Below are 144,179 nucleotides of genomic sequence, written 5' to 3' on the forward strand. Positions count from 1 at the left end.
GCATCAAGCGGTCAGATATTTTCTAATATTCACTGTTGTCCATGGCAACGCTGTGCATTAAACCACTTATTCTATAATTTAAATTAGCATTGTATCATGTCTCTCATATCACACCGCATACTGCCTGTGTCTTATATATATTATCGTAGTTGCTTTGTTGCCAGTCTGACTGTTTTAGAAAACACTGTAAACGGAAAAAATCTATTTCACATAGCCATACATGGGATAATGTACTGCACAGACAGTTTGTCATTATCACAAAAGTGTATTGCAATGGGGTATTGAGGACTTTTGAAATGTAAACTAAAACTAAATATGGAGCAGAGTACATTAAACCTGGCTCAATATATTACTTTAGGTCACCATCTCTAAAATGTGCACATTGTTGCATTTAGCCTATTAGTGGCAGTCGCACAGAACTTTTAAACTGAATGTGAACCAGCTGTTACCATTCACTTCTTTACCATATTGAAATAATCAATAATGAATGTGTACTTATATCCAGACAAAATAAATGCCTGCCAATATCTGTTCATGAACAACAAGATTTGTCATCCCTGCACTACTCTATTCATAAACACCCAATTTAAAGAAAATAATTAAAATGTTAACACTTAACTGCTAAAATATTGGTTATTCTCTCTTAATGCAAATAGATCTAATTAGGATAATTTGCATCCATTCAGGTGGTTGCATACATATATGTAGCTCAAATTGCATACAAACACAAAAGTTCAGATATTTGAAAACTTTCATAGCTCAAATTACTTCCCAAATGAAAGATTCAAATATTTCAACACATCAAAAGCTCAAATCAATCAAGAAATTCCACATATCCATATGGCCAGGACTCCATGCAGCTCCAGTACTTTCAGAGTACTCAAGGCTTTATGTGTTGTGTTGTATCCATTTCCATAACAGTTAAATGTTAATATAAAGCACTCATTTGACATATTTTTGTACTCTTTCTGTGTTTATAAAGTGTATTCTGTGAACGATTCTGAGGTAACTTTAGCCATGCCATTTAGATTAAGGAGATGCATTAAAGAGAGTCATTTGATTTGCCATGCACTAATTTATGTACAACACAACTAGCAACTAATTAGTCCTTTGTGGTAAAAACAGTTATTTGACCTCAACCCTAATTAGCAGTGTTGCAAAGCATGTGATCAATTATATAGTCAATCCTAGATTTGGTAACCTTAGGTTATAACACAACACATGAACTGTACATGAGTCAACCTGTTATTTCTATAGTTATTATTCACTTATTTTCAGGCACATTCCTTGGCAACTTATCCATTGTGATCGAAGAGAATAGCAAATATCACAATCAAAGCCGTTTTGTTATCTTTGCATTGGCTAGTCTAATTGTCAGTGTATTGAACTTGGGAACCAAATAAGTCCGACTTGAATGACTCAATGAGACTGCTTTTGTGAACTAAATATTTGAAAAGGTGTATCTAAAAAGAATGAACATTGGACGTTTCTACTTCTTTCTTGAACTTGGAGCGCAATAGTGAGTTTTGGTCTGTTTTTCACTCAAATTTACCTTATGACTTAAAGCTATGGCCATTTTTACAATACATTTGTTTTTGAACTGCATGGAAAAGCGAGACTGGCAAAGTCTTTAGAATTTCTTCTTTTGTGTTCCAAGAGTCACATACTGTAAGTCACATGGGTTTAGAACGACATAAGGGTGAGTAAATAATGACAGAATTTTTATTTTGGGTGAACTATTCCTGTAATGGTAAGAATGTAATTGCTTGCTGGTAGTGCAGTGCAATTGAGAATAGATAGCTGCGGACAGCTTGTCTTCCTACTGTGATTGACATTTCCATTATAGTTAATTAGAGCTCTGCTGCTCAGACAGGTCTGGACAGATAGCATTACCTTCCTAATGATGAGACACTAAAACCACACCCAACCCACCAATCTTGAACAGATAAACAAAAGCACAAAATAAAAAAAGAGAGAGAAAGGGATGAGCAGGGTGAAAACCAACCAATTTACAGCAATTTTTGAGTTGTCACTTGTGTGCCAGAATTGTTCTTCAGCAGCTCATACTCTTAGCAAGATCCTGTGCAGATAAGCAAATATTTACTGCACAATTTCTTGCAAACGTGCTAAACACTGACTTGATATTAAACCCTGAAATTAATCCAAAATGGTTACTTAGAAGCAGAAATATAATTGGGTCCTGACAAATACTAATTAACACTAATCTGCACAAATCCACAAGATATTTACCAGTATAAAGAGAAATTCAGAAAAATTCTAATAGCATAAATGTTTGAACCATTAAGGCATTTCCATATCCTCTACTGGACAGTCAGTGATGTTATTTGTCATATTTGTGCTCTGTTCTTTCTAGTTTGCTGCCTTGCTGTCTATATAGGCACCATCCTGATTAAGATTAAACCTTTTACGTGACTTGAATTAGTTTTGCATGTTACTATGCTAATGAGACAATATAAAAATATGTTCCTGTGGCTTAATAGTACATTGTGTTAGCAGCGCAAAAGGTTGTGGGTTCAATTTCCAAAGAACACACATACTGATTAAAAAAATTATAATAATTTATAGCCTGAATGCACTGTAAGTCGCTTTGGATAAAAGTGTCTGCTAAATGTATAAATGTAATATTAAAGATACTTGTACTGAATAATACATATATTATTAGTTGATATTACTGTAATTTAATCCACTATTTTGGAAATGTATTTGCAATGTATTCAGAGAAAGATAATCGGTTTATCTTGGAGAAACCAGAATCGGTTGCATTCTAAATGAGGTGAAATACAATATACTATGCCATATCTTCTTGTTAAACTACAGTTCTGTCATGACAACTCTCAGAGAGTTTAGCATGGTAATGTACATGATGATATTAATTTGTTTGGTCTTGTCATAATAGATCTGCAATGCTGCTGCTGTGGCAGAGCAAGAACCGAGGCTTGCTACTGCATATATATCCACAGACATTCTGCTGTGAGCATGTAGGAAATACTGTTGCTGCACACGTAATGCATACAATATGAAATAACCCCTGTGTATAATATACATGAAGCCACACTGTAAGCAGATCAATAAAGGTGGAGCTGGGGAAGGTGGAGGGTACCTGTAGAATGCTGCAACTGTTAAAGCAAGCACTAGCTGAGTATTTAAATGTTGAGCAGCAAGCTCATTGGCTGCTAATGCAAAAAGAAACCAATCAGCTGCATCATGTGAATGATGATGTAATTACTTCAGATTGAGTTAGAACATATCGGCCTGCACCATGACAAATCTTTGTATTTAAGCTAAATTTTTTAAAAAGTAGTTAGCTACACTACTAACTGCTCACAAAAAAAAGATAACCAAATTGCACGATACATAAGTGAGCAATATATTGTGAATATATTAATATTATGTGCTTAAATCATTGACTGAGTGTTTGCTACAGCTACATTTCAGCATTTAAAATGTTAGACATATATTTCATGCACAGCACTGTGTGTGCATACAGATTAGCAATGAACCAGCAAACATGTGCCACCAAAAAAGTTCAAGAATATGTTACTGAAATGCCAGTCATACCATTAAAATCAGTGACAAAGTCTGAAATTCACACTGAAGCAGAGGGGGAATAGCCAGCATAACCTTGATTGACAAAACACCTTTCCGGAGTTCAATTTCAGCAGAAAAGTTTCAGTCGCAGAACCTTCAGCACCACACTTTGTCAGACTAAATCCCATCTGAGCTGTAGGGACAGATTTAATAAGGCAGGGATCAGAGACACGGACTGACCGCCGCACGTGCCGCACGCGCCACAAGAGAGCTGAAACATGAGCGCTGTGAAAGTGGGATTATATTGGCCTGATGTTAAATAATGCATGTCATTATCTGACTACAGGGAGTGATTAAGAGCCGGTGTCTTGCCAAAACAGGACGTCCCTCTCCCTGCCGTCACCTCTGCCCCCTCGTCATCATAAATCACTTCCCAAATCTGATCATCCCTATGCAACCTTCATTATTTAAAAATGTTTATCATCGGGCACAGAGGGTGAAATGAGGTGAGTGCAGCGATCTGCACAGAAGGGCTCGAGCCCCCTTTCCCCTTTCAGTCCACAAACTCAAAGTGACCTTCTGGATAGCAAAAAAGATATACAATATATAAAACATAAATAATATAATACTAATATTTAGATTTATGTATAAATTATATATTATTATGTAATTGAATATGTAATAACAAACCCATAATATGCCATAAATGCATAGTAGTAGTAATAATAATAATGATAACGAGATTCCTCGTTTGTACACATAAATTTGTTCCAGCCCTCACTGCATTATCCGGATGAATCCGGATTATTTTGAATGGGGGCGCATGAGCAGCTGGTAATTAGCATAATACATGCCCAAATCATCTCCATATAAGTGATTTCTGCATAACCTGCCGTGTACAGCCATTTGCCACTCTCCTTATGATCAACAAAGCTGTATACTGCAAAGTGCAACATATAGACAGCTTTATCGATTATGATGGGGCCATTTTTGCACCATTACTCTCTTCCAGTGTCCAAGTCCAAATTCTGTGAAAAGATGAAATTTGTTTCCTACAGAGATTGTCACTTCAGATAAAAAGGTCGATGAGGTCAGAATGGAAGCAGCAGAGAAGAGAGAGGGTAAAGATGAACCTGTGAGTGAGGAAGAAGATGTGAGAGAAAGTACAAGAAGACAGATGAGACAGGGGAAAAAATAAAAGATAACTGAGAAACGGGAAAAGGAAATGAAGAGAATGTGAATACTGAAGAAGGTTCTGAGCACCAGGTCCCATGCCATCATTAAGATTTTCAAAAATAAATAGAGTACTGACTGAAAGAAATTGAGGAGGTGTAATAAAGGTGTAATAAATCACCAAAACCCCGCTTTACAGCTGATTCTTAAGATTTGATTGGTCATCTCAATCACAGGCACGATTGTCTACATAGCTCTGAAACAAATATTTACCCATATCCCTAACATTAACCTCAGCATATCCTGGCAGCATCCATGATTTATGACAGCGTGATTGAGTTGAAATCACAAATTAAATCAGCTGATTCACAAAACAATAAGAGTGGGAGACTCACCACACTATTGACTTAAGGTTAAGGTTAGCATGTTGCTAAATGAATGACTATGCTCTAAAAATATACAACACACACAAATAGTGATTACATTTTTTTCAAACACACACAGACACACACAATCAGTGAAATGTTCAATAGAAATGACTACTTTCATTCAGCAAGGATGTGTTAAAACGATTAAAGCAAAGATTTTATATTGATTCAAAACATCTCTATTTCAAATAAATGCTGTTCTTTTGAACTTTCTATTAATCGAATCTTTAAAAAAAATATCATAGTATCATGATTTTCTTAAAAATACTAAGCAACAATGTTATTGTTATTCAACATTGCTTATAAAAAGAAATATAAGGCACCAAATCAGCATATTAGAATGATTAATGAAGGACCATGTGATACTGAAGACTGCTTTGCCATCACAGAAACAAATTGCATATTAAAATAGAAAACAATTATTTTAAATTGTAATAATGTTTCATATTATTAAAATTTTTGCTGTACTTTTGAGTTCAAATAAATGCAGATTTGGCGAGCATAAGAGACGTCTTTCAAAATTATTAAGCAAATCTTACAGATTGCAAACTTTTGAATGATTAGTAGTAGATCAAATGAGAGAAATATCAGTATTTATCACAACTACTTGTTCAGTTCTGTGAGACTTTTCAAAAAATGGATACAAATGTTTTATATTTGATATAAGATAAATGATTAAATACTGCAAAAGCAGAGTTTGCTATGTATGAGTATTAATTTACATTTTTTAATCACCCTTTTCTCTATTTCCACCCCATAAGTCTGTGCACACCACTGAACAAGCGTACTGAAAAATGCAGAAATGAATGTTAGCGAAGGAAACAAGCACCTGAGTTCATCTGCACAAGATCTCCTGTAACTGTACACTACAGGAGACAGAGAGGCACACAAATACACAAGCTGCAACAGGCTGCCTGAGGCTTTTCATGTTTGAAGTTGTTGGAAATTGACAGGACTACTAATCAGAAGTGTGGTCAAGCTGTAGGAACAGCAGTCCGGCTGACAGCTCACAGAACTGTACGTGATGCTGTAGCTGGAGAGGAAAGGCAGAAAGCGGGTTTCCTGAGTGCATTCGACAATCTTTCGGCAGTGCCTGCGCCTCTCCAGCAGTGATCCGCCCCTACTGACTCAATAATGGAGATTTAGCATCTGACCTCAGGTTAGTCAATGCCTCAGGAGAAAAAATAATGGCTGCATCACCATAGCTGTCTTAGCATTGCCTCCAGTGACAAAGTTTTCTTTCTAATTGGTACAAGGTGGGAGGAAGATTTGCAAGTTAACAAAACATCTGCTTGAAAACAACACGGTCAATATTATTTGAGCAGAAAACAAAACAACAATCAGTTAATAGTTGTTACAAATAACTGTAAAAATGTTTCACAAGGTCGATGCTTATGGATTATAAATGCACACATCGCAGGGATCTTCTGGAATAGTGACTAGTGTGCAATCAGCAGAATATAATCAGTCCAGTAGACAATAACATTCCATTACCCTCTGGAATGGTCTGCTTCATATAAGCAAATAATCAGCTGTATCAGACCATGCACTCACCTTATTCAGTAGCATTGCATGACCATGCTTTCTGATTTGAAAGGGCACACAATAAAAACCACTAAGTATGATAATTTGAAGTCTAAGCGCCATTTCAGACCAATTTGACACAGAATTAATATCTATTGTCCTGCACTGCAAATCAAGCATCTCAGCAGTGGTTACACCTGATGTGAATCTACCATCCAACAGAGTTTAGTTGCAGCCTTGTTCAGGTGATGGTAATTTTAAGGTGTACTGGAGACTGATTAGCTTAGTTTTGACAGGGGGTCAGGCTTTGGCTGGTTAATCATTTCAGCTTGTGCCCGATGCTAACTGAATATTTCTTGATTGATGGACATTCAAAAATAGCTGCGTATTCTATTTATATTGTATAACATTATATTATTCTAGATGTATTACTAGCATTTTTTTCGGTTAGCATTAACTGGAGTTGTTCTTTCTGTCTGCCTTTTTAAATCCTCCTGGTATGTTCAGTTTCAAAAAATAATTACAACATTAAATTTGTGATGAAGCAGAAGTAGCATTAGATCTTTTCTGTATATTGTGACATACATCTGAAACAGTGTAGGGCTGGCCTTGTTTCAGTTCATAGGTTGTTAATTGGATTTTGAGATGTGAGCATTGCATGTAAAAGTAGAGACGGATGAACGTGAGCTTGCAAGGGTGAGGTTAAAGATGACTACATGATGAGGCATATGTTACTAGAAAGAAGTCTGACATTTTCAACTGAAAACTGACAGCAAATTATGTGGATATGTATATGTCACGTACGTTGATACAAGGAGGAGAGATCCAATTGCAGGTATGGTGTTTATTGAAGGGCAAATCCAAAGGGGTAAACAGTCCAGACAGGGTCAAAACCAGAATATCCAAAACAACAAGAAAGCAGAACAGAACAGAACACACGGCTAAGGCAAGACTACGGATTGTATCAAACATTAGACATACAACAAGGACTCCGTGACAAGGACTCAGACAGACCAGGTATAAATACACAAAAGGATAATGGGGAAACAGGAGACAGTTGGGGAACAATCAATTAACTAAACAAGGAGGAAGGTGACCAAATAAGGAGACAGGAAGTGATAATATGATAAACACCGTGGGAACTGAGGACACCTAGTGGAAACCCAGGGAACACAACCCAGACACTGTGACAGTATATGGATGAATTATTCATAATGAGATCAATAACATGCATTTAGAAAATACACAAGGTGAATTTCACGCCTACTTTAAGTGATTTTGGTTTGGCTTAAATAAACTTAAATGGCAATTTCATATTTATCTCTCAGTCAAGATTTTAGCACTTAATGCAAAGCAAGTGCAATAGTTGTGTAATTGAGTTTACATATTTTGTCTTTCTCATGCTCCAACAGAATTATGGGAAATTTAGTGTGGTGTGATTGCACGTCTGTCTCCTCATAAGATGTTATTTACACATTTCTCTTGTTTTGTATATTTCATCCTTCAGTCTATAGAGAATACATTTCAATAGAAATTGTATTTTCTGTGAATTGTTGCAAGTGATATTTAACATACACAATGTTTTGTAATCTTTTGGTGTAATGAATTACAATTTCGAAAACACCCAAAGCATGTTTCACACTGAAATAACAACCTTGAGAATGCCACCAGAAGGTTCTTCTTTCTTCTGTCTTTTTCAGACTTTGGCTCGTGTTCCTCAACACTTACAGAGCACCAGCAGAGAAAAGATTACGTCGTTCTTAGAGTTTCATTACAATGCAAGATTGGTTTAGCACTCGGGAGGATTACTGTGGCCCAAGCCAAATGTGGCAACCAGATAACATTTTAATACATTGTACTTTTTGTTTGCTTTCTCTTTTGCACTCTGCCCAATCCACTGGAACTGAAAACATCTAAATCCAAGGCAGGAGGTACATATGAAAAAGATGATGGGGGGTTGAAAGTTATTTATTTTATTTATTTTCTCAAGGATGGCACAGTGTTAATTCCGATAAAACATTTATTCATTTCTGGAGGCTGATGGGGAATTCCCAGCCAATCCAGACTCTCATTCTACACAAAGCTCCACTCTTCCAGCTTACTCACCTCAGTCAGGAATAGACCATCCATGTCAACATGGATCCAGGAAGGAATATTACTACATAATGTAAAATTACTTGAGTAAAATTAATTAATTCTTCTAAATATACAATGACACATTTTCATATAAAATGTCCTTTTCATTTTAAACATATTCTCATTTCATTACAGCTTATACAAGTTATATGGCAGAATAATATCAGAGCAATTATGTAAGAGGTAACCATTATAAACACAGAAGGTCATTGTATACATGGCACTCTGAAAATCCTTATTCTGATTTGATGGTTGCAGCATTCATCAGTCAAATATATTATTTTCTCATTTATTATTATTATTAATAGTAGAAGTAGTAGTAGTAATATACAAAAAGTCATATTCATTTTATTTTTCAAAGCAGCTATTCATGTATATGTGTGAGACTTTCGATTATTTAGCCACTATGCAATGAAAAAAAAAATCACTCAGAAATTGCTAGTAAATTTCACAAACAATTACTAAAAAAGGGCAAGTAACAACTTGAATGAAACAATTTAAGTAGACAAACTGAAAAACTATTTACTTTTAAAACACTCCAATAATCTTTGTTTTAATTGCATCTTAGAATCTGCTGTTAATGGTAAAACTATCTGGTTTCATGGTTACACTGATAAATAATATGATAACAAATACCAGTTTGCAACTTCAAGCAGTCTAACAGTTTTTGTACAGCTGACACTGGAAGAAAGGCATTCAAGTTAATGGTTACCATTAAGAATAAAGTGTAAAAGGAGTGCAGTAAAAGGTCAAATTTGCTTCACAATTAAAGGTGCCATAAAATGCAAAAATCATTTTTATAAGGTGTTTGAACACAGTTGTGTGGCTGCAGTGTGTGAAAACAACCAGCCTATAATGGTAAAAATCCACTCACTCATTGTTTTATAATTCCAAAAAAATCATAAACTGTCTCTCCACATGAGCAGTTCCAGACTATGACGACATAGTGGGTGAAAGTCTCACCCATTTTTGACACTCTCTGCCCTATTAGCATATATACACAGCCGTGGGTGAGAAGCTGCGGTCCGCCATTACTGTTCTCAGCACTAAAGAGTAGGGCTGTAGTACTCTGGTCTTGGACTCGAGTCCGGACTCCAGACATTTTTCTATTGTCTCGGACTTGTCTCGGACTCGTTGCGATTGCACTTAGACTTGTCTCGGACTTGGCCATTGGACTCACCAAATGTTCTCGTTGATCTCGACCGAGTCCAGCAAAAAAAATACAATAAAAAATTTCTCCTTCAAAACAAAACCAGATTTGCATGGCTTAAAATGTGTGGAAAACGCTAGGCGCGCCGCTCTCCTTTTTTCCAAAGCACTCTTTAGCCTGCGCTCCAGTGGCGTCTGCTGTTGCTAGGCAACCATGACCCGCTCTCCATGAAGACGTAGAAGTTTCAGCAAAAAATAAATGGATTTCCAGCACTAAAAATCCCTTGCAGTAGCTCTGCTAATAGATTCATTTAAAAAATGGCTATCCTTGTACAGCTATGATCATCTGTTTCTCCATCTTGGCATAGCTTTCAATTTTGTTCCGGGAAAGGATGTGCATGAGCACTTGCTGCGTTCTGAAAAGTTTAGATGTGTCTAATTTAATTTCCAACCTGTTAGATTGTGTTTTATTTACGTCTACACCTAAATAGCCTTAAACTTACCATATACAATAATGAAATACTAATTAATGTTGTACAGTGCTTGAGTTACTCGACTACTCATGGTTCATGCTACTGTAAATGAAAACACAATAGTTTTTTTAATCAAAAACGTTTATTAATGTATGGCCTTAATAAATGTTAAAAACTTTATAACATTACATATTTAAATTTTCATGTAACAGCCAGTATTTGTAACTGTAACAACATTTTTCGTATCTGCATTCCGATACAACGTCGTACAGTTACTTGATAAGACCGTTGTGACTTTTTATCTTTTTTTTTCGTAGTTATCTCTGAACAAGTATGTCATGTTAAACTAAAATAATTATTAATTTCTAAAATAATATTTATCATGCAAGCAGAGAGATGTCATGACAAACGTTTAGTGATCATTTGAACACGACTGAATCAATTCAATGCGATCATTTTCATTACGCAGAACTCTTTAAGCGAGTCTTAATTTTTAGTGAACTTATAAACAAATGTGTGTGTGCCGCGCAAACCAGCAAAAGGTAAAAATGCAAACATGTAGGCCAAGTAGACAATCTATCCATACCTAAGCTGATTATTAGCCTACTCTTGAGAGAGAACTGATTTGGTTTTTGAGAGACTGAGACGCGCAACGCGGCTGTTTGATTGGTGAGCGTGCTGTGCTTATTCATTCGTTTCATATCGTAGCCTAAGCTCTAAATCATTGCCTTTTAAATATATACAAATAATATAACATGTATGATGTATTATTATAGGTAAAATTACTCTTGCAATGCTCTGATTCCCGAGTGATGTACGAGTAGGCGACAACAATGCAATGTTTGATTTGCGCTCTTTTCATTCATAAAGTTTACATTAATTCACTTCACACTCATGACTTTAGAGGTCTGTGTATAATATTACGCTGATCCCCTGACTCAACTGTTATCTAGCAAAGACCAGACTGTGTCAGCTTCAGCCGAGTATTCAGGCAGAATTATTCGTTATTTGTTTTTTAAGCCATTATCATGCGACATAGATAAGGTCATAGAAAGTAACAGCTCCACGCAATATTGTAATCCTAAAATTCACGTCGTACTTGCAAACACTTTGTATGCATTATGGTTAATGCATGCTGGAGTAGTCGATTGTTTCCGTCAGCACTCGACTAGTCTATGCAAGCCCTAGCACAGTATGACAAAGATTTTGCTGTATTTATGTGCGCATGCCCAGTAGAGCCAAACGTATCCCTTCTAGCCTTGCCGCGTGCATTTGTCATATCCCGAGCTTTGCATGTGTGTTCGCACTGTACCAAGGCATCAGTCATTTACATTTTTGACCACAGACATAATGTCAGCAAAAGCAGCATAAAGTAAATAAAATGAAAATAAAGGGGGCAGTCTATAAAATAAATCTAGAGGGCCAGTGTTCTTTATAGTTTAGCTCCCAGGGTCAGACTGGGGGTATATCCAGTACCAATTAACAGGGCCCCAAAGTAAGAAAGGCCCCTTGAAATGTATGAATCTGAAATATATTTTATTTTACCTGGATATTTTCATGGGTGGGGGGCATGGGGGCCCATCAGGACTGCCTATGCATAGGGCCTGGGATCTTGTGTAACACCCCTGTTAGCTTCAACCCTAATTATACACACTTGAACCAGCTAATCAAGCTCTTATAGACACACTTCCAGATAGGTGTGTTAAGGCCAGTTGGCGCTAAACTTTTCAGGACATTGGCCCTCCAGGATCTAGTTTGGAGACCCCTGTTCTACAGAGCACATGCTTTTTGGTCATTACAAATTATAATGTAAAATTATTTTCTTAGAATAGGAGATATGCTGTCTCACACATCACATAAACTATCAGTATTTAAGTATGTGGTCTTGAAGAGGACCCTTTTTTCTCTCATTTGGACTCGGTCTTGACTTGGACTCAAATCTTTTGGACTCGGTCTTGACTCTGTCTCGACTAGTCCTGGACTTGGACTCGACAAAGCTGGACTTGACTACAGCTCTACCAAAGAGCCATTAAAAGTGTTGTGTGTTGGGATACACCAATGAACATAGGAGTCTCCATAGACTGCTGAGGACACTGTGGTTAACTTTCATTTTCGAAGAAAATGTCCCGGGAAAAACCCCCCCAAAAAATTCCTATACGTTTGTGCTAACATTTTACAACGGACTTGACTGCCTCACAAACGAGGGTCACTAGAAGGGAGGCGGGAGCACCAGCTCAAATTCATTTAAAAGGGACATACATATAAACAGAGCGTTTTGGCTCATACCCTAAAAGTGCCAATTTCAACAACCTATAAAAAATTATCTGTGGGGTATTTTGAGATCAAACTTCACATACACACTCTGGAGACAGAGAACAATTTAAAATTTTGCATCAATGTATTCTATGGCACTGTTAAGATAATACATAAAAATTATGCTTAATATAAAAACTGAGTGCCACAAATAGATTTTCCAAAAGGACTGCACAGGAGTTTTTATATGAATGTATCTGTAAAAAAAATAAAAAAAAAAAAAAATAAATAAAAGGCCGTCTTCAGAAAAGCTTCAATGTCATTTTCTTTCCTGTAATGCCCCATAGGAAAAATTTAATGCTCAGTGGTTGCTTTTCCTAAGCTCATGAGGCTTAGATGAGATATATCTCTCATATTTATATAAACAGCATTTCAGATGTTTCTCTTAAAATTCCTTAAGATAGACACAAATGAGTCAAGAGTCAAAACAGAGAATGTGGTGGAAGAAAAATAGAATATATCTTTATTGTCTTTCTGCAATCTCTATCAAGTCTCCATCATATTAATATTTTATTGCTGAGAGTTTGCTCTTTCTAAACTCAGGAGTTGTGATTCTCATGTATTTTTCATTTTAGTCTCAACAGTGTCTCGGATGTTTCTCCTAAAAATCCATAGGAGAAATAAAAGTAGACACAAATGAGACATGAGAAAGTTCAGCGGTGATTCTCTTAAATGTCTCATTGTGATATCAGCTTTGTCTTAAGATGTTGTAATTTTATTTTAGGAGAAACATTAAACTTTTACTAATATTGTAAATACATAACTATCATTTAAATAGCATTTAACATTTCAGAATATCAAGGGTTACTAGTTTAAATGTTTACATTTTCAATGTCCAGCATTGTATACACTACATTTTCCAAACACAGTAGAAAGGATTTACAAGTGCAAGATATTTAGTAGGAGAGCAATATCTTTTTTAACAAATCTAACACTAGTGTCACAGGGTTTTTTTTTTATAGTATAATAATTTATTTCTTGTACAGCCCATTTTTGCATGCATGTAAACATAGGTTACGGCTTCCTCTGCTAAATCACTGTGCAATTAAACACTGTCTACATAAAACATCTCCAAATATGACAATGCATGCACTGTCTTTGATTGAAATGATGTAGAAAAATAACACTGAAGCTAAACAGAGGGAAGAAAAAAAGAGGTCTCTTTACCATTTCAAATATTTCTCTTAGACAGAAATAAAGTTACCTTAAGATTAAATGGAAACTTTTGCTTGAGTCTCCTGCTTCTCAAACACTCTCACAATTTCTTCTTTAAAGCTTTAGAAAAGATCTCAACAACTTTACACATGTTGCTCATATTTTTCTCCTGCACAAAGACTCGAGAGCTCTCACATTTGTCTACTATAAATAATAAATATATAATAAATAAATTAAAATTTCTAAAAAAAAAATCTCTAGAAGTGCACAGTCAAATTCCTCAATATGAGCTCAAACATTTATTTCATATGTATTAATAATCAAATTAGTCAATTAGTCATCAAGACTGATTCATAGGCCATTTATGTGCCTTTCAACAACGAAAGCTCCAGGTTTACATTTTCTGTAGATCAGTTTTGATTCAGGCATTCAGTACATTACTATGCCCATCAACAAATTATGTACCCAAGTACATAAACATTGTCCTATAAAAAGTAACATTATCCTAATTCCTGCATAATTTCTCTCTCAGTGTAGCCTTTAACTCTGAATTGAATTTTTTCAAATACTTGACTTGATGCACACTTTGTAAAGTTCTTGAGATCCCTTCTAAAGCATTACAGGAGAGAAAAATGAGAACTCCAAATTATTTCACTTTAAAGAGAGAAATCTAAGCACAGTGTGTGATGTTCTTGAGATCTCTAATCTAAACTTTGGAGGAGACATATGTGAGAGATCCAGAGTTGCTAGCTAAGGAGAAAAATCTGAGCTCAGTGTGCGATGCTGTTGAGATCTTGTTTGAAACTTTGGAGGAGACAAATGTAACACACTGGTGTCTGTTAACAAACTTAAACAAAAAGCATGCTTCAGAACTGTTTAGAGAAGGTACTTAAGTCAAAAATAGTTCTGTGGTTGTTGTACAAAAATATTTGACCTTGTTGAAATGCCTCAACTGACCAATCAAAATCAAGTACTCCATAGAGCATATATGTTCTCTTTTACAAAAAGAAAGAAAAGACAAAAGCAACAATACATTAAACGAATCGGGATTTTGGATTTCCTTGACAAACTTAGAATTTGGCAAGAATTCATACGACTCTATTGGCATTTCCCTCTGTGTGAACAAAAAAAGGACAAGTGGGCAAATTCGTAGCCCTCGTCAATCCAAAAAACCTCAGAGAGGACTCTCGTCAGCCTTTCAAAGGCCTTTCATCCAGTGCTGTTATTCAAGGACCATTGTTATTGTCCTCCACTGCATTTCATGAAACACTTCCTGCTTACTAAATGGCATTCTCGCTCTAAGACAAAGCTGAATAAAGCGCTGATGTTCAGAAAAATGGGCCACGCTAGAGCATGGTGCGGTATGTAGAGTGGCGTTTAGCTTTAGAAATATTGCTAGAGAGCAACAAAAGATTCTAATTTCCCCGTGGCGTCGCAGAGAGTTTTCCTTTGTTTATGATGGATTGGCATCTCAGAGTGGCAGGACAGCGTTTGAATTATTAATAGTGGAAAACACATCAAATAATTGCTGTAATGTGTCATATTAAGCTCTGAGTGTTCCCAAAAACAAGTTTGCCCTTCTTATTTCAATGAGACTATCTGGGCATTCAGAGCCTCAGAACTCTCCGCTGAGCAACTAACACGATACATTTTGAAATTTCAATTTGTATGCGGTGACATTGTCATGCAGAGAATGCAGATGCATCTAAGGGAATCGTGGATACCCAGGAGTTTTTACTGGGTACATGCTTGAGTGTTCGGACTGTCAGGACCTATTTGAATCATGCTTCATTGTTAAAATTTAAACAGTGCCAGAATTTCATTAGAATTTGAATTGTCCTGGAATAACTGTGAAATGAGGTGCTGAGAAGATGGCTGCCACCCGATGTTCAAGGCATTTTTTTTTGCATATGTAAAGCTCAATTAATTACAAGAAAATTACCAAGTTTGCCTTTGAAAAATAAAACCATGATTACAAAATAAAACTATGATTACAAACTTCCCTGTGCAATCGGTTCATTAACCTCTTAATAAGACGCTGATATATTTAAATGAGAAAGTTAGACTGTGAAATACCAAAAAGGATCTAATGGGAGGGAAAAAATGACAGCTAAACCCTCTTGACCTTTCACTCAGCCCATTAAAACGGACTGCCAGCACCTGCCCGGTAATTAATGTGCAAATGTGACTGTGTCCGTCGCCTGAACCCCTCCCCCCTCGACTCATTCTCTGACTGCACCAGCCCTCTATTTTCCTCCCTCACTTTCTCTCAATTAGGCTGGAGCTTCTAATGGAGATTCTCATTACTGAAAGCAAATTGGTTTTAAATTCCAAGTCCATCAAAGACTAAGTTATCTCAAGTCTATACAGGAATACAAACTTGCCACAGTGTCATCCTGAAACTTTTTGGTCATTGTTGTTTATTCGTTTGCTTACTATATAAAGTACTTATATCCGCTTTGTTCCTTATGACTTAAACAAGTTTTTCCATGAGCTATAAAAAACACAAAAGTAGAGCATTAGAATAATGCTATAATTGTTAACTAATTAACATAAAATGTCAAATTAAACACTGCAATGTACATAACTTTAATGCACGTAAATGCTAATCATAATAACACAATACTGTTTAGATAAAAATGAGCAGAGCTGGGTAAACAAAAAAATAAATACATTTTCAGTTAATGAATGAAAAATTGTAGCAACCTCCCATCCAATAAATTGCAATAAGCTTTTTCCTCAGATTTCAAATTCCGACTATTTTATTACAGTGTTCCAACAATAGATACCGTTTAAGTGCTGTTTAATGTGGAGTGACAGATCACTAAATCACCTCGATTCAAGAGAAGCGGCAGCACTAATGAACTGATCATCACTTTAACCAGTTATAGCACAAAATAAACATGCACAAACATCAGAAAGCATGTTAAAAGAAATAGTATAACTTAAAGAAATCACATCATATAATGTCACATTTACCTCATAAAAACATATTTAGTAAACTTTTATTCATAAACTTAGTCAGCTAGAAATATCAACACCAATATGCACCATATAACATATTCGTTATATATTTACTGTTCTTCAATGTTAATTTAAGTTTGAATAAATATATCACATTTTTATGACAGCACTATTTAAATGTCTCTATAAAACAAAAAAAAACAAAAAAAAAAAAACAATTGGAGTAGAAATTAAATTATGTAATTGTGACTTTATAATTATAAAAAAGTAATTTAAGTGTTTGTATAAAAATAATTATATTTTTATACCTTCAATATTACAGTAATGTAGTACAAACTGACTTTCATGTATATTTTACAGCAGAAAATTTGCCATGTACTGTGCCTGATAAATATCCCAAATAATAAATATCGAATCGTATCGAAAACTTGTGAATTAGTGTCAAAACCCAGCCTTATAAAAATGTGTAAAAATATAACTTTGAATAATACGTAATTTAAACCTTTACTTTCATAAAATTCAATTTTACAATATTTTACAGTAAAAATACATGCAGTGTTCTGTTTAATCTAACATAACATTACCTACAGTATGTAAAGTATAGGTCAATAAGGTGACTTTGTTTTGTCCAGGTGTTTTAAAAATTTAGTCATTCGAGAGAAAAAAAAGGTTAAAAGGTTTAATTAAAAAATGACATTTTAATTTAAAAGGTAATTTTACCATTTTGTGGGGCTTAAAGGGCTTAGTTCATCAAAAAATCATAATTATGTTATTAATAACTCACCCTCATGTCGTTCCAAACCCGTGAGACGTCCGTTTATCTTCGGAACACTGTTTAAGATATTTTAGATTTAGTCCGAGAGCTCTCAGTCCCTCCATTGAAAAACATCTTCAAAGTAAGTCCATGTGACATCAGAGGGTCAGTTAGAATTTTTTGAATCATCGAAAATACATTTTGGTCCAAAAATAGCAAAAACTACGACTTTATTAATCATTGTCTTCTATTCCGTGTCTGTTGTGAGAGAGTTTAAAACACTGCAGTTTAGTGATATCCGGTTAGCGAACGAATCATTCGATGTAACCGGATCTTTTTGAACCTGTTCACCAAATCGAACTGAATCGTTTTAAACGGTTCGCGTTTCCAATACGCATTAATCCACAAATGACTTAAGCTGTTAACTTTTTTAATGTGGCTGACACTCCCTCTGAGTTAAAACAAACCAATATCCCGGAGTAATAATTTACTCAAACAGTAAACTGACTGAACTGCTGTGAAGAGAGAACTGAAGATGAACACCGAGCCGGGCCAGATAACGAACAAAAGATTGACTCTTCTCGAGTCAAGATCCGTTTCTGTCAGACGCGTCCGATTCGAGAACCGAGGAGCTGATGATACTTAGGGCTGGGTATCGATTTCGATTCACAAGCTCTCAAATCGATTCGATTTCGATTTCGATTCTCGATTCTCGATTCGATTTCCGATTTTCGATTTCCGATTTTCGATTCTCGATTCGATTTTCGATTTCGATTCGATTTTCTATTAGAGCTGCAATCGGGCCTTAAAAGTTCAGCCCGACAGGACCCGAGCCCTACAAGTACATTTTGATTGACAGCTTTTTAAAAGCCCGAACCCATTTACAAGCCGACATTATTCAAATGTATGCACGCACAGCTCTTTTGACTTTTGTCAGGAATGGGTCATTTAAACATGTTTTAACATAATTTATAAATGACTAACGTAATAGGCCACTTGGAAGTTTGAACAAAAAAATAAAATAAGTCCTCTGTAACATCGTAATATCTCAGCACTCTATAAATAGCATAGGCTAATTTAGCATATAAATAGGCCAACTAACAAGTCTTAAAAAATTTAAATAAGATAAAATCTAAATTAAGATGGGTATTTGGCAATAACGAAATTAATTAAGATAAAGGCTCTGCCGGATTTGCTTCGCCATAGCAGCTAACATAATAAAATAATAATGCAAACATTAGCTTATATAGCCTACTCTGTCTACATTATGCATTAAAGACTCAATTAATATTTAGTTATTATTTGAAAAACATTTTCTCACCAAGATTAGGTAAGGCCTACGTGTTTTTGTGGAGGAAAATGATTGAATCCACTGTAGATGTCTTCAGCGCGTTCCTGCGCTCACTGATGGTGCGTCCAGCCATCTTTCTGGCGCTAATCGAAACACATTACATGACCGCTCATTTACCGCACAAGCCCGAGCCCGTGTAAAATTATATAAATGAAGCCCGAATCGAAATGAAGTCCGATCGGGTCCCGTCGGGTTCGGGCAAAGATCTTAAGATCTATTTTCTATACTCGATTCTCGATTCAAGTCAATGAATATAGATTTAATACAAATACTATATGTATAAAAAAGAACAGTGAACAGTCCACAACACTATCGTCGTCGTCTTGCTTACGAAATCTAAAATGCTTCCATTCCTCTGACTTTTTATCTGAAGGTGGCATCAACGTCGACAAAGCACCTGAAACCCTTTAAGCCAGTGGTTCTCAACCTTTTTTTCCAGCGGGCCGCATTATGGTCCAAGTACAAGTCTCCCGGGCCGCACGCACATTACGTCATCAATACAAACCAACCTAATTTATAATATTATAGCCTAAATATTATCATATCTAATCGATTAGATTCATTGAAATAAATAATTCTACTACACCTGACTCTGTCGGGAGCTGAACAATTTTGTGAAATTCGGCTCGATGTAGTAACAGCACAATGAAGTTGCGATTGTAAAGCCTGTGTTATACTTTCCGCATGAGCAAACCGGACGCAGACACGGTCAGCGCAGACGCAGACTTCTTGCATTTATACTTCCAAAAGTGCACGCTGATGGTCCGCTCTCCAACAAACATGTGAACAAATAATTGCCCAGAATCATTGCACATCACTGTCTTTATATTCTTTATTGACAGATTGCACAGGTTCGATTGGCAATGAGCTTCTTCACACTGCCTGAACATGTGCAATTGTGCTTTTGAAGACTACTAACCACGCGCATCTGTCCGTGCGGTCGTCTGCTCAGAGCCTCGGTACACATTCTCCGATGGCGTAAGATGCGCACGGGAGCATGACTTGACGCATGACATTGCAGAAAATGTGCGTTCACAAATGTAGCCTGTTGATCGAAATATGGAAAGCACTTTCGAATTTAATAATATGAAGTTCTCTCCAGAGATGTTTTGCCACATTTCTTCAATTAAGGATGATTGCTGCGTAGTATATGGTATTTCTATTTGCTTTAACTTCAAGTGAATTGCAAAAGTTTTGTGAGCTCTCGGACTAAATCTAAAATATCTTAAACAGTGTTCCAAAGATAAACGGAGGTCTTAAGGGGTTGGAACGACATGAGGGTGAGTTATTAATAACATAATTATGATTTTTCGATGAACTAACCCTTTAAATTAAACTGTCTTATCTATATCTACACATAATATATTAAAAAACCTTTTAGACTCATATGTATTCAAGATGCAAGGGAAATATTATAGTCCCTTGTTGCAGTTGCTGGTAAAATCACATTTTAAAAAGACTGGAATCATTTAATCAAATACGAATTGAAAATCTATACAATAACAACATATCTACGTTATCTCCTCATATTTGTCATTTTCATCATCTCATAGATCCTTATATGTCACTTATACATATGGTAATATTTTTAGTGTACAATATTTTCATTGATTGTCTGTGAAAAATTCATGCGTTGTATATATGATGAAACCGTTTGTTTTAAGACGCTCTCTCAGGAAGCAGTCACAAAAAGCACAAACACAAGAGGGAAAATGGATCACTGTGTCCTCACTAAACCTAACCCTCTGTCTACTTCAGTATTGTCTCATAAGAGCAAAATATAAAGAAACAGTGCATTTTACCCCATCTGTTTCTGACAGCTCATATGTTTGGGCGGATGTGTGAAGAAGGGGCATAGCTAGAGGAAGAGGTTGATTGAGAGGGATTTAGCTCTGCTGATGTTCCATCACTTGCCCACAAACTTCCTGAACCAAACACCCTCCTCAAAAGACACTAAGTTAATCCACTCTAAACAAGGATGAGTGTTCTTGCCAGTAAACTAAGAGAGTGCTCTGAGGATATTTCATGTCTTGCTCCATCCAGCCTTTCTTTTGGCACAGGAGGATAAGCAGAAAAGGCTTTTGAAGAAAAGGATGCCTGCTATGGCTCTGCATCAAAGATGAAACAAAGCGGCCGAGAACTTTTGTTGCTAAGTGTCTCAGTGATTTCTGCAGCATAGTTGATATCATGTGAGACTTTTTAACGAAAACCAGCTTGGCACTGGTTTAACCCCGTTCCGCATGAAAAGAATTCTCCTCATATTCTTTTGAAATCACAGGTCACCCCATGCATGCACTTTCTTTTAACCCTTTCAGTAGTGAGTTTAATATATTCTTGCGGTCCCCCCAGAGTGGCTTTTTTTAAGACGACTGTTATTTTAGAAGGTTTCCTCTTACTGTTTCCATGGCGACGCATCATGCTTGACACGTGACACACTGCAGCCACAATAACACAGTATGACAGATGGATCGCTATTATTTGCTTTTTTATTTTTTATTTAAAATATTCACAAACTTGCATACCATGTCATTAACAATCTGATATTCTGATTCACAAATATGTGTAAATGAGTGTGTTTTGTCGTTTAAAAACCTTTCTAAATGATCTAGTGTTCCTGTAGCTCAATTGGTAGAGCATTGCGCTATCAAGCGCAAGGTTGGGCGTTTGATTCACCGGGAACACATGATAGGTAAAAATTGAGTAGCCTGAATGCACTGTAAGTTGCTTTGGATAAAAGCGTCTGCTAAATGCATAAATTTAAATCTTGATCGTGATCTGGGTGCCGCCATGTTTGTTTGCGCTGTTATGTGGTTAAAAACACTGCATAGTTGTGGTAATCAGCGCCAGCTAGAAAAAGAAAAAAAAAAACACTGTGAAAGCATTTGAATGTGACATTTACGTTTCTAAATCCCATATGTGGGACAGTACTCTCAGAGGCACGGAAATAAAAATCCCATATGTTGGACCATAGCACTCAAAGGGTTCCTGCACATTCTTTTTTTGAATGATTCATCATGCATGTTATTCCAGAGGAAAAAAATATTTAACCAAAAATGAAACAAGTCACTCTTCCTCCAAAACAACTTTCCTTTTCCACTGATGTAATTTAGGTTCCGTTAGGATACAAACATAATCTATTTCAAAGGAATGATGTTCTTTGAAGTTTCTATGCATCAAAGAAGTATCAAATTTTCCACTAAAATGTTGAGCAGCACAACTCTTTTTGTTATTGACAAAATATATATATATATATATATATTTATTGAGCACCAAATCAGCATATTAGAATGACTTCTGAAGGATGAAGTGACCTGTGTAAACTGTAAAAAATAAAAATTAAAAAATTAAAAATAAAACATTTTGCAGCATTGTCGAGCATGACAAAATAATTCCATAACCATAAAATAAAAATAAAAAATCAACCCCAAACCTCTGTACAGTAGAGTAACTTTCACTATTCACCATGAATTTTACCATCCTTTTCAAGTGAATTAAATACCTGTTTCAAAGAAACGTCACATTACGAAAGTAAAATGGGGTGGCCAGAAATGATTCACATTGACATATATCTCAAACATATCTGCTCAAGAATCTGTCAGATATGTTGTAGGCATTCTGTCAGTCCATTAGTTTTGAACCCCATCAGACTTACCCTGGAATCCATACATCTAAAATCCATTTAATGAAATATTCCCTCTTTTCTAACATGGCCTTTTCAGTCAATGCAGCTACGCAGAAGAAAAATGATTCAAGTAACATATAGCCCTTACAGTAGCACAGTAATATACAGCAGTCCAGCAAGTGCACGCATGGACTCTTATCTGATCTAACTACATAAATGCTCATGCTTAACTATATTGTTCTCATGTAAACCCCAGCCAACTATGGCTAGATCATAATTTATAGGAAAACAATGGACTGAAGCCACGCACTAAATAGAAAGATGGGATGACGTTTTCACACAAAGCTGCTGGCGTGATCTGATGTGGAGCTCAGATTATAGCGAATATTTGTTGCAGAGCTTCAATCTCTGTTTACGTTGCGAGTCAAACTGTCACAAGCCACCAAGCATTTAGAGTCGCATGATTTGCAAAACAATAGAATTTATTTGCTCACAAAGGCGTCGAAAAGACTGAATGCCATCACATCTTTTACTTCAAAGGCTGAAAGTTAACGGTTGAAAATTTCAAGTGTAATGTACAGCGGCAAACTAATTTCAGCAATACACAGTCTTTTGAATAAGATTGCAGGAGAGAAAGGCATAATAGAGCCCATTCAACCTCTCAACTTTCTTTTTCAAAAGCACCAAAAGGATAATTCTAATTAATTAAATCATTTACATATCAAAACATTCATTTCTCCATGATAATGGAGGAAAACTTGAGTCGTCTGAAGGGGGAGGGGTACCTGGCTGCGCATAAACTCTGGACTGATGACACTTTTTGTGAGGATGAGGAAATAGTAGAAAGATCAGAATAACCTTTCTCTTTATCTGATGAAACGGGTCTTAAGGATATCTTTATAATGAGCATCATTACTAGGGCATAATGCTAGAGTCTATAGGGATCTGGCATGTCAAAGACAGGTGAAAGAAAGCAATGAGGTAAAAACACACTATTTGGATACATTTGGCCTCTCTGCTACAAATGCTGCATTTAAATATGCAACAAAGAAGATGAAGTGTGACCTGTGCACATGATAAAGGACCGTATGGCACTTTTCACTAATTTGGTTATTTTGCTGATAACCTTGGTAGCGGTTAATGTCTGTTTAGTTTCTGTATAAAACAGATGTTCAATCATTTACCTTGCCCCTTCTCGGTCACTAAGCAGAATCATGTAATGCTTGCGAGCACCTGAATAACTGAAGTTTGTTAGTTAATCTAGAAATCAATGCTACACTTGATGCAAAAAATTTAAAGTCTAAATTTGAGATTTATTTATTTGAATCGCATGAATTGCACAGTTACATCCATTCTTGCATTTATGTGATGCATATTTCTCAAACATAAATGAAACAGATAAGATTTCTGTAACAGTAATAATTAACTGAATGTGTTTATATATTTATCATCAGTACATCGAATTCATTTCAATACCATACATTTTAAATAATTAAATATTGCCGCTAGCCATATTTTAATACTTTTTAAATGTAACTGAATAAGTTGAATAAATTTCACAAAAAAGAAATATATATATAAAACGTTTACACGATTGCTATTGCATTCCCTCGATTTACTATTTCTTTCACTCGATTTACAAATTGTGCACACGATTTACCAAATCGAGGGAACACAATAGTAAATCCAGGGAACACAATAGGAATCGTGTGCACGTTTTAGTACAGTGAGGGAACAAATTAGTAAATTGTGCACACAATTTATTTATTTATTTCTTGCATGTCATGTGCGGGGCTCAGTAATATACGGACTCTCTTAACAATTTGAATAAATGCATTTTTAAAATATGATTATTTAAATAAAAACTAATTGATGCAAATAGTTAATAAACTATGTCATGCTTGTATAGGCATATGTGCATATTTTAAGTAGGTTATGTTTATATTTATATTATATGATAGTAATTTTAATGGCTGGACATTTTATATGCAATTCAAATACAGAAATCTTACATCTAGTTCTATGTTCTATGTTCATATATTTGTATGTTTTGCATCTGTCTCTATCACATTCAATAATAATCACTATCCTCAAATACTCTTTGAAAAGTTTGACATTACCCGATTCACCTCAGTTGTGTTCTTTCTAGAAATCCGTTGTTCTGCACAGTCAATAACAAAGCATGTTTTGGAGCATCCTCATTATTCATATGATGAAATGGTGCGATATAAAAGTGTGCGTACTGTATCTGAATGTGTCAAAAGACTCACACTTGCACTGTGCTATAGGTGTGGAATCTACAGTACTCTCTGTTGTGCAAATCAAAGCGATGGCTGATGGTGAAAGATGGAAAGGCCTCTGATGCAAAAACCAAGCCTGCTGATATCAAAGTGTGGAGATAACTCTGATTCGTGCCCCTGTCGAACACTCCTTTTTGGGTATTTTCCTGAAGCCCAGCTTGCACGTCGTAAGACAGAGCTGAACGTCCACATTTGCTTTAATCTAAAACAGTTCAAGAAAAATGTCATTATCAGCCCTTAGGTGCTGTTTCATCACCAAAAACAAGGACAAGGCAAATCGTATGTGTGGATTTGAAGCGTGAGGGCAGGTTCGCACTGTCAGACCTGTCTTTTCTTTTTAAATCAACATGTTAAGGAGTTTATCAAGAGACTACAGTAAATTAAGTGTCAAGTGATACCTGCAATGCTCAAATTAAACTTACAGTTGTCCATTTTAATCGATGTTCAGGGTTTCAAGAGCACTGATACACAATCTAACAAAACACTGGGATTTTTCACAGTTTGAATCACTCAGCATATCTGTGTTCGCACCCTTGAGACAAATGTGTTGGTCTGTGTACGTACTAGTGGTAGAGATTTTCATTCAGTGATTCTTTCTACTGCTTATGCAAACTTCTAAGTGTTTAGCAGTCCAAATACCCACATTTGTGTTCTTTGAACTCGACTACTTATACTGTATGATGTATTTCCTGTGTTTGAAAAGTATGAAAAGCATCGTCAAAATAGTCCATCTGCCATGAGTGGTTCAACTGTATGTATGTTATGAAGTGACGAGAATACTTTTTGTACGAGAAGAAGATAAAAATAACAACTTTATTAAACAATTTGTCTTCTCTGTCTATCCCCACAGCGGAGAATATGAGCTGGACACAGGCTGCTTACCCTCTTTATGTAAATAAAACCAGAAATAACATTTAAAAAAAACACAAGGCCAAACAAAAGTATCCCTATAGTTCAGCCATCTCCTTTGCAGAAAGAGTGACAAGAATGCTCTGTTTTCTTTCCACTCACATGTATGCATTTAGCAGACACTTTTATCCAAAGCAGCTTACAGTGCATTCAGGACATACATTTTTGTATATTTTTTAACCAGTATGTGTGTTCTGGGAATCAAACCCACAAATGCTCTACCACTGTGCAACAGGAACACATAAAAAAGTGCGTAAATACACGTAGAAAATGTATCCTTCTGGTGTGGCTAACACAAAAGAGCTTAAGTGCTATTGTGCTATTTGGATTTTGACACAAGTTCACAAAAGATGTTTTTAGATTAAATATAACACCGATAACATTAAATAAATATTTTTCATCAGGTTATATATTTATCACTATTAACTCAAACCACTTTAAGGGCATCTCCACTTATCACAAACATACGTATGCTGTGTTCTTTTATTTGTGTTTGTAGTACGGAAGAAGGCTCTGAAGCACAATGGATTGTGGGCAATTTAAGCCGTTTAAGTGTGCATGGATCCACAATTCAGAAATCTATAGAAATCCGAAACTTTTGGCATAGTCTTTTCAGAAAACTATGTTTTGGGACACTTATTCTAACTTCACATACTATTTAGCATAGACAGTATGCACATTGGGGGAACTTTAAGTGTGATTTTATTCAAAACACAGATTCTTTCGGGAAGGAAACAGAAGACTCAATGATTTTAGAACTGCACACTTCTCTTACTAATTTGACCATATTTCTTTAACAGAAATAGTATTAGCTGTATGTTAGTATGTGGTTTCTGAATTCATCAACTGTTTTTATGAGTGAGTCAATGAATCATTCACTCAACTGTTTTGTTCATGGTGACTCATCACTAGTGAACCTATACATGAACTGACATTTTGTTTAAATTGTAAATTACTCAAAACTGGTAAATAATAATACAACCTGAATTCCGGAAAAGTTGGGACGTTTTTTACATTTTAATAAAATGAAAACTATAGGAATTTCAAATCACATGAGCCAATATTTTATTGACAATAGAACATTGATAACGTAGCAAATGTTTAAACTGAGAAATTTTACACTTTTATCCACTTTATTAGCTCATTTAAAATTTAATGCCTGCTACAGGTCTCAAAAAAGTTGGCACGGGGGCAACAAATGGCTAAAAAAGCAAGCAGTTTTGAAAAGATTCAGCTGGGAGAACATCTAGTGATTAATTATGTTAATTGATATCAGGTCTGTAACATGATTAGCTATAAAAGCTTTGTCTTAGAGAAGCAGAGTCTCTCAGAAGTAAAGATGGGCAGAGGCTCTCCAGTCTGTGAAAGACTGCGTAAAAAAATTGTGGAAAACTTTAAAAACAATGTTCCTCAACGTCAAATTGCAAAGGCTTTGCAAATCTCATCATCAACAGTGCATAACATCATCAAAAGATTCGGAGAAACTGGAGAAATCTCTGTGCGTAAGGGACAAGGCCGGAGACCTTTATTGGATGCCCGTGGTCTTCAGGCTCTCAGACGACACTGCATCACTCATCGGCATGATTGTGTCAATGACATTACTAAATGGGCCCAGCAATACTTTCAGAAACCACTGTCGGTAAACACAATCCGCCGTGCCATCAGCAGATGCCAACTAAAGCTCTATCATGCAAAAAGGAAGCCATATGTGAACATGGTCCAGAAGCGCCGTCGTGTCCTGTGGGCCAAGGCTCATTTAAAATGGACTATTTCAAAGTGGAATAGTGTTTTATGGTCAGACAAGTCCAAATTTGACATTCTTGTTGGAAATCACGGACGCCGTGTCCTCCGGGCTAAAGAGGAGGGAGACCTTCCAGCATGTTATCAGCGTTCAGTTCAAAAGCCAGCATCTCTGATGGTATGGGGGTGCATAAGTGCATAGGGTATGGGCAGCTTGCATGTTTTGGAAGGCTCTGTGAATGCTGAAAGGTATATAAAGGTTTTAGAGCAACATATGCTTCCCTCCAAACAACGTCTATTTCAGGGAAGGCCTTGTTTATTTCAGCAGGACAATGCAAAACCACACACTGCAGCTATAACAACAGCATGGCTTCGTCGTAGAAGAGTCCGGGTGCTAACCTGGCCTGCCTGCAGTCCAGATCTTTCACCTATAGAGAAAATTTGGCGCATCATTAAACGAAAAATACGTCAAAGACGACCACGAACTCTTCAGCAGCTGGAAATCTATATAAGGCAAGAATGGGACCAAATTCCAACAGCAAAACTCCAGCAACTCATAGCCTCAATGCCCAGACGTCTTCAAACTGTTTTGAAAAGAAAAGGAGATGCTACACCATGGTAAACATGCCCCGTCCCAACTATTTTGAGACCTGTAGCAGAAATCAAAATTGAAATGAGCTCATTTTGTGCATAAAATTGTAAACTTTCTCAGTTTAAACATTTGCTATGTTATCTATGTTCTATTGTGAATAAAATATTGGCTCATGTGATTTGAAAGTCTTTTAGTTTTCATTTTATTAAAATTTAAAAAACGTCCCAACTTTTCCGGAATTCGGGTTGTATGAATTAAAACAGTATGCCTATCACACGTACAGTAGTGCTGTTGGAACATCAAATTGGCCTGTGTGATGTTAATGGTACTAATCTTAATTTAATGAGGAAAATGCTTCTCCAACTACAAAGTGATTAAAATAAAATTATTTTGATAAAAGAGACAGAATTAAATGTTAGATAAGACATCTTTTTTTTTTTTTTTTACAAAATAATGTGATGCTCAAAACACTGCTGCAGGACTTCAAACCACAGGGCAAAATGTATAATTGGTGTATTTTCCCCATCAGATTTCTTCTTTATTGCTCTGTGAGTATTTCAATCTCTTGTCCTTGAACAAGTAACTAATCTGTGAATTCTTTCTTCATACTAGCTGTTTAAGGCCACGCATCTTCACTGTTGTGCAGCATGTTTCGCTTCTGTTTTCTCTTCTAACCTTGAAGGTCCTTTCTTTAGGATCAAGCTCCAGCATCAACATGTCACTCATCTTTTAGCAACCATAGCGCTTAAGGGGAACATGTGAATATCTACTCTGATTTTTTCCATAGATGCAAAGAGAAGTCAGCCTTTGAAGTGATAGCAAATATTTGGATTTTAAAGACGTTAAGATGATGCCAGCACTTGGTTTTTAATTTAAGATGAATACTGCTACCCAAATGAGCTATTTATTTTCAGAGTTCTTGTAAAGTTAATTAATTTTGAAACAATAACATTTGTCATTGAAATATTTCTTGTTTTAATTAATCAACCCACAAAATGAAACACTTCAAATGTGTGTTTCTTTATTCAAGTATTTGTCAGCTTTTGCTTTAACCCAGCAATCTCTTCAAAATTGTGCCGAATCTCCAGGACAGTATTCCAAAAATATCAAAGTTAGGATGGCAATATGTGACAGATACAACTCAGCTAATGCAAACACTGCTCTATATCAGTCAGAATAAGCATATGCTGATGGTATACAGTCAGTGGTGCCTGTCAATCATTTCCTATTCACAGAGCTCAAAAATCCTTCAGATGTCGCAGGCTGAGACTTCAGCACAGAACCATGCAAATACAATATTTATAATTTAATGGCAGTGACTTAAATCAGTATTAACAGGCCTCTTGATGTTTGGACCGGGTCAAAGAATCTTCCTGCTCTCAGTCAACCAGTGATGATGTTCAAGAGAGACACCAAAGGCATTCGATTTTTTTGTAGAGATTTGTGTGTGTGTTCGTGTGTGTGTGTAAACAACACTACAGACTTTGATTTCACCTCAAAGCTGCTGTAAATACACACTCCTTTTACCCGCACAAACAGATGAAGACCATAACATTTCTCCTCTTCAGCTCCCATGATAATTTCAGGGTGGCATATTGACAGTTCATTTTGACGCTTCTCTGCTATAGTTAGTGCTGACACTTCCCACACCCCTCGCTGTCCTAAAACTGATGACAGACCACCTTTGCAAGCTGTTTTCCTTTAATAAATGTCCTTAAATAGAAACACTACAACAATGGTGTATTACATGATTAACTTAAACTTAATCAACTGCATTTGAGTTCCTTCTTGTTTTCCAATAGCTGTGACCGATGATGGTGACAGGCAGGGGCGGACTGGCCATCGTGAGCACCGGGACATTTCCCGGTGGCCTGAAGGTCATTCTGGCCTGCCGGCTGCCGCTGTGTAGTCGATCAGACTGATGTGCAATAGGCTGGTAACGTTATACAACTGCGATTGATGGTTTTATGAATCTACGAATCAGGCGATCGCGGAGTGAAAATGACACCACCACATGACCAAACATCAGCGAAGCACTGCCTATATCCAGAGGCAGGCTTTATCTTAGAAAATCGCCCAAAAAATGGAGCGTAAACGCAAAGGAGGAGCATAGAGGGAACGTATAAAAAGGGGAAAAGCCCTTGCCACAGACGCAGCAAATTGCTGCAAAATCCCAGCCATGTTCGCCAGTAAGGGAGCAGGTTGGTCAGAATTACATTTATATTTACTAGGGATGGGACGGTTCACTGAAAAAACCGAACCGTTCAGTTCACCACACACTGTTCGGCACGCGCTGGGACCGCTGTTCAACTTAAATCTGACAATATGGAATTACATTTAGTTCAGTAATAATGAACGTAACTTTATAAAACTGAAAGTTATATGCATATTTATAAGTTATAAACATATGCCATTACAAAAGAAGAAAAACACAATGAAAATTAAAAAAACTTACACAGTTGCACAAATGTAACAGGCTCTTCAAATATGCGTAATTTTTGTTAATGTTTTTCAAAGATTCGTTTTCGCGGATTCTGAATGCATTGCCACAGATTTCGCTTTTGCTTCGCAGTTTTTCGTTTGGAGTTTTGACTCAAACCTCTCATGGGGTTTGGGGTTAACAGTGATCTACTCTGATTGGATAGTGAGCTTTTGATGGACAGGTGCTCTCTGACCGGGAAGTACAGACGCCACCCAGTGGCGCGCGCCGCGCATATTGAAAGCTCTCGCGGTGATTAAATCTGGTCTCTACCCCAAAAATTATTTTTCACAGACAAAGTGAAAGACATTTAGGTAAAAGACAGGTAAAGTTTAAGCTATAAGCAAAACTAAACATGCTGGCTATACTATTAGAAAAATATGTGCTTTTATGATTTATAAGGTTATCAGTAGTAGGACTGTGATCATTGGGACATACAATTGATGGCTGCATAATTAATATAGATTATTAAAAGTGCTTATTTCATATTGCAGAGAAACTCAATGTGCAGAGTGAGAGAGAGGGGGATTAAGGGAAAGATGATAGAGACAGTGAATGCCTTGATACTTCTTGATACTTCGTTTGATTATTTTGCCTGTCCACAGTCTAAGGATTTTGATTTATTTTTTAAGTATAACCCAATTCAAACAACTGAAAGAGCCAAAGAGTTTAGCAGTCTGGTGGACACATGAATTGGGTGGTGGTGACTGCAGCAACAGAGGTGGCCTGGGGTGGAGTCAAATTCCCGGCCTGATTTACTGTCCCAGTCCGCCACTGGTGACAGGGCAGTCTGGAGAGTATTTGAACACTGGTGAGTTGTAATAAAGTCAGTAAATAAGAAATGCAGTATATCAACACCCTTCGGAGTTGACAGTAGAAGTATATTAAAATATATCAAAGATTTACAGGGAAAAAAAATCATTCTGACTTGATCGTATCAATTAAAGGTCCCATTCTTCGTGATCCCATGTTTTAAACTTTAGTTAGTGTGTAATGTTGTTGTTAGAGTATAAATAATATCTGTAAAATTCAAAATCTCAAAGTTCAATGCCAAGCGAGATATTTTATTTAACAGAATTCGCCTACAAAAAACGACCCGTTTGGACTACATCCCTCTAGTTCCTGCAGTAATGATGTCACTAAAACTTTTTTGACTAACCTCCACCCACATCAATACACAAAAAGGGGGGCGTGGCCTTGTTGCGCTCCGACGGAGAAGAGGAAGAGCTGCATTATTGTTTGTTGCCATGTCGTCGAAACGCTGTTATTTTCATCTCGGAGTTCAATCACCTTTGTTTGGCCTTCCCAGGGACGCTGTACTTGGAGATCAATGGTTACAATTATGTTTAACTCGATTCCCGAAAATTATAATCCACATGTAAAACTATGTGCAGCACATTTTGCTGAGGACAGCTTTCTGAGGACTGCTTCCTCAATCTCAATCAGTTTAATGCCGGATTCGCACAAAGATTATTCCTGAAAGATGGAGCAGTTCCCTATTTGTCTGGAGAAGGCGTTGTTTATGGACCACAACCGGTAAGTGTATTTTATTATTTTATTGGTGCACACAAAGGGCAACGCTGTTTAGCTTTGTTAACTAAATGTTAGGGCTGTGCAAAAAAACGAATGCGATTTTCATGCGCATCTCGTCAGTAAAAACGCTCCTGTAATTATAAGTACATCTCCAGCACATGTTCCTGCCCACTTGCTTCTCAAAACTACTCCAAAACTAGCCCAATCGCATTTCCAGGAGGGCAGCATGAGCTCAGCTGCTGTCGAATCACATCACAGGAACCGCTGGCCCAATCAAAACTCGTTACGTATTTCTGAAGGAGGGACTTTATAGAACAAGGAAGTCATCAGACCGTTTTTATGACAGTGAAAACAGCGGTATACAGATAGGTGAATTGTGTGAAAAATACTATTTTTTACACGCGAAACATGAACACATGTTATATTGCACACTTTAAACACAATCAAAGCTTCAAAAAAACGTGAAAAACGGGACCTTTAATATTAAATTCAGGAATTAACAGGCTCTCTTGTCAAATTTGATACATTTAAATAATAAAGCAATAATCCCGAGGAAGCCATGGTTTACAGTGAATTTATAACAGCTATGGGTACGTTGTTAGGCGCAACATGAAGCGAACCCCCTCAACTGTTATAAATTCACTGTAAACCACGGCTTCTTGGGGCTTATTGCTTTTATAAAATCGTTATTCCATACACGTAGTAAGGTTTCACAGAACAAAACAGAGCAAATAAAGTGTAATGATATAAATAAAAACAGTATTCTTCCACCAAACAATATAGTTCCTCAGAAACAGTTCTGGTTCCGACTTAGTGGTTGCCGAGCAACACACAGAAGTAAACAAAGGCGTATGTTTGTAGTGTAATTTACAACAGCTTGGAACACGGCTCAACCAGAATCAAATCAGAATCAACCTGTTTTATAATTTTATTTTTAACATTCACACAAGCTTTTCATCTAAACTTAAATCTCACACAGTCCCCCAATGAAATGTCTGTTTGAAAAAAAAAAAAAAAATAAATAAATAAATATATATATATATATATATATATATTCTAAAATTTATTTGAAATATATTTATATTTTGTGCTAAGTTTTCTACAAATACCCTGCAACTGAACTTTTGGTATACTAAACTGGTATAGCCTACTTAAAGTCTGCTAAATTGAAACAACAAATGTTGTGCTTAATGCACTTTAATTTTGCAGAAGTAGCGCTGAAGTCCAACTAAAGATAAAAAAATTTTAATATCTTGTATGTCATACAGAGATCATACAATCCTTATTAATATTGATATTAAAATACATTTTAGACTAAAAAAAAATAAGAAATGTGCATTGCATGATACAAATATACTCTAAATAAAGTTTAATTGTAATTTGCAGATCCTGTGGATTTGCCTTATTCAACATTAAGAAAATTATGCCCTTCCTATCAGAGCAAGCTGCACAACTCCTTGTCCAAGCTATTGTTCTCTTCAGACTGGACTATTGTGATGGTGGGCCTTCCTTGCATGTACTATCAAGCCTCTGCAGCTGATCAAGAATGCAGCAGCTAGAGTGCTCTTTAACGAGCTGAAAAAAGCTCACATTACACATCTCTTCGTCAGTTTACACTGGCTACCAGTAGCTGCTCTCATCAAATTCAAGGTACTGATGCTTGCCTACAAGACAAAAACTGGTGCTGCACCAATATACCTAAACTCACTAGTTCAAACTTATGCACCCTCCAGAAGCTTGCGTTCTGCAAGTGAACCATGCCATGTGGTGCCATCCCAAAGAGGCACAAAATACTGTGCTAGGCTAACTGAGACTTGTCAACAGCATTTGTATACTGTTGCTCTCTCGTTCGTCTGATTGCTTCTATTGTTCTCCTTATTTGTAAGTTGCTTTGGATAAAAGCGTCTGCTAAATTATTAGATAATGTAAATGTATAATTTTAAGTTATGTGTCAAAAAATATGTTAATGGATTTGAAGTATACTTTATTATTATAAATATTAGGTTGGGGAGCAGTGTTTTTTTAGTATTATTTATGAAGTAATATTTATATTTCTTTAGTAATATTAATATAGTTTTCATTACTATTTTTACAACTTTTATATTTTTTGTTCTAACGTATATTTTTATTACATATATACTATATATTTATAGATTTTTTATTAAGCTTTAATAATTATTATTTTTAATTACAAATTAAAAATTAAATAAAAAAAATTGAAAATATTTCTATTTAGCATTTATTTTTATTTTAGCATTTAGTAATTGTACTTATGCTGTACTTATACAGCAAATAGCAGTTCTGTATTTACCCTTTATTTACATAGCTGACAAGTGGAGAGCTGTTTCCAGGCTGTGCACAGCGCTTCAATCTAATGGAGGGGGGTGTTGAAGTTACAAGGTTTCACTGACAGTTTGATGATCTAATGGCATTACAAAGTTTAGTGGTAAGCTCATTTTAAATGCTTTCCATTGGTTAAATGTTTCTAAAACCAATAGCACAGACTTATAATAATAATAACAATAACATAATAGAGATAAGAAGTTTGGAAAATTTTCCACGGTACACCTGACTAGGCTAGGGTATACTATGACATACGGAAACACCTCTGCAACTCCTGTTTGTGGGATTGATTATGTCATAAACACTCTATTTATGCACAGTTATTGGAACATTATATCAAAGACACATAGCACACACACACTGAGTTATAGACTTCAAAACAAAATGCATTGCAAAACTCCTGTTTGAATAATGTAACAATATCAAACCCATTCTCCGTTATGCGGCTGCCAAGCTAAGCTTTTCCTCACCCCATAGAGTCTCAGTGTTTAACCATACTTACCTCAGCCCACTTAGAGCCAACTATGTGGTGCGCCCCAGGATGCAAAGATCCAGGCTTAGGCACCCCAACCCCCTCACCGCCTGCCACAGGGATAGACGTACCTGCATGAATGATTCCCGGGGTAGAGCGGCTGGCATGGTCCACTGCAGCCCCAGCCTGTCAATCTCAATTGGGACAGGATACTCTGCACAGATCATCTGCATGTTTGCTGGCTCCCGCCGGCAAGCCTGGAACAACACAGGATGTGACTCAACTGCCAGGAGGCAGAGAGGAGTAGGTAAACAAGTCAGACACAGAGAGAAGCAGCTAATGAGAGGTGATGTACTGTATGCACTTGCACTGTAGATGCTATGCATGTGACAGAGAGATTGCACAGAATAATGGGAGGCTTTGGAGTTTGACAAACTGTTAAACGCTGGTTTGAAAAAAAAACACTACAATGGTGGAAGGAAATATTGCAAATGTTGTTTAAATATTCATGGCTTCAAAGTAAATACTTTTTTTCCTCACATTTCCAATTGTATTAAAATAGCATTACAGTTTATGCCATTTCAGACTCTTTTAAGGAATATTCTTGGTTCACTAAAATTGTGGCTATAATTGCTCAATCATTAAAAAGAAAAGTGAGTAACTGTATCGCCATATTTTATTATATATCGTAATAAAGTATCCTGAAGTCTTTAGTCTTTATAACTCATGTATAGTGAAGCTTTCTTGGTGAGAACAACATAATTTAAGACATCTCATATTAGCTTCCCATAAAGGTTATATATTTAGACTGCTCTATTGGAGCAAAAAATGTCAGTATGGATATCTATGTAAAATGTGAAGTAATGCTTTACTCTGAGACACACCTGGCAAAATTTAAATAACTCCCTGCTGTTGAATATAACCTCAAGCTTAAAAAAAATTGAAATTCTGCCATGGCTTTGTGTGATGCAAGAGAATTGCAGAAGGGATACAATATCACACCGTACAGTGACTGGCCACTGTATAAATATTAATCCAGCTGTTTCTCTCAAGTCCAGCAGAGCCCGAACATGATCCGGATGCTTCCATTCACACCTACACAAGGTGAGGGTGATGGGATCAGCTTGTGAGAGCCGGTTAGGTGTGAGATGTGTGAAGCCACAGGTACAGAGGAGGATGGCACTGAGATTGCAGCAGACGTTTCTCCAGAGAGCTCTCGGGCTGCTTTTAAGCCTGGCCACTAAAGAGATTAAAATGCCAAGAGTCGTGTGTTGTGATGGCCAGAGCTGCTATATATTTACTGACGTACAAAATGACCAATATCATGACTCAACTCACTGTGTCAGGTGTGACTACACAGGTTAAAAAACTATAATACCCTGTCCACACCTTTAAAGGCGTGAATCTTTCAGCCTGCAGGTTTAAGCAAGCGCTCTGCTGCTAAAATTCCTTCTGTCATCTTGCTTTGGATCCATTTGATAAAAGGAAAGATGCAACTTCAGTGTGATTTTGGACTCTGCCCAAGGAAAATCCACAGAGTACAGTGGAATTCACTTCCAAGGTTTACTTTTTATGTATAGGTGCTCAGCCTTAGCTGATGCTCTCCTCTCACCAGTCCACAAGATCTATGAGGGATACATTTAAGTTTATTTTGTAACAGCTCTGGATCTTCAGATGGCTTTAAGCATAAACTGTAAGCTGACCCAACTCAGTCCCTCTAACCATATGAGCAATTGTATTCATTGATCTAATCGCCTTATTTTGTGTTTCATCTCTCAGACTGGTGTGTTACAGGGAGGAAAAGTCAGCTCGTTTCATGTTGAAATTCAGTTTATTTTGTCAGATTTATAACTCCATTAGGTAATTCAAGTTTTTGTCTAATATTTAGAGTCTATTTAGATTTCTTGTTACTGCTTTTTGAGTGTGTTGAGGCTTTGGCAATTTTGTACCATGTTTGACATTCAAAGCCAGCAAGTCTTTTTACTAATGTTTTTGGTGGGATATTAATATTTTACTTTTTTTTTTTTTTTTTTTTTATTCCTGTGGGGGCAAAACTGAATTTTCAGTGTCTTCAGTGTCATGCGATCCTTCAGAAATCATTCTAATATGCTGATTTTTCAAGAAACATTTCATCATCAGTGTTGTAATCAGTTGGGCTGTTTCGTATTTTTGTGGAAACCATGGCACATTTTCAGGATTCCATCAGAATAGAAAGTTAAAAAGAAAAGCTTTTACTAAGAATATAAATATTTTTGCAACATTAAAGATGTCTTTAATGTAACATTTGATCAAATTAAGGCATCCTTGCTGTGAAGTACAACACTGATTCATGTCCTCAGTCCCCAACACACAAACACACACACACACTGAGTTGCTTTTAAGGAACTCAGATCCTTAGATCCTTCAGGACTTTCACCACACACACAAAGTACAGAATCAGTCTTTGCTGTCTCTGCACCTTTTGTTCATACTGCTGAAACTGATGTGAAATTCATGCACAATGTCAGCAAGAGTTCCTTGTCCTACATCTAACGGCAACAATGTTCCATATGAATGTTGATTGTGGCGACAATGGCTCATCGAGTACACTGATGTGATGCAATGCTCCATACAGAGGACAACTAATGTGGCAGAACTTATGTGGCTTGTGTCTGAACATGTTACCGCAGCTGTATTTCACCCTGCACAGTCACGCGCGCCTTAAAAACAGCTCCCCATGCGCAGATTAACCTGATTATGGCTATTCTGCGTCCGTGATAATCCTGTATGGTGGGTTAGGAGGATATAACCGCTCTGGGATGATAAACAGAGCTGCAGTCGTTCGACAGCATGAGCCCATTCGCTGACAATAGGGTGGTGATTGGTGCTGCTCAGCATTAGCAGTGAGAAAGCCCTTGAGTATGACAGGCACTAAGAAGAGCTGAAAAAAACTGACAGTGTATATTAAAGTCAATAGTCATTCTCACCGAGGGCTAATGAAGGGCTGTTCCTTTTTTTCAATAGCGATCCAATCAAAGTGACTTTGCGGAGGGTCTTTTTCTCTACAATGTCATTTGCACTGCAGATAGCAGGTAAGATTTAGAAGGAGACATAAATGGCATCACAGTCGAGAGGCTTCTGTTTCTCACTTATGCATTTTATCTAATAAAAATAAGAAATAGTAACATCAAGTTGTAATGCATCCAGTCTGCTGCTGCCTTCCCACTCTTAAACATTGTCATCCACCAGCTTTGAGGGTGATTAAACTGTAAGGGTTTTTGAATTCCTGCAGGAGGCTTCAGTCTGGCCGGCTAATCCATCAGACCAGCCTAGATGAGTCGTGTGGATCTGTGCCCTAATCAGAATGAATGATGCCGCAGTGATCAAGGATGCAGGTCAATCTCTTTCCAAACTTCATTTACATGAAATGTTCCAGCCTCTGGTACAGCATTCAAACACCTGGCTACAAGCACAGTTTATCAAATAACTTGCGCCCTTGAGATGTTGTTCCTGTTGAGGAAGATGCAGAAGTCAGCAGAACGCCCACTGGATCATTAAAATATGGGCATTTGAGTATGGTACTACCACAAAAAATTGATTCGGTGGGCACCCGGGCGGAGGCGTTACCCCTTCTAAGGCCATCTTGACCTTCGATTTGACCTCCCATGTGAGTGTGGAGACCACTAATGTCTCAGGTAAAATACACTCGGGAGTAGACCGGCGTTCGGAACAGTCAAAAATGCGCGACAAAGAATCGGGTTTGATGTTCTTGGAACCTGGGCTGTACGAGAGAGTAAAATCAAAACGTCCGAAAAAAAAGTGCCCACCGAGCCTGCCTGGAGTTCAACCTTTTGGCAGTAGTAATGTATTCTAATACTATAAAAGGAGCCCCCAAGCCTTCTAACCAGTGGCGCCATTCCTCCAATGCCATCTTGACTGCCAACAATTCCCGGTTACCAATATGATAATTGCGTTCGGCAGGGGATAATCGATATGAAAAAAATTTGTGCGGGTGCATCTTGTCGTCTGAGGGAGAGCGTTGGGATAACACCGCACCTACCCCCACCTCCGACATGTCAACCTCCACCACAAACTGACGTGATGGATCAGGGGTGATTAAGATAGGGGCTGAAACGAAGCAGCCCTTCAGTTTGGCAAACAAAGCCTCGGCTGTGTCTGACCACCTGAACGTAGTTTTGGGGGAGGTCAAGGCGGTCAGAGCTGCGGCTAGTTGACTGAAGTTGTTAATAAAATGCCGGTAGAAGTTGGCGAACCCCAGAAACCTCTGTAGGGCCTTACGGGAATCTGGACTTGGCCACTCTACCACTCTACCACAGCCCATCGTAATTGACTTGGCGCCGGTACAGGATGGCTGCCTCCGTGACGTGCTCTGCATATGTTTTTGTCTTTTTGTTAGTTTGTCCTGTCTTTAGTTATATTCCTGCAATCAGTTTCACCAGGGATGAACTGCTGAACATTCGGCAGGACGCACCACAAGATGTTTTTCCGGATTTCAATTATTCAGACGTTTTACTGAATATTGTTATCGGAGGAGCAGCGGCGCTGATCAAGCGCTTCAGGACGCGCAGACGGGGAAAGCGAGCTGGCGCGCTCGTCAGACTCAGGAAGCGCGGATTTCGAACGCCGTTGCCTAGCATCCATCTGGCAAATCTACGCTCTCTACCCAACAAAACGGACGAACTCCTTCTGCTTTCTCGGACAAATAAGGATTTCACACACTCTGTTGCTCTGTGTTTCATGGAAACCTGGCTGAATGACGCCATACCGGACAGCGCGCTCCATCTGCCGGGCTTTCAGCTGTTTAGAGCGGATCGCGACGCAGAATCAACGGGGAAATCGCGCGGCGGCGGGACATGCTTTTACATCAATGAACGGTGGTGTACAGATGTAATTGTGTTAAAGAAGATGTGCTGCCCTAATCTAGAAATGCAGTTTGTCAACTGCAAGTTGTTCTATTCGCCGCGGGAGTTTCACTCGCTCATTCTGGTTAGTGTTTACATCCCTCCGCAAGCGCAAGTAAGTCTGGCTTTACAGAAACTCGCTGAGCACATCACAGAGATAGAACAACAACACCCGGACTCTGTTTTAATCATTCTCGGGGACTTTAATAAAGCCAATCTCTCCCGTGAACTGCCAAAATACAGACAGCATGTTACATGTCCCACCAGAGACAGTAATATATTGGATCACTGTTACACCACAATAAAGGATGCATATCACTCTGTTCCACGAGCAGCTTTGGGACGTTCTGATCACCTTCTGGTTCATCTTATACCGACCTACAGGCAGAAACTAAAATCAGCTAAACCTGTATTAAGGACTGTAAAAAGATGGACTAATGAAGCAGAGCAGGATTTACAATCTTGTTTTGACCTCACTGATTGGAGTGTTTTTGAAGCTGCTGCCACCGATCTGGACGAACTCACAGAGACCGTAACATCATATATCAGTTTCTGTGAGGATATGTGTATTCCTACCAAGACTCAACTAAATTACAACAATGACAAACCGTGGTTCACTGCAAAACTCAGACAGCTCCGTCAGGCCAAAGAAGATGCTTACAGGAAGGGGGACAATGTCTTGTATAAACAGGCTAAATACACACTGGAAAAGGAGATCAGAGTGGCAAAGAGGAATTATTCTGAAAAAATAAGGACTCAGTTCACTTCGAACGACTCAGCATCAGTGTGGAAAAGTCTAAAGAAGATCACCAATTACAAGACACCACCCCCCAGCACTGTGGAAAATCAACGACTGGCAGACGATCTGAACGAGTTTTACTGCAGGTTTGAAAGAACACCCATCACCTGCCCTGAACACCTCTCCACACAACCGTTCACACCAATAACAACTCCTGCAACCAACCCTGAATGCCTCTCCAAACAACCGTTCACACCATTAACATCTCCTGCAACCCATCCTGAACACCTCTCCAATCAAGCACTCTCACCATTCACACCTCCTGCATCCCCCCTCTCCCCCACACCTGCAATACAGATCAGCGAGGATGTGGTGCGCCAGGTCTTCCGGAAGCAGAAAAGGAAAAAAGCACCAGGCCCAGACTGTGTTACACCAGCCTGTCTGAAATCCTGTGCTGACCAGCTGGCCCCCATCTTCACAAAGATCTTCAACAGATCGCTGGAGCTGTGCGAAGTCCCTTCATGCTTCAAACGCTCCACCATCATCCCCATCCCAAAGAAATCCAAAATTACAGGACTAAATGACTACAGGCCTGTGGCTCTAACGTCTGTAGTCATGAAGTCATTTGAAAAACTGGTGCTGGCCCACCTGAAGGACATCACTGGACCCTTGCTAGATCCTCTTCAGTTTGCCTACAGAGCAAACAGGTCTGTGGACGATGCAGTAAACATTGGACTGCATTATGTTCTGCAACACCTAGACAGACCGGGGACCTATGTGAGGATCCTGTTTGTGGACTTCAGCTCGGCTTTTAATACGATCATGCCAAACCTCCTCCTGCCCAAACTAACTCAGCTCTCCGTGCCCACCTCCGTCTGTCAGTGGATCAACAGCTTCCTGACAGACAGGCAGCAGCTAGTGAGGCTGGGAAAATACACATCCAGCACCCGTACAATCAGCACCGGAGCACCCCAGGGCTGTGTTCTCTCCCCACTGCTCTTCTCCCTGTACACTAATGACTGCACATCTAAGGACCCCTCTGTCAAGCTCCTGAAGTTTGCAGATGACACCACACTCATCGGCCTCATTCAGGACGGTGACGAGTCTGCTTACAGACAGGAGGTTAAAGAGCTGGCTGTCTGGTGCACTCTCAACAACCTGGAGCTTAACACGCTCAAAACAGTGGAGATGACTGTGGACTTCAGGAGAAACCCCCCTGCACTCCCCACACTCACCATCATGAACAGCACTGTGACTGCAGTGGAGTCATTCAGGTTCCTGGGCACCACTATCTCTCAGGACCTGAAGTGGGACATTCACATTGACTCCATTGTGAAAAAGGCCCAGCAGAGGTTGTACTTCCTTCGCCAGCTGAGGAAGTTTAACCTGCCACAGGATCTGCTGAAACAGTTCTACTCCACCATCATCGAATCCATCCTCTGCACTTCAGTAACTGTCTGGTTCAGCTCAGCTTCTAAATCGGACCTCAGAAGACTACAGAGGGTAGTCCGGACTGCTGAGCGAATCATCGGTTCAACCCTCCCTTCTATTCAAGAACTGTACTTATCCAGAGTGAGCAAAAGGGCTGTTAAAATCACTCTGGACTCCTCACATCCGGCACACTCCCTCTTTGAACTGTTGCCATCTGGTCGACGCTACAGAGCACTGAGCGCCAGAACGACCAGACACAGGAACAGTTTCTTCCCTCAGGCAATCCATCTTATGAACAGCTGATACACACTGAACACACTGAACACACTACACTTTATATTTATATACACATACACTTAATTTATCTAACACACATACTTAGTATACACTTAAATTTTGCACATAATATACATGTACATACATAACTGCATTTTTGTAATATACCTGCCTACAATTGTCAATTTGTATATTGTCATTCCTTGTCTACTTATTTGTATTTTTTGTATTTTTATATTCTTTTATTATGTGTTTTATGTTCTGTCGCTGTCATTCTGTTGTACTGCGGAGCTTCTGTCACGAAAACAAATTCCTCGTATGTGTAAACATACCTGGCAATAAAAGCTCATTCTGATTCTGATTCTGATTAACTTTCTCGGGATCCATGCGTATTCCCTCAGTCGACACGATATACCCAAGAAATGGAACAGACTGTGCATGAAAAGCGCATTTCTCCGCCTTGACAAAAAGCCTATTCTCTAGAAACCTCTGAAGCACTCGTCGAACATGCTGCACGTGTTCCTGGAGAGAAGAGGAAAAAATCAATATGTCGTCCAGGTAGACATATATGAATTGATCGATCATATCTCGCAGCACGTCGTTGCCTGGAAGACCACTGGGGAGTTGGACAGCCCGAAGGGCATGACCAAGTATTCAAAGTGCCCCCTGGGGGTGTTAAAAGCGGTCTTCCATTCATCCCCCTCCCTGATACGGACAAAATGATAAGCATTACGTAAGTCCAATTTCGTGAAGATCGACGCTCCCTGCAACCTCTCGAAGGCTGAAGACATCAACGGCAAAGGGTATGTATTCTTTACCGTGATGTTGTTCAGTCCCCGGTAATCAATACAAGGTCGCAGCAACCCATCTTTCTTCCCCACATAAAAGAACCCCGCCCCCGCTGGAGAAGAGGAAGGGCGGATGAACCCCGAAGCTAGAGAATCAGAAATATATTTCTCCATAGCCTCCCTTTCTGGGACAGAAAGTGAATATAATTTGTCTTTAGGTGGAGACTTACCTGACAGTAAATCTATGGCACAGTCATAGGGACGATGCGGAGAGAGAGAAGCAGCACGAGACTTACTGAACACTTCCTTCAGGTGGAGGTACTCCGCGGGCACGTTAGACAAATCCACTGCTTCCTCCTGAAACATAGACATAGAAACAGATGGACAAGCAGACACTAGACAAGACTCATGACACTTGTTACTCCAGGCCAGGATGGAATGCAATTGCCAGTCTACTTTGGGGTTGTGAGGAGCCAGGGGTGACCAAGTACTATGGGTGCATGAGGAGAGTCAAGGATGTAGAATGAGATGATTTCTGAGTGGTTGTCTGATGTGATGAGGGTAATGTTCTCAGTGATGTGTGAGATGACCGGCAGTCTTTGTTCATTGAGGGCGTGAACCATGATCTGGTGAGTGAGGGGTCTGAGGGGAATTTGAAGTCTGCGTGCGAGTGCATAGTCCATGAAATTACCTTCAGCCCCGGAGTCCAGAAATGCTTGACAGCCGTGAAGTCGTGCTGACCATCTTAATCTTACCGGGAGGAGCGTACACGATGATGAGGTCTTCTCGGTGGAGATCCCACCCGATAGTAGCCTCATACTTACTACCGGGCCTGATCTTTTACCGGACAGATGTAGGCGTGATGACCGGTCCCACCGCAGTAGAGGCACTGACCCAGGGACCTCCGCCTCTCCTTCTCCTCCCGGGAAAGCCGAGCTCGCCCTACCTGCATGGGCTCGTGATCATAGGAAGGGGCTGGCCGCGTCTCCGCCGCTGACTCGGGCATCCGGATGAGATCTCGGTGTGGGATTGGGTAGGTTCCGTCGTTATGTCGTTCCACTCGTGTCAGTCGTGCATCTACCCTTAGTGCCAGATCAATGAGTCCATTGAATGAGGTCAGAAGGGCGTAGATCTCCCTCTGGACGCGGTCAGCCAGCCCATGCATGAACATGTCCCACTGCGCCTCCTCGTTCCATTGACACTCTACCGCCAGGGTGCGGAACTCGATAGAGAAATCCAAAACTGATCTCTCTCCTTGACGTAATTCAGCTAGCTTTCTAGCCACCTCTCTCCCGGCGAAGGCCCGATCGAAGAGAGAAGTGCATATCGCATCATGTTAGAAAAGCTCTAAAGAAATTAGGCTCACCCGAATAGGTTTCCGTAACTGGAAGGCGTGGTTCCGGCTGGGAGGGGTTCTCTGATGGTGTGGGAGGAACGGACAGTGTGAGTGGCACAGTGGGGGCTCGCAGAAGCTGTAATTGCTGGGTGAGCTCGGACACCTGCACCACCAAAACCTGAACAGCTCGACCAGTTTCATTAAGATTCCGTTCCTGGGAGTCCATCCTTCGAGCACTGGCGCTGAGGAACTCTTCCAACGCCAATGATAGGTAACTCGCTGCTTCCATGGGTGGTCAGATCGTTCTGTCACGATCGCATAAAGGACAGGAAGCAAGTTGCAAGTAAATGATTCTTTATTATAGAAGTATGGCCAGGCTGGGTTGATGGTGGGTGACGCAGGGTCCTCGATAGCAGCACAGACTGGTGAAAAGGTGATTGAGTGCGGAGGTGGGTGATGACTGGTAATCCAACAACGACCGAACAGGAACAAGACACAAGGAGTAGCTGAGCAGATGGGACACAGACAAGAATCACGGAGGACCTCAAACACCGAGCTGACAAACAAGAGACGAAAGACAGGGCATTAAGTAGGCTGGTGGAATGAGCTGCAGCTACCGCAGTGGTAACACCCACATGAAACAATCAACATGACGTAACAAGAGACGAGCAGGAAACAGTGCATTCATGAACCGTGACACCTATATGTGCAAATTCAACCATATATATATATATATATATATATAGAGAGAGAGAGAGAGAGAGAGAGAGAGAGAGACATTTATATCTGTTACCTTAACTTGCAAAATACTTGCTGTAGTCCAACAGATTAGAAATCTAAAAAATTATTTTTTAAAATATATAATTAAATAATAAAGCTGCGTTTTCAAGATTAATGAAAGATTATGCTAATGTTAAAAAATTTAGTTGTGTACAATTGTGTAGTAAGAATGCATAAAAGATTTATTTTTCAAATAAATGCTGTTCTTTTGAACTTTTGTGCTTCACAGTGCCATAGTATAACCTTTTTGTCTAAATGATTCCATAAAGAGCCTGTAACATCTGTTTCATAAAATGTTATTTGTGGTGAAAGGAGGTTCTTCAGATTATAAAAAGGTAAGAAAGAGATGGTTCTTTAAAGAACCTTTGAAGAAATGGTTCTTTGTGGAACCAACAATGTTTCTTCTATGGCATTTCTGTGAAGAACCTTTTGAAGCACCTTTATTTTTAAGAGTGTAGAATGGTTTCCACTAAGATATTAAGCATCACAACTGTTTTCAACAGTAATAATAATAATAATAATAAAAATTTCTTCAGCACCAAATCAGCAATTTAGAATGATGTCTGAAGGATCATGTGACACTGAAGACTGAAAACAGTGGCTGCTGAAAATTCAGGTTTGCATATAAATTAATTTTCTTAGACACTTCTGGAAAGTATATTAACAGAAAACTTTTGCACTGTAATATTTTAACAAAAATGATATTATTAAAATAAGTAAATTAATTATTAAACATCACTGTCTACATTAAAACTCATTGATCACTCAGTTGGAGCATTTGTAAATGACATCATTGCTTGTGGGTGGAGCCTCAGTTCATCAATCACAGGTAGTCTCTTCACCAACTGTGGATCAGTTTTATACTTTAAATCCAGGCAACAGAATCAATAGGAGCTCAGAGTCTGCATAGGATGTGAAGTGGTATGACAATATTCACATTCTCTTGTGGCTCGCAAACAATATTCTTCACAAAAGATTGGTCCATTTTGTGGTGTGGCACTTCACTTTTTTAACATCTCTTTTGAAGATGCAAGAAGATGTATCGCATAATGACATGCTTTTGATATGAAGTGGCAGCATTTAACAGAAGGAAAGCGTAGAGAGCTGGCTGAAGAATGATGACAGAGTATCAAAGCAGATAGAGCACTTAAGACTCAACTCTAACTGAGAGCCTCTTACAGCTCTCCTCAGATGAGCCATGATCTAGATATCACATTCCCGCCTGCTGCCCCTCATAAAAGTTTTTCTGCCAGCTAACACAAAACTCTGCAACTGTGACACACAGTTTCTAAGACACCTATCTCCAAAAGATAATTGAAAGAGTTTACGAGACTCGAAAACTAGTTTTGCTCTGGCTGTGTAGAGAACTCATTTTCTGAGTGGCAATTTACAGTTGATTTGCGGACACTTAAGAAAGGCATAGATGGTCTGTCTTATCCTAAAGTTGTGCAGCCTGAGGCCTGTCTGTCCTAATCTGCAGATTGAGGTTCTGATAGCTTTATGTGTGTCTGATTGCTCTCGGTTCCCCAGAGGGAAGTTTCCCTCCCCCAAGCTACGTCATCCTGCTCTTGATTGGCAATTTTTTTCCTCCATCGCTGTTCAAGCACCCTATTTTGATCATAACAATTGTCTTTTTTTTTTAAATAAACATGTGAAATTGAAGTGCGTGTTAATGATCTGCTATTTTAAAGCAAATGCAAGAATTTGAACTTCTCCCAGCTCTGTGCTGTGTACCGTGTTCTTGTGAGATGTGAAATGTGCAAACGTAGCTGTAGTCTTAATAACAGGCGCTGAGAGCAGCTCTGGGACTGTTTTGGTTAGATTCACACTATCAAATAAATTTAATGTTAAAATAAATAAATAAAAACAGTCTATATCTTTAAAACATTTCCAGAGATGTGTGATATCTTATTTATTCATCTAAAGGACGCAAATGTATGCAGCTTCAGAAATAAATAATTCTGTCAATAACAGCATATTGTCTCAGCTTTAGAGTGATGAAAAAAAGTGATAATATATATACATACATATACAAAACACTATTGAATATGAAAAAGATCTACTTTTAAGGTGCGAATATTCCAGTCTTCACTGCCATAAAATCCTCCAGAAGTCATTCCAATGTGCAATATATATTGTTTTATGTTAGAAAACATGAAAAGGCCAACAACTGAATGATCTACAGAGTTTAGCAGCTCTGAATGGAGTGCTGGTGCACCAGTCAATCACATAATGAATTCCGCAGAACGCTGACCTGTATATAGGAAAGTGGCACAAAAGGCACCATTACAGGCTCGTCTGAAGATTGTCAAAAAGCATAATAGAGACTCCATTGCAAAGTGGAAAAAGATTTCATGGTTAGATCACACCAAGATAGAGCTTTCCAGCCAAAATCCAAAGCCATGCATGTGGTGCTAATATAACACTGCCCACACCTCCAAGAAGCACCAAACCTTCAGAAAAGTGTGCTGGTGGCGGTGCATCACACTGTGAGACTGGACTGGGCATCTTGTTAAAACAAAGAGAACATTAGATGATGCAAAATGCAGATCCGTTTTTCATCCTGCTAGAATTCATGAGAGCATTTTTCAACAGGACAAAAAAAAGAGAGGCTAAATTAACATTGGAGTGGCTAAAGAACAAAAAAAAAAAAAAAATCAGTGTTGAAATGGCCAAGCCAAATCCTGATCTCACTCCAATTGAGAATCTGTCATGCTGCTTGAAAATTGCAGAGCACAAGCATCATCCAACCAATTTGAACAAGCAAATCTGGCCGTAAGAAAGGCTGAAATAGCACTTAAACTGTGCACACAGCTGTCAACTGCTGCAAAAGTATTTTTTTTAATTTTTTTTATAAAATATTAAAGAGCAAAGTTCCTTCAGAATTTTTTTTTTTTACAGTAAACAATGTTGTAATTTATACTGTATATACTGAAAGCAATGCACTGTATATAGACAAAGCAAGCAAGAGAAAGAGCAACACAAAGAAGAGTTTTTTTTATGTACGTATATATATGACTGTTTTGACAGAATCAACACTTCAAAGCGGAGCATCACAGTCATCCCAAGGTCAGTTCAAAGCAAATAAAAGGCACACTCAGCAGTGTGAAGATATGTGCATGGGACTACAGCATACATTAAACATACACAAGCCACAGAGTCAACACTCAACCCAGGGTTTAGCTTTATGGACAAACCCACGCGAATGTCAATAGACGACTTAAAAACAGCAGTCTGCACCAGACAGCTCTGCATTTGTTCGCTGCTGGATGGGCCTGATTGTGAATACAGATCTAAGATGTGCTCTTTAAAATTATCGATCAGAGCGCCATTAGAAGAGCCCTTAAAGGCTTTGCTTTGCATATCTCTCTTATTATTTTGTTATTATTACCTTGTTTTAAAAATAATATACATGGTATTCAATCTCATCCTGAATCCCGGATGTTTTCATAACATTTGCAAATTCTTCGTTAGCCGTTTGCTTGGTTTAAAACAGCCATTGCTTGCATAATTATCCTGGCTGTTTTAATGAGTTTTCCACTGGCTTGAAGCGGTAATTGGATTTTCCTTGGAGCAATCTTGTTAAATGCATAAAATCGTATATTTAATTTAGAGAGGAAATCGATGGCGAAGTGAGTGTCGTTGGCAGCGCTTGTGCCGTTGTGGAAATACAACACGCGCCACTGAGAAGAAGGAGGCAATATATTAACATTCACACTAACATCTCGTTACTGTAATGAAAGCTGTAAATCCAAAGCATGAGCTTTATAAGTGTTTCATGGGAACCGTATAAGCAAGAATTGGGGATTCTGTTGTGTTAGGGAGACTTTATTAATGTTGTTAATTTTCTAAATGGACCACAATTTTTCACAGAAAGCCTGAAGCCGTCATATTTTAGTCAAACAGGAACGGACATTTCCAATCAATATTGCTGAGCTCTGTCTCTGACAATTGTGTCTGTCAAACTGATTTAAAATCTGTGAGGGCAGTAAAAGTGTGGGGCCCGAGACTCTGATACCTCAACATGACTTCTTCCAAACAAAATGCTGTAGGCTACATATTCTGACAGTATGCCATAGCTAAAGCCCATTGAGTGCAGCAGTCAGGTTCTAGAAGTAAAAATCCCATTCATTTTATCAATAGGGTAATTGATTTTGAAAGTTAACTTGTAAATCATCAACAACATACCTTCTGTGAGCTACAAGATGGTTAATCAATGGTCTAGTCTCTTGTTGAAAACATCAGTCCACATTATTTCAACTTATTTAAAAAAAAAAAAAAAATTATATATATATATATATATATATATATATATATATATATATATATATATATATATATATATTATATATATATATATATATATTAAATGGAGAAAATCCTAGTGAAATACTACATTACCCAAGAAATCTCTATTAATCAGACAACTGCGAAAAATAAATCAGACCATTAGAACATGCACAAGTGCTGCAAATGATGAAGATTTTCCCCACACTCTCAAAATACATGCTTATTTTACAATAAACATAACATATATTGTTTCTATATATGATCAGCATGTTAAATAGTTTTATTTGCTTCAAATCTAAGTTTGCAATGTTGCAATGTTGTGATTAACCTTGTAGCTGTTTTTAGTTCATGTCCTATAACTCTTTTAAAAAATACTTCCATGTCTGTCAATATCCCTTCCCGTTTCATATGAAAAACATCACTGTGCACATCAATCAAAGCAATTTAATGGTATAAGTGCCATTTCAAAACTACTTGTTAAGTGCCATTTCAAAACTAAATCATGCTAATCAACTGAGGAGAAAGTAAGGACTACTTCTGTCATGTTAAACTCATTTTATAAGTCATTTTAATTCCAAATAATCAGCCACTGGACTGGAGTTATCATTATCACACTTTTAAATCACTCAGCAACCAAGCAGCTGAAATGACCTCGCGCTGTACTCTCATTGCAACAGTTTTAATTATTTTATTAAACATTATACATACAAATTGAAGAGGGTTCCTTTACAAACATGAACATGTCCCGCTGTACACCATGTTTGAGAAGAAGCTGTTGAATATCAGGGCATTGATTGTCTGCCACAATAAAGATAAGCCTTCTCCTCCGTTCCGAAAGGACAAACCACTTAGACATCCAGGCATTCACTCCCAGTCTGACACTGAGTTCACATTACTTAATGAAAACAAATATATGAAGCCATTAAGAAAAGACATAACTCAATGTGAAGTAAATAAAAAAGAAACAGAGGACAAGATGAGCAGGCTTTCTATTCAGAGCTGTTCTTTTAATTATTCTGAATAAATTATGAATGTGTGCTTGCGATCTCGAAAGAGCGAAATGAATTATTTTTCTTTTCAGTATGTTTTATTAAGCTCCATTTCGTTCACCGGCCACTTGTAACAAGCCCAGCACTCCTCTCATGTGCCTTATGAGATCATTTACAAATAATGACCGTAATCCCGAATCAAACAGCGAACAGTTCGGAAAAGTAAACAGAATCAAACTCATGAAAGAAAAAGGCGACATTGATTTCCAATCCCTTTGATATATTTGTTATAGAGTCTCATGTCTGTAAAGAGAACAATGATGGGGTGACCCTATCCTCCTTTGTTTGCATTATCTGCTCGCTGCAGTGACTTGCTTAATTAAAACTGTATTTATTATTACTTAGTGCCAAGTCAAACGAGATTTCAATTGCCCTTTTAGTTTTCATTTAGCGAGCCAGTTAACAAATAATTACATTTGCTTTCTGATAGCAGCTTCCCTCTAATGATCACAGACGGTATTCTCAGTCTTTATTACCCTTAGTCAGATAAACAAACAAAATGACAAGTTATCGCTTGCGCTGAAAGCCAAATCCATTATCGATGGCATAAAATGATCACTTTATAATCATCCGGACTGGACAAAAGACAATGTATCCTACTGAATTCATATTGAATTTATATCTCCGGCTTTGACAGGCACAACAACAGTTGATACGGAGCGTGTGAATAAAGTGACAAATTGAAAGCGTATATTGTTTGGACACTGAGATTCAATCTCCAAATGCTTATGCCATCTGAAAAACAGTTTACAGCATCTACGCGAATGCCAGATTTGTTGGTGAAGAAACCAAAATGGAACATGTTACATGACTCAGACAAGATCACAGCTATCTCACACTGCGATCGCGGAGGCCAGGCTGCAACAGGCATTCGCAGAAAAACTGCCATCTTTACATGTCAAGCTGTGTTCGAGTCCGACAGCTAGACTAGGTTCAGTCTGAACGCACTCATTGGAGGGATCTAACTAGCCTGGGTGAGATGATTTATACGCTAAGCTTCGTGTCCGACCGTGTCGTCGCACACCCAGTCTTCCCGCTCTTAGACGTGTGATCGTATTTCTGGATGTATGCTTGCATTCACTAACTGAATCATCAATCTCCTCTCTCTGAGGCTAATTTAGCCGAGGCTTTTTAAATGCTCTGACAAGCCTTGTGTCATTCATCAAACTCAGGGCTCCGTTGGCTCTCTCGTCTAGCCTTGATTACACATCTTGTCTGTGTGCAAACCACCCTGTTCCATAAACAAAAGCAGCCAATTTAACAGTGAGATCTCCAAATAACTAAATATGCACCACCGTCTGGCTGTCCGAATGAATGAATGAATGAACTCAGTCGTAAGGGAAATGGCCACACTGTGTGCTGCAATTTGTGTGCTTTATTACAAAAGTATGTACAAAATTTCTTCTCAGCTTTAGGACTGAGCATGTGTTACTGTCATTTCATATCGTTACAATTCGAAATCCTGAAAATAACCTGTCGGACAACAGCTAAACATTGAATATACTGTAGTAGTAGTAAGGTCTGTGTTGTCCGTATGTTATACACCATTTCACACGCTGCCAGATATTATTTAGGATAATGTCTTTACATTCTTTTTTCCCTTACAGTTTGCCACTCATATCGACTACAGGCCTGCTTTAAAACAAACAGCTCTCACAAGATATTCAGCACGAACCACTGCAAAAAAAAAAAAAAAAACCTGTACACGGGACAGCATTGAGCACTACAAATACATTTCGCTGCTTTGAGTTTTTCCACTGAGACTGAGGTTTTCGAGAAAGGAATAGGCTTAATACAAAAGACTCCCCTTCAAACACTCGCTGTCATAGGGGTTCGCTCTACAAACTTACAAAATAACATCTCAAAATAACTCAGGTTGACAGCCTCAACTGAAAGGCAAGTACTATACATTTTCAATGATTAAATCCACTCCGGCCTGTCCTGCTCGATACATCAAAGTCTATTCACTACAAGTTTGACTTGTATTTTGGTCGGCGTGACTGCAGGATACTTCAGAGGTTGTGATAGCGATGCGCCTCGACCCAAATTTTGGCGTGGAACTAAGGCCTGATAACAGACGTGAAGCTATGCGTAAAGGATATTTTACAAAGCAACAGTTGCGGTTCCTTGCTAGGCGATGCGTTTGGAAAGGATATCGGTTGCTGAATTTATATTGATTTTTTTCGAAGAACCTATGAGTCATAGAAACATCTGATAGAACAGAAACATTGATCTTTCGAGCATCGCTGCTGGATGGCACTGTTCTCATTTATAACCATGGGGAGAGCACTTCAAATGTCTCTTTGAAACAATTGGTATTCCTGGACCAGCTCACATGGCCCTGTGGTCCACTGTCCATTATTCTCTTGGGCCTGAAGATCACTCTTTGGGAGCTTGCAACCACACCCTAAGTCCAGTCTTGGCATCTAACTGCAATTTAAATAAAAAAGTGCTTCCTACTCGAATCCCCACTGTCTATTGGCTATCAAAACCGCTGCTCTCTGCAGATATAATTCCCCCCTGCATACTGAATGTTCCCCTTTTTTGCTCCCCTCTTCTGTCAAGCATCAATGAGTCAGTGGTATTCTCTTGATCATTGTTCATTTCCATTATGCCCTTGATTGAGCAGACCTTGGCAGGAATTTTAATCCCGGCTAGGAGGAGAATATATTGCTGCTGTCGCCGTGGCCGTACAGGTCGGCTAGCTTCCTGAAGCGAGGTCCCCAGTCGCTCAGATAGTCATAGTTCTGCTCTGAGTCTGTGCTGAGGGAGTCTAGGGAGCTAAGGGATTCAGCCACTGAGCCACTGCCCTCGAAAGCGTATGTCTGCAGGGAGTCGTAAGGAGGTGCAGAAGGATCAACGTCGGCGTCTTTCAGGCGGTCCCATATAAACTCCCGGAAGATCCCGTTGTCTGGGGTGATTTTGTAAGGTGGAGGGCGGGAGCAATAAAGAGTGGGCACCTCTGGAGTGACGTCTCGGCGGGCTTTGCTGTCTCTCACTACATTAAGGTTTCGCAAGGCCACCATATCAAATGCCTCAGTGTCTTCCTCACCTCCACCTTCGTCGTCGTAGCGCACAATATTCTCCCGCACGTCCCGGTCTTCGTCCAAGATCAGAGGCTCTTTCTTCCTCCTCCTCATAGTCACAATCAGCAGCACCAGCACTGCAGAGACAAAAGAATCACATGCTGTTAGTAAGCAAACCAGAGCTATCATCAGTGACACAACATACTAGCATTACAATACTGTTCAAAAAGAAATGAATACTTTTATTAAGCAAAGATTTGAAGTGATAGTAAAGACATTTATAATGTTAGAAAATAGTTGTATTTTAAATAAAAATACCAATCCTTCAAACTTTCTTTTCATCAAAGTTTCCTGGAAATAAATATCATGATTTCCACAAGAATATTAACCAGTGCAGCAGTTTTTAAACACTGATAATAAGAAGCAAGGTTTTCTAACACTAAATCAGCATATTACTATGATTTCTCCTGAAAAACAACTATATGCAATATTCGTATACATATATTTTACATTATAAATGTATTTTATTATATATAAAAATTTAAAACAGCTCATTTAACTTGTAATAATATTTCATAATACAGCCTTTCTGAGCAGAAAGCGGACCCCAACCATTTGAATGACAATGTACATATTATATTAGTACAGACCAAAAGTTTGGAAACATTACTATTTTTAATGTTTTTGAAAGAAGTTTCTTCTGCTCATCAAGCCTACATTTATTTGATCAAAAATACAGAAAAAAATGTAATATTGTGATATATTATTACAATTTTAAATAATTGTTTTTAAATTTATTATACTTTAAATTATCATTTATTTCTGTGAAGCAAAGCTGAATTTTTAGGATCATTATCACATGATCCTTTAGAAATCATTCTAATATGATGATTCATTATCAAAGTTGGAAACAATTCTGCTGCTTAATATTTTTTCAGAACATGTGATACTTTTTTAGGATACTTTGATGAATAAAAAGTAAAAAAAAAAAAAAAAAAAAAAGAAGCTATGTTTTTAAAATATAACTATTTTGTAATAACAATATACACTACTGGTCAGTAATTTGGGGTCAGTAATTGTTTTTTTCTTTTTAAATAAAATCAATACTTTTATTCAGCAAGGATGTGTTAAATTGCTAAAAAGTGACAGTAAAGAAAATATATTATTAGAATATATATTATTAGAATTTTTTTTTTTTGAATAAATGCAGTTCTTTTTAACCTTTTATTGATCAAATATATTAGACAGCAGAACTGTTTCCAACTCTCATAATAAATCAGAATATTAGAATGATTTCTAAATGATCATGTGATAGACTGGATGTTATATGTGACACTGAAGGCTGGAGTAATGATGCTGAAAATTCAGCTTTGCATCACAGGAATAAATTATTATTTTTAAAGTATATTCAAATAGAAAACTATTATTTTAAGTTGTAATAATATTTCACAATATTACAGTTTTTTCTGTATTTTTGATCAAATAAATGCAGGCTTGATGAGCAAAAGAAACTTCTTTCAAAAACATTAAAAATAGTAATGTTACTATTTATTTATTTATTTTTCTTTTTAATAATAGAGATAGTAAGAGTGGATACTGGATAGATAAGTTGGTATGCAGAATTACAAAAAAAAAAAAAAGATTTCAAGGCTACTTCTCTGACAGTTCATTTGTTCCTAGTTCTGTTGGTTTCCACCAGACAATTGGGGCGCAAATAGCTGCACATTGCTGTTTACACCTCGTGCAAATAGTCATTACGATTAAACAATTTGCTAACAACACAAACAAAAAAAAACTTAGTAGAAGTAGAGTGTTTAATAAATTGCTTCATTACAGTTTCAAGCCCCACCACCGTAAACAACAATTCCATGAAATATCAGGCACCAGGTAAGATTTAGAGGCACCAAAGCTTTAAAACACACACACACACACACACACACAACCACACACCTCTCAAGCAGTCCATTTACCCTCCATTCAAGATAAGCAAAGACATAAAAGGTGTAGAATCAGATAGCACTCGACCATGACTGTATCTCTACAATATTTATGACACCGAAACAAAATATTACTTTCTCATTGTTTTACACTCTATAGAACGATAGTGCCTCAAGGCCTGACACTTTAAGCTACAACATGAGAGATAAGCTGAATTATCTCTACAGTTCAATTAGGGCAGATCTGGTACATTAGTTTTATCAATAAGTTCATCAGATTTGGTTGTAGAGATTTTAATAACGCTGCTGACAAATCCCGAGCAGGAGGTGTTTCATCATGGGAGGTGCTCCTGGGAGCGGGAGGTGTTAAAGGAGTTACAGTCTGATCTAATCTCATCCTGCATGTTTGTTTACAATGGTTATTAACTGTACAGACCCATATCCGTGCACAAAACACATGAACGGCTGGGAATTAAACGCATGCTAGCACTTTTGTCTTCTCACTTTTAGCTCTGTCATGTGTGAACATAAGCAAACAGACAGAGATGAACACATAGAAGCACGAAGAGCGAGATTTAGAGCAGGATGTGTGCTGTAAATATGGGGCTTTAACGACCACTTGCTTCCTTCCCGCTCATACACAAGCTGCTTATTCGGAAAAGGCCAGCATTAAATCCTTTTAATGAGTGCGGCATATGCCTACTGTACATGCAAAATAAGACTGGATTATATGTCAGTCAGAAAATATCACCCTGCCCTGAAAGCACAGACAAGCACCCGTATACAAGCACATCAAAACTATCAACGAGAGGCAAGGCTGTACCGCCGCACAAAAGATATGTGTCTCGGCGATTCAAACCGGGGATCAAATAATGCACAGAAAAAGATGCTGTGAAAGAGACTGAGAAATTCTGTCAATATAGAAAAAAGAAAAGGGGAAGCGCATAGCGAGAAATAACTAACATAACAAGACACATGCACAAAAAAAAGTGAAATAAATCCATTTTTTGTGGTGTGTGCAATGCAAAAACCAATCCTCCGTGTTGCCGCTCTCAGACCCATGAATGCGAGGGATCTTGCTGTACAGCCACAACACCGTCCTCCCACGGGAGTCTATATCTCTCTCTCACTCAATGTAGATAGCGCATATGTGTATTTGGCTGCCAATACCAAGCTCGAGGGGGAGGGAAGGGAGCAGATAAAGTAGGGAGAGAGAAAGAGGAGGTGTAAGTGGGAGCAGGCTGAAGTGAGAGAGAAAGATAGAGTGGAGGGAAAAGGGAGGCAAACGTCTAATGATCCATCCTTCAGGCCTGCCACAGCGAGTATGAAATATGGTGCCAAAGTCTCATACTTCATCCTCAGGCCTAGAATCGTTTTGCAGGGGCAGACAAGCTGGGCGAGTGGGCTGGCGAGGCAGCGGCTGCACGTGTGCAGTCATAATCACAGCACACACACACACACACACACGGGATGATATAAACAAAAGCAAAGCCAATATCGACCTTAAATTCAAGAGCAACAGACTTACAAGGTGGAAACAAAGAAAATGCTATAAAACTGAAGATAAAGAAACAGAAAAATGAAAATGTTCTTCCTTCTGTGGAGCACAACAGGATATTTTATGTAGAATGTCCAAACTGCTCTCTGCCATACAATGAAAGTGAAGGGTGCTACATACAGCTATTTCATGGATGTTAAAAGGTATTTTCTTTATTTATAAAGCCATAAATACCATAAAGACCTTTCATATTTAAGAGTGTATCTTGTATACCAAATACAGACAATTCTTTGTGATAAGACAATAGCAGAGAAATCTCCAAAATATAAAACAAAGAGTTTCTACAAAAGTTTGAGACATGGCTATCGGAGTTCAGTTGTGTTGAATAAATAAGGTATGACATTTCTGGATTTTTCCAGATCTGGGAATTGTTTTTTAGGAACCTTGAATGTGATCATTGGTTTCAGCAAAAAAAAGTTTCATTTTGCTTTGTAAAATGTGAAATGCTTTAAACAAAATATTCAATCTTCCATATGGAAAAATAGCAGCTTGAGCATTATGCAAAAATATATTTTGCATTCCACAAACAAAGGAAAAGTCATATGAGTTTGGAAAAACACGACGGTGAGTAAATCATGACAATTGGCATTTTTGGGTGAAATATCCATTAATAATGTACACATGCATATCCTACTTATGCAATTGTGTTTTCAATATTTTCGAGGACCAAAAAAATATATAGATATTATTTTAAACTCAAAGCAAACTTCTATTTTTGCTGAAATCTGTAATTCTTTGCAAACCCTTGTTTTATTTTTAAGCAACCATATTTACTCCTAGAAGCTTCATATTAGTACCTTTGAGTAGTAATGTGTACCTTTAAGGCTCTACTATGAACATTTTCGGTTTAAATAAGATACAAAAAAGTATCTTCAAGTGCACTGCTCCAGTGACGAGTTGTTGTATCCCTAAAGATAAACTTTTTTATTTTTCTGATAGTGCAAGGTTTGATTTTTTAAGCCATTCTTATGTGATTACAAGGAGTTATATAGATCTAATGCAGTCTTAAGTCTTAACTGCTACAAACTGCGCCCACTTTAAAGCTTGATTTACCCTCTCTGCAGTTTGGACACAAGATGGATGTTCATCGGGAGTAGCAGATCAATTTAACATTATCCTCAATTTGCAGTAATTGGATTGAGAAAACAATCCGTCATCCAGAATCAATTAAACAACAAGTGGGATATTTTGTGGGGGCCTCGTTCTCATCGACCTCCTAAAAATAAGGCAGCGACTACTAGATTATGCACTGCCCTTCATTCTCTATTTCGCTCCCTCTCTCTCTTTCTCTCGCTCTCATGTGTTCCCTTCACATATCTCAACTACTGCCAATAGCCCAGGGCAGTGAAGACTAATCAAGATATACTGGCGATATGCGGATCTATCTGGCTGTTGACATTTATGCCGCTGCCCAACACAAGGTGTTTGTGCTTTATGACACCTGTCTGTCCCTGGGTTTTCACAGTGGTGACATTATCTGCGAAATAAAATATGATTTATTCTGGGTGATGCAAGAGCACACTACATCGCCTTAAGGGCCCTCATAAGTATTACTGACTGCCGTCCACTTGCACTAACGGAGGCCATAGGGGAAGCACGCCTGGAAGACAAGATGCCCTGCAATCGGTCGAGCAGAGATTGAAAAAGGTGATGTCACCGTTGCGAGGGTGACCCGTAGACATGAATGTATCAGAGTGCCTCGGGCTTACCTGACCTCTCTGTGTTCCTCCACCTAAGCCTGAAATAATGAGCACAAGGTTTCCCTCAGAACAACTAGAGTGAAACAACGACTGTCATCATGTGATATGTGCTCCTGAAATCTTTTAGATTACTTTATGCAAACACTGATAAATAGCAATGTGTTTACCACAGCAGTCTGGTCGGATCCCTCCTTTTGAACGTTTTCTTCCTATCAAATATTTTATGAACCATTATCAAGGTTTGGGCTTGACAGCGCAACTGGGATGTTGTAACGACACTATCTGTGATCATTTACTCGTCCCATGTTGTTTTAAACATATACGAGTTTCTTTTTGTGTGTGTGTGTGGAATTCTAGAAGAATTGTTTATGGCAGAACAAGAAGGTGCTCTTTTTCTTTTAATGAAGGTGAATGGTGACCAGGGCTTGACATTAACATCCGCAAGATGCAGGTGGATTTCAGACATGGCGGGTAACACAGTCACTCCCACTAGCCACTTTGGCAGTTTGAATGTTATATACAGTAACAATGAACAATGCTCAACAATGCTCGTCACTGCAGTGATGCTGCTGACGTAGGCCGCTGCTGACGTGTTATCTTTGTTATTGGGCGCACCAGAAAACATGTCAGCAGTGTCATACGTCAGCAGCATCGTGAACACGCTCACAACAGACCCGGAAGAGAAGATAATGCTGAATAAAGTCGTATTTTTTTTTATTTTTGGACCAAAATGTATTTTCGATGCTTCAACAACTTCAAACTGACCCTCTGATGTCACATGGACTATTTTGATTATGTTTTTCTTACCTTTCTGGACATGGACAGTAAACCGTACACACAATTTCAATGGAGGGACTGAGAGCTCTCGAACTAAATCTAAAATATCTTAAACTGTGTCCTGAAGATGAATGGGGGTCTTACGGGCTTGGAACGACATGAGGGTGAGTCATTAATGACATAATTTTCATTTTTGGGTGAACTAACCCTTTAATCCTTGTCTGGGACAAGTGGATTTTTTTTGAAGAGGCACATGAAGGAAGATAATTTTTCCTTGCCCGACCGGACAACTAATCTGATTAAAACATCTAATTAATTTTGGCGAGAATGATTTGGATTTTATAAAATTTTGTTGTAGTTGCTAACAAAGATCATAGTAGAACAGTCGCACAGTGTTTTGTTACTGAATGATTCACGTTTTTTTAATTTGAATCATAAGAGTCAATGATATATATAAAATTCCCAACAGCAAAATTGTGCCCAGTAAAAATGCAGAATGGCTAGTAAATTTGGATAACCACTAGCCAAAGTGGCTGGTGAGCAAAAAAAAGGTTAATGTCAAGCCCTGATGGCGACCAACTGTCAATTTAGGATTTTCAGTGGATAATGAATATTTCCTCACATACAGCTATTATGCGGTTTCAGTAGCCTTGAAATATAGAGTATGTCATGTACTAATGTTTTTTGTTCTTTTTGGAGCATGATGTCTAGTCACCTGCATGATGTCTGGGTTTTCTTTATAGTGGTGCCACAGAAGAACCATTTTGGGTTCCTTAAAAACCTGAAACTTTTTTTTCTTCTTAAGCCTGGTTCACACGGCAGGATAATTAGGCCGATTTTAGCCCCGATTGACACCTTCCGACAATCTTAAGGATGCTCCGATTATCGTAAAATAATCTGATCAGATATTCCTGCCGTGTGTGGTGTGTTAAGACTGCTCTCCTCTGCTCGGAAGGACGTCGGGACCGCTCCGATCTCAAATCAGGGATATCCAACATGTTGGATTTATTTGGCCCAATTTCTTCTCGTGTGTGGTGTCCCCCGAGGACAAACGATCACGCAGCCTTTGGACTGTGGCGTGTAGCCAATCAGAAAGCGAGGTGACGAGGCGGCGAGGAAGTACCGGGAAACAAAATCAAAACAGCCGGCGGCTTGGCGCACCAGAAAGTCCGGTGGACGTCGGAGATGGAGGACTTTGTCTCCACTTCTTTGACCATCGCCTTTTCTTGTTTTTCTTATGTTTTTTTCGGTTACAAACAAAGCACAAACTATGGCCACTGCATCCTCTTCATCCGCCATGATTGTTTACTCTGAAGTCACGTTTGATCTCGAGGGATTTTGCGAGATTTCCCGTCTGACCTGGGAATGCTCGGGAGTCAAATCGGTTCGTGTGTGATGTGTTGATTTTGCCGTGTGGCGGCACACCACACACTGTATGAACAAAACTGTTAGACCAGTGATTTTTTATCGCCGTGTGTGGGGTCTCTCAGGTTTGGAAAATCGGCCGACAATTTTAAAATCGTCCCATGTGAACCAGGCTTTAGTGTAAAGAACATTTTAATTCTAAAGAACTTCTGAAGATTCTAAAAGAATTCTAAAGAACATTTCTCCGCTATAAAAAATATTTTGTGCAATGGAAAGGTTTCAAATTACATTAAAAGGGTCATATTATGCTTTTTTAAAGATCATTATTTTGTGTATTTGGTGTAGCAGACTATGTTGACATGCTTTAATGTTCAAAAAACACATTATTTATGTAATACTGTACATTATTGTAGGTCCTCTTTGCTACGCTTCTCTCAAACACATTGTTTTCTACAAAGTCCCTCCTTCTGACAAGCGCAGTTTGCTCTGATTGGCCAACTGACCCAGTGCATTGTGATTGGCCGAACACCGCAAGCACTCATCAGAAATGTAATGCCCCTTTCCATAATCGTGGGCTTCATCTTTCAAAATAAATGTAAAGACAGTTAATAATGTCCTTAGTTTTACCATCATTTTAAGCCTGAAAGGAGAACAGAGTGTCGTGATAGACATTGTGAATACGTAGAAGACATAGAAGCTTGTATGTGTTTGCAGTACACAAGCCACTGACGGCTAAGACAGCTGATTCCACTGTGACTCCACACACACACACGCGACACTCAAAAAACTGCATTTGAATATTTAAAAGCAAATACTTAAACTAATAACAAAACATACTTACAGTAGCTGATTCAGAAGCACCAGATCGTCATAGCAAAGCCAGAATTACCTTCTCTCCTAGGTTTACGAAATGGTCGTCCATAAAATGTGCTGCTCTTCTGTTGTAAGAAATCTTAAAGATTCCTAAATGCATCTACTTTCAGAAGGCCAAATAAAGTGCTTTTACTTTCACCTAGATACACACAGCATCTCCCTGACATGGCTGCTTCAACTCTAACTGCGGTTACTGAAACCACACCTTCTTACTTTGCGTGAACGTTTGAACGGCATTACACAAATATTTCCACATAGTGATGTAGACATGTGGGGCATGTTTTAATTAGTGGCAGAGTCTTAACTTTGATTAAGAATATCTCTTTGGATTTTAGACTTTTAGTCTTTGCAACGTTACAGATCTTCTTCATGCACCAAGAGCTTGTTACACTCCAAAGAGAAAGAAAAAATGTAAATCGCATCATATGACCCCTTCAAAAAAGTTCTTCACGAAAACATTGACACCAACTTAATTTTAAAAAGTTATTTTTAAAAGTGGATATGCAGCATGAACATTCTTTTAAACATCTTTTATGTTCAACGAAGGAAAAAAAAAGTCATACGGGGTGAAATTACACTAAGCTGAGTAAATAATGGCAGCATTTTCATTTCTGGGTGAACAATTCCTTTAATGGAGAACGTCATTTGTATGTTATTAGATAAAAAAAAGACAAAAGACTCAAAGCTGACATGTCCTTGTGTATCATTCATTCCCTGGCATGGTTTTAGTTGTGCACTGCTTTGATAACTAAAGCAACAGCAGACAAAAAGCTTGTTGATTCATTACTCCGAAAAAAAGAGATTAAAGCAGAAACAGAAGATTCTTTTTTTCTCCGCAGCTCTACTCCTCTGAAGCCATCCTCCTCCGTCTCCTCCTCCCCTCAACCATGAGTGAGCAGTCTCGAGCCCCTGGGGCCGGACTCTCTTTGCCAAAAATAACTGCATTGCTCAGATCAGGCTGCGCAGTGGTCTAATCTAACTCTTGTAGTTTGGGAGGAGAAGGGGGTGGGGGTGGCGGCACTGGAGAACCCTACATTCACACGAGACGGCAAACCACAGGAATGACTATTGCACATCAGTTGCAGCTGTTAGTTGAGCTCAAATTCAGATGAAAAAGGCTTAGAGACAATGAGCAATCAACACAAGGATGGAGTCTGTTACTGCTGGCCACAAGCTGTGCTCTTTAGTTTAGATGGCATTTTTCACAGACTAATGTGTATTGTTTGTGCTGTTGAGTTAAAACATCCAATATGTCTTTAAAAAAGATCAAATGTGCAAATAAAGAAAAAAGCTGTGGAAGATATTAACGCGTTTTCTTATATTCCGAGAATTTCTCTTTAATGACCATTCAAACGATTAGGGTCAGCAAGATTTTTCTATACTTTTTTCAGCAAGGACACATTCAATCGATCACAAAAGTGACAGTAAAGACATTTATAATTTCTATTTAAAATAAACAGTGTTCTTTTGCACTTTATATTCATTAAATGTCAATGTCAATGTCACCTTTATTTATATAGCGCTTTAAACAAAATACATTGCGTCAAAGCAACTGAACAACATTCATTAAGAAAACAGTGTCAATAATGCAAAAATGATAGTTAAAGGCAGTTCATCATTGGATTCATTAAAGAATCCAGAAAAAAAAACCAAATCACAGTTTATAATAATAATAATAATAACAAGAAATTGTGAGAGATCGCGAAGGATCGTGTGAGGCTGAGGACTGGAGTAATGGCTGCTGAAAATTCAGCTTTGCCATCACAGGAATAAATGACATTTTTAATTATATTCAAATAGAAAAGTACTAATATTTCAAAATACTACTGTTACTTTTACAGTACTACTGTTACAAAATACTACTGTTAATAATACTAATATTACTGTATTTTTGATCAAATGAATGCAGCTTTGGTGAGTGTCTTTCAAAATCTTACAGATGCCAAAATTTTAAACTGCAGTGTAAATTAATTTTTTAACCCCTGTTGTTTTTCTTCAGTATGTTTATGCTAAAACCATGAAAAAAGCTGTCTGCCAGTGGGGTTAGAAAATTAAACTCTGGAATCAAGTCTTAATGCCTCATGCAATTTTGAAAAATTCCTCTTTTTTTTCCTTTTTAACTGGAAAAGAATTTTTTTTTTTTGAAGTGATGTTATATATGGTGCTCCAAGTCATGTGTGAGAACAGCAGAGTTCTTAAGGAACGTGAAATTGAAACATATTGCACTTGGCTTCACTGCGGTGTATTATTTCAGATCTACCATTTAGTTGTAACATCCCTATGGAGATAGAAATGAACTAGTTCATACTTAGATGTAATGGCACCAAGGAAGCAGAAAGAGCTTCCTTTGTTACTTATTCGTCATCTGAGCAGTCAGTAAAAAAAAAAAATATATATATATATATAGTCGTCAAACAATGGATGGGAGTAATCACACAATGGAAATTACTGAGGCTTGGTTCAAGATGTGTGTGTGTGTGCACAAATTCCCCTCTTGCCACAATAACAGCACTCTTTTTTTAAGACAGAGACAACACCTGTCAGCAAATAGACTTGTGGTTGCGTTCGTGCACAGATCTCCACACCGCCAGCACAGCCAGAGAGACAACCTATCAATGGTATAATCAAGAAATCAATCAAACCATCAGGACTGCATTCACTCCCTCTGTGCAGTCTTCAGGTCACCAAATCAACACAAAGACTCGCCAGTCAACCAATCAGACCAAGTGAATGGTACATATTGGGTAGAGGTCACTCATCAAACAATCAGCTAATAAGGCTCCAAATAATAAGTAATCATACAGACCAGCAGCCTCCCTGGAGAGGGTAAACAAGTCAATTGTGGCCAAGCAGACCTCTCAGTGCACACCGCGTCCCAACTGTTGAGCCAACGCTTCAAAAGTAACGGCAGACCGACTGTGTGCTAAATGTCAGTAAGGGGGAGGTGGAAATGCACTAAAGCTCTTAAAAATGGTTTTGAAAACAATAACAAAAATTGGACAAATATCCTTTGATTGCAGGCTGCATCCAGAAAGCACAGTAGCTTTCTCTTAAAGACAACATGAAATCAAAATCAACCCTATATGCTTTATTAATAAATGTTCCGTCATATTATTTATAAAAATTAAATTGTAAGGATGTAAAAGTCTTCACTGTCATTTTGGATCAATTTAATGCATTCTTGCTGAACAAAAGTTAGTGACCCCAAACATTTGAACAGTAGTGCATTTTGAAAAGGTATTTTCATTATGTTTAACAAAATATAATGTTTCAGCCCTTTTCTTCAGTCAAATCAAACCCAGATGAACAAGCTGAAATCCTTTCTTGCTAAATATTCAGTTTTAATTCACATTACAAAAGCTAAATGCTGTTTTATAAAAACCCATTTGCATGTTGATTTGCTTATCTTGACCAGCAGGATAAAGCTACACTGGTTCAACCAGTGGTGTGATTTTGAGGTGGGACTGTCCCATAGATGTCCATTTATCACATCTATGGGCAGACCGAGGAAATGTTTGGCAAGCAAAGAAAGAAATGCAGCACTTTGTCAAACTCTGTTCAGGCTTATTAAAGGGATAGGTCTGTCTCATACAAAAAGTCATACAGTATTGGAAATACATGCAGGGTGAGTAAATGATGGCAGAATTTACATTTTTGGGTGAACTATCCCTTTAAACATTGTTTTATGTGTTCACGAGGGTTAAATGTATTTCCTACCAAGTAAAGTGATGATGCAGGCCAGGATGGCGACGAGAGCTCCAGTGCTGAGTCCAGCTGAAAGCGTGAAGGCCTCTGTGCCACATGACTGGGGCGTCCCATCAGGATCACAGTCACACACTCTAATAGACAGCGTGTTAGTGCTGCTGAGAGCAGGGGTCCCGCTGTCCATTATCAACACCGGCAGTCGATACATAGACTGTTCCCTCCTCTGAAAACCACCCCTCTTAGTTAGAATAGAAGCGGTATTGTCTGCATAGAAAAAAGAGAATGATATCATGTGAAAAGTGAAAAATATGACTCATACGAATAGATAAAAATTATTTTTAGTCTTATAAGGAATAAGAACTGAGTTTCAAGGATTCGCTTTAAACTGTCTTAATGAAATCACGTACCTTTATTGTCTCGGAGGGTGAAGTTCATGTTCCCAGCTGTCTCTGCAGTGAGGGAGAAGAAGAAGCGATGCCCGCTGGGCGGTTCATCTTTATCCACCGCACTTATGGTTTCAATGACCTAAGACAGTGTCGAAGAGGGAGTAAAGAACAGGAAGATGAATACAGCTGTTATTGCCTCGCTCCAGACAAAATAATCCAAAGTCCTCGCTCTCAAAACACTGCAGTGTTGCCATAGTAATGAATGTTTGAGATTATAGTTAAACCTCAGTTACTTAATATGTTTATTAATTAGTAAAATAATTACTGAAATGAATAGCATATATCAATATCCCCAAAAGTGAGACTATTTAAGACATTACAGGTTGAAACCAATAATAAGCCAATTAATTATGATTATTGAATGAACTCATTAATATTTTATTTCCATATAATTGAACATACACTGTACAAAGATATTCACAGCTTCTTCAGTTAGTTATATCTACCTGACCTGAACATTACTGCTTTTGTTCATGTAACCTTATGTAATCAAACTGAACCAGTCAAACAAACATTTTTTTTTATTTTTTTTACTTGCTTTAAATATTTAGATGCTACTGAATAGTTCTAGGGTATTTTTACTATCCACAGCAACCCGTTTTGCAAAAAAGAAATTGTTTAATGTACATATACAAACTTCTTTGGCTGTTTTGTTGTGTCTCGGTGGCTTTTTAGAATCTTCCGCAATGAGAGCAACATTTAAAGACTGTGAGACATGTTGAATTGATGCCCACATTTTATGTTTTAACACAGAAATAAATTCAACCATCAGCTGAATTTAATGTGGTGAACTTGGAGGGAAAAAAATAGACAATTTCAAATCATGCTGAAAAACAACATTAGGAGGATAGACCAAGCCAGGAAGCTATCAGTGTGAGACGATGCTCATACGGTATCCTGGGATTTAGCAAAGTAAAGGGCCATCCCGGTCTAAATCTGGACCGAAACCCCTAAAGCTGGGTAAAGTGCTGCGTTTTAGAGATGAATATCAGGGTGACCCATCAGGTGGTACACTAAGAAGATTCTCATGACACACTGTTGTGGCCTAATCTGTGGGCTTTGGCTGGGTTAAATACTGTGTGCACAGCTCTTCCCTTGCAGTCAGCACAAACTCAATCTGCTTGAAAAATCTCCTAAAACCTTACGCACAGGATAAATGCAGTGGAGCGGTGGCTAACGGACACTCCTGTATCATTTCCTCCTTCATCCGAGGAATATGACCTTGTACTCACCGAAAGCTTTTCAGTGCTTTAATTCTCCACTCAGTTATTTTTAACACCACCCTCCTTTTACACTAAGTGAGTATTTGGCAATGGGAACTCTGACGGATTTATCATTTATCTGTAAATATTTTTGAAATCGTAAAATGTTGCGCTATTAAAAACCTGCATAAATGCCACAAGCAGAGCGGGATGTTCCATCAGCACCGAGCGCTGATTACTGTAAACTGTGACCAAATTAATTACAGATAGTCCATTAAGGTGAATGCAAAGTGTATTGATAAAATCACTGAGGCACTGGGTTCATTTAAAATGAATAAGAACATCTTGCAAAGAAAAAAGCATCTTAAACCAAACCTGATTCTGCATTTACCAACCTGAGAGAGATGGAAAAGTAAATTGTTTTTAGAATAATAGTGTAAAAACACAAAATGACTCTAGTGCAGCCAAGAAGCACATTTTTATGGAAAAATATGGGTGATTTAAACCTTTTTGCAGTCCATGTAAAAATGGCTGGAGGGCAAGGAATGTCTCCTGTGCCACCTGATTATACAGAGGGGAAATCTTCACTTTAGTGAGACCACCCGTGGAGAGTTAGCAGTCACGAGCGCTTTAAAACGCCTGCCACTGCTGACCATGTCTCTGAGGCATAAAGAAACAAGACAGAATATAGACGACCTTAAAGAGACAAAAACCCCTGGGAAAACACTCACTCCTCATAATCTAATCTGCTAAATCACCTGTAACAAATCACCTGACTCATTTAGAGACTGCAGCTTCAATTCATATTAAGGTTCTATTAAATTCAAAAAGTCATATTAGGAACAAAAGAGAAACCAAGGGCACAGAGAAAAGAGCTTTGCGCTGGGAAACGAAGGTGAAGACATACGTTTGGTGCCTGTGACCCCATTACAGACACTTGTTGGATGGGGATCTGGGGACCTTTTTCAACAAGCCATCTGTTTTAGACTCGGATGCAATGATGGGGAATATTCCCTCTCGTATCATGTACATTGGGGATGGGTGATTATGATCACCTAGTCATCCAACAGCTGACTTCATCTAGATATTTTTATTGTTTCAGAATTTTAGAGGCCATTCTTTAAATGTCACGGAATCATCAACAATTGTGAAGACAAAAATGCACTTTGAAAATAAGATATTAACTACGCTCTTATAATGTTTACAAATATAATAAAATAAAATGATTAATATGATTTAAATAATCTAGTCATAAGTATTAAAATCAAACTTACCATTTTAAAAATACTAAAGGTGAATTAATATTTTATTATTTAATTTTTTAGTGTCTTGCATTTTTATATTGTAACAAGTGAAGGATAGGTAAATGTATTGTTTTATTATTGTTATTATTATTTTATTTATATATATATATATATATATATATATATATATATTTATTTATTTTTTCATATTGAGACCCCTGTGTTCTGGTTGGATACATTGTGCTAATTGTTTTTTAATGCAAGATCACATGTCTGATTGGTATCAAGTGAACACAAATCTATTTGATCGCTTTGTTGACTAGTTTTTGATGCAACCCCTACTTTGAAATGATGTAAGTTTTGCTCTCTCTGTGTAGGAATGAAGCAAAAAAAAAAATAATCATTTGCACTCAAAACCTGGTTTCATTTGCTCTCAAAACCTGGCAACAGGCTTTTCACGCAACTATATGCAACGATTCATTCTTCCTTCGAGCAATTCTGAGGAGTTCATTCAAATTCAAGAGCTCCATACAGTCTGGCCAGGTGTGAAGCTCTAAATATACAAATGTGCAGATGAGGCATATGAAAACAACATAGTGAAGATACACTCGTAGATAACAGTTTAACAACAGGCACGGAGGTTGGCTGAAAAGGAGCCTATTTCGCCTCAGATGCAAATAGGCAAACAGCATTTGTGACTATTTTGCAAGGCACTGAAGTGACAAAGAACGTTAAAGTGCCATCACTGTTTGTTGACGATATTATGCCTCATGGCAAACATTCTGTCTGATCAAAATTCTTTGTCTAACAGCTCCAGAACGCCTCACTCAAAGGCTTTGACTTTCAGATTCGGTCTCCAAAAACACTCCAGGATGTCTGAGAGCCTCAGTTTTGCAGGTACATGGTTTAAGGGCCATTATAAGGATAGACTCATCGTGCTAAGAATCACAAGAGAGATCCGTGCTATCGAGACAGCATTTGACTATCACTGCAGCATCCCTCAAGTGCTCCCATGGCTGATGATATGGAAGTGAACATGAATCACATGGGAAACTAAATCATTATGAAAACATACAAACACTTTCATCTCTATACAGAGAGAAAGAGACCGTTCTACTGTTCCTCAGAGAGGCGGGAAAGTAATTTAGCCTCTAATATGAGAAAGAGCTCTGAAAGTTAGAAGTGATGGAAGTCTGGGGGTGTCCAAAACACACAGAGTATGTTCTTGAGGGACCATGGTAATGTGTTTCAAGGCTGAGATAGCATTTGTGAAAAGAGCCCACCAGCACCTTTTCACTTAGGCAAAACAAACACGGTTCCCTGTGACTCTGGGACACAGGCAGGCCAGGACTAATTGTTATGGCCCAGACAATCATGCCACTACAGGGGATTGTATCTCATGCTCAGTAAACCCTGTAGCCTTGTTCTGTTCTCTCTTTGTTTTGAGAGCTCTTGTGGGAGAGATTATTTTTCTTAAGAAAAAGAAAAACATCCTTCAGTATTCTTTCACTGCTCCCAAAAGAAATGATCAAATCAAGTCAATTTCTGACACACTAATAAGAGTGAGTAGGAATTTTAGACACCTCTGCAAATGCTTAACTATTAACTGTCCTCTAAACAAACACAAAATAATTGCAATTACTAAGTAGCGTTTCTATGGAATCTTGTTTCTTATTCTGTTTCTGATGATACAGTTTAAAAGACACTCACATGGAAATTAAAGTTGCTATTGTTAGAAAGCTGGAATTGTGAAAAATATTCATAAATGTGAGATACGAAGTCGTAATTGTGAGAAAAAAGTCAGAATTATGGGAAATTGTCACAACTGAGATATTAAGTCGCAACTGTGAGATAAAGTCTGAATTATTGTGTAAGAAATAGTCACAACTGTGAGATACAAAATCATAATTGTGAGATAAAGTCAGAAGTATGAAAAATAGTCACACTTGTGAGATATTTTAGTTGCAATTGTGAGATAGTTGGAATTATGAGAAATGTGAAGTCACAATTGTGAGATAAAGTCAGAAATATGAGAAACAGGGACAACTATGAGATATTAAGTCGCAGTTGTGAGAAAAAGTCATAATTATGAGAAATAGTCACAACTGGGAGATATTAAGCCGCAATTGTGAGATAAAGTCTGAATTGTGTCAAATAGTCACAACTGGGATCTGAAATATGCTAAATACTGGGAGATGTGAAGTTGCAAATTAAGAGAACCAAATGTGCATTTCTGAGATATTAAGTCAGATTTAAGATATAGTATGTGAGATATAAGTTGCAATTACAAAACAATAAAATCAGAAATTAAAAATGTGAAATAAAAATTGTCTTAATTTAAAAGTATCAGAACTTAAAAATGAAAATCTCTCCATGTAGCTTTTATAGAATAACAGTGGTAATGCAGCAGATGCTCTCAAAAGGAAAGGCACCTCTAGCTGAGCAGAATCAGTCATGTTTTCACCACTGGTTTTGGTCCTCTGACATTACCCAGCGCTTTCAAGATCAATGGTGCATCACGTCACAGAATTTGTCAGTGGCTTTTATCATTCCCATTAGGACTGAACAAAGGTCCAGAATGTTTCCTCAACGCAAGTGTTTAGTATGTGGCATTCGTAATGCCCTTTATACCACATTCATCTTAGTAATGACATTCTGACAAACATTGGAATATGAATGCGACAGAGAATGTGTTTGAATCAGGGCATGTTGCTGACTTGAAAATGAGGAACCCATTGGTTTGCCTGTGTGTGCTCGGCAATTGCCTACAGAAGGACTTCACATTTGGCTACTTGACACAATGCCACGCTCCCCAACAAACCAATTTCATGCCACAGTCACCTCTGTCTCATTTGCATCAGAGTAAAGCTTTTTCTGCATGAGTGCACAATGTTTTGATCCTCTGATTAGAGTGATCTGCAGCAGAAAGCCACCAGAATCCGGTTGTTATCATTTTGTCCATCTGTGGCTCTTGCTGCTCTTTGCTGGCTATGGATCCAGGTCCAGAATCTTTCTAGTTGAGCTTCTGATGAAGGATAGCGAATGATATACATACAGGTCCTTCTCAAAAAATTAGCATATTGTGATAAAGTTCATTATTTTCCATAATGTAATGATAAAAATTAAACTTTCATATATTTTAGATTCATTGCACACCAACTGAAATATTCCAGGTCTTCTATTGTTTTAATACTGATGATTTTGGCATACAGCTCATGAAAACCCAAAATGCCTGTCTCAAAAAATTAGCATATTTCATCCGACCAATAAAAGAAAAGTGTTTTTAATACAAAAAAAGTCAACCTTCAAATAATTATGTTCAGTTATGCACTCAATACTTGGTCGGGAATCCTTTTGCAGTAATGACTGCTTCAATGCGGCGTGGCATGGAGGCAATCAGCCTGTGGCACTGCTGAGGTGTTATGGAGGCCCAGGATGCTTCGATAGCGGCCTTAAGCTCATCCAGAGTGTTGGGTCTTGCGTCTCTCAACTTTCTCTTCACAATATCCCACAGATTCTCTATGGGGTTCAGGTCAGGAGAGTTGGCTGGCCAATTGAGCACAGTAATACCATGGACAGTAAACCATTTACCAGTGGTTTTGGCACTGTGAGCAGGTGCCAGGTCGTGCTGAAAAATGAAATCTTCATCTCCATAAAGCTTTTCAGCAGATGGAAGCATGAAGTGCTCCAAAATCTCCTGATAGCTAGCTGCATTGACCCTGCCCTTGATAAAACACAGTGGACCAACACCAGCAGCTGACATGGCACCCTAAACCATCACTGACTGTGGGTACTTGACACTGGACTTCAGGCATTTTGGCATTTCCTTGTCCCCAGTCTTCCTCCAGACTCTGGCACCTTGATTTCAGAATGACATGCAAAATTTGTCCAAAAGTCCAGTGCTGCTTCTCTGTAGCCCAGGTCAGGCGCTTCTGCCGCTGTTTCTGGTTCAAAAGTGGCTTGACCTGATGGAATGCGGCACCTGTAGCCCATTTCCTGCACACGCCTGTGCATGGTGGCTCTGGATGTTTCTACTCCAGACTCAGTCCACTGCTTCCGCAGGTCCCCCAAGGTCTGGAATCGGTCCTTCTCCACAATCTTCCTCAGGGTCCGGTCACCTCTTCTTGTTGTGCAGCGTTTTTTGCCACACTTTTTCCTTCCCACAGACTTCCCACTGAGGTGCCTTGATACAGCACTCTGGGAACAGCCTGTTCGTTCAGAAATTTCTTTCTGTGTCTTACCCTCTTGCTTGTGGCCTTCTGGTCAGCAGTCTTACCCATGATTGCAATTTTAAGTAATGAACCAGGCTTGGAGTTTTTAAAAGCCTCAGGAATCTTTTGCAGGTGTTTAGAGTTAATTAGTTGATTCAGATGCTTAGGTTAATAGCTTGTTTAGAGAACCTTTTCATGATATGCTAATGTTTTGAGATAGGAATTTTGGGTTTTCATGAGCTGTATGCCAAAATCATCAGTATTAAAACAATAAAAGACCTGAAATATTTCAGTTGGTGTGCAATGAATCTAAAATATATGAAAGTTTAATTTTTATAATTACATTATGGAAAATAATGAACTTTATCACAATATGCTAATTTTTTGAGAAGGACCTGTATAAACTAATGAAAAATAAATAAATAAATAAATACATTAAAAGACGCAGTGCTATAACCTTGGTTCCAATCAACAAGCTGCACACTGCAGTACATAATCTGAAAATGAAATCTATTCTCATTTATTTGGTGCTTCCAACAGTAATACTGCACAATTAATTTCATCCAGTATCAGAAATGTTGTGACAATAATATTTGTTTATCTTTATTGGACTATACAGGTTTGCATCACATTAGTAAGAAAGCCTTTCTTATGAAGAATAAAGAGCCACAATACCTGTCCTGGTCCAACGCTTTCACACAGGAAGGTCTCATACTCTATGGCAAAGACTGGTGCGTTGTCATTAATGTCAAGCACTGTGATCAGAGCCACTCCTTTCCCAACCTGCGCCGGATCCACTGAAAACACAGAGAAAAAAAATATGCATGCATGAACAGGCTGATAGATTAAAAAACATGAGGGCACAAACACATTTATTTCAGTATGTTTTATTTATTTATGTGTTACATTATTTAATAGGTTGCATTTATTTAAATATGTGCCTTGCCATTGTTACGGCCACTGTCAGTTTGCTCACTCTGGGCATTAAATCATAATTTTCTGCAATTCTGAATTTAAATGATTTGTATTATGAAAAGATTTTACTTCACAAATAAAAACAAAACAAAAATGTATCTGAATCAGTTAAAATATTATTAAAATAATAATAAATGTAAAACTAATAATATAAAATAATGGAAACAAATAACATTAGCATTACAATGAAGTACATTTATTATGTTTTTATATTTATAATAAAGGTAGAGAAGAAGCTTTTGGTGGTGGGGTTGGGTGGGAGGTGGTTGTTTCTGATGCATGTCACAAAAGTGAGCTACAGTAAGTAGCCTTTTAGGTACATTTGCATCGAGACTGACAGGATCAGTTAACATTCTTCTCCTGATCTTTAGAGCTCAATTTAAATATTCCCATTGATGTTCTTACAAGTGATTGCAAACGTGTTTCTCCTACTGCCGCTGCCTAAACTTTGTTCACTCGGCTCATTTTATCAAGGGAAAGAAATCTGAAATAATTGATATCTGACAATTGTTCAGAAGCTACAGTTAAATTACAGTTACAATTTGACCCTTTATATGTATAAAAGGACAGAGCTGCAGTGAGGAGTAAATGTTAGAAATGAAAGTCATGACGATTGATGCAATACGAGAAACTGAAGTAGGAATTAGTTGCTGGGATTCTCTTTGTGTTGCATGAGGACCATAAAAAGACTCCCGGAAAATTACTGCTGCAATACACGCGATAGAGTTTTATGTGACTTTGAATCAAATTTGAGCTGTCAAAATAAACAGGCCGATTGCAGTATCATCCCATTTATCAGCAATCCGATCCAAAACAGCAGACGTAAGGGCCTTTCTGGTAAGACCTCTTATCGTGACATAGCCAAAAAATTTTTTACCATAAATAGGCTCCAGCGTCATGGCCACATTACCACTTTGGGAGTGCATTATTTCTCTAATAATTTGAACAGCCTGGTGTCACAACCACACCTCAAGATATTATTCAGATGATTTATTTCAAGATAAACCTTCCATTGTAAATTCCAAAATGTCATTTTAGTTTTAGAACAGAAGTTTGGGCCATTGCTATGCAGGCTAATGCAGTTATTAGAGAGAGAGAGAGAGAGAGAGAGAGAGAGAGAGAGAGAATAAGCGCATGTGAATATGTTCGTCTGTGTGTCTCTCAGCAGTTTTCAGCAGCAGCATTTACTTACAGCTAATTTTTACATTTAACTGCTTCAAGAACCTACTGAGAAATGTCATGTAGCTTTTCAGCTGCAAAAATATTTTACTGATAAATTAGTGGCACAGCGCTGCTGACAAGTTACTGTTCGTAATCTCTGCATGTGTGCGCGAGTGCGTGTCTGAACTCTGTGTGTCTATGAGAGAGAACGGGAGAAAGAGAGCGTGATTTTCATACATAAAGAAGAAAACATGAAAATAGTTTGTCATTTTTTACCCTATTGTTTGTTATATTTATTTGCTCAGTGTCTTCTGGTGTTTTTGTTCTTTTACTGCTGTATACAGCCCATAGTATAACAAAAAATATTATATATCTCTTTATTGTGTTTTGGCCCCCCTGGACAAGCGAGCATAGGCCCGTGCCTGGAATTCCTATGGGTAAATCAGGCCCTGGACCCGGTTATAACATAAGCATTTAAAACACACATCTGATTTGTGTTTTCATTCTACTTTTAGCAAATAAGGTGATATTTTCAACCACCAGGAATGCTGCACTTGGCAATCAACAAATTAACAGACTGCACAAGGGCGTGAGGTTATTTTTGTTGTGTAACTATGCAATGTAGATATTTCAAATGGTATTGGCGCTTAAGCACAAGCCAACAGCAAACACCTGTTGAGGACATACTGTCTCTAGTCAACCAGAACAGACACAGCTGCTAGTATTCTTTGAGTAGAATGACTTCTGTTTGCTAGTACATTCAGTGCATGCTCACAATTCACTACAAAACCAATTAAGAGCATTTCAGTTGTGTGCTAATCAGCAAAATCTGTACGAATTTTTGCAAGCTGTCCTGTCATTATGAGCTTTCCATAATTTTGGCAGCGGTTATGATATCGAGGGCATTGAGGAGGACAAAACGCAGTCATGGTCTTCAGCCAAATTAGTTGATGGAGGGCAAAAATAAATCTATTCTGCAGGTGTGAACATGCAGCGGCAGTGGGCTGGAAATATGCTGGCTCATTCAAAGTTGATTTCCATTGAAAACCCAGCGATTTATTGTATGTTCTACACTAGCATGACTCTTTACATAGCTAGCAGAATTCAGCTTAACTGTCTAATCCAAACAGTGCTCTGGTTTAGAGAAAACACATATCCCAACAAAACCGCACTAGTAAATATATGACTCACGCCTCCCAGTATCTTCCGCTCAAGATAAATAGAGCCCATCTGCCTACATGCCATACACACCTGCAGGAAACCTGCTGAGTTGCAGGCGGGGAAAGAGAAACGGCGTGCGCTTTGAGCTAATTCTTCTATTAATTGGACTTTTTAGAGGCTGAGGGATCTACCATGAATTAAACCCAGGCAGACTGGATGAGTATCGTAACTTGCTTTACAATGCTCTAAACAATAAAACGGGTGATAAGTTACCTCAGCGTCGATGGCACGGACAGTGGCTGTTAAGCACATTGTCGTGGCGGTGACTATAATGTCACAACTGACGCCCCTGGGCACTGGCTCATAATTCGCCATGTTAAGTGCAGTCACAAATGTAATAGCGCTGCACTTTTTTGACGAATGAATTTCCTTGACTTTTCCCAGACCTTGCCAGTCGTTTGTGATTACTAGATAAAGACTGTTTTGAGAAATCATTTTAGAGAGATTCCTGGGCTCATTCCAGGTACTCAGATTTGTCAAGAAGCAATGATATGAAATGTCTGGTCAAGGTAATGCAAGCTGTTTTTATAAATATAGTGCTATGATAAATCAAAAGTGCTATGATAAATCCAATCTTCAATAAACAGTTCAAGGTATAAGTAAGAATTAAGGCATATTAACATATACATTTTATTTGTATATTAGGGCTATAGTATTATTACAATATCTTTCTTTTTTGTGTAATAACTGTATTTAATAATAACAATTATTTATTTTAGATTATTATTTTAGTCATATCAAATGGGTAAAAACTAGGGGTGCACCGATCAAGATCGGCCGATCATTAAAGCCGGTTCTCTAATCAGCGGTAAATTCCATCAGGTGCTTGATTTTACATAGAGCAGCTGTTACTACACTGACTAGCTGCGCAAATAAACGCTGGTATTGGACGTTGCACAGCTTCTCAGTTAACAACGGCTCTGTGTAGTAACAGCTGCTCTATGTGAAATCACGCACCTGATGGAATTTACAGCTGATTACAGAACTGGCTTTACAGTCTAGATGCGCATTAATGATCGGCCGATCTTGATCGTTGCACCCCTAGTTTTTACCCATTTGATATGACTAAAATAATAATCTAAAATAAATAATCATAATATATATGTGTGTGTGTGTGTGTGTGTGTGTGTGTGTGTGTGTGTGTGCGCGCAGATGCACCCCCTGATTAATTATTTCCTGAAAAAAAAAAATCATTCAGCAGTATGCATTACAGATAAACAAAACATTGTAATGTAAGTTTTTTCAATATTGTCCAGCTCTATGAACAATTAATAAACCATGCTTCTGTAACATAGTCAATTCTCCAAACTGTGACCGTTTACAGTAACTAATATAACAAATTGCACATTAATATAGATTAGGTGGGCATATTTATAGTAATTTATCTTCTGCTTCTGAAGAGATCCTGGCACACATAGCAACTTTATTCTGAATGTGCCTTTCAAATATAGTTGCCCTTAGAATCTGAAATATCAATTTTCAGAAATTAAAATAATAATCTAAAATAAATTATCATAATATATATATATGTGTGTGTGTGTGTGTGTGTGTGTGTGTGTGTGTGTGCGCGCGCGCAGATGCACCCCCTGATTAATTATTTCCTGAAAAAAATAATCATAGTGCAGTATGCATTACAGATAAACAAAACATTGTAATGTAAGTTTTTTCAATATTGTCCAGCTCTATGAACAATTAATAAACCATGCTTCTGTAACAGTCAATTCTCCAAACTGTGACCGTTTACAGTAACTAATATAGCAAATTGCACATTAATATAGATTAGGTGGGCACATTTATAGTAATTTCTCTTCTGCTTCTGAAGAGATCCTGGCACACATAGCAACTTTATCCTGAATGTGCCTTTCAAGTATAGTTGCCCTTAGAATCTATAATATCCATTTTCAGAAATTAAGATTTCCTCCTTTATGATTTTCAGGGCCATTAACCCCTTACCTAACATCGCCTAAAGACAAATGACTTTGAGGCTAGCTTTTGGTATCTAGCAAGCCTCTGTCTTATTCTTACAGACAAATAAAAGAGGACATTTCAATCTTCTCTGCCAAAACCCATTTTAGAGACTGTGGATGCCTCTGACAATGACTGATTGTCTATGAGGGCGAACCTGCAAACTTTAGTTAAGTGTGTCTGCATTTATGGATATGGGTTTAAAATGTAACCACATGATGGATATTATTTCCCTCTATCACTCAAGTCAATATGGTTATGGCTGTCTGTGGAAAGACTCCAGGGGATGGAGAGAACATGCACTTGAGTGAAGGTCACGGTGAAAATCAGCATCAAAAGTTGGACAGGAGAGGAAGCTGCAGTTCTGGCCATCGGCTACAATCAGGACAAGACTCGATCAAGCTACACGGATTCTGGAGATGCCAGTGGACAGCGGTCACCTTAGCTGCGCAGCATCTGTTCACAGCCTGGCCAGAGCACTTGCATGGATTGAACGTTTATGCTATATGTGCCGTGCGGCAAGATAGACACACGCGACGTGCACAAGGGACACGGTTTGAAATATTGATCACCCAGAGCAGCACTAACTATTAGCCCCAGCAGCCTTGGGATAATGATATTCATTGTGAAATTAAAGGCTCAAATTTGATGAAGGATTTCATCCTAATAGAATCTGAGATTGCAAAAAATGAAATACAGCTGCTCAAAACTTCTCCATACAAACCAGAAGTAAAGGTATCTTTCAATAAAAGAACCCTCTGAATGGCTCAATCATGAAGGACAAATCAAGCAGTAGCAGTTTCTGTAACTGACAGACCTTGTTGGACAATAAATAAAGAACACCACAGCACATCTACTGTACATAAATCAGACCTCTTTCACATATCGTATTTTGTGTTTAAATTTTTTGTTTCCGCCAAGAAACGTTATTATTTTCAGTGTAACTTTCACAAATTTTTAGAAGACCTTCAAACCATATAAGGAACCATATAAACCAGTTCAACAATAATTTGAGGTCACTCACAGCTTTTAATAGCCAGGATGGTGATGTTGTGCACAGCATTGGCTTCTCTGTCTAAAGGCTTAGCCGTGCTGATGACTCCTGTTGTTGCCTCGATGTTGAAAAATCGCTCCAAATCTGTGTTTCTGTCTATTGAATACCTGGGGAAAAAAATTTAAATGAATTTCAAGCTTTGACTTTTAAATGAATTCTATTGATATGACCTGAAGTCAAATCCCCAACAGCGATCATTATTTTCAGTGGCTCTTAGGATCAGAACAACATAATTATGAGCATTTGTCTTTCCCACAACTCATTTACAATCAACATTTGCATCCACTCATAAACAAATAAAATAATTTAATGCAATAATAATAGCACTAATGACTTGCATATGTATCATCTTAGGCCTGTTTTACATTAACATGCGTTTATGTGATTGGTTTGAAATCAGATAGCACTTGACGTGACCCTATTAAATGTGTAATGTAATGTGTAAGTATGCTCGAGACACATTGTGACACATTTTCTTTATGCATCTATGTGAATAATATTATGGTCACTACAATTCAAAAGTATGTGATCAGTAAGGTTTATTTTTTTCAACATTGATTATAACAAGATTATTTTTTCTTGAGCAGCAAATCAGCATATTAGAATAATTTCTGAAGGATCATGTGACACTGAAGACTGAATTAATTGCTCCTGAAAATTCAGCTTAGATATTACAGGAATATATATATTTTTTAAAATAATAATAAAACAGAAAACAGTTTTCCCAGTTTTATTGTATTTTTTATCAAAGTGCAGTGTTGGAGAGCAAAACAGTCAAAAACGTATAATCTTACCAACTCCCCAAACCTTTAAACAGTAGAATATGTGAGTTTTTGCAAGCCATTTTGCACAGATAACTGTGATCAGATTTCTATCCGTAGACATATTAGACTGAAAGGGGAGAATGCAATTCAGTTAAAGTCAAACTAGATATTATCTCGATACCAGAATTGGGTATTATTTTTTATTAAGGTTTTAAAGGTTTAATTAAAAATGATGTAGTCTTTCTCGAGATTTAATCTTGCCTTCATAAAATCAGTATCATTGTGGTTTAAAGTCATTCCACGAGGCCATGTCCTACCTAATGGGGCTATTGGTGGAGTCTGGGTCCAGAGCAGAGACGGTTCCTATAATGGTTCCCACTTTAGCAGCTTCAGAGACCCCCATTTTGCTGAGCGGAGAGGAGAAGATAGGAGGCTCATCTACATTCTCCACAGTCAGCCTCACCATCGCTGTATCACTGAAAGGTCCTTGAGACAAGAACCGTGGGTCTATGTTCCTGTTGGATGCCTCAATTTTCAGAGTGTAGCTTGACTTTGTTTCAAAGTCAAGATTCTGAGGTAAAGAACACAAAAGGAGGGAGGGAGAGCAGAGGAAAAAGTTTAGAAATATAGTTCTGAAATTATAAACAAGGGCAGAGAATATGTGGTAAGCATCCAGGCAAGTCATAAACAGAGTTCACATTTGAAATCTAGCTGTGATGTGTGTACGTATATAATGCGTCCAAGAACCCTTGATCCACTCCTTTTACCTATCATATTTCATTTAAGTATTGTTATCGATTGACAGGACAGAAAAGAACAGTCTCAAAGCAGTACATTGATTTTAAGACAGAGATACATGATGCCGAAAATGTCTTGTGGAATACTTTCTCATATAGTCATTTATCACTCCTGTCTGCTGTAATATGCAGCACATTGAAAACTACCTTCCGAGCCTCCTTCATATCACTGACAAAACATAACTTCCCTGAGGGTACAACAAAGCCAAATCCAGTACTTGCGAATGTTTAGCTGCACTTTTAAAATGAGAAGTCAGAGTCAGTTTATTGTCAGTTCTATACTACATAGTTTCCCTGGAAACAACAGTGCAAATATAAAATACCGCACTTTATATACAATATACAACGTTTTCAAAAAGATTATCTTCGTATTCATGCTCATTGCATACTTTTCTGATAAAGGTTTTTTACAAATATTTCAATGTAATTTCTCTGTGTAAATGTCAAGTGGTGTAACAAAGTAAAAGTAATAAAATACTTTCAATATAGCTTGAATACACTTGAGTGCACAAATCTGGTCCAGAAAAAAAAGATTGTTTTCAAGATATAAAAAATATTTTAAGTTTTTAAATTTGGGGATTTTGGAGTTTATTAATATTTTATTAAATAGTAATATTTTGAAACAGAACTGATGCATACTAATGCATATTTTTAAAGAAACAGTAATAAATGAATTTGCCAAACTCCAATGTTTTTCCCCTAAGCATTACAGCCTTGTAGAGCCCCCCCCCCCACCAAAATGTATTTTTATTTAGAAATTTTAAACATAATTATAATAAAGATAGCTGTGAATCATCTAGATTTGGGAAAAAAAGAATAATCACATTACTGACACATATAAAAACATATACATACATATGCTAGAATCAAAACACATTACACTATAATAGTAAAGTGAAAGTGTGAAAAGTGAAGTGACATTCAGCCAAGTATGGTGACCCATACTCAGAATTTGTGCTCTGCATTTAACCCATCCGAAATGCACACACACAGAGCAGTGAACACACAAACACACACTGTGAGCACACACCCGGAGCAGTGGGCAGCCATTTATGCTGCGGCGCCCGGGGAGCAGTTGGGGGTTCGATGCCTTGCTCAAGGGCACCTAAGTCGTGGTATTGAAGGTGGAGAGAGAACTGTACATGCACTCCCCCCACCCACAATTCCTGCCGGGGACTCGAACCCACAACCTTTCGATTGGGAGTCCGACTCTCTAACCATTAGGCCACGACTTCTATTTTTAATAGTAAAAATGCAACACTATGCAAAATCGATGAATCTTTTAGGTAAAACATCTTAATTAATACCCCCCCCCCCCCCCCCACAAAAAAAAATAATAATAATAATAATTACAATACACCGGCGAGAAATTCCTCAAATTTTATTTTTTATATCTATTACAGATGATGCATAAGCATGGGGTGGGAGCAAGGTGGGTCAAAGCAGTTGAGGAGCATGATAGCCTGTGGGAAGAAACTGTTCTAGGGTCCAGTAGTTCAGGAGTGTATATGCTCCTGAGGCTTCTCCCAGAAGGAATAAAGAGCTGAAGGCCAAAGTATTGTCCTTAATTTTGTTACTAACTTTCTTTAGACACTGCTTCAGGGGAAATAACATGCTGAGCAGTCTGCACTGTAGGGGCTTCCAGTGAGAGGAAGAGCAGTTTCCAAACACTGTTGATTTCCTGAAGTCAACAATTATCTCTTTTGTCTTGTTGACATTAAGAGATGGTTGTTGACTCCTCAACATTTTTCTAGATCTCTCATCTCCTCTCTGCATGCTATCTCATCATTGTTATTGATGAGCCCTTGCACTGCGATGTCATCTCTAAAGTTGATGATATGGTTGCCGGGGTTGCTGGCAACCAGGCTGAGAGTCAACAGTAAGAACAATAAAGGGCTGAGGACACAGCCCTGGGGGACACCGGCAGTCAAGGTGACAATTTTGGAGGTCTGGTCATGGATCCTAGCTGCCCAAGGTCTGTTTGTCAGGAAATCTGACAAACAGCTGTGATGTTTATTTTTGAAGAAAAAAATGCTATGCAATATCTGTTATCAAAAGAAGAAAAAAACAATCAAGTCAATAAATAATGAATTGTAAGATAAGTGTTATTCATACTGGACAGTTTTGCATTTGAGCAAAATGTCAGGAGTCAAGAGTAGGTGGGCTGGAGATCTTGGGTCATGACCAGCTGCTAACAGCACTTCATTACCATGTGTGTAAAAGCAACAGGATGATAGCCATTAATGCATGTTACTGTTGAGTTCTTCAGCATTCTTTTGCCAGACAGGCAAAGAGTAAATTACTTTGACAGGAACACAAAGGGCTCTTATATTAGAAATTATCCCAGTGGTTTTTAGTGTCTTCTATACACATAGCCTGAGATTAACCTCTGATAACATCAAAAGATACATACTTTTTACATCAAGCACATTTTCTTTACAAGGGCACCCCCTTTACAGGCATGAAAAATGTATTGCCTTCAATTATTTCCTGTCATAGCAATGGAGCCGAAAGTACATACGTATAAGGTTTGGACTGTCTCTGGCCTACCTTCTGTAGAGTTATGACTCCTTCCTGGGTATCTTTGTCTGACGCGACCCTGAACATCCCAAGGCCGTCGCCCTCTATAATTCTGTATTCCATCTCAGCATTTGGTCCAATGTCAGAATCCAAGGCTTTTATCTTGGCCACCACCGATGCCACAGGCAGGGATTCAGGCACAGCAAACTGATAGGATTCTGCAAAAGAGGCCCAGCAAACACACACACGCAGAGGTTATTGATGATGCTATTTCTCTTTTTTCCTTCCTTATCACCTAGCTGTTAGGGCCAGGTCTGAACTAATAATGTATCTCTCTGCTCCGTAGCAGGTAAGACACTCTAGATATAGCAAGCACGAGGACAGACTAAGCTCTACACACTCCCGGACACATACTGATGCCGATGATGGTATCGTGCAGCTAAAAATAGGGACAAAAATAACTATGACAATGATCTAAAAATCCTTTATTATAAAATAGGATTGTTCCATTCTATTCAAATGATCATCTACCTGATAATTACACAGCAACTACAGTGAGTGTTTGATCCCTATAATACAAGATCAGCCTGAGCCATTCAAAATCTCAGATTGCTTGCATGCAAATTAAATGGGAAGGCAGTAGGCATTAATGATGGATCTTCTACATTTGTTTTATAACCAGTGGAAGAATCATACTCCGTGAAAAACGGGGTGGGTTGTCGTTAACATCTGTCAGCGTAACCGTCACCGACGTTGTGCCTGAGAGTCCTCCCATCTGACCAACCATGTCTTTGGCCTGGATTACCAACAGATATTGGTCCCGTGCTTCTCGATCCATGTTGGGCAGAGCCGTCCTCACAATGCCTGCACAGAAAAAATTTAATTGTTTTCCTAAACGTCCCGTTGATTAAAATGTAAGAAACATTGGAGGTTGTTGGTGCATGAGATGTACAGTGTAATGATAACATCCTCCTGGCCTGTAAAAGCTGTGAAAAATCATCTAGATTACAAAATGGATCACTAACCTTCGGTATTATGGGGAGATTGAGTGTGCATCAATTAAAATAGGATTAACATTTAATAATCTAAATAGCAAAGACCTTTTCCAGATTTGTAGGCCATATCATAATGGATCTCTCATCGATGAGTCAAATTCACTGAAGCCAGTACAGGACTGTAAATCAATTTCCTCTCCAAATCACTGTTAGTTTTGGAATTATCATTGCTTGGCACATCCGAGGTGATTAAATAGTACATACTTCCTTTTGCACATGGGAAGCTATGATAAAACCTAATCAATAAGTATTGCTATTTGCTATATCTGGCTTCATTTTCCTCCACATGTTGTGGTGGCATCTCTAAAATTAGCCACACTTTAAAAGAAAAAGGAGAAAAAGTTTAATCAAGGTTTGTAATTTACCATGTTGATTGAGTCCATATGTGGAAATGACCTCAGTTACAGCTTGAGTGCTGATTACATTAAGGATTTCATTCCCTGTAATCAGGTGGTAATGTGCGCCAGTAACTTCATCAAAAGTCTCATCAACTTTTTCTGTCTTTAAGTGAGTCAATCAAAATAGCGGTCTCTTGACGTTTGCAAGTTTCCATTACAGGAATTTGTGGTTACCGCTTTGAAAAACAGAAAGCGTGTGGTGCTTTCTTTTTTTAGAAATGAATCTGAATTAGATATTGTACAGTTTACCTAAAGAGCTTGACTTGCTGCTGGAAAAGATTTTAGTGCTTAAATATTTTGCTGCAATGGAATAAGCATGTGTAATTTGTGCGTACCTGTCTTTGGTTCCACTGAGAAGTAGGGTTGTCCTTCAAGGATGCTGTACACGACTCTGGCACTGTTTCCATATGTGGGGTCATCTGCGTCAGTCGCCTTAACCTCAACTACAGATGTGCCTGGAACAAATTATCCACGCAATTTGGTCAAATGGTACCAGACATGCACTGGTATTAAGCCTCACTTGATTACAGAGCTGAAATCTGATGTAGCCTATCATGAAAACATGAACAGGCTCAAGTAAACCAATAAAGAAATATTAGGATGCACATAAGTAGATGTCTATTGTTCTGTTCCAGCAGATTTTAAGAAGTCTCTCCAAGGCTGTATTTATGTGATCAAAACTATGGTAAAAACAATAATAAGGAAATATTATTACAACTTTAGATAAATGTTTTCCATTCTAATGTAGTATATAAAATGAAATTTATTCCTGTGATATGCATTAAAAGAGGCTTCTCTTGCCTCCCTGAACAATCTGACACGCTGTCAGTCACAGAAACGAGGCATCTGCTGATGATTGTTAGCGTACATGAAGTTCATTAGAGCATTTTGTAAGTAATTACATTGAATAAAAGAGCCACAGTGGCTTCCCTAGTGACAACAACTTTAATTTTCATTCTGCGTCAATTTCCCCAGAAATTACGATTATGCTCTCTTGAACACATTGGATGGAAACGCTTCTTTTTCACATCTTTTGCATAAATGAACAACGTTGTTGTGAAACATATGTAGTGTTGGCTTCTGCAGTATCTTGTGCCTTTCTTGATCACGGAGTACAGGGCTGGTATTGCCTCAGTTCTCATTAAACCATGCATCCTTGCAAAAAGCCCAGAAGGACAAAACAAATCTTATCGTAAGCCAAACAACAACATCAAAAAAAGCCAAAGCTCAATGTTCATTAGCCATTACTCAGACTTCAGAAAATGTCTTATTATTATCACAGTTGAAATCAGTTGTGCTGCTTGATATTTTTGTGGAAAAGTGATAGATTCTTTGAAGAATACAAAGAAGAGAATTTTGTATTTATTTCTTTTTTGGTAAAAATAAAAAAGAGAAAGCCTTGTAAATGTCAGTTTTAATGCAACATAGCTAAATAAAAATAAGAATTTCTATAAAAACTTAAAAGGTAGTATAGATTCTATACTTTATCATTTAATCTGTAGAACTGGAGCACAAAGGGAAGTTTAGCTCTGATTTTACTGGCTTACTGATATTTCCCCCAGATTTGATTTAACTGGAAAATGGCTAATGGAAAGTGCCAGGCCTTCATTTGAGTGCAATTTACAGACCGCTCCAGACTGCGGTGTTGCTCAGAAACACAGATTATCCTTAAATGTGTTTGCTTGTAAAAAAGTAAAGGAGACATTTAGGGACAGGCCCAGATGTTGTCATATTGGTAACCTAAGCATCTGGAGGCACAGCTGAGTGTACAAAAATGCAGCACCATGGCAACACCTCACCGCAGGGACCGAGGCCAAATGAGTGTTACTCTTTATTTGATGGCGCAATGAGATTACATCTCTAATAGGTAACCTTGTACCTCTGCAGAATCATTTCAGACTCTTTAGATTCAACAGGCGGGTACATTTATAGCCAGTTAAGGACACCGGCATATGGTCAGCCCTTAAATACACATCATAGCGAAACCGCAATGTGTGAAAATTATTGGATGGGAGTACAAGGCATATGTTGTGAATTTCCATTCAGCCTCATGCTGACGTCTGGCTTGAGGGAGAGGTGTCTGGGTTAGGTTGTGGTCCTCAGACTTGCAAACAATCTCCTGTTTCTTAATTACCAAATTAAATTAATCATTTTCTCGTTAATCAAATTCATTCATCACCGGTTGACTGCTAATGAATTTAAATGGATCTATAAAGCAGTCATTGAGGACAAGGGTCGCTTGCATTCACAGAGGCTAATGGCTTTGTTCACGCCGTCGGACAGACAGTGGCAGCCAGCATGTTAATTGCGCTTATAAAAAAGCATGTCAATGCTTGTGTGATTGTCAGCTACTATGCTCCGCGTGGTCGAACTAACAAACAAGTGCCTCGTACCGAGGGCATTCATTATGTATATCACTGTTCTTAGGTGACCAACAGCAACCCCTCAATATCTAAACAAATACGTGACACAATTACCAATAATCACAATGAAATTGAATGTCAAAATATCTGTTATGGATGCACCAATATTTATACCCTGGCTGATATGATAAACTGATATATGTTTAATCTTTTTAACTAATGATTGATAAATGTTATAATATCTTTTCCATTTTATTTAAAAAATAAAACAGTAAAAAAAAGGTTATTCATTTTGAGATTTGCTAAGGATAAAATTAACAGCTATTGTTATTGAGGCAAGGCACCCCAAGAGAATATAGCCTTTTTTTTAATAATAGGTATCGCCTTCCACAGCTTTACCTGATTGATTATATTAAAACCTGCAAAATAATTTTTGTATTGCAAGTTTTCTGATTTTGTTGTCATATTCGACTCAATGGATTTTGGATATCTCTTTTTATCACTCCATAAATCAGAAAATACTTTCAACAGCTAGAAAAAAAGGAATAAACTAATAAAATATTGTATAAAACCAGCAAATGATATATGAACAAACCCCTCAGTCAAAACCTTTAGAGTACAGATATAAAACTGTATAAAACTGTAAAGCATGGTGTATGTAAGCGCTGCTCAGTGCATGAGGAAAAAACCCTAATTATTTATTTTAATTTAAATCTGTAGCCATAAATAGACAAAGTTCAATCAAATAAACACTTAAAAGTGTATTTTCAATGTTTTCTCTTTGCTACAACATATTATGACAAGCCAAAATCTCAAAATTGACCAGAGAATGGATTTTTTTTTTTGCCTGTAGTGTTTTGTCTAAAGTTTATATTATTATTACATTTTTATTATGTTTAGATTACCTTTGCCATCATCTAACGCTCACTTAAAGAAAATAAGCAAGCAAAATCAACCAATACTAATACATCATTTACAAAATCTGCAGATATACAGTATTGTGTATTCCTAACATTCCTCTTTGATGATTTGTTTTGTATAAACAAATCCAAGGCACTTACCAACAGGAGACATTTCAGGTACTTGAGCATTGTAAGGGCCATCCAGGAACTTGGGCTCATTGTCATTGATATCCTGCACTTTGATAACAAATTCTGACTCTGGTTCTACTGGCAGGTTGGTGGCCCGGTCTCTGGCCTGAGCTCGTAGTGTGTAGTAGGCCTGTTCCTCCCGGTCCAGACGCTTTGTGGCATGTATGTCGCCTGTGTTCTCATCGATGGTGAAAATAGATGTTGCACCTTCGCCGTTGAGCACGTATTTTACTTTGCCCTCACCATTGTCCACATCGGAATGAAGCTACAGGGAAAGAAAAAATGAGAAAACAGTCATTCATTTCTATCATTATTGTAACAGTTGTCGAGTTAGCATAGTAATGAGATGAGATGTACTCACGAGAAAGTACTTCTGCAGTGTTTTAAATAATAAATGGGGATAAACCATCTCTAGCAGATTTGTGAAAGTCAGCAAAAGAGAATGGACTGAACAAATGTCAAAACTCACAAGTTATTCTTCCTTTCTCAGAAATCTCACTTTCAGTCGTTCTTTCCTAAATGTTTAGTACGATATACAGTTGTTTTGTGAGAAACCTGAGAATTTTACATGGTTTGTTGTTTTATATTAACCATTGTGTTCAAATAGTGCCAAAAATGCACATTTGTAATAAACCATAAAAACTGGCCAATTTAATTCATAGTTCAGATATTCTTATCATGAGCCCTTTTCTCTTGCCGTTATCATTTTATGGCAACTGACTTGGTATTTCCGTCACCAGTAGTGAGTGTTTTTATTTACTTGTTTATTTTTTGAAAGACTTTATTTCCCTCTCTGGGGGATTATAAGCCAAATCCTTAGCTCCCTTTGCTGCCTTTGCTTTTCTTAACTTTATATAAATCTAAAAAAAAAAATTCTTCAAATCCACATTTCTCAGGAGACTGTCTATCACTGTGGAACAATACTTTCATGTGCAGGATCTAGCCAATATGAAAAGACAACTTGTTTGCTTCATTTAAGCAGTTCTGTTATATCATAAGTCTTTATGATGCTGTTTTTCACAGACAGACTCACAATGATTGGCTGGTGACAAAGTGAACACACGACTGAATTTGGGAAGATGGCAAGCAGTGTCCTGTGGTGTGACATGCTATAATTTATCTAAAACCATTTTATATAGCATTATTCTAATGATTTTATATTACACATGCAGTTTATGACCACATTCTCTATATGGAATTGCATTTTTAATTCATTTGTCACACCACAGGACTGCAAAAAGAAAAAGAAAGCTCTCATCTAGTCACATCTGGTTTAGGTTGCCGTTTACTTGCCAATAAAATAGCGTTGCTCCACATATAATGTCAGTTAATCAAAAATTACAATGGTTTCAGTGCAGGAACCGAGTGAGCTAATGATTTTTGAGACTAATTAATCAAAGTGAATGTGTGTTTGGATGTCAGTGCTGGCAATTCTCCAAGGCCAGCTCCGGTCTGATGACTGTTGTGTGGCTCGGCTCTGCATTTATTTTTTCAAATGTTCTTTTTCTGACCATAATTCACCATGATGATGACTGCAGATCATTAGATTCTGTGTGCTCAGCTATATCACACCGGCTCGCAAACTCATCTAAAATGATTACGATATATATATATATATATATATATATATATATATATATATATATATATATATATATATATATATATATATATATATATATATATATGTATATATTTTTTTTTTTATCTGAATGAAGCAAGCTGTCAAACGTATTACCATCGTATTACAATTCTCAAAAGTTTAACAAGCGCCATTCTGTTGAGTTTTTTATTCATCAATGAATCCTGGGAGAAAAAATTACCACTGTTTCCTTCACTATATTAATAATAAGAAGAAATATTTCTAGCTGACTAGAGTAATGAATCCTGAAAGTTCAGCTTTGCCATCAAAGGAATAAATTACATTTTAAAAGTTATAGATATATAGAGAACAGCTATTTTAAATAGTAATATTATTTCATAAAATTACTCTTTAACTGTATTTTTTATCAAATAAATACACCTTTTGTAAGCATAAGAGCATAAGAAAATGAGAAAGGATCAGTGTAAATGCCAGTGTACTCCTACAAGTTCACAAAATTGACTTTCAAACACATATACAAACTTTCATATGCAGGAATGCAACTTTATCTCTGACCAAGGTTATCTCTATACTTAGAGATATATACTCTATACTTAGTCGTCTATCTCTTGGCCTTTGGCTCTTTTCAGCACATAGAAAGAGATACAAATGAAATAAGAAGTGGAGAGAAGTAGAGACGAAAAGGTGCACGTTAATGGGCTGCTGAAAACAAGAATAACAGGCTAAAACAGGAGCGAGAGGAAGTAGGAACCGAGCCTGAGGAGGAAACTGCTGGAGGAAGCCAGTTAGGACCGTGAAGTCTCGGGATGAGCGCTCTCCTTTTCTCTCTCAGCCTTTAGTTAGACCTGTCGGTAATTTTGCCGCCCCTAACAAACTGGCCGAGTCATGCTATGTCTGAGTGTGTAAATTAGCAATGTGGGTTGTTGTTGATGGGGATGATAGCACAGCGTAACGTTTCCTTCATCTGGACTGGCACCAGTCTCACGCTGCCAACGCATTCCACCACAATAAAGAAGATAAATGAAGACTGTCATTACATCCCTGTCATCTGTCTCTGGCAAAGCAGCGAGCCCAATTACGTTGTGAGATTACAAACGCTGCCTGTTTTACACACAGCTAATTTATGTTCATCTGCCTCCTTCTTGGATCCTGCAGGGGTGCCCTTAAATGACGCGGCGTCTCTTTCCCGCTCTCACTCCCTCCAAATACGGAAAGATTATGAATGTGGCAAACGTGGAAGAGTCTTGCCTGCCAGCGCACATCAATTACTTTCCTCACAATCCCACCTAATGAGTGACTTTCAAACTGAAACGAACTTCGTAATAAATAACACAACTGATATAAGCGCCGTTGCTGGAGTGATCGGCACTGGCGAGGCGTTCTCTCTGATTTACTGTAATTTCTCCATAGCGATTCAGAAGCTGTGACTAAAATTGCAAAGCAAGATATATTACAGATGGTGCCTCCCTTAATTAACTGCATCTACTCAATCAAAGCAATGAACATGCCTCTTGTCTGTGAATTAAGCACTGCAAAATAAGCCGCATCATATAGCTGTTCAGATATTACGTTTTATATATACAAATACAAATATATAATACAAAATGTTAAGCAGCAACTTTTAATTTCACACTGATAATAAATGTTTCTTAGCACCAAATCCTCATCATGATTTGATTTGACATCAGAATGATTTCTGAAGGATCATGTGACACTAAAGACTGTTGTAGTGGCTGCTTAAAATCTAATAATATTTCAACGTTTTTACTGTACTTTTGATTAAATAAACGCAGCCTTGTCGAGCATGAGAGACTTCTTTTAAAATATTTTTAAAAATCGTATCAACCTCAAACTTTTCTGTGGTATAATATATAAGCAATGCTTACTTAGGCCTATCATAAGAAATAGCATAGTTTCAGACCATAGCTTTTTACTAGATAGATAGACAGTCAGATATTATGCAAGACCTGTGGTAAATTATCATAAAATAACTCTGAATGGCAACAGTAGGCCTACTTCATGTTCATGTTTCTAGTCATATTCGCTTCAAGTAGCAGATCAAACAACCTTCATACTTTCTGTCATTTCCTGGAGGAGAGGGTAACCTATTTTTGCAGTGATAGCATGATTAGCATTGCTCTTTGAGGATGACTGCGCTCTGTTGCAGGCTGACGAGCAGGGGAGACTCCCACCACATCAAGGTTAGCACAGTGACTCAGCATCTTGTTTGTTTAAGAATCATCTACGAGTTTTCCACATGGCTGCTGGTTAGCACTATTGCAATTAGCTTTCGTGGTTCATTATCATCACCATTCTAAAGCTAAGGGATTTAGGCCTAACTGATTGGACGCATTAAAATGTCATTATATATTTTGTATCATAACATTTTGTTGGGAAAGATTAAGAATACATTTTTAGTTTTTAACATCTGATGCCAGTCTGACATTATTTCCATGTAGTCTATGAATGAGAAAAGATCATACTGAGCTACTGTACTGTAGCTAGGTAATGTCTCAGAAATGGATGATTCATATGTTCATCACCTTGTATTTACCCCTAAAAATTAAGTGCAAAAAACAGCACTTGCATTTGTCTGCCATAAATGCATTGCAAGACACGCAAATGAAGTGAGTTATCTTGAGACGATCAGAAATGGGAGATGTGTTATACTATAATTAGCATTAACAGGTATGTGCAAATTATACATTAACAGGGCTCCATACTGCGACTAAATGGTTTGCTTTTTGCAACTTTTTCCTGCAAGTTTTGTTAGAGCTTGCAAGTTGCCTTGCTTTCTTTGATTATTCACTGCTATTAGTGTTGTGTGTGAGAAAAATCAAATGACACACACTTCAAAAACAGAAAGAAACCGCACTACCTTTCTGAACCGTTTATAAGTTTGGGCCAAGCTCAGGGCAAGTGTATTATTTTCAGATCGACCTCATAACATCACTGTTCAACTGTGCTGCGATTTACTGCACTAACTATAACCATGGTACTTGAGGGGGGGGTTGTATATTTATAATTAATCTTGTTTTATTATTGAGACAGTCATATATATTGTATTAAATGTGTAACATAAGAAAGGGAATATAATATATATATATATATATATATTATTCTACAATATAGCCTATAAGTAAATTTGCCTTGTGTAATGAATGTTTCATTGTCAAATTACTAACAAAATATGCAATTTTAATAGTATCTGCACTTGGAATGAAATATAACGAACTATGGAGTAAAATATTAACATTGTGAGTATGATTTGTTTTTGTCCCTACCCCTCTACAAAATCGAACAATCAAAAGAAAAATTTATTAATAATAAAAAATTAACTGGGACATAAGAACATAATATTTACACCAACCAACTAAACTAAACTTTGATTTGTGTTCACACTAAAAGCTCTTAACACAGACCTCTAGCATAAAGGACGGAAGTGAGGCATGTAACAAGTTTGTCAGCTGTCATTAATAGCTGTGTAAGCACATAAGCATAGACCCGCATGGTCTCATTAAAACAACAATTGCCTTAGAGATACCCTTGGCTCACCATTTAAAGGTGAAAGAAACCCAGCTTGGCATTCTGTAGCCGTTCGTACGTCAATGCTTTTTGTTTGTGACTTCTAACGGCTGAAGACAGAGCCGGGACGCCCATTGTCTTCCCTGTTCCAGGCTCAAGTGATGAAAAGCTTTCCAATGTCATTTTCCTTTGCATTTAAAACCATCTTACCACCCCGGGTAATCAAGAGCCAGGCTAAAATCCGCTCTATAATAAAGGCAAACGACTGAATCTGTGAGGAAAGGTAGTCATTTGTACTTGATAGCTTTTTACATACTGGATCTATTTGCCAGTGCCTTTCAATATGCTCTTGTGGTGTGGGATTCTTCCTCCTATTGTAATATTTCACCTGAATCAACACCTGCAGAGTGCTATATAAATGCAAATGGTATTTCATTGTGTTGCCGAGCTGCTCTTCACCGAGGAAGTGTGAGCCACATCTTGGCCTTATTGTGGAGGATTCCTTATTCCTTGTCATTAGATTCAGTGGTGTCAGCTCATATCACTTTCCAAATGAGAAAGACTCAGCCAGATTCTATTAAAAAGCATCTCTGTGACTAGACACCCTCTATGCCCTCAGCCTTAATTGATTCACTTTCTTCACCATCTCCATTTGTGGGCGTTCAGGTGCAAACCCACACTCACTGAGCGTATATGCACGCACATGCACTCGCAAGGTTGGCAACGGAGCACAGGCCGTGACTGCCAACGCAATGACTTTCATCTGCACTGATGACAAATGGCCATGGCATGGACAAGTATGGACTGGAAGCAGATGAAAAGCAGCCCATCTTCTCCAGCGCTGCATTTAATTACCCAGCATATGTTAGAAATCACTCCAAAGAGGATTTGGGGAACGCTTGTTGATCAGCAACATGAAAAGAGCTCTTTCTCTTCTGTTTCATTTTGTTTAATTCAGTTTGCGCAAATCATTGATGTGGTGGGAGGGCGGGCTCGACGGAGGGCACGTTTAATCTGCTCAGCCTGGCTGACGAAAAGCTTCCTGGTGGCCAGAAGGGGAGAAAAGTGTGGATCTCTCATCCTCGCCACAGGGTTACGCCGGCACTCCTGGTCTACTTCTCATTAAGTGCGCGTTTAGAAGGTGAGCTACGAGTTGTTTTTGGCAGGCTAGGAAAAAGGAAATGCAAATGGGCTGCGACGGAAGTCAGCCTGGGAATGCTCTCCTCCCCTTGTGCTATTACACAGACTGCACCATCAAAGGATCCCCCCCAATTAAGGCTGAATTCAAAGCCCTTTTCTCTGGCGCACTCAGTGTATATAGGCAGAATCTGATCGGACATTCAACACCCAGTTGAGGGACTTAAACCAACGGGCCCTGCACATCTTATGAAGCTCAAATACAGGAATGGGAGAACAGCAAGCAGCTGAGAGGCCTTGATACAGTTTGGCGAATTATCAGAAATCCATTCCTGTGATTCTGAACTAGAGGTGAGATTATTAATAGTGTAGCAAGATACAATTCCAGGTAACTTAGTGCGACGGAACTATTAACGACATCGGACACTTGTTTATGCTTATTCCGAAGTGAACTCACATGGAAGTGCTGTAATAAATGAGCACTTTCAGTGGAGACACTGGGGTCATTTCTAATAATTGTTGATATATTGAAATGATCCCAGAGACACGGATATGCATTATTCATCATGCTCTCTTTGACATCCCTCTCGTTTGTGCATTTTATTCAAGCTGGACCTATCAAATCCATATTCATCAGGCTGCAAAGAGGTCACCATGGGCAATAATACCAGTCGCTGATGGTACGATATCAAGATGGCAAAGACATATTCATTAAATTCATTCTTGTATAATTTTGCAGATAATAACGGGTGGGAAGATTGGTCTTTGGTATGTTCGACTGCATGTTTGGTTGAGAATAAACCTCTCCATTCGCTTCTCTGCTTTTTGTTCAGAGTAACAAAAAAAAATCTTGTTTTCCAGCATGAATTGCAAGTGAGAGACAATCGATAAAGCATAAAACCAAGAGCAGAAAATGTTATTTCAAGTTCTGATTAGAGATGGAAATTAAAGGTTTCTTATGTTTCCTGCAAAGAGAGTTTGAAGCCTAAAAAAAAATAAAAATAAATAAAAAATAACACGAATGTAAATGACAAGATTGTGTATATGATGGAGATCAGTGATGTGAAAATTGCTTCAAAAGGTTCTTCTCTTTTACTCTCTGGAAGCATCAAAGTCCTTCAATCTGCCTGGAGTATTACATTTCTGCCTGGAAAGTGTGTTTGTCTCATGTATATGAGAGCATTCCGCATCTTTCAACCTTCTGCATGAACCTAAAAATTAGGTTGTTAGAGGTTTATGGTATCATCAAGCCAACTGTTGCTCACAGGGTTTAGTCTCTGCTTACTGTTAGGGCAGGGTCAAAAGGTCAGAATAATCCACACTCAATGTATGCCTACCAGTGTAAACATCTACCTTGTATTTAACAATTTCATGATACATTTTTGCAATATGCATAAAACTGTATATTAAACATAGACAAAAGGTTTAGGTCTCCTGCTCTTCTACTCGCCTCAAAACTTGACCTTGACCTTGGCTAACAAAAACCTCAAGAATATGATAGCTATTCAATTGTCTAATTGTGGTACATAAACATTAGTGTCCATACTGTTCAAATGTTTGCGATCAGTAAAATGTATCATGTTTTTGAAATAATTCAGTTATGCTCAACGAGACATTTATTTTCATTTATTTGATAAAAAAAATAGAGTAAAACTAGTAAAACTACAAAATATTACAGTAAAATGTATTTTATCAATGTTGAAAACAGCTATGCAGCTAAAATTTTTGTGAAAACTGTAATACTGTTTGGCAGGATTCTTTGATCAACAGAAGAACATTTATATTAAAATATTTTTAAATTAAATTCTGTAAAATATTAGCTCATTCAGCAAACTCTGTGTACATCTCATAATTCAATTACAATTAATAAAATATGAATTAACATTAAATATGTTAATATAAATCAACATATCAGCTTTCCTGTCCCCTGGATATCAGCATCAGTCATGAAGAAACCCATCTTGGTCAACCACTGTTATATCTTTATTGTTTTGCTGTTAATACCATGAAAAGGGGCATAGGCATAAAAAGAAAGAGAATGTGAAAATGGTCAACAAGATCTCATGGTAAGTTGTTTGTGAGGACCCTGTCTTTTATGTCTGTATTATGCTACCCTTATCCTGATGAATAAGGCCATCTTTCATGCTCACTATTGATCAAAGGATTGATGTCTACATAAAAGCCAAAATAGGAGAACAAGCAGTCAGCCAATGACCATCATACAGAATACATTCAGAACTTGAGATGCAAAAGATAATGATATTTAAAAGAGAAACCAAGAGGAAAATGTTATTGCTCAGAGGTTGCTCTTAATGGAGTTCTCAGTTCCCTTTCATTCAGTCATTCACCACGTCATGTCAGTGGCCGAAAAACTGTTAATCTTACCAGAGAAACCAATTCACTAAACTAAACGAGCCAATGCACATTGGCATGTGATTATTGCATCCAGCTGCCGCTAATCACAGCATGAGTATAAATAGGCAGCCGGTGCAGCACACAATCAGCTTTTTGCTACGGAGCTGAGTAGTGTTATCGTTCTGTTCCTGCCGAGTCTTCGTGTGTGTCGAATGAGTCATTGCTCTCAAAGGAGCTTCTCTGTGTGGGTGTGTGGCGCAACAGCCGGTTGGTCGACCTTCGTTGAAGTTGTGTTCCCATTGTGGGCAAATGACCATCTCTGAGTTGCGGACCAAGCTCGGGTGGTTTGAGGATCACAGTGGCGGCAACCCCTCCAAGGAACCAACCTCCCAGGGACCGCCACTCCTTTTGCACTTTGCAGCCAGCCAAGCTCCCTAAGGAACGTGCTGGGCCCTCCAAAAAGAATGTACCATCCGTATGCTTTGGGGCTTCTCCCAACGATCAGATGTTGATCGCTGCATTGGAGGGTAAGCCTGAGCTCTCTGGAGAGGAACATTCAGCTGTGCTGCCCCCCTCCAAGACAGTAGCAAGGCCAAATTGGATCCTGAGATGACAGGTATGCTTTCCCGGGTCACAGAGTTAGAGTGCGGCTCAAGTAGAAACCTCCACCGTGTCCTGAGCCCTCGAAGTTGGGTGACTAGTTTCTCGGGGTGGCCCACGCTGGTTCTCAGCACCCCACTCTGGTGCCATTCTTCAACGGAAGTGCACAAGGAGCTCACTAGGTCATGGATGGCATCTTTTACTCTCAGAAACTGACCTAGTAGTTCCTCCTCCCTCACCACACCACCCTTGATGGTGAAGCAGCCATGGGGTATACTGAGATCCTAGCGGTAGAGCAGTCTGTAGCGATGCAGTTGTGTCCTGTTACTGCTTCCACCTGGTGGGGCAAAGTTTGGTTCCTTAATGCCCCTGTCTCCCAAACCGGCCTCTTCGGCGACACAGTTGAGAGCTTTGCCCAGCAGTTCTTGGCTGCACAGAAGCAGACTAGGACAATCCGATACATCCTGACACAGCAGGCAGCTGCAGCCTCCACCAGTCCCAGCACCTCAGCCTGCTCATTGCTGAGGGCATACCCCTGCAGCTGCCCCTGTGCCACAGCTGCAGCAGCCTCCAGCTAAGCAGCGCCGTGGAGCCAGTCACAGGGCATTCTCCCCTCCTGTCTCGGCCCCTGCCACACCTGGTGGTATGTGCAAGAGAAAGAGGCCCTGAGATGGGCGACCCAGAGATGGACAGGGTTTCTCTTCAGGAGATGGTAAACACACCACTCCCTCCACAGATGGATCACACTCATCCTGCTGTCGCCAGCAGGCAGCAGAGGGTGGTTCGAGAGTGTTACCAAAGGCCCTACTCATGTAACCTCTGCTCAACCTTGGAAACAGGTAAGCATAGCCCCACATGCTCAGACTTACGTGCTGGTGCCACGACCTGCCCAATCCAGGTCCCTGAGTTCCACCTCGCTGCCCTACTCTGGTTGCATCGGTGGCCAAGTCCAACTTGCATGGTATCTGGAAGCCTGGCTAGTACTGTCTAGCCCATTTTGCTGGCCCCTTCAAACCATCAGACTTGGCTATGCGATTCAGTTCGCCCTGCATCCCCCCAAGTTCAGTGGCATCCACTTTACATCCGTGAAGGAAGTCGATGCCCATGTCTTGTGTGTGGAGATCACAGTCCTGCTGGTGAAGGATGCAATAGAGCCAGTCCCTCCAGCCAATATGAGGTATAGGTACTACAACCCCTACTTCATTATACCCAAGAAAGGTGGTGGATTACAACCGATCTTGGATCTGCGTGTCTTGAACTGGGCCCTTCACAGACTCCCTTTCAAGATGTTAATACGGAAATGTATCTTCGGGTTCATCTGTCCCTGAGACTGGTTTGCAGCGATGGACCTGAAGGATGCGTACTTTCATGTGTCAATCCTTCCATGAAGGCTGGCAGAAGGGAATGCTATCTCTAAGCAGAGGATGGCCCACTGGATAATGGATGCCATCACCCTGTTTTATCAGGGTGTGCCCTGCCCATTCAGGTTGCAAGCTCACTCTACTAGAAGTGTTGTATCCTCCTGAGCACTGGCCCGTGGCACCTCACTGACAGATATTTGTAGAGCTGTGTGCTGGGCGACCTCTAACACATTAGCTAGATTGTATATCCTTCATGTTGAAGGAGCCGTGTTTCCCCAGCAGTCCAAGTGGAACTGGTAAATTTTCCCAGTGTTATCCAATCTCACTGAGTGGGTAGTGCTACAACAACAGTGACTGGCCTTCTTGTTGCAAGCCCCGGCTTACACCAAAAAGGGGCCCAGGCAGTTCACACAGGACACTGAAAGAAGCAATATCCATTGCACTTGGGTAGGGATTCCCAATTTGTTGGTCACTGACGTGACGAAAAGAGTGACCGATTAAATGTCTCAGTTACATATTGTAACCCTCATTCCCTGAAGGAGGGAACGGAGACGTCACGTCCTGTCACCACGGCTGCTGTACCTCCGCTGAGCAGCCAGCTCACCACCTCAGCTCCTCAGTGATTATATGCTGCCTACTTATACTCATTCTGTGATCAGTGGCAGCTGGATGCAATAATCGCATGCCAATGTGATTGGCTTGTTTAGTTTACACTCTAAGTGGATTGGTCTCTCTGGCGAGATTCCCAATTTGTTGGTCACCGATGAGATGTCTAAGCAGGGAACGAGGGTTACAATATGTAACCAAGATGTTTTGCCTAATGAAATTTGTCTCGGATGTTTCTCCTAGAATTCCTAAAAATAAAAGGAATTAAAGGAAGCCACAAATCTGTCAAATGTTGACATATAACAAGAGTTTAAAACTATAAAATTAAGGCTTTTTTCTCTGAAATTAATCTGAGAAAAAAAAATCTCTTTATAGTCCAGGAGAAATATCTGAGAGCTATAAGAGATATAATTTGGAGCTTCTCTTTTCTATGGGAAGATAGAGAGATAGGCCACCCCATACTGTACATTACTCTGCTGGTCATCATTCAGTGCGGGGAAACATTTGTGTTCAGTCACTTCTCTTTTGCCCGGATCCCTCCGGCTAGAGTGAATTGGAGATGAGCCAAAATCTAATAAGGCTCAACCTGGCTGTCAGGGTTTGAGTGTGTGATGTTAGAGAGGTGTGTGTGTGTGTGTGTGTGTGTGTGTGTGTGTGTGTGTGTGTGTGTGTGTGTGTGTGTGTGTGTGTGATGTAGTGGCTAAGAGATAATGTATTGTAAAAGCCAAGGATAGTAGAGCAGGTGGCATGCTGGAGTATTTGGCTCATTTTCTTTAAAACAGGAAAGTGTTTGGCTGTCTTTGTGTTTATCATCGAGCTAACTACTTACAAGCCTGTGCGTATGAAGCAATCACATTGCTAGCAGACTGGAGCCAATACATAAAAGAAAAGATGCTTCCTATTGTGACAATACTTTTTTCCCTCTTTGTGTGGCTTATTTACTATAGCTCAAAGTATGACTATAAAATCCACATTGTATCAAAGAGGTCTGATCAGACACTACTTGTGATATTCATTAAACACATGATCCACATGCCAAACAGTTCTGATCAAAGCATCAATCTACATGTTCATCTCACACTGGCATTAATGTGAGGAGAACTGATGGCTAAAACACTTTAAAAGCCCAGATTGATTGGACAGCATACATCAACCTGCATTCTCCTGTGCTTTCATTTGAAGTGTCTGAAAATAAATATCAGACAAAGCTTTTAAAATACCCTAAGAGTAATGTTATATTACCGTATATTACAGATTCAAATATTTACATGTAGGAAATATGCAGGCAATTTTTTGTGATTTCACTTGGCATTAATGAAAAGGAACACTTCCTAATTGGCTGATTTCAAAACATCAGTTCAGCAAATGTGACAATCAAAAGTGTTTAAATTTTATATACATATCATAATAGCATCATATTTCAGTTAATGTCAAGTTTTCTTGCTCACTTTGATGTGCCAATGCATTAAACAGGCCGCCTTTGCAGCTTTTCTAATTTCAATAAATACTTGTTTTTGGACTGAAGATAAGTGTTTTAGTTCTGTAAGAGTATATCTTCATAGAACACATATCAAAAGATCTTATGATATGACTTATTTAAAATGAAAATTATTAGCAAGGTTCCTGTATGGCAAGTCTATGCACAATAGCTAGTCATGTTTAATCAGCATCACATGTTTAACAGAAATGGCAATCATTTGCGGCTGAGGTACAAGACTTTGCCAGACACTTTAGAGAAATAAGTCTGAGCGACTGGACAGCTCTAGTGGCTTCTGGGCACCCGAAGTACATTATCTAAATAAACATGTCAGCTCAGTTAACAGGCAACCACTGGATGAGATCTAAGACCCCGTTTACAACTGGTATTAAGATTCATTTTAGGTGATTTGCTTGAACGGGACAGTGGCAAATTAAAGTGCAAACATTTTTAAGATTTCATTTGAATGTGATCGAAAATTTGACCACACAATATCTGACCAAAAGTGGTCAAATGAGATGAACACCACCATTCAAAAGTGTAGGGATAGTAAGATTTTTTTTTTTCTGAAAGAAATTAATTTGGGAAGAATGGATTATGTTGATCAAAAATGAGAGTGAAGACATTTCTAAAAAAGGATTTCTATTTCAAAAAATTATTTTGAATTAATATTTATCAAAGAATCATTTTTAAAAAGCCTCATGGTTCCCACAAAAATATTGGGCAGCACAACTGTTTTCAAGAATGACAATAATAAGAAATGCTTTTGAGCACAAAATCAGCATTAGAATGATTTCTAAAGGATCATGTGACTCTGAAGACTAGAGAAATGGCTGCTGAAAATTAATCTTGGCCATCACAGAAATAAATTGCATCTTAAAATATTATAAAACAGGAAATATATTTTAAATTATAATAATATTTCACAATATTGCTGTTTTTACTGTATTATTGTATCGAATTAATGCAGCCTTGGTGACTTCTTTCAAAAACATTAAACAATCTTTTGAATGGTAGGTTGTTTTAGTATCAACTGCAGCGTGTCTTATCTGACCACTTGTGATCGGATCTTAAGCAGGATCTAACACCAGATCGTGACAACAAGCACAGGAAGCCAAGGTTTTAGTACAGAATATGTATGTCATTAGGTCTGGGTGAGATATATATCAACAAACATCATCAAAATGATGAAAAATATTACAGTATTATTATATTGAGTTGAACTTAACTCAATGTTTTCATGTATTTCTCAGCCTTTTGATAATTCCTACATTTATATGAAGTTTATTTGCAAAAACAGATCATTTTCTTAAATCATCTTTTTTATTGTGTTATCATGTTTTTATTGTGTTTTATTGTATTAGTTAGCTGTATTTCTTTAGATTATTATTTAATCAAAACAACCCAACTGCAGTTTGATTTATATTAATTAAAAAAAAACATGATTTTTGAGTTATGTTTTTTTTTTTTATTAACTAATATGTTTTCCCTTATGTGTTTTCATTTTTTCACTCAGCCATTTTTGTCATAATAAATGATCTCTGTGCACTTGATACATATAAAATATCAGAGCAATTTTACTTTACCTTGCCAACATAAAGAGGGTCATCTCCCGTGTACTCCTCCAGGACAAAGAATTGGTTCCACACCCAGTTGCGCTTGTGTCTTTGAAGGGATGCACCCACACTAGCTCTGAAGGGCCTGAGGGAAGCCGGGCGGAGCGGGATAGAGTTCAGAGTCAACCCCCAGCAGCCCATGTCCCACTGGGCTAACAGCAACATAGTCATTACAGTCAGTCCAGTCCACACTGCAGAGCCTACGTGCATCATTTGGATTAAAGGATGAACGTAAAAAAAAAAGAAGAAGAAAAATAAAAAATACACTCCTCTGTTTTGAACAGGCACCAAAGATCTTGAGCCTATAAGGTGGCTCCTGGGAAACTGTGCACCACCCTCAGCACTGGCGTGGGTAGCGGGATAGAGCAGACCGTCTGACCGGTGATTGATGGGAAAGACCACAGGAATGAATGATGATTGTAGCTGAAGCTCTCAAACCTGTGGTGAGAACAGACATCGGAGGAGAGGATGAAGAAAATCAGAGAGAGCTAAAACAGTCAAAGAACTAAGCAAAAAGAGAGTCTGTCAGATGCAGGTTTTATTTACTGTCATTTTTATAATAGCACTACACATTTGAACCCCAGATTAAGACAACATGACTTTTGGCATTTCAGAGGTTGCCATCTGAGATGCAGGTGCAGGTAGAGCGCTACAGGTGAGCAAAACGGACATGAGGCTCTTTCCTTTGGATGGGTATTTGACAGAGCTGCTGAAAGTGGAGCACATTAATCTTAAGGGCTGAAGGGAAGCGGGAAGGGAGGGGCAAACAGACAGAGGGAGAAGTGTAGAAGTCCAATGCAAAGGTTTGGAGAAATAAAGCAAATATGTACCATCTCAAGTTCCAACAAAGAAAAAAGCAGCTCCATTATCATACTTGGCTTATGCAAGACAGCATATGGGTCAATGTCAAATAAAAGTAGCATTTTCAGTTTCAAACATATATACTTTGTATTCATCTTGGTTTTATATCGTTTTGAAAAACCTTTACACCATTTTCAAGAAAAAGGTTCGTTGTGGTCTAACCATCAAGTAAAATGCAATAACATTTTCTGTATTTCTTGAATGCAAGTTTACACATAAATAATTTTCAGTATACCAAAAAATGAATGAATGAATAAATAAAAGATTTCAATATATTATACATATATTGAGTTTACTCAAAAACAAAAGTAATAAATTAACATTCTAAGTATATATTTGGAAATTCATAGAAGTGCTTTTGTGTATCAGGTATGTACGTATGTAAGAACTGCATTTGTTTGCAATTATATTTGTACAATTTGTTTTTGTAATAAAGAATTAATAAATAAAATTAATATTTCAAATTAATAAAAAAAAAAAAAAGAATTATATCATTGGCCCATAGTTTGTGATCATCATACAGTATATCACAAGAATGCTAATAAATTATTCTTTAGCAGTAGTTATTTACCAGTCACTATCCTATCCAATGTGACTCATGGTATTTTTGTACTATCTGAAACTCACACTTGGGTAAGCACTGTGCTCTAGAGCACAATGGAAGTGGCTCATTTATGGCCCCATCTAGGGTTTGTACCTACAACGTCTAGCTTAAGAGCTGCTACTAAGAACTACAAAGCCTCACCACACCGTAAAAGTGTGTTATGTAAAGTGACACTGGATTTGTTATAGTATATAAAAAACCTTCATGCTCCAAATTGCAATGGAGAACTACAATTTAAAAGTGTGCACTGTTGAAGTTGAAGTGACAAAATTCCGGGCACAAATTTCTCCTAAGGGGTCCCTGGAGCTTCTCGGTCCGAGAGAGCCTTTTAGGTGTTTCTAACATCCTTTTAAAGTCAAACACTTACAAGTCTGCAAAAAAAAATAGTTCAAAAGGGATTTGGATAGAGCACATATACGTTCTCTGGAGAAATCTGTCCTTCCATCAGTTCAAACCCACAGCAGCAGGATTCACGCCCCAACAGCTTATTCTGATGTTGAAGAGGATATCGAAATCTCCACGGAAATCCGTCGTTGTCCAAGAAAAGATGAGATCTGACCTATGGTTTACAGACAGAACAACTCCCATATTGGGTTTAGAGTCCATGGCAATTCAAAACCTCGCAATTATCGCAGCATGTTCATAAGATTTATTAAGATATTTCATGCAGGTTCAGAAGGGCTTCAAACTATGATAATAACTGAAAGTGTTAAAGCATTAGCATTATTAAAAAATGTGTATGGTAATATAGGGTTTAAATAAAAGGTGCTAAACACATCTGAGACATTAAAGCTATATGACAGATGCTGTAACTGTGCTAAATAATAGCATATGTGAAGCTAAGGCTCTGAAGGTGAACAGAAAAGTAAATCACAAAGCATCCCTCAGGGAATCCATTCCCTTCTTGTATTCCCCCCAAGCTCAAAAGCACCAGCGCTGCTGGAGGAGAACAGAACGTCTTGCGCTTTGCTTCAGAAGACCACAGTGCCAGGACCCCTCAGTAGGGAAAAGTCTCATCTAAAGCCTGTAATCTCCATCATAAGCTTCACTTTATAGGGGAATTACAAGTGCTTAGCGACTGATTAGATCTCTATGCATTTGACTGAGTAGATTCAACAAAAGTTTGACGGGTATCAAGAAAACACAGTTATAGCAAAACAATCAGCTACATGTCTCAATTATCTCCAACCTCGAATAGTTTCACTGAAGTGCTACATGACACCACTGCTACATAAAAAGAGCTTTGAGTGTGGAATGCTTATAGCATAGCGCAGACTAATAAAGAGAGCTGGAAGGTGATATGGATCATTTATCAAGCTTGCATTAAAACTCAGCAAACAAGGACATAGGAAACAAGTCTTGGTATTTTTTTAATGCGGTGCGTCTGAAGCAATATCTCAGGACATGTTTGCATGACAAAGCATTTTTCAAATGTGCCCAAATTGCTTAGGTTCCAGTCTATAAGGAAAAAATATATAGGAAGTTAAAACAAAACACACAAAGAAATTCCATCTGATTTTTCAGAAATTAATGTGTGGACAGCATGTCACAGTCTCAGATCCTTTGCAACATCGACACAGTTAGTAAACTGAATTGAATCTACATTGAACTGACTTGAGCTGTATAATGACACTATTGCCTTCTGTAGAGTTAGTTACAGCTGAATTTAACTCAATTTATAACTGATAAACTGATGCACTATAGAGTGCATTACTGCCGTCATCTGAACAAGTAAGTAACATGTCTGGCAGTTTTGTTCTGACCAACTGAAGAAAAAAAAAGTTTTCAATAAATCATGCTACCAATGGTGATTAAACCGCAAAGTTAGGTCAGATCATTTCAAATTGTGCATTTATTATTACTGTTATACTTTGTTCTCAATTTTTAATCAACATTGCGTGACTGTGTATTTAGTGTGCATCTGTAGATTTCAATTTCTACAGTCTAATCTCTAATTTTCATTTCATTTGAATGTCATCAAAAGAAATTGTTCTTTTAACCTCAAATTCAATTTAATGTTCCTCATAAGCTGTTCTAAAATGAAAGGTCTAATAATTTCAGGAGAGGCTACAAGCTACTAGCCAGGACTCCTTCTTCCCCACATGGAAAGAACCTATATGTGGATATATGCACATATATGAAAACTATATGCAGTGTATATGCACATATATGCTGCATATATGCACATATATTATAATATATATGCTGCATATATGCGCATATATGCTGCATATATGCATATATATACTGCATATATGCTGCATTTATGCCATATATATACTGCATATATGCGTATATATACTGCATATATGCTGCATATATGCGTATATATGCCACATATAGGCAAAACTGAGGTGCATATATGTGCATATACAGGAAATATAGGTCTCCTGTATTGCTTCTTCATATCCACATGTAAGCCCTATACATACAAGATATGTCTTCTATATAGCTAATGGCAGGATCTGGTCATTTTGTAGCTCATATCCCATTTTTGACTGTCATACATGATGCCTAGCTCATATTATCAAGGCAAAAACTAAGAATTAACGAAAAAAATTATGCAAGAACTTATGTATGTGTGAACATGTGAAATTGGTATCTCATGTAGTTGGCATGTTATGGAATTTAACTATGGCAATATATTAACATGATATACAGAGCTGGACAGTAACGGAGTACATTTACTTGAGTACAGTACTTAAGTATAATTTTGAGGGATCTGTACTTTACTCGAGTATCATTTTTGGGGAGTAGTCATGACTTTACTCAACTACATTTGAGAGGCAAATATTGTACTCTTTACTCCGCTACATTTCTATCCATAACCGTAAGTACCCGTTACTTCTTCGGCCCCGTCCACACGGAGACGGACCCCCGATCTTTTTTTCCCTCGTCTCAAGAAATATCTGCGTCCACACGAAACCGATGTAGTATACATGCCAGACCAGCATGTGGCGCTGTAATTCTGCCACAGAGATACACTTAAAACGGAGAAGAAGACATGGATTTGCTGCGCGTGGTACACAAACGAACATGGAACAATACATTTATTAATCCTTGTTAATGTTAGCGTTCAGTGTTTGTTCATGTTTTTGTTGCTGTTACGTGATGTAGTGGTGTTTGACTAGGGGCGAGACGTGGGCTGATGACGCCATATTTTCAGAAAATGTACAGATTCGCCGTCGAGAAGAAACGCAAAGGCGGCGTTTTCAAATATATCCACTCTGGGACCCGGTTTCAAAACATCGGTTTCACTCTTCCAAAACGCCAGATCCGTGTGGACGAAAACGCCTATCCGCTAAAAAATTTGTGCGCCGAAAAAAAAAGAGGAAAAAATAAAAATCTCGGACACCCTATCAAATGTCACTGGATAGTGCAGGAAGGAAGAGGAGGAGGAGGAGGAGGCGGCGGAGGAGTATGATGAGGCGCATCATGACAGACCTTCAAAGAATAATAAAGATATTTTTTTTTCTGTTCAGTTTTTTGTCTTATTTTTGTTCTTGTACTATATTTTTTGTTTTGTACTATTTGATTGATCTTGAGTAAATACATAATGTACATTTCTACATTTTGGACTTTTATTTATGTTGTCTAGCAGCTATGGATTTTAATTTTACTATTATAGGTGAACATATAGGTACATATATATGTACGTGCATATATGTACCTATATAGGTATATGTATGCACATATATATATGTACATATATGTGTAAATATATGTGTGCATATATGTACATATATGTACATATAATATAGGAAAACGGCCAATTTTATATATGTCACATATATTAAAAACCTATATCAAAACCTATATTGAAACATATATGTTTATATAGGTTTTTTCCATGTGGGTCTGTATACAGCCGTGATGTAATTAAAGAAATATGAATGACTCAAACCACTCAAATTAGATAACATTATTACAAGCTTACCGTTGTGAATCGGGCTAAGGTAAGGAGATAGCTTTAAGCACTGGTTATGTACTGTACTTGCTCAATAATTGATTTTAGATCATTTTTAACCAAAATAAAGTTATGGAATCCAGCTTTTATCACCTTGGAGCTCACAAAAGGTCTGTCTTCAAAGGTTATGATTCAAAATCTGTTTCCCTATGGAGAACATGAATGGAGTTTTTACTTCTGAAATCTGACAACTGCACTCTATCATCTTCTGTAACGTCATCATCTTTTACAGCTAAAATTGAATTTGTTTCATAATTTATTAATTTTGCAATTTTGCTTTGAAACAATCTGTATTTGCACTATATTAAAAAATGTGACTCGACTGTTAAACATTCAAATCTGTTTGTGTTTTACATTGGGATCCTTCACAAATCCTTTATGGTTTAATTCGACTTTTCACCAATTATTTTAGAATAATCAAACAATGGATCATGTCTAAAAAATTATTTGCTGTACATTACATGGTAACTATACGCCATGCTATCAGTGTACTATATTTGTTCCTCTTCTATTTCCAGCCCCCCACTAACATTATTCCCGCCCGAATCTGCTCGCTGTCGGGCTTGGCTGAGGCCCCGGACTTTGTGTTCAGCACAGATCGCCCAAATGGTCTGGGACAGGATGATGAAGTCTCATTAGCCCCCCATGCCATCTGACGAGAGGAGCTGAGGCTTCATCGCAGACCGCCCTGTGAGAGAGCGCCCACAGCCACAGCCAGAGATTCAGCTCCAAAAACCCATCTCAAAACACTCTTTAGTCATAGCCCCCCTGCAGTGCAAGAGCAATTGTGGCACTCACCAGAGACAGTATGCTCCAACACAGAGCAAAGCAAGGCTCCTGGCATCTGGACATCATACACAGCACAGTGCGGACTGGTAGCATATGGCCTTCTTATTATGGCTGCCCTTCGCTGTGCAGACTCTTGAGGGTGACTACGACAAGATTACGCAAGGATCTGGGCTGGATATGACTGCTTATGAGCATGAAAGATGAACAATTCTAATAAAGAAAACATTTATAATACATTAAAAGACTATTTAATGCTAGTTTACACTCATTACATGCTTCATCAATTTTTTTTAATCATTTTATTTTATTTTTATTTTTTTGCAATAGGTTCTTTGTTTATGCAAAAAAAATCTGCATATTGTACATTTCCAACACAGACATACTGTACTAGACATACTGTACTTCTTATCCAGAATATATATATATATATATATATATATATATATATTTCTTTTAAGTTGAAAATAAAACAAAGATTACTGAAGTACATTTTACAAGAAATACTCTTTTAGTCGTTCTACTTCAAAATTAAATGTTTTACTCGTTGTTTCTTTATAATTAATTGTGAAATGTACTAGCAATTTCTTAATGAAAACTATACACAATTTTTTTTTTCGAGTACAGCATGACTTAGCAATCTATCAATCTTATATCTAAAATTATTATTTTTATAACATTGGGTGCCATTTTTATATCTTTCCCTGGGGCCCAACAAACAAGTCAGCCATAGTCTTCAAAATATAAAATCTTACTAGGACCTCCATATTAGGCTACAGGACAACCATTCTTCGTCACCCCTCCCTGACAACAATCTTGTTTTTGCATGGGCACAAACTGAAGTGCAAATAGATTCCAACCAGATGTTAAATCGGGAAATAACAAAGCAACAACACAATAACTAAACATATTCTACAAATGAAATACACACACACACCTAAAACCACAATTCATTTTTTGATGTGAGCCACATCAAGTTGGCTCTCACGGTTTACTCAAAGCGCCACCTAGCGGCCGCTCGCTTCTCAGTGCAGGCGAAGTTTCTACTTCGAGCCTCGTGTGCTTGTTGTTGGCATTGCAGTGGCGTCCTGACAGGGAGGAATTTGATATCGATACGGAGATGTGAGGAAAATCTGCACCTCTGTACTTGTGATATCCCCCCTTGTTTTGGTATAACTCTACTACACACACAAAAATAAAAACAAAAACCTCTAACTCTCACTGAGGTATTTTCACATCAAAAAGTCTTTCACAGTCACACTACAGACGACAGTATTTGCATCACAAATGCGAGTCCCTGGCAAGGTCCCAAGTATTGCTCTTAGGACTGAGAAATTGTACTTCGTAGCGACTCGATTAATATGCTGACTGGCAGACCTTAACTTTTGAACATCACAGATGCTCCTGAGGGGAAAGCGCTGAATATTAAAACATCACAGGCAGTGAGAGAAACTTTCAGAGCGGCTCCAAAAAAAAAAAAATCTTAATGCTGACCACACGGTTCGACAATATCTGAAAGTGCATAGCCAGTGAATACATGTATTAACTTTATATTAAATTGTATTACTTTTATTTTATTCCATATTTAAATTTCACTTGTATATTATGTCATACTTTAAAGCAAGTAGGCAACGCTATATTAAAAACATAATTTCTGAAAATACATAAAAAATAATATCACAGACTATCGCCATTTCTCAACTCTTATAATGCTTTAGTGTGGTTTTGTAGCTTCCTAATGTAAACGTGCACCGCAAATAGCCTACCCTCAGTCCGTACGGTATTGCACCTCAATAAACACTGCATAAATCAGACTCACCTTTTTTTCCTGGTCCTTCGCGTGTTTATAAATTGTGAACGTTCTTGTGAAAATGCAGAGGGATTCCGTCACGTCGCAGTCGCTCTAGACGCGCTCTTTCCGAGTGAGTGAAGGAAACATATTCAGGAGCATCCCTGCACTACAGGCGTCTTTCCCTCTGTTCCGCTCTATCACTGCGCTGCTCGCGCACACTCCGCGCGTCTACAATAAGCCCTATTGAGAAGCCACAGCTGCAGCAAACCTCAGCCAGGGGAGAGCACTGTGGAGAGACTCACAAAGGGACCACAACACTGTCGGCCATCCGTGAAGCATGCCTCGGGAGCCTCAGTCCCCACAAACTCTGGGAAAACAGTGGTTACGCGCAATTTATTGTCTCTAGTGAAAGTGGCTGACAAAATGGACAAGTCTCTGTTAGTGTGCTGCAGGAGCTTCGCTCATCATGGGAAACGTTGCACTGAGGGGAGGTGCCGATGTCATTCAGCGTATCCAAGGTGCCTCGGCGATTCTAGGGTTCTAGGGGGGCCACCGAGGGGCCAAAGCGTGCAGAGAGGGACCAAATTAAAACATCGTCAAGATGATTCTATGTTCTTGAGATGTGGGTCGAAGAACTTACATTTTTCAAGCTATTTAAGAAAAACAAGTTGACAAACCTAAACTTTATCTGTTTGAAACCATAAAAAAAAAACCTATCGGATGACTAAGGTTTAAAACAAAGCATTATTAGCATAAAATGAATTTATTATATTATATGTATAAGTGTTGTTACTATAAAATTAAGAAAATGAATTAAATCATTTTACTGGTTATAAAACTCCAAGTGTGTTTGTGTGTATAGTGTACATATTAGTACCTTTTAAAAAGATGACAGCTTTTGTATTTATGTGTATTTATAGAGAGTGTTTTTATGTGTTATGTATATGTGTACCTATTAAATGTTACCTTGGGTTTCTCTACAGCTCACTTGTTTTTGACTATTACGAGGTGCTTTGGAAGCCTGTCTGAAACCATTTTCCGTAAGCGATGCCTTTATACACAAAACACTACCTGTGAAGTGAATGACTGGACAGCCAGGCAACTGCCTTTAGTTTCGGATGCAGCACTGGGATGTTTCATTGTTTTTATCAGTTCACTTGTCACTGTTCAGTGTGTGCGGTGCTGAGAGGAAACGGATTTGCCTAGAGTGAGGCGACGTTTTTTCTGTCCTGCAATGAAAGTGGAGATGTGAATTTTTGTCCTATAGTGAGGAGGTGTGGGTGGTTAAAAGTTAAATCTTTTGCATTTTTCTATTGCCTAATGATCACTCAATCCAGGGTTTCTCTTACAGAGAGTAACTGGAAAACATGGAGTGGAGGTCACAGGGAAAATCAGTTGTGCCACTCACATAAAATACTCCAGACCGGACTTCAGTCTGTGTGCATTGCTGTGTGTTTGTCTTATTTTGGAAGTATTTTCTTTGACCTTTAAGAAATATACGAGCTAACCATTTTTATTTTTATTTTTTTTCAGAAACATTTCTTAACAATATAGCTAAAATATTAATAATGCAAAAGAATTACAAAAAAATTAAGTACAAAAGACAAGTACAAGATAGAATCCAGGGCCTGGAACCATATTAAAATGTATGTACAGAGTAAGACAAACATTTGGACATGAGCTGCAGTGTGTATCATAAATATATGCAAATGTTTTGTTTGTGGCCTGTGCTTCTTCGCTGTCACCATGGTGTATTTGCATGCCCTGCTCCCTCATGGATCTAAAAACTTCAAGCATGATTTTTGTTCTTTTATTTTGACATACTGGATATCACATACATAGATTATCATTTGACATTAAATGTTACATTAAGTATGGATATGGCTTATTGGCATGGTTGAATTAAAAGTTACATTAATGCTGAAGTCTACTGTATCTCGTACTTTCCACCCTCTCTTCAAGAAGAAAGAAATATTCACTGTACCTTTTGTAATAACTGAAATTTCCCTCAGATGTAATAGCTTGCCAATTTTTTTTCTGACAAGAGAAGAATGAAGTTTGTTTAATGGAATTACGACATGTCCACAAAAAAAAGCTTCCAATGATAAAGTGTGCTTGTGTCTATCATCCACTCCAGTATGATTTAAGTCACATAGCTGCAAGGCTCCTCAGACTCAATCCCTCTGTGACCTAAAACAAATAAGAGAAACTTTATATTAAAGAGAGTCCTCTAATCCAGCTGCAAGCATTACTTTATGAAAAAGTTAATTAACTGTTGCTGGCTTATGTCACCGTCAATAGACCTATGCTTTCAACAGCAGTGCTGATCCAGTCAAAACTACACAAATGCAACAACTCCTCAATTACATTGGGACACTCTGTGGTGTCACATTGCCCTGGATTAACCAACATGGGCGACAGCTAGAGCCCTGAGCTTCACTGAGCTACTCTGAGTCCAATGTTCTTGCATTTAATCCCACAGTTGAGAAGCGCTGAGGCAGGGAAAGAGTATTTGTTTGAAGTAGTGCATAGTAGACCAGATCTCTAGTTCGTAAGTGAGCAAGCTGAGCAAGTTTAAAAGATATGCAGAATCTTTAGGCAAGGTTTCATTTTTGCTGCTGCACATTTGTGGCACTGTGTGGTCTTCAAAGAAAGAACCACAGTTTGCCCTTGATACTAAAGGACATTGTCAATGTACAGGGGAGTTTGCGGTCCAAGTAAGTGTCTGCCTTGTGATACTGCATTTGCTTTAAGTGCACAATTTAACAAGTAGAGTCAGTGAGTGCACAGAGTACCATACGACTGCACAAGAGCTAAGAAAACATGTTTAGGGGTTGCCTTAAAGGTGAAGTGGTGTTCTGGAGAACACGATTCATACTCAAAGGCACACACTTGCCTTTCTGCCTTCTTGAGCAACCTATAAAATATCCAAATAAAGCATCCACATAAGCTGACAAACATTTTTAGAAGAAAATAACTGTTTGTAATCAAGTTCAATTCATCATGGCCAGTACTCATAGAAAAAAAAGTGAAACAAACTGTCTAAATCACTCTATTCACTTCTTTATGAAGTGAAAAGGCATGGTCATTCACATGCTTTAAAGCAAGATTCCTCAGTGATTTCTGTTTGTGTGAGGAATCCTCACACAAACAGAAATCATATGTGGTATAACTGAACAACATTTATAGAAATGTACTTAGTGTACAGCTGTCTAAAAGAATGGTAATATAAATGTATGTTAATTGCTTTTCATATCACTTTATGGCTTTTACATGTTCCTTGTGCCTTGTCACAGACCAACAATATCAACAGCTGGAATATCTGGAATACTAGCGATGGCTCATGATGACCCAAAAGCTCCATTCCAGCCAACTCATCAGTTGACAACATCTGGATTTTACAATACTAAAGCCAACTAGGACAGCCAGGAAGCTGGAGGTATTGTTAAAAAAAGGAAAGAAAGAACGAAAGAAAAAGAAAGAAAGAAAGAAAGAAAGAAAGAAAGAAAGAAAGAAAGAAAGAAAGAAAGAAAGAAAGAAAGAAAACTTTGCTTCCCACATCTAAGTGTTGTTTTATAGCATCAGCATTGGTTTTTCAAGACTGGCACTGAAACAGCTCCCTCCCTCACAAAAGTCCTTTCCCAATTTATGTGTGTGAAAGTGGCTTTCCAGAACCTTCACTCTGTGGTAGAACGAGTTCCCAATCTCCACCCAATCGACTGAGACCATCACAAGAAACAGCTGAAAGCAAACAACCTCTGTGAGCACTTAAGTTCAACCACAACCATAATCCAAGGTACTTTCTATAAATAAACTCTATTAGAAATCTCTTTCATTCTTTCTTTTTCTCCCCTATATTTTGATGTCCAGCCTACTACTTTAGCTTGTACTTAAAAGTTGCTATTTGTGGTACTCAGAGAATTATTGTCTGTTTTACCATAAATTGCTTGTGATGTTTCCTAATGGTCTTCATTTAGATAAATGTATCTGCTAAATGACTAAATGTACTCACAAATGTACGCTACTTGTGTCACAAAATCATTCTAATATGCTGATTTGGTGCTCAAGAAATATTTGTATTATCAATGTTGAAAACAATTGTTTTCTTTAGTGACAAACTGATACTTTTCAGAATTCTTTGATAACCAGAAAGACTGAAAGAACAGCATTTTTTTGGAATGGAAATCTTTTAACAATATAAAAGTTTTAACTGTCAATTTTCATGTTTAATGTGTTCTTGCTAAATAAATTTATTATTATTATTATTATTATTATTATTATTATTATTATTATATCTTACTGACTCCAATGTTTCAGTTGCATTATATATCTTATTGGTCAGTTACTTTTTAACCCCATTCTGTCAAATTGTTCCCAAGCGTGAATAAGTCGATTGTTTCAATTTTCAAAGTCTTGTTCACAGCAAAAATTCACTCCAGATGAGTGAATAAACATTAGTTATGTTTAGCAACATTGTTAAACCCAGGTCAGACTGTTTGATAAAACTGAACGATGATTGCTAATGATTGGATGGATGAGTGGATGGAAAGATCGATGGTTGGATGGAAGAATGCATGGATGGATGGGTACGGTGAGTAAATTTGTCTCCACTAATGGACACATGGGCCCTGTCACCTTGGTCCTTTTGGCATCTGCCTGATGATTTATTAGTCTTCTAGAAGATAATCTCTGCACTCAAAGCAATGAGTGTTGTTCATCCAAAAATGAAAATTATGTCATCATTCATTCACCCTTATGTCATTCCAAAACTATATGACTCTCTTTCTTATGAGTAACCCAAAAGTCCCTTTTGTGTTTCAAAGAAGAAAGTCACATATGTTTGTAATGACAAGAGAATGAGACTATTTTCATTTGTGGGTGAGTCATGCCTTTAAATCATGTAAAGCCTGATATCTTGAGAGTTCAGTTGATGGTATTGTATATAACTGATCTATCAACAACTAAAGCTTTCTCTTTGAGGTGTAACAGATGTTTACAACAATCTAGAACAGAAACAATTGCTACTACAATATATTAAGGATTAAAACATTGTATTAAAAATGGCATAACTGAATTTAAACCAGTTCAACAAAGCATATCCTACACCAGTGTCAAGTGCTTTTGTTCCAGCTTCGCTCCATCTCTGTTTAAGTCCACTTGTGTTTGGCTGTGCCCCCCAGTAGAGCACCACACCAGAAGCATACGGCACCATGGAAACCCTGTGTCTCCGAGGTTAAGCAACAGAGTGAAAATAATGCTTCTTTTGTATCAGTGTGGTTACCACAGTTCCCTCGCTGGGCTACTTCGAGCTTCCTGATGTGAGGCTCATATTAGTCCATGAAGTGAGCCTGCACAGGGACAATGAGACTCCATTGAGAAGCAGCCCAGTATTTCAGAACAGGTAATGGGTGTAACGATGTCTGCCATGTCAATCAATTAAATCTTTTCTTCAAGTCCTGCTCACAGGCAGCATAAATTACTCCACATTCTTGACTTATAATAGGGAGGGAATGTTTATGTATTCCTGGAAGAACACATTTCGACCACACATATGCTCTATTGTGCTCAGTTTTCACGCACGCCATGCTAGCAGGATCATGATAATTTGCTGTTTTCTGAAAATGATATGATTCACATTGGCAAAATCTATTAACCCCGGTGCAGATGTTTCATTCATTCACTCATACGGCCTGTTGCCCCATATGGCTATCATTACAGGCCGTAGTCACACAACAACACATTAAAAAAAAAATACTGAATAAGCACCATAATGTTGTCACAGGTTATCAAAACAACATTTTCACGAGACAGAGGCTAAAAACAGCTTTGTCAATAGCATTCCACTACAACAGCACCAAACACCAAAGGTGACATAAAGTAATAAGTGCGAAAATATTTAAAAAGATGTGTTTATTTGTGTCAAGCAGAGAGATGAACTGGCCAAAGGAAAGTATTCCCCTCAGACCGAGTGTATTAAACTTCATAATTAAATGACGATTCGCTTCTCCACTGTTTCCTTCAGTTGCTGGGGGGAGGGGGCATTCACATGACTCTCATCACTGTGTGGATGGAGTGACAGGCAGAACACAATAAACCCCAACCCAACTCAACTGGCTCTCAAAAGCCAGAAAATTGCATCAATCTCCTCCCATGGTTTAAAAGGAGGAGAACAAAACTGTCGCTGCTCTTTTCGGCTATCTCAATGCTTTCTCTTTGGCTTCGCAGTCTCTCTTGCCTTCCTCGGGAGACTGACCGTGTCTTAAATCAATCAGGCTCTTACTGAAGGGTAGCAGATGTCACCAACACTGGGGCACCAACTCAGTGACCCGCCCCCTGAACCGCACACATCTCTCTCCCCTATTGATCAGGAGCCGCACAGAGGGAGAGGGCGGATTTTAAGATGGGCGCCTTTGTGCATCTACAGTTTCATCTCCTGCGGGGCGTGTGCATGTGCACATGCTTCAGCGCTCGTGCTGAAAGACTTGGGCCCCGTCTTGCTTTATTCACACGGTTAGGCTCGTCTTTAACCACTCTCCCGCAAACTGGTGCACTGTGACCAATCAGAGTGGCACAGGCCACAACTGAGGGTGTGAACATATTTAGCTTCTGTTTCAAAGGAGCTTCAGCCATTCAAGCCACTTTTACACACACTTTGGGTCACTTCAACAAAGCACCATGGGATTGAATTGGATACAGTCAATATGCAGCCATGTTGTACACATATTTTGAACCAGGCCTGTCAGGGATACAATGAAGTGAGCATCTCTAAACGACAAGAAGATGACGATGTAGGAGGCTACAGAGATTACGCTGATACACCTAATTAGAGCATGAAAATCCATTTCAAGGGGAGCGTCAGAGGAAGGCCGAGATGAAAAGGAACAAGGATAGATTAGTGTTAGGCCAGAAACATGGCTAATATGTGCGAAAGCTCCAAAGAATCCCTTTTGACTGATCCCTCTAATTTTTATCAGTTGTAATCCAACCCCGAACCCCCACCCAAAAGGAAAACACCAAGATAAATGGGTGTTTATCCATGTCAGGCAACTCGGCATGTCTGCTTTGCTGCTAAAGTGTCTCTCCAGAAGCCTGTCTGCCTACATCAGTAACAAGATTGTTTTGACTAAACACTCAACACATCTGAAAACACATCTGAAAAGCACTCCCAGATGTTGCCGCTGCTGTCACTGCCTCGGGCGCTTCGGAATAAGGCGAGCCATTGTATCTCAGGTGTGCCATTTTTCAAGCGTGTGAGTTAAACACATGGGATTAATACCTCGTGAAATCCATGAGTGCATTTCCATGAAGGGTGAAGAGGATTTTTCCCTCCCTGTTGTAGTGAAAGAGGTGAAATTGTGCACCAAAAGACAGAGACTGAAAATCTGCGATATGTAAGACATAAGATGTAGAAGAAATATTAATGATTCTGCATTACTTTGGGGTCATTAATAAAATAAGAAAATGTGTCTTTACCAAGAGTTTACTTTACATACAATTCATCAGATTTTATTGAAAGCACATTGTAAAATTGATTCTGACCGCTCAATTAAAATTGTAATTCATTGCCAAATTTGTAAAATTTAATTAAATTAAAAACATGCCATACAGACACATTTTCTTTTGTGATTTAGGGATGTTTGAACACTTAGGGGTACAACAACTTGTCACTGGGGCAGTACTCGAAAATGGACATCTTTGTACCTCAATTAACTAGTAATTTACTAGTTAACTGTGTGAATGAATGCGCAAAAAATAAACTTGAATGCATGAAAATAATAATAATAATTTCAGAGACAGAAACTTCACTATTACTATAATAAGGTCACTATTTTTGAATGTTCTGTAACAGTTAAAAAAAAAAAGGACTAATACTAAATGGCTATGTTTACTCATTTCATCCCCAGAAACTGATTTAAAAATGAATAAATACATTTAAAAAACAGAAGCATATGCATTAGTATTGGTACTGATAATACTCGCCTTCATTAATAGTACTTACATTTACATTTAGTCATTTTGCAGATACTTTAGTCCAAAACAACTTACAATTGGAGGTACTTAGTAAAAAGATGCCATTAAACAAATATATAAAATATGCCATCTCTAGGGATTCAATGTGAAAATCTATTTATAATTTAAAAACAATTATGTTAAGCGTGATTAAATGTTTAATCAATCAACAGCACTTATATATATGAGCTATGTTGAGTTCATGGTCATGAATCCCCACCGCTTGTCACTGATAAATGGCACGGGGCAGCAATGTTTTGCTTCCATGAGTAGAATGCCATAACTACAACTGTTTATGCCAAACACATGAGCATACTATGAAATAATGAGGCATGCAGCAAAGCAGGCATTGTTCATGTGACAGAAACTCTCTTGAAGGGCCTAGCTGTCCACCTCTTAATGTTATGCATAAAGTCTCATTTGTCCCTGTGGCTTACTACTTTACAGCACCTGCCAGCCATTTGTGTGACTGTGAGCTTGATTCCTGCTTAGAAACAAACCATCAGAAAAAGAGAGATACTGCAACCTTTGATACAGAAAACAAAAATGTATAATCTTTCACAGGTCTAAAAATAATTAGCATTTATCAAGTGAAAATGCATTCTCTAGTGGGGAGAGAAATGCAGATTGCTCCACTTATCGTGCATCAGCCCTCTTTTCTAGTGAATGTTTATTATAAGTCAGCAACAGTGTGTGGAGCAGCGAAATTTGGAATTTAAGAACCAGCTCGCTTTCAATTCATGAGTTGGAATTTTAATGGAAGATCGAATTGGAATTTTAATTGCAGTGACATTCACTGAATTGTTATTTTAAAAGGAAATTATACACAGTCATACAAAAGTGGAAATTAATTAGTCTAAAACATTTACCTACAAAGTTTAAATAGTTACATAATTAATTGCTACTTATTCCCTTATCTAGAGCAGAGCTTCTCAGCCTTTTTGACTTTAAGGCCCCCAACACAAAAGCCAAAAGTTTCCAAAAGCCCTCTGGTGTTTCTGCTGTAATTGTGACAATTAAAAGTTATTATTTATTCATAAACAGATAAGTAAAAATGTCATAAACAGAAAAGTAGGAATGTTGAAATATCAAAACTACGATTCATTATTGTGATTCTAGATTAATTTATTTTTTCTATTTTTTCTCAGCTGCTTACACATTGAAATTTGCGTTCAATACTTTTGAATTAACACAGCTTTATTTTCATTTTCATTTTAATTAACACGTGTTTTAGTCATATAACACCACAAACTGCCTTCCACATTTTTAGGCAACTTTACAAGACTTAGAAATTATATACTGATTAACATTAATGTTTGACGAATGTATTGAACTATAGATTACAGGACATTTTTAAACATTGTTAATGTATATTATATAAAATAATACCTCATGTTGTATGATACCATGTTTATGGGTAATTATGGGAGAAAGTAAACGTGTAGTTGAAAACTACACTTACTGCTGTTCATTGAATTAAGTTAATTCCATTGTCGTTCTATATCCTTTAAATATAAACTCTTCAGTGTTGTTTCAAACCCTGCTAACTTTTCATTTTCATTGATGTTTTAGAATAATGAAAGCTGTCAAAGACCGGGTAACTAAGGGGACGGTGTGATAATACACAAAGCTTTCTCTTCAGCTACTGATCATATTGAACAAGCCTAGATCAACAAGGCATTAGTTTCTAAAGAGCATGCCCTGGGAAGTGTATTAATGCCACTGCACTCTGTAAAGGGATCACTGAATGAAGTGACTTTTCATGTAATAGAGTTTGGTCTTCATGGGACTAATCATAAGTTGAAGAGGCACCTCAATATGCAAAGTCTTTCTGGTCGACTTTTCTCGGTTTTTGAGAGGGATTGGAGGGATTGAGTCAAGTTGCATCTGTCAAAAGCGGCAGAAGCACACATAAACAGCTCTAAACAGTTTTGCTCATCAGTCAACAGCTGGGATGCTTCGCTTTGATTCATCTTCTCAGCTGTGAAGATTTGTCCCCTCATAATTCAATTATTTCTCATTCAATCACGCTCCATTAGATCACGATCACTCCCAGCTTGCCTCGTTACCGCAGGAAACACAATCAGAGCGATTCGGTGGTGACAGTCTCAAGGCTTCACATTGAAATGACTGCTTGTGTGTTTGGATACATTTCATTATGTGACATGGCACATCATAATACTCTCTCTGAGGGCTGCACCGACTGATAGAACACTTTATTCAAAGGGGTAGAACGAGCTTTGACGGCATTAATGTCTGATGCCTGGTATATGCAGCAGTGTAGCTTACATATAAAAGACAGCAATAATTTACGTTTATTAGTGAAACGATCTCAAATTAGTTCAAATAAGCATGAATCAGATCATTATGGAAATACTGTACTTAATCTTAGACCGGGTATCAAAGAGTTGAGAGAGTTCATTCTCAGCAATCAGTTAGAGGCGCTTTGATTTTACAGCTTGTGGAAAAGTGAAAGAAACATTACAACCTGTGAGTTGACCAGAACTACACAGAGCAGCTGTGATTGACTGAGCTTAATCATCCCTCTGCTCCTCCTGAACCTGATAAAATAATTGCACACTGGACCTCACTTTGAGTTTGGGACACGTTTTCCATAATTGCCTCATCCCTTATAATCCCTGTGTTGTGTTTAATCCCCTCGTTTTTTTATTTTATTTAATTTTTTTTATATAAACATTATAATAATTATCATTTAGTAGCAAATAATTACAGTAACCTACACAGCTTAAGAAAAGCAACTATTTCAGATGATTCACATACACTCAGGTTTGCAGTAAGACTGCATTAGCCTTCTAAAGAGGAGCCCAAACTGCAAGCACATTGATCCCATTGTGGAGAAGTTTTATGTAAGTTTTATGTAAGAGAGAAAAAAAATGGCTGTACGCAATGTAATGATCAAAAAGCTGCAGGTCATTCTTTGAATGTTGTTTTCGCTAAATTCAGTGAGTAAAAAAATAACTTGGAAGAAACGCAGAGTCTTTGTGAGAGCAGGTCAGGGGGCTGTGAAGTAGGTGTTTAACTGTAAGTACAACAGTCTAAGAAGTTCAGTCGTTTAGAGTCATGCAGGCATGTCATGAACATTTACTGCCTCTGACCTCTTACACTTACATGGTCAGAGCTCCAGTTTAAGGCTACAAGGGTGTTTCTTTGCACTACTTACCACTTAACTTACCACTACTATTGCTCTATATTTTTCCGCAATTACTCAAGCTTTAAAAAGCAATATTTATGTTGGTCTAGAACTTGAAAGGAGAAAGAATGATGATAAGGCTCATAAAAAGATAATTAATTTTTGAAAACTTGCTTTATATCTGAGCATACAGAATTTACAGAAACATACTGTATTTATCATTACTTTCCATGTCTTCCATCTTAATAGATTAAGTAAATGTATGTTTAACTCACATTTATTAAATGTAAATAACATTACTGAGTTTTTATTTACTTATTTTGATGAAAAACAACACAGATGTGAATTTGAGATCATTTGTTTTAACATGGAAAAACTGGCAAGAAATTAGCAGATAATCCAGAATTTTATTTGGTTAATTGGCAATAAATGAATTTCTTTCTCTGGTTTTTTAACTAACAAATGCCATTCCTTAACATCTTTATTTATATCTGAAATAATTTTTAACCTACACAAATATCATGAAGTACTAGATATGATGGATTTTTCGATCAAAAAACTATAAACAATTTAATTGCCTTTATTTATTTAGGTCGCAGAAATGGATGTGATCATTTCGGAATGTGACAACATTAAAAAAAACGGGTACAAATATCACAAGTAATTTCAAATCAACACCCTCATATAAGCAAATTGTCAATCCCTCACTGAGCAATGGCTAACTTTAACTCTTTATTTTCATCCTGTAAATTTTCATGACATTGTGAATAAAACTCAGGGATTATTTTTTGTTTTTGTTTTTGGCTCTTTACCTTTATCGGATGTGACAGTGGAAAACCAAATGGAAAGCAGAAAAGGAAAAAGAGGCGGAACAGGACTAGGATATGGATCGGGGTTGGACTCAAACCCAATTCCCAACAAAGCACACATCTCCTTTCATGTTGTTAGCACTACCCTCATTTTTCTGAAAGTCCTGCATACCTAGTACATCGAAATACTGTGCCCAATTATGCTAATTTACAAGTTCATGATTTCATTTTGGGGGTATAATACATCTACATGATTTAAAGTATAAAAATAAAAAAAATGCATCATACTGTGCATTGCTGCAGCTCCTTTCTATATGAAGCTTGCCTTTCAGAAAACCACAGTGTGCTCTGACTGGTTAGTGGACACAGTCTGTTCTGTTAGGTCAAATCCTTAGAACATCTGTCAGAAATGTATCATCCCATAATCAGGTACCAGCTCCTGAGGCTTCATGAGCAGCTATAAACAGTTTTATATCTATGGGACCTATGGTATCAGCAGTGGAATACAATTTGTTTTTTTGCCCTCACATCAAAGAAAAATTGTCTCCACGACAGTGACACCACTTTCCCAACTTTTCTTTGAGAACGGGCTAAAGCAGCCAGTAGTCGGGCATTATACAAATGTGTAACATGTGATGTAAACAAGTGACAGAAATAATGGCAGGACTACAAACAATGTTTGTCAGGCAAGTGTTTTCTGATTAAATCCTTTTGACATAGACTTTGTGCATTGTAATTCTGCAAAATTGTTTACATGCACAAACAGCTACATACTGCACAACAAAGGAAAGTTCAAATAAAAAAGACATAATAGTTGCCCTTAAAATGACAACATTCAGAGCTCTGAATGACCCACAGATATGTGCCACCATTTACACTCTGATCACCAAGATTGTATATTAAACCTTGCTTATTGTCCACTTTGAACATACTGCGCTAAAGCATTTCTCTTGGTAAATACAATTATTTGTCACATCACATAAACAGTCATAGTATGTAATTTTACCACATTGCCTTTCATGCAGTCCAGTTTAATCTCCCTGCTTGTAGAACTAACTATGAACCTATAATTACAGTCCACATGTATTTGAACCTCAAGAAACTCTGCAGTTAAATTCACATATCATACAGTACCTCACCCAGGGGTTCCTTTGACTCATCACTGAGATGATGAACAGGGTTCAAAGAGACAGCAACAAAGCCCCTATCTTGAGGCTATCTCAATGAATGCCCAGGTAACAAGACACTCCAGGAGAGGAAGCTATTGATAGTGTGCACCGTAGATAGAAAGTAGCACTATCATGCAAATGGATTACAGTGGCAGAGGTTAGCGAGGTGGGAGACGGGCGGCTGGGAGGCAAATAAAACTCTATTTAATGAGGACTTTTACAGTGACCTTCCACATCAAAAGATCCCCAAGTTAGTCTCCATCATCCAGCGGGCACACAGAGGCTATTGCACCAGCAGCTAGTGAATTACTACCCCCTCCGTCCAAGTCAATGGACCTCTGACTCCACACAGAGTTTATCACCTAAATCTGCTCACCCACAGTCACTCTCCCAGCTGCTTGTTTTAGCTATTGACATCTGGACGAGTAAAATCCTCTTAACCTTTTATGCAGTGGAGGTCAGTGGTGATTTACAGTCTATAGTTAATGCTTAATAACAATGCACTTAGGGATATCAATTTATTGCATACACAAAGGCTGTATGGATTACAAATCATAAACTATCAAGGCAAAAAACTCTGTTGTGAATATTCTTTTCTATCTCTATTTTTTTCTTTTTTTTCACATGTTCTAATATGAACAACTAGTCCATCAATTCAGCAACAAAAATACATTATGCAAACTTCATTTCTGAATGTACTCTCAAAAACAAAACGTTCCATCTTTTCATTTTGCAAACATTACGTTATTTTCTGTTCCCTGAACCATCTGAAACTAATAAGTAGTAATATTTGAAAAATGTTGGGCAAATGTCCAACTAAAATGTTTATATAATGTTTTTATGCTAATTTTTTGAAAATTTAATTAAAGAGCAGATAACTTTGAATCAACATTCTATTAATGTTTCTAGAAGAATGTTTGTTCATCCCCTGCCAGGACATTAGCCAAAGTTGGAAACCTTCCCTGTTAGCTGCATGAGATGTAAATCTACAATATCCAATACAGTTACATTTCCTTTATTTCGAATTGAACACAGCTTGCATTTTAGAAACAGAGTTGGTTGTGAACTCTGTAGTGCCAGCCACATACTGATTTTCTGCAAAATTGGAGTTGCTCATTTACATGAGTGACAGTCGCTATCTGTGAACTGTCAAAGACACAATCTGAGCAGGTGCCATTGCACAGAGGCATATGTAACATGTTAAATTTCTAAACCTGTGTTCAATATAAATCCTGTAATGTCGAATGTGATTTGGCTGGAACTGACATCAGTGACAACAGATAGTTGTGTAGTGTGAAAAGAATAGCAATATGATGACTTTGAAAGTTGGTGTAGTAGATGGGTGACAGCTATTTCATTAATAGTTCATTAAAACATTGTTTAAAAGGGTCTTTTTGTGTTTGTGGACAGATAAATGAAAATAAGACAATATCTGAAACCAACAATGGACACACACAAATTTGTATTTTTGTTGCATTCTCATTTTTAGTCAGTCTGGAGCACTGTACAATGTAAGGCTAATCATTAATCTACACCGTAATGTATTGATTAATTGATTGCTTTCGGCTTGTTGTGGGTTAAATAATGTAGTGATAAAACATGGTGACTGTGAGCCGGTGTCCCATAAGAGTGATGTTTAAAGGGGACACTGAAATGAATTGGATATACAGCCCAGAACTCAAGGTCACATAAAACAACACCCAGGACAACTATACCCTCACACGAGGTCATAAAAGTTCATAACAGTCACAGAGCTTTTGACATCATAGCTCTGCTTGAAATATCAAGCTCCTTGCCTCAATAGAAGTTTTTATTAAATCACATTAGGTCCCGATAGCCGTAGACAGGGCACTGCTGCGCTGTACTTGGGTGACCGGCCCACTGCCACCAGCTCCCCGATCTAATTTATAACTGTGTCTGCAAAGTCCGAGAATGCAGATGACACACTGAATAATGCTAAAATGAAGAAGTGACTAAAACCTAGAGATATTCATTGCCTTGATCTCTATGGATATGGTGTAAGACAGCTACAGCTTCTTTGTTCAAAGCCATTATTAAAAGGAATGCTTTATTGAGTCACCTTATTATAAATAGAAAATGGTGTTATTCATGTGATAAGTAATTAAAGGACTAAAAAAGGTCTGGTGTGACACTTTCAGCCCATAATACAAGTGACACGGGTCAAAACACTTATGTGTGAGACCGGCATATAAAGACAACCCCCCGTCACGGTACACCTCTTCCACACTGAGCACATTCTTTCTCTCCGCTGAGGCCTTTGCTTGGTATTGCCGCAGGAAATGTCTTGGCACACGTAAAGGTCAATGATATCATGCTTAATAAGACCTGCACATCAGCAACTCTCAAAACATTGTCAAGTATATTACCCAGATCTCTTCCTGTCTTTTAAAAAAAGGGACCCTTGAAAAATTTTTTTCGCATTCTAGACTCTCTCAGTCTGTTTATTAGTGTTGGGAATTTTTTTAATGATTTTTGAAGTGACAAGAAGACAAAGTCTGTATAATTCAATCATGGAATGATGCGTCCAAACGATTTGTTTAAAACACTGATTCGTTTAGTAATGAAATGCCACCACTGAAAGACACATAGGTCCTTATCATACAGTACACCCGGCGCAATGCGGAGAAAGTGTTTTTGCTAGTTTCAGCCCGAAACCGAAAATTTTCCCATCCTGCACCACGTTGTTTAAATAGCAAATGCATTTGCACCCATTTGTATACCCATGGGCGTGCTGGTCTAAAAAAGAGGTGCAATATTTTTTATTTGTTATTTAAAGAGCGCGTTAGTAATAGGCGCCTATAGGCAGGTGCATAACCTGTGCTTATTACACATACAGGGAGCAGAAGCATACAAATATTTTTACAAATTAAATATTACATTCCACCCATGTAAATAGGGAACCCACCAACTGGCTTTTAAAGGGGATGGGAGATGAGACTCTGATTGATTTATTCCATGTTACACCCAAAAAACACCCATTACTCATTAGGAGAATAGGGACAACCTGTTTAGACCATTTGCCCGGGTGCGCAGACTGTTTTCCCATCGTTAAACTAGCAAAAGTGGATTGGAACATGCCATGTAAATAAATTTATAGGCATGGAAAAAAATCTTCTCCCTTCTATCACACACTAAAAAATGTTGGGTTAAAAATAACCCAACCTGTAACTCAACTATGGGTTGGTATAGCACCTTCCCATCTATGGGTTATTTCAACCCAACCCATTGGGTTAAAATCCTGTTGGGTTAAAAGTTACCCAACAGTTGAGTTAATTATTTATATTAATTAACATCAGTATTTTTATTAAAAATTACTTAATGCAACCATATTTTGAAACTACTTTTGTTGTAAATTACAGATTTTATTTTAATATGCAAATAACACATTTACAAATATATTTTAAAATATTTTATTTAAATGTACAAGAATGTGTAAAAATACAACTGACATTTTCAAGATGTACAAATGTGTCAATTCATAATCATATCAAAACATACAAATGTGCAAATACAGTTCACAGCTGTGGCCTAATGGTTAGAGAGTTGGACCTGTAACCCGAAAGTCGCAGGTTTGAGTCTCGGTGCTGGCAGGAGTTGTAGGTGGAGGGAGTGAATGAACAGCACTCTCTTCCTCCCTCAATACCCATGTCTGAAGTGCCCTTGAGCAAGGCACTGAGCCCCCAGTTAATCTCCGGATGCTGCATCTATAGCTGCCCACTGCTCCGGGTGTGTGTTCACTTCTCACTGCTGTGTGTGTGCACTTGGATGGGCTAAATGCAGAGCACCAATAATAAATATAAATATATATAAATATATATAATAAATATTCTAGCTGCTGGACCTACTGATGATCAATAAAATAAGTTTTTTATTTATTACTAAATACAACGTTTTTAAAGGAGGAGATAGTGTGCAGAAGAAACTATTAAAGACTGTGTGTTCCAAAAACTCTCAAATGGGAGCAGAGGACTTTGGGTAGTAGATGTCATATACAAAGAAAAGTTTGAAACACAGATCGACTGCTTGTAGTATCGTCTCCTGTTCCATCGCCTCCCCGTTTAAAATAATAAAAACCTTGTCACCAAGCACCAGGACATGAGGATTCTGGCTTGTCTCATGATTCAAGTACAGCACTAATTAGTGCCAACCTTAAAAGAATTTAAAAAAAAAAACTAAGTTCCGTTAACATGCATTGATATTTCATTGATACACTCACTTTACAAATTAGTGAATTTAAATGAGTTAAAGTGATAATTCACCCAAAAAAATTTTTGCACTGTAATGAAGGACCGCTTCATATCCGTGTATGATGGCCACACCATTTTTCCATTTGTGTGGTATGGTGCAGATGGCAGGAAGGGTTTTAAAGACAATTTCTGCAAGAAGGCCTTTAAATGACAAAAGTACAGAGAAAGCACAAGTAAAAAAAAAAAAAAAAAACTAAGCTCACAGTTTAAATTTTTACAGTCTTTGTGGGGATCTACAATCATTTGCACTAAGAGACAGACTAAACCAGTTTTCACTCCCTCCAGAAAATTTGTGGCAATATTTGCAGCTAATGTGAGTAAATTTTACCACCCTTTACCCTTTGACTGATTTGGACTTGTAGGGAGGAACAAAAGTACACTGTAAACGAAAGGAAGCTTTGTTGGACGGAATGCGGCAATACACTTATTTCACCTCATTTGTCTTTTTTCATAATTTTTGGAAGTCTTATGTCTAAGTAAAATTGAACACTTATGTATAATTAATTTAAATAATTACTTTCCTTGAAATGTTTCAGTTAACAGGCAGAAATTCTATTGTTGCAATTTTTCAAAAGTCCATTGTCTAAAACATAAGTATAAACACATTTAGTACAACACATTTAAAAAACATGTCAATCAATCTAGCTTCATAAGAGAAATTGCTGTAATTATAGGGTATTCTAATAGATGCATAACAATATTCAATATGAATAAACCATTAAAACACTTTTACTGTACAATTAATTAGTGCTGGTGTGCTAAGACGAATATGGCTTCTGTTTTACACTCCCCTCTTAAAGGTTGGTTGTAGGAGTAATGTTATGTAAATTTGGGGCACTGGTATAAATTTTTACTGAAGCAGCGGATTGCCTCACGACTGCGCGCTTTTCAAAACCCAGACAAAATAACTTTTAGAACAGAAAATTGCAGGTTCATTCAAACGATTCTTACGGAGTCTGTTGTCTGTCGCAGGACTGATGTGTGTGAGCTCAGCTCGCCTTGAGAAGCTTCATTCACTGGTCCGATCTGATAAATGGTCCGTGCGGCTTTTATAGCTTAATTCTAATGATTTCGTCAAACTTTCACATTTCACCAGACATTTTTATTAACTTTAAGTAATACTTGTCTGAAAAGTTTTGCAGCTAATCTTTTAATGTATTAATGCTCGCGAACAAACAGGAATAGCATTCATTTACAATCCATCTGATTCTCTGGGGTCTCTGACTGGACCGTTAAAATTTGAACGGAGTGAAGCGGGAAACATATTTAACCCAACAGTTGGGATATAACTAAAAATAACCCAACGACGAAAAAAAAATGACCCAACAAATTTTAAGATAACCCAACACATTGACCCAATATGTGTAAGCCAACGGTTGGGTTAAAAAACAACCCAACGTTTTTTACTGTGCACGATCTCTGTTCTCTGCAGTGCCTCCTCTTAGCAACAACAAATGTGATCATTTCATTCTCAGAATAGTTTAAGACATGATTTTTTGGGCATTGAATAATGCTTTGTTTGGAACTATTGTCTATGTTTTTATCCATATGTTTTTTTTTTTAAGTTCATGGTAGTTGGTAATCAATATTATTTATTTATCTATCCATCCATCCAATGACACTTTTCAATTATTTTCAACTTAAAAACGGCACTTGCTTGACTCCTCCAGGAAGTGACATAATTTTTTTTGGTTGGAAAACAACTACACCAACATTTAGCATTTTATTTTTATTTTTTCATTTATAAGTAATTTATTTATTTATTTATTTTTCTGAATGAACACAAATAAAAAGCAGTTGGCAATATTATATTTAAAAAATGCAAGTTGGAATCATGTGAGTCGTCGTCTTCATCCCCACAGCTGACGCAATTCATGTTCATAGATGTTCATGTTCATTGATGTCAATGTCAATGTCACCTTTATTTATATAGCGCTTTAAACAAAATACATTGCGTCAAAGCAACTGAACAACATTCATTAGGAAAACAGTGTCAATAATGCAAAAATGATAGTTAAAGGCAGTTCATCATTGGATTCAGTTATGTCATCTCTGTTCAGTTAAATAGTGTCTGTGCATTTATTTGCAATCAAGTCAACGATATCGCTGTAGATGAAGTGTCCCCAACTAAGCAAGCCAGAGGCGACAGCGGCAAGGAACCGAAACTCCATCGGTGACAGAATGGAGAAAAAAACCTTGGGAGAAACCAGGCTCAGTTGGGGGGCCAATTCTCCTCTGACCAGACGAAACCAGTAGTTCAATTCCAGGCTGCAGCAAAGTCAGATTGTGCAGAAGAATCATCTGTTTCCTGTGGTCTTGTCCTGGTGCTCCTCTGAGACAAGGTCTTTACAGGGGATCTGTATCTGGGGCTCTAGTTGTCCTGGTCTCCACTGTCTTTCAGGGATGTAGAGGTCTTTTCTAGGTGCTGATCCAGCATCTGGTCTGGATATGTACTGGATCCGGGTGACTGCAGTGACCCTCTGATCTGGACACAGACTGGATCTGGTGGCCACGTTATGTGTATGCCAGGTTAAAGAGATGGGTCTTTAATCTAGATTTAAACTGCAAGAGTGTGTCTGCCTCCCGAACAATGTTAGGTAGGTTATTCCAGAGTTTGGGCGCCAAATAGGAAAAGGATCTGCCGCCTGCAGTTGATTTTGATATTCTAGGTATTATCAAATTGCCTGAGTTTTGAGAACGTAGCGGACGTAGAGGATTATAATGTAAAAGGAGCTCATTCAAATACTGAGGTGCTAAACCATTCAGCGCTTTATAAGTAATAAGCAATATTTTAAAATCTATGCGATGCTTGATAGGGAAACAGTGCAGTGTTGACAGGACCGGGCTAATATGGTCATACTTCCTGGTTCTAGTAAGAACTCTTGCTGCTGCATTTTGGACTAGCTGTAGTTTGTTTACTAAGCGTTCAGAACAACCACCCAATAAAGCATTACAATAATCTAACCTTGAGGTCATAAATGCATGGATTAACATTTCTGCATTTGACATTGAGAGCATAGGCCGTAATTTAGATATATTTTTGAGATGGAAAAATGCAGTTTTACAAATGCTAGAAACGTGGCTTTCTAAGGAAAGATTGCGATCAAATAGGACACCTAGGTTCCTAACTGATGACGAAGAATTGACAGAGCAACCATCAAGTCTTAGACAGTGTTCTAGTTTATTACAAGCAGACTTTTTAGGTCCTATAATTAACACCTCTGTTTTTTCAGAATTTAGCAGTAAGAAATTAATCGTCATCCAGTTTTTTATATCGACTATGCAATCCATTAGTTTTTCAAATTGGTGTGTTTCACCGGGCTGCGAAGAAATATAGAGCTGAGTATCATCAGCATAACAGTGAAAGCTAACACCATGTTTCCTGATGATATCTCCCAAGGGTAACATATAAAGCGTGAAGAGTAGCGGCCCTAGTACTGAGCCTTGAGGTACTCCATACTGCACTTGTGATCGATAGGATACATCTTCATTCACTGCTACGAACTGATGGCGGTCATATAAGTACGATTTAAACCATGCTAATGCACTTCCACTGATGCCAACAAAGTGTTCAAGTCTATGCAAAAGAATGTTGTGGTCAATTGTGTCAAACGCAGCACTAAGATCCAATAAAACTAATAGAGAGATACACCCACGATCAGATGATAAGAGCAGATCATTTGTAACTCTAAGGAGAGCAGTCTCAGTACTATGATACGGTCTAAATCCTGACTGGAAATCCTCACATATACCATTTTTCTCTAAGAAGGAATATAATTGTGTGGATACCACCTTTTCTAGTATCTTGGACAGAAAAGGGAGATTCAAGATTGGTCTATAATTAACTAGTTCTTTGGGGTCAAGTTGTGGTTTTTTTGATGAGAGGCTTAATAACAGCCAGTTTGAAGGTTTTGGGGACATATCCTAATGACAATGAGGAATTAATAATAGTTAGAAGAGGATCTATGACTTCTGGAAGCACCTCTTTTAGGAGCTTAGATGGTATAGGGTCTAACATACATGTTGTTGGTTTAGATGATTTAACAAGTTTATACAATTCTTCCTCTCCTATTGTAGAGAATGAGTGGAACTGTTCCTCAGGGGGTCTATAGTGCACTGTCTGATGTGATACTGTAGCTGACGTCTGAATGGTTGCAATTTTATCTCTAATAGTATCGATTTTAGAAGTAAAGTAGTTCATAAAGTCATTACTGCTGTGGTGTTGGGAAATGTCAACACTTGTTGAGGCTTTATTTTTCGTTAATTTAGCCACTGTATTGAATAAATACCTGGGGTTATGTTTGTTTTCTTCTAAAAGAGAAGAAAAGTAATCTAGCAGTTTTTAATGCTTTTCTGTAGGATATGTTACTTTCCCGCCAAGCAATACGAAATACCTCTAGTTTTGTTTTCCTCCAGCTGCGCTCCATTTTTCGGGCTGCTCTCTTTAGGGTGCGAGTATGCTCATTATACCATGGTGTCAAACTGTTTTCCTTAACCTTCCTTAAGCGTAAAGGAGCAACTTTATTTAAAGTGCTAGAAAAGAGAGAGTCCATTGTTTCTGTTACATCATCAAGTTGTTCTGAGGTTTTGGATATGCTAAGGAATTTGGATACATCAGGAAGATAACTTAAAAAGCAGTCTTTTGTGTTAGAAGTGATGGTTCTTCCATACTTGTAACAAGAAGTAGAATTTACAATTTTGGCTATATGAATTTTGCAAAGAACTAAATAATGATCTGAAATATCATCACTTGGCTGAATAATTTCAACACCATCAACATCAATTCCATGTGACAGTATTAAATCTAGAGTATGATTTCGACAATGAGTAGGTCCTGAAACGTGTTGTCTAACACCAATAGAGTTCAGAATGTCTATAAATGCTGATCCCAATGCATCGTTTTCATTATCAACATGGATATTAAAATCACCAACTATTAAAACTTTATCTGCAGCCAGAACTAACTCGGATGTAAAATCACCAAACTCTTTAATAAAGTCTGTATGGTGCCCTGGTGGCCTGTATACAGTAGCCAGTACAAACATAACAGGGGATTTATCATTAACATTTAATTAAATTAATTCAATTAAATTGTTAATCTTAACTTGGTTTGGACGTTTTTTGTATTTTCTAGTTCGGGGAACAGACACAGTCTCTATAGTGTGATATCTAGGTGAAAGAGTCTCTATGTGCTGAGAATTAACTGACCTCTGTGACGGGAGGCAGCTAGCAGACGGTCGGTTTAGCCAGTCTGTCTGCTTCCTGACCTGGGCCCCAGTTAGTCAAGTATAAACACTAAGACTATTTGCCATATTTCTAGAGAGAAGAGTGGCGCCACCCCAGGAGGGATGAAGACCATCTCTTTTAAACAGGTCAGGTCTGCCCCAAAAGCTCGTCTAATTGTCTATGAAACCTATGTTATTCTGTGGGCACCACTTAGACATCCAGCCATTGAGTGATGACAATCTGCTATGCATCTCATCACCACGGTAAGCAGGGAGGGGACCAGAGCATATTACAGTGTCTGACATCATGCTTGCAAGTTCACACACCTCTTTAATGTTATTTTTAGTGATCTCCGACTGGCGAAGTCGAACATCATTAGAGCCGGCATGAATAACAATCTTACTGTATTTACGTTTAGCATTAGCCAGCACTTTTAAATTTGCCAAGATGTCAGGCGCTCTGGCTCCCGGTAAACATTTGACTATGGTGGCTGGTGTCTCTATATTCACGTTCCGTACAATAGAATCACCAATAACTAGAGCACTTTCATCAGGTTTCTCAGTGGGTGCATCACTGAGTGGGGAGAACCTGTTTAATGTTTTGATCGGAACAGAAGAGCGGTGTTTTGACCCACGACTACGCTGCCTCACTGTCACCCAGTTGCCCTGCTGCTGGGCTCTGTTTCCGGAACCGAACAATGTACAGGAATCCCTGAGCTAGACGCATCCAAAGCCGTATCTAGAGCCCTAACATTCTTACTGTCCTCAATTAAAGTTTGGATGCGTGTCTCTAATTCTGAAATCTTCTCTGTCAGCCTAACTATTTCCCTGCATTTATCACATGTGAATCCCTCATCAGCGACAGAAATAGATAAACTGTACATGTGGCAAGAGGTGCAAGTAACAATGACGGGAGAAACCATTACTCACCGTGCTTGATGAAATATTCTTACTGCGGTTGTTTGATGAACTTGTGAAAAACTGGAGTGAGGGAGAGGAGAAAAGAAAACAGCGATAGGTTCCAATTGATGAGCTATTGATGAGCTAATGAACATTGTAGTATGAAGCAGGGTAAGGCTAAAGCTGTTGAAGCAAAACGAGGCCGCTAAACGTGTGTGACACATGGCTTGAAAGCAGCGGAACATTTATTTTGCCACAGTCGCTCCTTCCAGTTGTCCGTATGTTGGGGGGATGGAAGCAGCGCTGTTTTATCATACTAGATACATCTGTAAGTTCTGTTACAATGCTACTCTGTGTGGTCGTCACCTGTCTAATAAAACAAAATACACATTAAAGCATCTTTGGTGGTTCCATGTTTTCTACCTAACAAAACCGGAAATAGAGGGTGTGTGATATCATGACACAATGACACTATGGACACTGTCCACGTCAATAGTTAAAATAGCTTATTTCTATTGATATAAAATTTCTTCAAAACATTTGGGATCTTCATGCCCACTTTTCACCAAATTTGATATTTGGGACACAGAAGTATTATTATTCTCATTTTAGTCGGTGATGAACATGTATTTTTTTCAGTAATGTACTCTTTAATGTAAAAGTGTTCTTATGTAATATTAGAATCCAGGTGCCCTGCAGGTGAAATCTGGCATAAAGTAGATAAGTAGATATGTCCTATATTTAATAGGTAGGTCTGAACTTCTTTCCAGCTGAGCTCGGAAAGGCTATTAAGCTAGGAGAAGATAAACCAAACCGACTCCTGTACAGTGACCTTAATGTTCCACAAAACTTTTCTCACACATTATTTTCTATTTCTTGCTACAGTAAATGACCCAAATGATTTAAATATACGGTAGAAAGAAAGGGGGACAGCTCGAGGTGCTCAGACAAAAATCAATTCCCTGCAGATTCTTGGTCATTCTGATGGGAACGCCATCCTCTTCTTTCAGAGCCGTTGGACATCGGAAGCCTCATTGTGGGAATGTCACTAAAAAAGAGTCCCAGAGGCTGATGGGAGTATAGGAGAGGTTGGGACAACATCACTGAGACACACTCTGTCATTGTGTTCCGAGTCAAAGCCAAAATCCAGAGCAATCTTGCCGCTGAGCCCTCATTGTGATATGCTGTTAAGAGCAATCGATCAACCCGAGCTCATCAAAATGTGTCAATCACCAAGAGGAGTGGCCAAGAAGGACGAGCTTTCACCTCAGCCAGTGAGAACAGATGTGACACTAATGAGTTAGAGCACTTCATCTCACCCTAGATAGGGTGGGAGCGCGCCAGACAGAAAGACAGAGAAATTAGACTGAAGAGAAGCATGCTTCAAAGTTTCGGGCCTGTGCTGGAGACATTCAATCATCTGACATCTGAGAAAAAAAACATTAACCTTCTTTAGACCCTTCCTTTTTTAACCGCACTGTGGTAGGATCACTGCGTGCAATAGTGTATGCAGTTATTTACACTTATGTTTAAAGAATTAGTTCACTTCCAGATTGAAAACTTCCTGATAATTTACCTACCCCCATGTCATCCAAGATGTTAATGTCTTTCTTTCTTCAGTCAAAAACAAATTAAGGTTTGTGAAGAAATCATTCCAGGATTTCTCTCCATATTGTGGATTCCAATGGGGATCTAAAGTTGCAGTTTTAGTGCAGCTTCAAAGGGCTCTACATGATCCCAGCCAAGGAATAAGGGTCTTATTTAGTGAAACAATCTGTCATTTTCTAAATAAAAATAATAATAATAATAATAATAATAATAAATAATTATAAATAATTTATATACTTTTTAACAACAAATGCTCATCTTGCACTAGCTCTGTGATGTGCATCCATGATTTCACGTGTTATGCAATCACGTTGGGGAGGTCACACATAACACTGAAAAGATTAGCACTAAAATCCATCAGATTTTCTCCTACAGCTTCAAAATCGTCTGGCATCATTGTTTTACCTTTTAGTTACAAGTCTTTAATCTTTGCACATTCACTTTGTAAACACTAGATTGGTGCCTAGGCTTGCATCACGGAATAACGTCTGCTAATTAATTGGTTTGAGACCAAATTAATATCATATTTTTGCTGTCAATAACTAACATGGCTTCCAAGGACTACTATTTTGTTCTCCATTGTTTCGCTGTATTGTGGGTTCCTCTGTTATACTAGAGCAAGTACAAACATGCAAACTCTTCAAGAATGGCATTTAGTCAGGGTAGCACCATATTTAATTTTTAACAGGAATTTAAAAAAACAAGGTTGTGAGGTAATAGAAGTACTTTGTATTCAGTGGATTGACCTGTTGTTTAACAACATTGCATTTGTTCAGCTGAAGAAACTAATTGTTCAGCTTCTTTCAGAACAAAACTACATTATCTAGCAACTTTGTGTGTCATCGTAAAGACTGTAGGTTTATTATACTGTAGGTTCTTTTCATTCGTGTTAAGTTCAATATGGCGTTTAACCTGATTAAGGTCAGTACTCAAAACTAAAGAACTAAAACACGTACAACACAGTTGGAGTATGTGTATGGAATGAAAGATATAGATTGTACTAGAAGTTATACTAACAAGAAACTATGCTTCTAACCACAAGAGAGCTGTAGTTCCGACAACACAACTTTGCAATACTGTTTGCAAATGTTTGATTTTGAAAAACACCAAATAGTCGAACACCGATGTAGGTAACGATAGAACTTAGTTGGCTAACAATGCTTTTGGGAAACGTACCCAAGCATAATGTGCTGTGGCTTTTTTATGCTTTTATTGATTACAATATGAGGTTCAAAAATATTGCTTGACCTCATCTGCACCCGTCCTTCAGAAAATTCAGCCGATGGCTGTATTTGCGTCATTACTCAATTTTGTTTTTCTTCTGTTGTTTTGTGAGTCCATCTGTAGACAAAGTATCAATATCAGACAAAGCATTACCTTGCTTACGCTGCACTATTTTGATTATTTTTCAGAGTATATTGCTTTTGCTTTGCTTCATGTACATCATTCCCCCCCCGCTGCAGCGCTACCAGGCCTTGGCTGCTAATCCTCCAGGGCCATGCATCATTTTAATTTCTTAATTCTTCCTCTTCTTTCTACCCATGTCTCCTGGGAGTGCGGAAACAGCCCCGGAGCATGGTTTGAGGGTAGTCCCAGAAGACACAGCCATAATGTGTGCCAGGACTGCATGAGGAACATGACATATGTAACAAATTAATTCTCCACACACACTCGCTGCCGCGCAGAATACCAATGAGCATCGCCGGCAGACTGCTATCAGGCTGTTCGAATGCAGCAAGGTTGTCCGGCTACAGTGGGCTGTTGTACTCCCGCTTTGTGACATGACCCCCTGGGTGGATTAATTGAGAGTTCAGTGCAAGGTTAATAATCAGCAACAACAGGACTATGAAAGGATTCGCTCATTCAGACGGATCTTTTGTTAAATTGAAGAAAGAAAAAAAAACTAAATGAACTGAGAAGCAGGTGATGTTTGTTTAGAGCTTAGAGAGCTTCTTTCTGTGACAAAAGGGCTGGAATCAACTATTTGGTTTAATTCCTTCAAACAAATGCACAGTCACTGGTTGGCTTCATCCCAGAAAAGTTTAGGAGGCCCCTCAAAGACTTTGGATCTCGTGACATTTTTGCAGTTTACAGAATTTGACTTTGGAAAACCAAACTGATTTTTCACATGGGATGTAATGAAATTCAAAATCCCAGCTAAAAATACCAATTTGTCACAAAAAAGAAAAATTATTGAAATTGTCAATTTTTTTTATATATCAAGTCAAAACAAAATGTATTTATAGAGCACAAGAAAAACAAGAATAGCTGACCACATGTGCAGTACCAAAACTCACTAAAATAGACAGAAATAAATATAAAACAATAGATGGTAATGCAATAAGAGAGTGGATGATATCAAAACACATGAAAATTTGATGTTTATCTGCTTACCCCCAGGACATCCAAGATGTAGGTGACTTTGTTTCTTCAGTAGAAAACAAACAGAGATTTTTAAACCAAACCATTTGCAGTCTGTTAGTCATATAATGCAAGTGGATGGGAATCACGGGTAAAACATACAATAAAAATAAATAAATAAATAAATAAAAATTAAACCCTACATCTTGGATGTCCTGGGGGTAATTAGATACACATCACAATTAAATTTTTGGGTGAACTATCCCTTTAAGTGATGGAGCATCAGACTCTAGGGAAAATTATATTTTATAAAATTATAAGCCTGGGTAAAAAAAAAAAAAAAAAACCTTACCTTTGATTCTGATTTGATGAATCTAATCAAAGAAAAACCAGGAGACTATTTCACCATTTTGGCACAACAATAGAAAAAGCACAGTCTCCCCTCAACCTTTTGGGGCATCAACAATTTATATATACAATACAGACCAAAAGTTTGGAAACATTACTATTTTTAATGTTTTTGAAAGAAGTTTCTTCTGCTCATCAAGCCTACATTTATTTGATCAAAAATACAGAAAAAACAGTAATATTGTGAAATATTATTACATCTTAAAATAATAGTTTTTTATTTGAATATACTTTTAAAAAAAAAAATTATTCCTGTGATGCAAAGCTGAATTTTTAGCATCATTACTCCAGCCTTCAGTGTCACATGTAACATCCAGTCTATCACATGATCATTTAGAAATCATTCTAATATTCTGATTTATTATGAGTGTTGGAAACAGTTCTGCTGTCTAATATATTTGATGAATAAAAGGTTAAAAAGAACTGCATTTATTCAAAATAAATAAAAAATTCTAATAATATATATTCTAATAATATATTTTCTTTACTATCACTTTTTATCAATTTAACACATCCTTGCTGAATAAAAGTATTGATTTTATTTTAAAAAAATAGAAATAAAAAAAATACTGACCCCAAATTACTGACCAGTAGTGTATATTGTTATTACAAAATATTTATATTTTAAAAACATAGCTTCTTTTTTTTTTTTTTTATTCATCAAAGTATCCTAAAAAGTATCACGTTCTGAAAAAATATTAAGCAGCAAAACTGTTTCCAACTTTGATAATGAATCATCATATTAGAATAATTTCTAAAGGATCATGTGATAATGATCCTAAAAATTCAGCTTTGCATCACAGAAATAAATGATAATTTAAAGTATAATAAATTTAAAAACAATTATTTTAAATTGTAATAATATATCACAATATTAAAAAAATTTCTGTATTTTTGATCATATAAATACAGGCTTGATGAGCAGAAGAAACTTCTTTCAAAAACATTAAAAATAGTAATGTTTCCAAACTTTTGGTCTGTACTGTATATGCACCTAAAAGTATAGGAAGTATGTTTAAAGAGATAAAGGATTACCTCATATTTATATTGTTTTATTTTCCCAATTGTTTTATTTTCATTAAAGGGTTAGTTCACCCAGATAGCAAAATTATGTAATTAATAACTTACCCTCATGTTGTTTCAAACCCGTAACACCTCTGTTTATCTGTTAAATCTGACTGTACTTTGTATGGTATCAAGTGATCTGCATACTCTTCCAAAAGATAATAAGAAACTTGTGGAAACTTTAGAATAATGTTGATTGTTTTATGACTATCACTGGTAATGAAGAGTGATATTGGTTTGTTTGAACTCAGAGGGAGTGTCAGCCACATTAAAAAAGTTAACAGCTTAAGTCATTTGCGGATTAATGCGTATTGGAGATGCGAACCGTTTAAAACGATTCAGTTCGATTTGGTGAACTGAATGATTCGTTCGTGAACCGGATATCCAGACTGCTTTGTTTTGAACTCTCTCACACAACAGACACGGAAGAGAAGACAATGCTGAATAAAGTCGTCGTTTTTGCTATTTTTGGACCAAAATGTATTTTCGATGCTTCAAAAAATTCTAACTGACCCTCTGATGTCACATGGACTATTTTTGATGATGTTTTTCTTACCTTTCTGGACATGGACAGTATACCGTACACACAGCTTCAATGGAGGGACTGAGAGCTCTCGGACTAAATCTAAAATATCTTAAACTGTGTTCCAAAGATAAACGGAGGTCTTACGGGTTTGAAACAACATGAGGGTAAGTTATTTATTACATAATTTTGCTATCTGGGTGAACTAACCCTTTAAAAGCTCTTCATTACCAGTGATAGTCATAAAACAATCAACATTATTCTAAAGTTTCCACAAGTTTCTTATTATCTTTTGGAAGAGTATGCAGATCACTTGATACCATACAAAGTACAGCCAGATTTAACAGATGCTCCCATGATGTACTTGTAACAAGGAATCAGAGACGTTCGGATCCATCATTTGCAGAACTTTATTAAGAGAATGGTCGGACAGGCAGTAATCAGGAATGGTGTCAGGTATGTCAGGGATATCCAGAATCATTAACAGTAACAAGCAGAGGTCATGGAAGGCAGCAGAGAATCAGAGTCGGTATAAACAATCCAAGATTCGACACGGGAAGAACAAACACAGGGAAAACGCTCGGAAATGCTAGACGGAGCTAAACAAAACTTTCCAGTGGGTTGGCGTGAGTGTGCTCCTTATATGGGTGTGTGTGTATTAGCTGCAGGTGTGTAATCTGATGCAGGTGTGTGTGTGCAATCATTCCCAGGTATGAGGCAGGATGGGAATTGGAGTTCTGAATGAGTCCTGAGTCCAGCTGATGATCGTGACAGTACTAGTTCTCTTACGAGAGTTCTCTCGTACTGCGCCTTAGCTAAGACGCTACGGGAAAAGTCTCTTTTCACGAAATACTGAAGCAAAAAATTATCCTTAATTTTGAATTTTTGTAAAGCGCATTTGCAGCAGTACACAGCCATAGGCGAGACGGCTCGCTCGCTCATTGGCTGCTCTGCGGCAACTGCACAGCCTATCGAGCGCAGGCTGATGCAACATCAGACCAATAAGGGCGCTCCGCGCCCTTCATGCCACTTCCCGCCGAAACGGGTGTGGCCCAACCCTATAAAAGCTCGAAAAGGCTGACTCACCTGATTTTTCATCTCTTCAGCGAAGCTCAAGCATCGTTGGATCACGAAGGAAGCAAGCGCCGTCTGATAAGCATCTCAGCGGGACGAGCCACTTCTGAAGCTGCTGGCCTTCGCCGCCTTCCACTGCCGTTCCTGCTGCGCTCTCCGGCGCCTATATCCTTTTATATCCTTGTGTGTGTTCGCCCTGCGACACACACTCGTAAAAGAGCTTGCGTCTTTTTTAAGATGCCTTCCTGCGGCTCGTCAGAGCCCCACTCAGCGAGGGAGACCGGTACGTCATCTGTGTCTCCTGCTTGGGTGAGGATCATGCAGCGCTCGTGCTCGCTGACGGCGGATGCCCTCACTGCGAGCTGTTGCCAATGGTGACTCTGAGGACTCGCCTGGCATTCTTCTCCGAGCCTGCATCCTCTGCTGCGCCGCAGCGCCGTAAAAAGCGCCGCTCCCAGCGTTTACCGGAACCGCCTCCAGCTCAACCGAGCTCGCCGGTTCGCCCTGCTTCACCGGCCTCCCCTGCATCGCCTCCCGATGGGCAGCGCCCGCTGTCTGCCGCCGCGTCGTCCGAGGAAGTCGATCTCAGGGCCGCGTCGGGGGAAGAGGACACGTGCTCTCTCCTAGCTTCGGGCAGTGAGGGCTGGGCGAGCTCCGGAGATCTCGCGCCTTCTGCTCAGAAGCCCAGCGAATGAGCTGACATCGAGAAGGAGCCGAGGCGAGTGCTCACGCTGGCCGCAACGAGTCTCGGCCTCGAGTGGGTTGCACCAGCGCCCCCCCTCTCGTTCCCGGCTGGATGGTAGTTTCCTTTCGAATGAGCGTACTTCTCAAAGCCCGCCTCATTTCTTCCTGAGCTTCACGAAGAGGTGGCAAAGGCTTGGAACGCTCCATATTCAGCGCGAACTCGTTCGTCTGTCTCACAAGCATTCTCCGCACTGGATGATGCTAAAAACAGGAACTACCAGTCACTTCCGCCGGTGGAACAGGCGATAGCGACACACCTTTGCCCGCCCTCTGCTGGACGGCGGACGAAAGCGGTGTTGCCATCTAAAGCCTACCGCATGACGTCATCTCTGCTCACGCAAATCTTTTCTGCTGCTGAGCAGGCTGCGTCTGCACTACACACGATTGCTGCAGATATTCCAGGGTGATCTCCTCTGTAAACTGGACGAGATGGGACCTGAGGCTATCTGTCTCGCGGATTTTAGGAGTGCTTCGCTACTAAATCCACTGCACAAGCCATGGGACGAGTTATGGCTTCCGCTACGGTGGCTGAGAGGCATCTAGGGCTGACGCTCTCAGACATGGCAAGCGCTCCGGTTCCTCAACAAGCCGTTTCGGGCTCAGGTTATTGCCCTGTCTGCCCTGTCGGTGTCAGGAGAGGATGGAGGCTCGAGACTTCTTTGCCCTGTTAGGGCTTTAAGAGCTTATGTGTCTCGCTCCGCTGTCTTTAGACAGACTGAGCAGCTGTTTGTCTCGTTTAGTGGACGTTCCAAGGGAATGGCTGTTTCGAGACAGACTCTATCCAGATGGATAGTTGACGCCATAGCGTTAGCTTACGCTTCCAGGGGCCTTCAGTGCCCACTGGGCATCAGAGCACACTCCACAAGGGGCGTCGCCTCGTCGTGGGCGTGGTCTACGGGGATCTCCTTGCAGGATATATGTATGGCGGCAGGTTGGGCCTCGCCGTCTACATTTATCAGGTTCTATAACCTGGAGGTTCCCGCCTTGCAAGCAAGGCTGCTGTCGGTATAGTCGAATCAGGGCCCTGATTGGAACTCTGAGATCGCGAGCGTTATGCGCTGCCGACTGTTATATGGGCAGTATTGCATAAGACCCGCATTGCCACATTGGTCAGGCCTTGCCTCGACTATGTGATGTCATATTGCCGCATCTACGGGTGCTGCTAGATATGGGACGGAGGGTCCCCCCCCCCTCCTGTCCTGGACTCTCTGTGAGTCCCTCGGGTGACTGTGCACTGTAAATCCTGGGCGTTGCTTCCAGGTTTATTGGTGTGTGATCCCTGCGCGCACGGCGTTTTACATGGGGTTCCCGTAGCGTCTTAGCTAAGATGCAGTACGAGAGAACTCTCGTAAGAGAACGTACTAGGTTACTAACGTAACCTCGGTTCTCTCTAGAAGAGGGAACGAGTACTGCGTTCTCTGCCGTGCGTACGATTCACTCTGGTTCGCTTCGGCGATGAAATAAATCAGGTGAGTCAGCCTTTTCGAGCTCCTTTTATAGGATTGGGCCACACTCGTTTCGGCGGGAAGTGGCATAAAGGGCGCAAAGCGCCCTTATTGGTCTGATGTTGCATCAGCCTGCGCTCGATAGGCTGTGCAGTTGCCGCAGAGCAGCCAATGAGCGAGCGAGCCGTCTCGCCTATGGCTGTGTGCTGCTGCAAATGCGCTTTACAAAAATTCAAAATTAAGGATAATTTTTTGCTTCAGTATTTCGTGAAAAGAGACTTTTCCCGTAGCGTCTTAGCTAAGACGCAGTACTCGTTCCCTCTTCTAGAGAGAACCGAGGTTACGTTAGTAACCGAGTACGTTTTTCTGTTGTTTAGTGCTGTATCTATCCTCCATATATTAAATCACCATGACTCGGTGGGACAAGTTTCCGAACAGCAAATTTGCATTAGCAGCAGCAATTCGGAACCGTAATATGGACTATGCAATTGCGAGACATTATGTACAAGCTAATCACGGCTCTAATGCGTCCTTAAAATTTTGGGGGATTGAAAGAATTCTACCCTCCCAACGAGGCGGCGATATAGTCAAGTCCCTACTACAAAGAGAGGATCTGGATTCTGGATTTCTGGATTTTCACTCTCAACACAGTGGAACCTAATGGTCTGAATGAGGAACGGGGCCTCTCATGTTTTTTATAATTCACACTGGTTTACACCTGAGTGCCTAATTATGATTAATTAATTGATGTGCCACACCCATCTAGGCTTGTCGCCAATGATTTGAACTTCAATGCTATAAAATCTGTATGTTGCCATTCATTGTTTGACTCTGAAGAAGACGCATGAGCATCGAAACGGTAGTCGTTTTTTATTAATAAATTATGAAAAACGTTTTGTGCTCCGGTTCGGTTTCCTTGGTCCTAGCTAGACCTTGGGTTTCCTCTCTTGAACATTGTGTCCTGTTCCGTGAGCACCAACTAGGCTGAAGCGCAAGTGACTCCCTTCTACAGCAAATTTGCATTGTTGATGTAAAAATATGTGTGATCCCTGTTGATGTCTTCACCTGCGGAAGACGTTTTAAACAAGTTCTATTACATTTTAATACTGAATTGAAATGTTATAAATCAAAAGATAAAGGAATATTTGATTCATTATGATGCAACTTCTTTA

The 144,179-nt window shown here is 38.2% G+C and overlaps 1 protein-coding gene across 2 annotated transcripts; it reads right to left on the reverse strand.

Moving 5' to 3' along the window:
- Positions 1–51,909: 51,909 nt before the first annotated feature.
- cdh7a (cadherin 7a) lies at positions 51,910–110,663 on the reverse strand. Of its 2 annotated transcripts, none has more exons than XM_059501847.1 (12): positions 110,275–110,663; positions 102,208–102,675; positions 87,928–88,222; positions 84,839–84,958; positions 83,747–83,914; positions 83,081–83,268; positions 80,051–80,304; positions 78,940–79,076; positions 73,269–73,390; positions 65,898–66,015; positions 65,503–65,754; positions 51,910–53,712 (listed from the first exon to the last, which is right to left on the reverse strand). In XM_059501847.1, the coding sequence occupies exons 2-12, from the start codon at positions 102,448–102,450 to the stop codon at positions 53,204–53,206; spliced, it is 2,406 nt and encodes an 801-aa protein (XP_059357830.1). In that variant the 5' UTR covers positions 102,451–102,675; positions 110,275–110,663; the 3' UTR covers positions 51,910–53,203. The 2 variants fall into 2 exon arrangements, with proteins under 2 accessions (XP_059357830.1, XP_059357831.1); XM_059501848.1 differs by lacking the exon at positions 110,275–110,663 and adding an exon at positions 108,468–108,652.
- Positions 110,664–144,179: the final 33,516 nt, after the last annotated feature.

The sequence above is a fragment of the Carassius carassius genome, chromosome 20, assembly GCF_963082965.1.
Source record: "Carassius carassius chromosome 20, fCarCar2.1, whole genome shotgun sequence".
Classification (NCBI taxonomy): domain Eukaryota; kingdom Metazoa; phylum Chordata; class Actinopteri; order Cypriniformes; family Cyprinidae; genus Carassius; species Carassius carassius.

Excerpts from the sequence above, each read along its gene's own strand:
- cdh7a (XM_059501847.1), bottom strand. The coding sequence starts at position 102,450 with ATGATGCACGTAGGCTCTGCAGTGTGGACTGGACTGACTGTAATGACT. Across the intron at positions 80,305-83,080 it reads GAGTCATAACTCTACAGAAG|AATCTTGACTTTGAAACAAA; the intron begins GTAGGCCAGAGA and ends TCTTTACCTCAG. Across the intron at positions 65,755-65,897 it reads CACCCTCCGAGACAATAAAG|ACAATACCGCTTCTATTCTA; the intron begins GTACGTGATTTC and ends TTTTCTATGCAG.